The sequence below is a fragment of the Moschus berezovskii genome, chromosome 9, assembly GCF_049115385.1.
Source record: "Moschus berezovskii isolate FMDL1 chromosome 9, NW_MosBer_1.0, whole genome shotgun sequence".
Lineage (NCBI taxonomy): Eukaryota > Metazoa > Chordata > Mammalia > Artiodactyla > Moschidae > Moschus > Moschus berezovskii.
In genome coordinates, this window is record NC_142468.1 from 38,248,359 (window position 1) to 38,392,537 (window position 144,179).

General features: G+C 40.1%; 1 protein-coding gene and 1 non-coding gene across 7 annotated transcripts; one reads left to right on the forward strand and one right to left on the reverse strand.

Annotated features, from left to right (window-relative positions):
• Positions 1-28,759: 28,759 nt before the first annotated feature.
• On the forward strand, positions 28,760-108,857 carry FERMT2 (FERM domain containing kindlin 2). 6 transcript variants are annotated; one of them, XM_055436949.2, is made up of 18 exons: positions 28,760-28,893; positions 29,282-29,447; positions 61,478-61,711; positions 80,588-80,722; positions 87,032-87,064; positions 87,393-87,618; positions 87,986-88,088; positions 90,620-90,727; positions 94,606-94,740; positions 95,440-95,489; positions 96,672-96,796; positions 103,237-103,343; positions 103,609-103,830; positions 105,794-105,817; positions 106,350-106,370; positions 106,951-107,075; positions 107,402-107,543; positions 108,512-108,857. In XM_055436949.2, exons 2-18 carry the CDS (start codon positions 29,291-29,293, stop codon positions 108,683-108,685), a joined length of 2,121 nt encoding a protein of 706 aa, XP_055292924.2. In that variant the 5' UTR covers positions 28,760-28,893; positions 29,282-29,290; the 3' UTR covers positions 108,686-108,857. The 6 variants fall into 6 exon arrangements, with proteins under 6 accessions (XP_055292924.2, XP_055292925.1, XP_055292926.2 ...); XM_055436950.2 differs by lacking the exon at positions 105,794-105,817; XM_055436951.2 differs by lacking the exon at positions 87,032-87,064.
• TRNAC-GCA (transfer RNA cysteine (anticodon GCA)) lies at positions 42,033-42,104 on the reverse strand. Its single transcript has one exon. It is a non-coding gene; the product is annotated as a tRNA-Cys (tRNA).
• Positions 108,858-144,179: the final 35,322 nt, after the last annotated feature.

The following is a 144,179-nucleotide window of genomic DNA, read 5'->3' on the forward strand; positions in this document are numbered from 1 at the left end:
CCATCCTTTTCTTAACCTGCAAACACACAATTAAGAAAAAAACAACAAAGCATTCCTATTGCTTCTATAAACTGGGATATAGTTTTCACAGAGTTATGTAAGAATACCTTTTAGCCAACAATTGCTTAATCAAAAGTAAACATCTATCAACCTGTTCACTTGTTTATTAAAAAAAAAAAAAACTGCGATAGAAGCAGAGAATAGAATGGTGGTTACTAGGGACAGGGAGGAGGGGAAATTGGGAGATGTTGGTTGAAGGGTACATAGTTTCAGTTATTCAAGATGAGCAATTTCTAGAGAATCTACTCTATTGTATAGTGCATATAGGTAATAATACTGTTCTGCATATTCCAGAACTTGTTAAGAAGGTAGATCTTGTATCAAATGTTTTTATCACAAAAATAGAGGGAAGGAGGAAGTGTTTAGAGTTGATGGTCATGTTTCCAGCAGTGTTGATTGTGGTAATGGTTCCACAGCTGTATCCTTACTTTCAGACTCATCAAGGAGTATACAGCAAATATGTGCAGCTTTCTTTTGTATGTCAAGCATTCTTCAATTTAAAAATATTTTTAAAAGGGACTTCCTTGGTGGTCGAGTGGCTAAGACCTTGTTCTCTCAATGCAGAGAGCCCAAGTTCAATCCCTGATCAGGGAACTAGATCCCACCTGCTGCAATGCAGGCAGATAAATTATTTTTTTTTAATGTTAAAGGACTGTGATATTACTAATAACAGTTTGGCACACAGTAGTGAGAATGTAGCAAAGGTGGTGCTTTGTTACATTGTTACTGCCTGAAATTTGTTTACAAATCAAATTTGTCTCCCTCCACTTACTTAATTTCCTTGTGGTAGTTTAGGATTGTCAGGGTATGCTTACACCTTCTACAGTGTGGTTAGATGAAAGGGCACGCTGAATGATGGTTACCACTAGATTCTCTTTAAATAAAGAAAAGACAGGGACTTGCTGAGTCCAGCAGTTAAGACTCTGAACTTCCATCACAGGCATAGCCCCCACAAAAAAGATGGTGACCACAGAACACAGGCCATTTTTTTGGTGTGTGTTTGTTTGTTTTCCAAATAGTAAGGTGAGATAGGCTTACGTGTGAATGTTAACGTAAGGATAATGATTTTTGTATCTGTCAGTAAGTCAGTGTTTCAGGAGATCCAAGACAAAAATGCACTCATTGATACTTCTTTCTGTAATTCAAGTGTAGTGCCTGCATGTGCCTTGGAATGTGTCAGAGGCTAAGGATAAAAGCAATAAAGCAGGCAATCTGCTCTTAAGATGGGGACAGACTTGTAACTGAGTTTGCATGACTCACAATGATGGGCTTAGTGAGCCCACAAGGAGGGGGTGAACTGCCATCCCTGGGACCTTTGTGGAGCTTCAAGGGGAGATTTAAGAGAGTAAAAGTCACAGAGATGATTAATTTTGTTAATGGCTCCATGATGGGCGATATTTTTGTACAATAACTATAATCCCAGGCCATCTAAACAGAATTGTTTTCTCCTCTTACTTTAGGAATGTCTGTGGTTCTTGGCAGTGTATATTCCTGATGCACTCTTAGCAAATTTCAAACACTTCACTGGGCTCAATCACATATGTCGTGGGAGAATGATGACCATCCAACAAGACGTATAAATTGGAAGCAGAGAGAGATTCCTCTGTAAGGAAGTAAAACTTAGGAGCTATACATTTTGCCATTAAAATCTGACATTGTTGGCTAATTGAGAAATGTACTGCACTACACTTTACAGTTCCCACTATTAACAGCTACACAGAAACTTTATAGAACCATTTGAATAGTGTTGTTCTAGCAAGAGTTTAGTCTTGGTTTTAAAATTTAAAAATTTTAAAGAATTTCTTAAATTAAAAATACTGCGACTTCCCTGATGGTCCAGGGGTTAAGACTCCAAACTATCAATGCAGGGGGCACAGGTTTGATCCCTGGTTGAGGATCCCACAGGCCATGCAGCACAGCCAAAAGATTTTTTAAAATTAGTATATTGTAGTACAAACTTAGTACAAACTAATTTTGCAAAAGGACATCATTTCCATTTCATGGCTGAGAAGCTAGCCATTTTTCTTCTTGGGCATATGGTTGTACCACATGGCCCAGCTCCCCACTTACAAACAGGAGGAGCCCTATGACTGTGTCCCAGCCAGTGGGAGGGGCTAAAGGGCTGTGTGCCACTATCAGGCCTGGTCCATGAAACCCCATGCTCTTTGCCCCTTGCAGCTGGCTGGAATGCAGATGACCCCCCAGTAACATCGTGGAAGCCACCAGTTAAAGCCTGGCTGCCCCAATGATACACAAGGAGGAGCCCTGCTGACTCAGGCCGCTTACCCAGTCTGATTCTGCGAACAAGAAATCACTCCGTGGTATTTCAGTCATAATATATTTTAGGGTCAGTTTGTTGCAGTAGGTAGCCTTTTCTAAGTCATATACTTGCCTAGCAAAATTCTTCCCTTTTGCTTTTTTGGGGGAAGGAGGAGACGCACAAGAAAGGACAAACAGGGAAATTTAATTATACTGCTTGTGCTAAGCCTCTGTCATTTGCCCCTTTAAACTCATGCTCCATCTTTCCATACCCTGCTTTCAGTCCCTGAAGACTGACCCACATCTCCGGGCCTCTGCGAGCCTGGGAGATGAGTGGGAGGGAGGGAAGGGAGGTCTTGCCCTGGTTTGCTCCCTGTGAGGTCCTGACCGAAGTTCTCTGCTGCTCCCAATCTGACTGTTTCCCATGACTATCTCACACTTCCGGATTCAAGCAGCGGCTCCTTGCTTTGTCCACGTGGGCTTTGCGTTAGTCAGCTCAGCTTAGTCAGCTTCGGCTGCCATAAGGAAATACCATGGACTGGGTGGCTTCAAAAGCAGACATTTGTTTCTCACAGTCTGGAAATTGGGAAGTCTGAGATCAGGGTGCCAGCATGGTCAACTTCTGGTGGAAGCCCACTTCCTGGCTTGCAGACAGCTGCCTTCTTGCTCTGTCCTCACACGGCAGTGGGGGAGAGAGAGGAAGAGGGAGAGAGTGAGCTCTGGTCCCTTCTCATAAGGGTAGTGATCCCAACATGAGGACCCTACATGCATAACTTCATCTAAACCTAATTACCTCCAAAGGCCCCACCTCTTGATGCCATCACATTGGGGGTTAGCGGCTGCCTAGGGGAGTGAGGGGTGGGGGGATCACAAGCGTTTAGTCTATAACAGGCCTAAGCATGTGTTGTTGGCCAGGCTGCTATGAGACCCAGGTCACTGTAGCATCCCTTGCACACACCTACCCTGCGCCCACACCTGTATGTTGCCCATCTATAAACAAACCCTCCTAGACTCATCCTCCTTTGATTGTGCCATCTGTTTCCTGTTAGCACTCCAACTGAAACAATATTATTTTGTTTTAACTCTCAAAGATGACAGTAGCAAATACTGTACATATCACCAGAACTTAGTAAGGCAATGGTACGTTTTAGGACAATAACAATCACAAGCAGTAATTCACAGGCAAAGTATTCCATCTCCCTCTTCAGTATAGCAGAACTCTCTCCACAACCCAACCCAAACCTAGTATGTCAGTTCCCTTAGCCTTTCTGCCAGAATTGAAACCCTTAGCCCAGCCTTCAAGGCCCTTCATTATCTGATCTCTTCTCTCCAGTGTTATCAATGCCATTTCCTGGCCCCTCCCCCCATTCCCTCATGCCCCGAGTCCTCTCTCTGAATCCCCTCCTGTCTTCCTCTTCACTTTGTGCCAGGTAGTCCTTTAAAACTCAGCTCACCTCTCTCCTGCTGAGGGAATCCTGATACCTAAACCCCCACCCCTTCCCATCTTCACACATACATCCCTTCCTAGGCTGGAAGACACTCACGTCCCCCTACCCCACACTGCTTTATTTTCCTGTCCCCTGACTCCTGGATCATGATTCTTTTAAGGACTGGAGTTGACTGTTATTAATGTCTGTAAGCTCATAGTAGGTACTTTAAAAGTTTGTTGAATGCATGTCTTCAGTATCTTTACGCTTTTGTTAAAAGCCTGCATGGGAACTGGACTTCCCGTAGGAGACCTGGATAAAGCTGGGACCAAGATAGTTACATGTTCCTCTTCTCTCCCCACTTACCTTCTGCAAGAGCTGGAGACTTGGGAGAGGAGTCTGTTTCTCTTACAGCATTTCAGCACTTCCCTCCTCCTTGTGGAATGAAAACATAGCTCACCATCCTTGTCTTTAACATGTCTGACTATGCAACCCCATGGGCTGTAGCCCACCAGGCTTCTCTGTCCATGGAATTTTCCAGGCAAGAATGCTAGAGCGGGTTGCCATTTCCTCCTCCAGAGGATCTTCCCAACCCAGGGATCAACCCACCTCTCCTGCATCTCCTGCATTGGCAGGCATATTCTTTACCACTGCATCACCTAGGGAGCCCTTTAACTTGTTCAACTCACTGCAAATTCCCAATGAATAGGACCTACCTGAGTTACTCAAGGTTTTGCTCTTACACACTTCTAAGTATTTTTTTTTTATTTAGACTTCTGAATAGGCAATGCATTCTTTTAACGTATACAAAGTTATATATATAGTGAAATTTCTCCCCTCACCCACCCCATGTTTCCGTGAACCCAGTTCATACCCTCCGTATGTAACCACTCTTCTTAATTTCTTACATATACTTAGTTCCAGAGTTGTTTAGTACACATACAAACAAATTTCAAATATACATTCTTATATTTCTCTCTTCTTTACCAAAGCATGACATACTTTTTTGAACTGTGGGTTTTTTTTAAACTTAATATGTTTTAGAAAACTTTCCTTACCTGTTCATAACTAGCTTCCTTGTTCTTTTGTACAGTTGCACAGTATTCCAATGTGTGAATTTACTTAACTAAACCCTTATTGATAAACATTTGAGTTGTTTCTAATCTTTCATTGTAAGTAATGCCTATAGTGATGAACATTTTAAATTTTTTAATTTATTTTTAAATTGAAATACAGTTAATTTACAATATTGTATTAGTTTCAGGTATACAGCAAAGGGATTCATTTATATCTGTGTATATATTCATATCCTTTCAAAATTTTTTCCATTATAGTTTATTCCAATATATTGAATACAGTTCCCTGTGCTATATAGTAAATCTTTGTTTATGTATTTTATATATAGTAGTGTGCATCTGTTAATCCCATACTCCCATTTTATCCCCCCCCACTTCCCCTTTGGTAGCCATAAGTTTGTTTTCTATGATAATGATGCATATCCAATCTTGATATGATGCTATATGATTCGATGTATAATTCTTTTTAACATTTTGACTTTAGTCTTTATTTCAGAAACTTTTAATCTGTTAACCAATCAATACGTGACATTTGCTAAAGGATAAATTAAGGCTACACCACAAATCAATGACCTGAAAAAGTTGTTTAACTTTATGAGTTCATTTCTGGGCATTTATCCATAGAATGTTGGACGATATAGCAGAGTATGAGTTCATTTCAATGGAGCAGGCGGGTGGATGTGTAAACTTTACAATTTCTGCCAAGGTCATTTGGACAAAGAAGCATTCTGGATTTCCCTGGGGAAAAAACCTCAATTGTTTTAGTACTTTTGATGATCAGTAATATTTTTTATATTTGTTGTTCAGTCACTCAGCCATGTCCGACTCTTTGAGAACTGATGGATGCAGCAGCCAGGATTCCCTGTCCTTCACCATCTCCTGGAGCTTGCTCAAACTCATGTCCTTTGAGTTAGTGAAGCCATCCAATCATCTTGTCCTCTGTCTTCCCTTTCTCCTCCTGCCTTCAATCTTTTCCAGCACCAGGGTCTTCTCTAATAAGTCGGCTCCTCACATCAGGTGGCCAAAGTATTGGAGCTTCAGCATCAGTCCTTCCAATGAAAATTCAGGGTTGATTTCCTTTAGCATGGACTGGTTTGATCTTGCAGTCCAAGGGACTCTCAAGAGTATTCTCCAGCACCACAGTTCAAAAGCATCAATTCTTTGGTGTTCAGCCTTCCTTATGGTCCAATTCTCACAACTATAGCTGACAACTGGAAAAACTATAGCTTTGACTATATGGACCTTTGTCGGCAAAGTATTGTCTCTGCTTTTTGATACGCTGTCCAGTTTTGTCATAGCTTTTCTTTCAAGGTGCAAGCATCTTTTAATTTCATGGCTGCAGTCACCATCTGTAGTGATTTTGGAGCCTAAGAAAATAAAGTCTGTCACTCTTTGCATTGTTTTGCCATCTCTTTGCCATGAAGTGATGGGACTTGGAATATTAATGTGCTGTATTCAGCAGAAGTTACAAGAAAGGGAAGGACTGAGCTTGTCCATCCACATACAGGGTACCATGAGCCCTTAAAGGAAGGCATGCTGCTTCAAGAGTGCACTCCGCCCTCTGCTTCAAGACCAAGCTCATTCCAAAGGCTGAGAGGTCAGTTGTGGGTTCCTCGTCTGCTCCCCAAGACAAGATAGATGTGTGTGGGATTCTGTATGTTTATCCTGCTGCTGTACAGACTGGTGTCCAACTTGGCCACAAGGAATTCTGTCCAGCTACCCCCTGGCAGGGTTGATTAATGAGGCAAGCCTTTGGGCATGGTACATGCTACATCTGCTGGAGGGCAGTGATGGGCTGGAAGGGGCCAACAGACTATTACTAGAACTTACTAATGGCTTGTAGGAGCTCCTTTCCTCAAACAGGAGGACTGTGGATCTTATGACGCTTTTCAGTCTAAACAGTGTCTGGCCTTAGATCTAACCTCAAAATGAGACACATTTCTCTTCAGAAAGGTTGGGCCTCTAGGCCCTCTGACTAGAACCAACTGAGAACACTCAGTGGGACCAGGCCACCCACTGCTAAATCTTGCTTTGCTGCTGCTGCCAAGTCACTTCAGTCATGTCCAACTCTGTGTGACCCCATAGACGGAAGCCCACCAGGCTCCCCCGTCCCTGGGATTCTCCAGGCAAGAACACCAGAGTGGGTTGCCATTTCCTTCTCCAATGTGTGAAAGTGAAAAGTGAAAGTGAAGTCGCTCAGTCATGTCCGACCCTTAGCGACCCCACGGACTGCAGCCTACCAGGCTCCTCCATCCATGGGATTTTCTAGGCAAGAGTACTGGAGTGGCTTGCCATTGCCTTCTCCGAAATCTTGCTTTGGGGCCAAGATATCTAAACTCCTCTAAAACAGTGAGATGCTCTGTCTCCTGTATCTCTTTTATTAATTTATTTATTTGTTTATTTTTGGCTGCCCTGAGTCTTCATTGCATGGTTTGGGTTCTGGGGCAAACAGGCTCAGAATTTGCAGCACACAGGCTAGGATGCCCCGTAGCACATGTGATCTTAGTTCCCCGACCAAATATTGAACTTGCATCCCCTGCATTAGAAAACAGATTCTCAACCACTGGGCCACCAGGGAAGTCTCTTCCTGTATCTCTTTACATGTATATTTTATACTTTCCAAAGTGAAAGCTTTTTTTTCTGATTTAAGAAAATAAGACAAAAGAAAAATTTTACCTTCACCTTTTTCTTTCTGACAAAAGAAAAAGATGAAGATAAAATCAGAGGTCTAAATCAGAGAGAACTGCTGCTAAAAAACACAGGCTTGATGCTGGGAAGGATTGGGGGCGGGAGAAGAAGGGGACGACAGAGAATGAGATGGCTGGATGGCATCACTGACTCGATGGACATGAGTTTGAGTGAACTCCGGGAGTTGGTGATGGACAGGGAGGCCTGGCGTGCTGTGATTCATGGGGTCGCAAAGAGTCGGACACGACTGAGCAACTGAACTGAACTGAAAAGTCTTTTTATGAATAGTCTTCACAAACCTTGCTTTTATTTTGACCATTAGCCTCCCTGATCCTTTGAAGTCTCTGGTAATGGTATTTTATCTCTTTTATAGGTTTCTGGAACTCTCTCCAATTAACCCATTCCACCTCTTCCAATCTTATCAGGTTGGAAACCTTAAATTGGATGAACTACTCTATTTCACTTCTGATATTTATTAGGTAAAATTTTTAAATTATATTATGGTTTTCATGTGTGTTTATTTCCTGCCAAAAGTCTTCAGTGAGCACTTATGAGTTCCTGTTCCAGTCATCTGGGGATGCATCAGCGAGCAAAACCAGTGAAATCATGCCTGTACCAATTTCTCCACTGAAGGGTGGGGTGGTAGAAAAATGCTTTTTTTATGACCAACAGTTGAACACAGATCAGTTAAGTAAACTGATTTCCAATTCTCAAGTTCAGATATGATCCTGAGAAAAAAGTGAGCCCTTCTGTTAACTATTTTCCTGTTTTTCTCTCTCCTCCTTCAATTTTCCCAGACATCTCTTTGACTTTCCCCCAATACACACACACACACACACACACACACCTATTTTTTAAAATCTCCTGCCTGAAAACTCATGCAATTAAGTGATTAATTAAGGTTTTGTATTGTGACAATATTTATACATTTCCGTTATCTATTGCTGTGTAATAAACAGCCCCATGATATAGTGGCTTAAAATAACAGCCATTTTATTTACTCAGGATTCTGTGGATCAGGAATTTGGGCTGGGCTCAGCTGGTAGTCCTGCTTCATATAACATTGTCTGGCTTGCTCATGAGGTTACGTTCAGCTGGTAGTTTGGTCGGGGCTAGAGTGGTCAAGGTGTCTTCAGGCTTCTCTCCACTGGTCTCTCTCCAGAAGAGCAGAGGGTTTCTTACATGGCAGCTGGCTTCCAAGAAGCAAGACCAGCCTTGAAAATTACATATCACTTCTGTCACATTTTATTGGTCCAAATACATCTCAGGGCCAGCACAGATTCAAAGAGAGAGGAAACATATGCCACTAACTTCTTGTTGGGGGAATAGCAAATTCACGATGCAAAAGAGCATGTGGGAGGGAAGATGTCATTACAGCCATCTTTGGAACATGAACTACTGTACAGACCTATTTTATGTTAGCTGGTAATCCACCAGAAACAACAGTTATAGTTAATAGTAATGAATCAAGTATTAGTTTGTTTTCTCTGTGTGTCTGTCTGCTTTTTACTAACAGTATCTGAGCTATAAAGAATGACTTGAACAATAATCCTGAGTTTCATGAGTATCCATCAGTATTTTTATTAATAGCTCCTTTAGTTCCAAGGAAGCATTCTGGCTAGCTTTGTTAGTCACTAAGTTGTGTCCAGCTCTTTTGCAACCCCACGGACTATGGCCCACAAGGCTCCTCTGTCCATGGAATTCTCCAGCCAACAATATTGGAATGAGTTGCCATTTACTTCTCCAGGGGATCTTCCCGACCCAGGGATCAAACCTACGCCTCCTCCATTGGCAGGCAGATTCTTTACTGCTGAGCCACCGGATGGGAGTTTTCATTGGTTTACCAGTTAGTTTACAGACAGTAGGAAGGTTGGAGAACTAGACACAGAACATGGTTAGAACCGAAGAACGGCTGGGTGGAAGACCCCACCATGACACTCCATGTGGGACACTACTGCTGGCGCTGCACATACCACACAGTGGACGCTGCTGCCATGGGGTCTCACTGCAACCACACCTGTGACAAAGGCTGTCTTATGGCTCCAAGTCCTGAGTAAGAACAATCAATTGTCCAGTCTACCTGCTCCCTCATTGACCAGGAGGTGAGGAGAGGGTCCTTTCCCCTTCAAAGGTTGGGGTTTAAAGTCAATAAAGCACCCTGATCTGGCCTCTGCTAATTCTCTGACCTCAATTCCTATTCACTCTGCTGCAGCCTAAATGCAGAAGTATGCTCCTGCCTCAGGACCTTTGTACATGCCGTTTTCACATCTAAAGTGCTCTTACCTAAGTATCTGCATGACTCTCTCTCACCTTAATCAAATCTTTACACAAACATCACCTTTTCATAAGGCCTTCCAACAGCCATTCTATCTAAAATTGTAAGACTTTTCCCATACTTCCTATCCTCTATCACCACTTTTTTTTTTTTTACCTCTTAACATTATCTAACAAAGCATATGTATATATTTTCCTCCCCCTAGGATGTAAGCTCCACGGAGGCAAGAATTTTAGTCTGTTTTATTCAATATTATGTCCTCAGCATCTAGAATAGAGCCTGGAAAACATTAAGTGTTCAATAAACATGTCTTGCTTAAAATGAATGTAGAACCAGTATCTACATAATCCCTTTGAAATTCCTTTAGAACACATTTGTTGTAAGGTTGACAATGATTCTTCTTAGAGTTTAATCCTTCTACCAGTATATCTGCCTAGAATATGTTTTTCTCATTTTGTTAAAATGAAGATTTTTCTTAGGTTAAAAAATTGTTTAATTTATTGTTTCTTTTCCTTCAGCCAGGCTTATCCCTCTGCCTAAAAGGAAATTAGATGAGTTGGACAAGGATCATTTATAATAAAACCATACCTTATGCTTTGTTCACTTCTCAGCGCTTCCAAAGTGATATTTGGCCGATTTATTGCACTACTTTTCAGGATATTGCCTCAGGCTTAATACTTTTCAAAGTCATCTCCTTCATCCCTCATTGAGAAAGACATGAAGTTGGCCTTTTTCCCATTTTCAGAAATGTATTAGTCCTCAGGAGCTGCCGCAAGCAAAGCAGCACCACTGTGACCTTAACTAATTCATGATGCGTCCCAAGAGACAAAAGACCCCGCCCAGGGACTAGAATCCATTGATAGCGTCCAAGTAGTCATCAGTGAGTCAAAAACATGTACTGACTGCAAAGCAGTGCTAGCTCTTCCCTTTTCTGTGCTTGAATGTCCAGCCTTCTTATCAGCGGAGAAGTTCATCAAGCTCTGCCTCGGGCACACTTGTGCAAACTGGAAGCAGAAGGGAGAGGATTCAGCTGGCTTTAACAAATGCTTTGTGACATCTCACATTTGTGTCCCTGGCACAGGGCCCAATTTCAGTAGCCCTGTATCAGATGATAGCATGTTTCCCTCTTTGTATAATAATTGATGAAGATGAACTCTCATTCATTCATTCACTCACAGAATATGTTCAAATAAATGAAATGTTTCAATAAGTAGTATACTCTCTATATCCACAAGGAAAAATAAATTTAAATAAATGAGTTTTAGGTGTTAGAAATGTTAATTTTTAAAACTACAGAAAATGACAACCACTACAATGAAACCCATATTCAGTCCTATCAGCCAGAATTAGTGACCATTACTATTTTGTCTTTCTTTTTTTTTGTTTCCAGCCTTTAAAAAAAGGTCATGCAGTGCATGATAGTTAGAATATGACAGGGCTTAAAGTAAGTCAGTTCCCTACCCCTAGACCCCTAATCTTCTGTTTCAAAGCAACCTCTACTGCAAATTTTTTGTATTTCCTTACAAAGATATTCTATGCACATAGAAGCTTATATGTAAATGTATTCTCCATTTTTCTTTTTTTCACAAATGGAAGCTCATGATATACAATATTCTGCATCTTAATTTTTTGAAGCAATACATCTTGGAGATCTTTGAAACAAGAGAGTTGTAAGTCTAACATGAGAAAGTACTTTTTAACTTCCATGATGATAAAATTTTGAAATAAGTCACTAAAATTGATAATATTAGTTTCAGCTCTCTCAAACCACTTCTGGCACCTCTCTGGTTGAGGATCCCGAGAAGCCAACTCTGAAACAGATTAATGTGCAGGAATTTCACTGGGAAGTGCTCTTGGAATCAATACCTATGGAAGAGAACAGAAGAGGGAACAAAGCAGAAATGAGAAGAGAGGAAGTTTGGGTTGCAATGCAGTTTCAGCTACTGCCTCATGACCGCTTGGGAAGCTGAAGCTGGAATGATCCTTTCGCGTTGTCCTCAGTCAGGAAGGAGTCCAGGCCTTTAAACCTCTACATCAATCAGTCATGGGATGCAGATGGCCCCTGAAATGTCGTGACCTTGGGCTACATGGTCTTCCCAGCCAAGACAACTTCCAGAGAAGGCCAACAGCTAAGGGCTACCTGCCAGAGGCACTCCCAAAATAGGGGGGAATAAGTTCTTCATCCCTGAAGGGGAATCCAGGGAAAGCATCATAGTATCTACTCTGCTTTTCAAAAGTTCTCTTTTTAAATATTCATTTATTTATTTTTGGCTGTGCTGGGTCTTCACTGCAGCACACGGGCTTTCTCTAGTTGTGGTAAACAGGGACTATTTTAGTTGTGGTGTGCCGGCTTTTCATTACTGTGGCTTCTCTTGTGAAGAGCACATGCTCTAGGGCACATGTGCTCAGTAGGCTATGCACAGCCTGCTGTGGGATCTTCCCAGACTAGGGATTGAGCCTGTGTCCCTTGCACTGGCAGGTGGATTCTTAACCACTGGACCACCAAGGAAGTCCAAACCTTCCTATTTTTAAGACTACATGTCACAGTATTTAGGAGTGAAATTTCATAATAAATACTTTCAAATGGCTCCAGAAAATATACCTGTGGGAATTGGAGAAAGAGATAAAGCAAATTTACAAAATGTTAACAGTTAGTGAATCTAAGCAGAAGATATGTGGGTATTCATAGTATTAATTCTTGCAATTTTCCTGTGGCATTGGTGACACAGTAGAAGAGGTTGTACCTGGAACCCAAATGCTAGAACCAGGTGACGTAACTTGTTACAAGGTGGACAACTATCTAAGGTCATTATGCTAGAGTCTCATGGTCACCCTCTCAGGTCTTCTCCCAACTTTCAGACCTCATTTTGGACAGGAAGGATTTTCCACCAACACAAACATGCCTTTAGTAAGGATAGTGGGGAGATTTGAGAACACATGCTCTCTGCACATCACTGTAAAGAAAAGTACCCCAAACTTAACAAATAAAACAGAAAGTACTGTGTGCCCTTTCAATACCCTCCTAGAGCATTATCTCTAACAAGACTGCCTAACAAGCCTGATGGTCTAGGAAATGTAATTTTGTTTGGTTGGCCATTTACTGTTGATTCGAGCCTAGACTCTGTGAAGTTAAATATTACCATAGAAAATTGATAATGATTTTTGCTCAGTCAATATAATAATCTCAAAGATTATGGTTTTACTCTTAGGACATACATACAAAACCAGTTTTGTATCTAATTTTGCCATCTTATTCCAGTATTCTTTTTTTCACCGATCCTATATATCAGTTTCCTAGATCCTCTTTGGATCAATTTCACCATCCTCCTGTTTCTTCATTAATAATTAAATATTTGACATATTGTGTATTTCTATAAAAGTCATGCTTTTGAAAATTATATTGCGACCTCCTCCAGACTGCTCTTAGTTTCCTTTGAAAAAAAAAATGTATTTCTTTTGTTTATCACCATAAATTCTCTTAATAGAATTTATAGATTAGAATGCTCTTTTACACCAAGGCTTCAACTCTGTCCTGCATGGGACGACTCCAGTGGAGTTTTCTTTCCCATCATTCTCCTTGAGACATGTAACTTATTTCTCTCCCTCGAGTATTTTAAAGGATTAAAATTCCATTAGTCCTGCAAAAAAAAAAAAATCTACAAAACCAATAAAATCAACTGCACAATTATATTACATGAAAATAAAATACCTAAAAATATAATACAAACAGCAAGAAACAAAGTGTTACTGTGGAGCTGTAGGATCAGGCTAGACTGTGCTGTTCTTTACATCCATCATCCACTCTGCCTGGGCTGAGCTTTGGTCTTATTGCCCAGTGTCACTGCCATGCCAGTGGTTAGTGTTAGTCACTCAATTGTGTCCAACCCTTTGCAACTCCATGGACCCTCTGTCCCTGGATCCCGCCAGGATCCAGGATCCCTGGAATGCCAGTTGTTAACTATTTTGACTATCACTCTCGAATTAATACAACTGTAATAAGGTTATTTTTTATTTTTGTCATCATTTAAAATCATGGTATGTTAGAGTTTAGAGGTGTTAGTTCCTTTAAGAAATAAAAATGAACTTACATGAAGTGACTGTAATAGTCAAATTCACAGAGGCAGAAACTAAAACAGCTAGGGGATATTGAGGGGATGGCAAGTTAGTGCTTCATAGGTACAGAGTTTCAGTTTAGGAAGATGAAAAAGGTCTGGAGACAGATGGTGGTGCTGGTTGCAGGACAATGTGTATGTAGTTAATGGTACTAAACTGTACACTGAAAAATGACTAAAATGGTAAATTTTATCTTATACTATTTTACTACCAAAAAATTACTGCTAAAAATAGTTAATTTTAAAAAAAGAATCAGGGACTTCCTTGGTGGTTCAGTGATTAAGACTCTGCATTCCCAATGCAGGGGGCCCAGGTTTGATCCCGGGTCAGGGAACTAGATCCCATGGGCTGCAGCTAAGACCCAGTGCAGCTAAATAAATAAATATTTTAAAAACAAACAGAAAGTCTTCTGATTATCTGTATCATTTTTTAAAAATTTAAATAAATAATGAGATTACAAGTAGAAAATAAATTCATATAGATGTGAAAAGGATAAAAACAAATGATAGGTGTTCAGAAAAAACAATAAAAAACAAATGGTTAAGGGTATTAATTTCATTAAAGAGACTAAAGAAAAATATTGCCCACAGAAACATTGTTGGTACACTTATACCATATATAAAAATTGTATCTTCTCCCAGAGAGGAAATAACCTCCAAGAGAACAAGATGAAAGTTAGAAATTTGGGTTGATTACTGGAAACACTCCCTGTCTAGGAGATAAATATTGAATTATGAAATGGTCTCCTCGGGGAAATTGTGAAAGTCATCATCCAAAATATTAAAAATTAAATCAGATAAAACAGCAGACAGGCCTAATGTAGGAAATGATCCTGTCCTGGTTTTGGGGAGACAGACTGGAAGACTTGTTTGGGCTTTTATATTATTTATCTGAAAGATTCTGCCAAGCAGCAAAATCCATATGTTCAATTTAGGCATAAGCTCTGAAACTGCCATTTAAAGTTCCTGAAAGAAAAAAACAAAACAGTAGGTTAAAAGAGACTGGCAACAGGTTCATTGGCAAAGTCATGTCTGACTCTGCAACCCCATGGACTGCAGCACATCAGACCCCTCTGTCCTCCACTATTTTCTGGAGTTTGCTCAGATTCACGTCCATTGAGTCTGTGATGCTATCTATCCATCTCATCTTCTGCTGCCCACTTCTTCTTTTGCCCTTCAATCTTCCCCAGCATCAGGGTCTTTTCCAATGAGTTGGCTTTTTGCATCAGATGGCCAAAATACTGGAGCTTCAGCATCAATTGGAGTCCTATTTTGAATGTATTAAACTAGAGACCCAGGCATGCCTAGATCCTGCACTGCCAAGCATCCTTGATGCTTAGTTGGTTCAACCACACAAAAACAAAGAGCCAAATTCAAAGCGAAGTTCCCTTTTGTTAACATCTAAGCCAGCACTTCATACTCCCACAGAGAGGGAGGGAGTCTCTGGCTGGATTAGAGAATGTGGCTTCTGCTTAAGGTTTCATTTCTTTCTCCCAAATAGGAGAAGCCTGCACCTCTGGAGGGCATATAGAATGGAAGAGAGGAGGCACTGAGTCTGCCCCAAGTGGAGAAAGGCTACCACACAAAAGATGCTGGAGATAAGTTCCAACTTGGACAAACACTAAACATGCCTGTTAACAAACCTCCCCTGCTAATAATGTGGGCTCTAATCTACATATTAACAACCCTTCCCTTGTGGGCAAAGACCTAGGAGTTGTGGGGAGAAGGGAGATGTGTCCTTTCCCCATTTTCTCACACTCAAAAATAAATTATGTATGAGGACCAATTCTCAGGAATGCAAAATTATTTAATATTGAAAGGACTGTATGCTGAAGCTGAGGCTCCAATACTTTGACCATCTGATGCAAAGAGTCAACTCATTAGAAAAGACCCTGATGCTGGGAAAGACTGAAGGCAAAAGGAGAAGAGGACAACAGAGGATGAGATGGTTGGATGGCATCACCGACTCAATGGACACGAGTTTGAGCAAACTCCAAGAGACAGTGAAGGACAGGCAAGCCTGGCGTGCTGTAGTCCATGGGGTTGCAAAGAGTCGGACACTAGTGCCTGAAAAACAGCAAATTCACATGTTCACCTCCTATAGAATTGTGAATGCCAACAGTGTCTTAGTTGCTCAATTGTGTCCGACTCTTTGCAATCCCACAGACTAGTCTGCCAGGCTCCGCCATCCCTGGGATTCTCCAGGCAAGAACCCTGGAGTGGGTTGCCATTTCCTTCTCCAACGCATGCAAGTGAAAAGCGAAAGTGAAGTCGCTCAGTCGTGTCTGACTCTTCATCACCCCATGGACTGCAGCCTACCAGGCTCCTCCATCCATGGGATTTTCCAGGCAAGAGTACTGGAATGCCAATAGAAGCCTGCAATCAAAAGCCTTTATATTCTGATTCATGTTGAGGTTTGACAGAAAACAACAAAATTCTGTAAAGAAATTATTCTTCGATAAAAAAAATAAAAAAGCTTTTATAGGCTTTGAGGATGGATGTCCAGAAATATTGTGACTTGAAATTTAAAGTCCTATCACAGAAAGAGTTGTTTCTATAGTTAGGAGGACAAATATTTTGGTTGGAAAGGAGATAAGATAAACTTGGATCAAATTAAGGGAGAGTCCTGGTATCATGTGGAGAATGTTATTGTCCTAAACATAAAATGAAAACACTGAATTTTATTAAAGGAAAGAGAAGGAGACTAGAAGGAATGTAAAAGAAAAATATGTTGAAATGTAATGACAGAAAACCTGAGAATTTCTCAGCTAGACCTCCAGCAAGTTATGGGTGAAAACATACTATCCATTGGCTGTCATTCATTCAACAAATATTTATTGGGTATCTATTTTTGTGCCAGGTACTGGCAGGTGTTGAGGATAAAACAGGGTGGGATAGACACTGTTCCTTCAAGGTAGGGATGGCATACATTAACAAAAAAATCATATAAATATCTAATTGTAAACTGTGAGCAGTGCTGTGATATGAAAGAAGAGAGCTTAAAAACAGCCTGTAGCAGAGTAAACCAGTTTAGTCTGGGAGTGAGGGAAAGCTTCCCTTACATGGGGTATTTGCACTGTGTATCTTAGTCTGCATTTTCCCAAACGCAGACCCTAAGACAAGGGTTTGGGCACAAATGACTTATTTAAGAGTGAATGAAAATGTCATGGACCGGAGCCTGGCAGGCCACAGTCATGGGGGTCACAGAGTCGGACATGACTTAGCGACCAAGCACGCACGCACAACTTATTAAGAGTGAATGAGTAGGTTAAGGAAGGAAAACTTTTCCATTAAAAAGGAAGGAAGGGCCAGGAAAATATGGTGTGACAGCAGGCAAAGGAGATGTTGCAAGGAGAAAGTGATCGCCAATGTTAAGAACTGCCAACAAAGCAAGATGAAGGTTAAAAATGCCTTTTGAGTTTAGTAACACGGAGGCAATTCTGACAAAATGAGCCACTTCAGTGAAGTAAGGAGGCAGACACAAGAATGAGATGGGTTCGGTAGTAAGAGAGTAAAAAGGAAAGGAAGACAAAATATTCTCTGACTGGAGACAGTGAGCAGAGGACAGCCATTGAAGCCATTGTAAGGAGTTCAATTTTATTCTGAGCACAATGGAAAGCTGTTGATGTTTCTAAGAGAAGAGTAAATCCTGTGATTTACATATTTAGAGGATCACTCTAGGTACACTGTAGGAAATGGACTGGAGAGGGGAAGAGTGGAGAGACCACTTAGGAGGCTCTTGAATAAATAACCCAACTGAGAAGCTGGTGGCCAGCCCCAGGATGGTGATGGTGAAGTTGTAGAGAAGTGGATGAATTCAGGATCTATTTTCCAGACGGACTTAGCATGTACTTAGTCACTGGAGGAGTGGTGGTGAAGGAATGTGGGAAACCCAGCTTTTAGGCTCAGCAAATGGATGAATGATGGTGTCATTTATTGAGATGGGAAACACTGGAGCGGGAATAGATATTGAAGGAAAGTCAGTGTCACATTGCACACATTAGTGTGAAATTTTTTTATACGTGAATCTCCAAGTCTGGTGCTCCAAGGACAGATCTGGGCTAGAGACATGGAATCATCAGCATAGAGACAACATTTTAAGTCTCAAAGTAGAAGAAGGTAGCTAGAGAGAGAATACATATAGAAAAGATGTCCCAGGTTGAATTTAGGGCTTGGCTAGAGGCTAAGGCCGGAGAAGGCAATGGCAACCCACTCCAGTGCTCTTGCCTGGAAAATCCCATGGATGGAGGAGCCTGGTGGGCTGCCGTCTATGGGCTTGCACAGATTCGGACACGACTGAAGTGACTTAGCAGCAGCAGCAGCAGAGGCTAAGGAGCCAGCAAGGGAGACTGAAAAAAAGAGGACAGAAAGGTAGAACAAAAATAAGGAGATGGTGATTTCCAGAGTCCAAGAGGAGCAAGAAATTAGAGAGCAGACAGCATCTAATGCTGCTGAAAGTTTGAGTGAGAAGAGGATAGAAAAGGCACTGCATGTCTTGCAACAGAGAAGTCATGAGCGTCAGTGGAGAGGTGATTCAGTTCAGTTCAGTTCAGTTCAGTCGCTCAGTCGTGTCCGACTCTCCGCGACCCCATGAATCACAGCACGCCAGGCCTCCCTGTCCATCACCAACTCCCGGAGTTCACTCAAACTCATGTCTACAGAGTCGGTGATGCCATCCAGCCATCTCATTCTCCGTCGTCCCCTTCTCCTCCCGCCCCCAACCTTTCCCAGCATCAGAGTCTTTTCCAGTGAGTCAACTCGTCTCATGAGGTGGCCAAAGTATTGAAGTTTCAGCTTTAGCATCAGTCCCTCCAATGAACATCCAGGATTGATCTCCTTTAGAATGGACTGGTTGGATCTCCTTGCAGTATAAGGGACTCTCAAGAGTCTTCTCCAACACCACAGTTCAAAAGCATCGATTCTTCGGCGATCAGCTTTCTTCACAGTCCAACTCTCACATCCATACATGACCACGGGAAAAACCATTGCCTTGACTAGACGGACCTTGGTCGGCAAAGTAATGTCTCTGCTTTTTAATATACTATCAAGGTTGGTCATAACTTTCCTTCCAAGGAGCAAGCGTCTTTTAATTTCATGGCTGCAATCAGCATCTGCAGTGATTTTGGAGCCCAAAAAAACAAAGTCTGACACTGTTTCCACTGTTTTTCCATCTATTTCCCATGAAGTGATGGGACCAGATGCCATGATCTTTGTTTTCTGAATGTTGAGCTTCAAGCCAAACTTTTCACTCTCCTCTTTCACTTTCAGATTACAGAGACTAATTTGAGGGTGAATTAAAAATTTAGACTCGAGGAAATAGATATGTTGCACATAAGTATCTCATATAAGTGGTTTTGTGTTCAAGGGGACCATAGCAGGATGGGTAGTGGAGGGATATATGTCATCAAGAAAGACCCTCATCTTTCTTTAAATGGGAAATGGTAGAGGCATCCCAGGTGGCACAAGTGGTAAAGAACCCACCTACCAGTGCAGAAGATGCAAGAGACAAGGGTTCAATCCCTGGGTTAGGAGGATCCCCTGGAGTAGGAAATGGCAGCCCACTCCAGTATTCTTGCCTGGAGAATCCTTCGGATAGAGGAGCCTGGCATGCTACATTCCATAACGTCGAAAAGAGTCCGACAAGACTGAGCAACTAAGCACAAAGCACAGCACAGGATCTGTCTATATGGTGATGGCAATGATTTGAAGCAAGCAGAGAATTAGATGAAGCAGGAAAAATTGCTGATGCGGGAATAGTGTGTATATCTCCAAGAGCACAGTCCTAAAAAAATAATGGGATCCCAAAACGAAGAGTTTATATTTTCATAGATGCATTTTTTTCCCATTTGCTAATTTCATGATGAAATTTATGTTGAATTTAATTCAACGGGGAGAAAAGAATTGCAGTGACACCTCCAAGACACCAGGTGGTGATGTTCAGCTGTGGTCAATTCTCTGTCACCTGAGCACCTGTTTAGGAGCAAGTGGATAAAAACACTTTTGTCCTTCCGAGTTGAACTGAGTTGGCCTCAGGGCAACTGGAATTGTGGGTGACTTTCTGGTTTGGCTCTTTTAGTGGAATTGCAACTCCTGTTTGGGAAGAATAGAGGGTTTATGCATTTGAAGAGGGCATTTCGATATAAAGTACAAAGGGGAGGGATCCTTTCTCCAAATGGGGGTTGGGAGTCAGCAATTTACCTGCCACTAAAAACAGGGAGGAACTGGCTAGAGGGTATATAACACTGAAAATCAGGGAGGAGCCTAGTGTGTTCATTAACAGGGAAACACTTATCAAGTGGGAGTTTTTGCTGTGTGGCAGGAATTGACTGCAGAAGGCAGCTGTGGGGGTTGACCTCTTGACCTGTAGCCTTCCAGTGACTTACACGTGACGGCTATACCGTCCCCAGGCCAGCTGACCCCCTGCAGCATCTCTGGGGCAGGAAAGTTGGCATCTGTGCTGCTACCACCGGTTTTCGCTTACAGGCCTCTGAATTTCTATCCTTGTCATACTGAAATAATCTCTTAATCACATCCTTCCTTTCTTACATCCTGGCCCCAATCTGACCTCCTGGGAGGGCGTCCATCTGAGCAGCACAATAACTCAGCCAGCCCCACCCTCTTCTTGACTAATATAGACATTATTTATTTAAATAAGTTTATGCACCAATTTGCTGTATCCTGCTATGCGTTTCCACTCCTATAAGATGGTTAGAACCTTCCAATAACCCATTTCTATCCTTGCACGTTTGTGAGTCTGTATTGTGTCTTGGCAAGGGCTGCTCCTATTCCCCCTGAAGCTTTGGTACAATCCCAGATAATCCCAGAGGTAATTTGATTTCAGTGTTAAGCAACCATTTCCCTCTTATGTCTTCCATGGTCTTTATGAATGCTCAGGTCCTGTTTGTTTTGAAAAAGCATCTCTGCTCCTGTGACACCTCCAAATTACCATCCTATTTCTTGCTTTCCTTTTATTGAAAAACTTCCCTTTCTTTAGCTATCTGAACCCTGTCTTCAGTGGGTTAGCTGGAAAGTGATCTCTCCAAGGTGAGCAATGATTCTCACCAGCCTTCTCTTCTTTTGGCACTCTATTCTCCTGGACTTCTCGGCATCACTTGATACTGCTGACCACCTTTCCTTCTTGGAATGGCTTCTTTCTTTCTTTGTTTTGGTTGGCATGACACTGGACTAACTTGATTCTTTTCCCTACTCTGATCGTTTCTTCTCTGTTAACTTAGATGTCTCTTCTTGCTTCCACCCTTGGAGAGCAGTTCCCCAAGGGTCAGTCTCATTTGGGAAGTTGAGACACCCATGAAGGCTTGCCTCACTGTTAATGATTTTTCTCTGTGTGATCTGATCCTCTCACAAGATTACTAGGCTTGTTTATCCAACTGTCCTCCAAGTGTTTCCACTGGGATGTACAGCTCTCACCTCAGGTTCAATATTTCTTTTTTTTTAAAAAAAAAAAGCTTCACATTTCCCTTGGTCCCTGAAATCACTCCTCCCAATTTTTCTTTTCCAGTTCAGTAACTCCACTTTTTTTCTGGTTACCCAATGGTAAAAACTTTGAAGCATGTATGATCTTCTGTTTTCAAACCTGTTTTAAACCCACTTCTTCCAAGTACCAACCATGTGATTTAGAACAAATTAGACAACCAAATAATCAGTTTGGCTATCAGTTAACTCACATTAAATAAGGATAATAATAAAAACTCAAGGTTATTGTGAGGTACATGTAAAGTGTCCTGCACAGCACTTAGAACATCAAAAATGAACAAAAACTTTTGACACATTGAATTCCCTCCATCATCTCACCCATTACTTACCCTACCAGCCAAAGACTTTCTCTTGCATCTAAGTAATAAGCAAGCAAACTTCTGGACTTTAGTCTCTTGTTCTTCCACCATGCATATTTTTCTTGGATTAACCTCATTTGAACATTGCTTTCATGATGTTACTATTGTGAACCCGTTTTTTAATGGCTCCCCATTCTCTTTCTCAAGCTCTAAACTCACTAGTCAGCCTCACTCCATGCTCACTCTTCCCCGGTGCAACTCTGGCATTTCTTCCTTTCTTCTCTCTGGCTGGTGATCGTGCCAGGCTCACTTCTGCTTCATGATTTCACATACCACACCTCTGGATAGGCCTAACTCCATCTACTATTTCAGATCTGCTTAGATTTATCTTCAGAACACGTTCCATGACTCTCTTGATGACTTTCTTTCGGAAGCTAGGTTATCACAATCTTCAAAGTGGGTCAGTACTTCACAATTTAGTCATTCAGTTCAGTTCAGTCGCTCAGTCGTGTCTGACTCTTTGCGAGCCCATGAATCACAGCACGCCAGGCCTCCCTGTCCATCACCAACTCCCAGAGTTCACTCAAACTCATGTCCACCGAGTTGGTGATGCCATCCAGCCATCTCATTCTCTGTCTTCCCCTTCTCCTCCCGCCCCCAAAGCTTCCCAGCATCGGAGTCTTTTCCAGTGAGTCCACTCTTCACATGAGGTGGCCAAAGTATTGGAGTTTCAGCTTTAGCATCAGTCTTTCCAATGAACACCCAGGATACAGTAATAGAATTTTTATCACTTCTGATTTTTTAGTGTCATTTTAAAATAATTTATTTTTGGCTGTGCTGGGCCTTCGCTGCTGCATGGAATTTTCTCTAGTTATGGCAAGCACGGGTTACTCTCTAGCTGTGGTGCAGGGGCTTCTCATTGGGGTGGCTCTCAGGGATGCAGGCTTCAGTAGTTGTGGAGCATGGGCTCAGTAGTTGCCGTTCCTGGGCCCTAGAGCACAAGCTCAAAAGTTGCAGCTTACTTAGTTGCTCTAAGGCATGAGGGATCTTCCCTGATCAGGGATTGAACCTCTGTCTCCTGCATTGGTGGGCGGATTCTTTACCACTGAGCCACCAGAGAAGCCCCTCCCCTTTAATTTTCTAATGAATCACTAAGAAATACTTCTATATGAATACTAATAATAGTCAAAAGGTGGAAATAACCCAAATTTCTTTATCACTTGAAAGACATTTGGTTGTTTCTATCTTTTGGCTATTATTAATGTAGCTGGACAGTAAAGAAGGCAAAGCATCGAAGAATTGATGCCTTAGAGAAGACTCCTGAGAGTCCCTCGGACAGCAAGATCAAACCAATCTTAAGGGAAATCAACCCTGGATACTTGTTGAAAGAACTGATACTGAAGCTGAAACTCCAGTATTATGTTCATCTGATGCAAACAGCTGACTCATTGGAAAAGTCCCTGATGCTGGGAAAGATTGACGGCAGAAGGAGAAGAGGTCATCAGAGGATGGGATGGCTAGATGGCATCACCGATGCAATGGACATGAGCTTGGGCAAACTTCAGAAAATGGTGGCGAACAGAGAGAACTGGCGTGCTGCACAGTCCATGGGGTCGCAAAGAGTCAGACACGACTGGGTGACTGAACAAAAATAGCAACAATCTTTGTATACAAGTATTTGTGTGGACATATGTTTCCAATTCTCCTGGGTATATATCTAGGAGCAGAATTGCTAGGTTATATGGGAATTCCATATTTAACATTCTAAGGAACTGCCAAATCATTTTTCAAAACAGCTGACCATTTTGCACTCCCACCAGCAATGCGTGAGGGTTGTACTTTCTCCACATCTTAGCCAATACTTGTTACTGTCATCTTTTTTATTATATCATTTTAGTGGATGGAAAGTATTAATCACATTCCAGTTTTGATTAGCATTTCCCTGACGCCTGATGACGTTGAGCATCTCATTACGTGCTTTTCGCCTATTCGTACATCTTCTTTGAAGAACTGTCTACTCAGATCATTTGCCCATTCTAAACTTAATTACTTGGCTGTGTCAGGTCTTAGTTGCCACCCTCAGGATCTTTGTGGTGTCACATGGGATCTCTCGTTGCATCTTTTGCTGTGGCACACAGGCTCTAGCTGTGGCTCGTGGGCTCAGTAGTAGGAGCATATGGGTTAAGTTGCTCTGCAGCACATGAGACCTTAGTTTCCTGACCAGGGATGAACTCGGGCACCCCCTGCAGTGAAAGCACAGTGTCCTAACCACTGGACCACCAGAGAATTCCCTCTTTTCACATTTTAAAAATGAGACTAAAAAAAAAAAAACTTTTTTTATTTTATATTGGAGTATACCTGATTTACAATGCTGTGATAGTTTCAGGTGGGCAGAAAAGGGACCAATCATAGATACACATATATCCATTCTCCCCGAAACTCCCCTCCCACCTAGACTGCCACAAAACATTGAGCAGAGTTCCCTGTGTTACACAGTAGGTCCTTGCTGGTTTTCCATTTTAAATAAAGCCGTGTGTGCATGTTGATGACAAACTCCTTACCTAACCCTTCCCTGCCTCTTTTCACATTTTTGTCCTTTGAAATACTGGCATTTTTTTATTTTGATAAAACCCTACTTAGTTTTTCTTTCATTGTTTTTGCTTTGATGTTCTGTTTAAGAAGGCATTATTTAATCTATGGTGACAAAGGTTTACTCCTATGTTTTCTTCTAAGAATTTTACAGTTTAAATATTATATTTAGGTCTATGATCCATTTTCAGTTAATTTTTGTAAATGGTATAAGGTCTAATTTAACTCTTTATGCATATGGATAGCCTTTCTGGTGTTTTAAATATTCTGATATTAGAAACATGTTCCTTAAGAGCTTGTGACATGTGTTATACATCTACAGATAAGTCCCAGTGCCCTGCACTGTGCTAAGCACAGTTAGCCACCTTGTTTGTATGTGTGTGTGTGAACAGTTCATATTTCTGTCAGAGGCAGAACATTTCATAAGATGACGTGAGTTTCAAAAACTGTTTTCTAAGGATCAACCAGCATGATTTTCTACCAAACAGCTTTCTGTAATCTAGAGCAGTAAATACAAGAGTATATTTCTTTTCCCTTGAAGTGGAGATTTCACTGTTATCTCAGAGGCTTTCTTTAGGTCTCTGTCAAAACAGCCCCACCCTGAAGCAAGTTTTCCTTGTTGCTCATTTTGCCAGACTTTTCCTTGCTGTCCACCTTGAATACCACTTCTCTCAAAAAAGTGGCCCCTGCAACCTTCCTTCCCTTTCTTAGTTCACACTCCATGCCCCTTGATTTCTACCTCCTTAGTAGCTTTCACAGGGAGCTCCATTTTTGGTAATCCCTGAGACAAACAGAGAATTCTGCTCACCTGGTATTTGACAGGAATAATTCATTACATTTCATCTTGCTGGCCTCAAATGGCATTTTTAAGAGCATTTTAAAATACTTCTATACATTCATACTCACACAAACCTTCCCTTATGTTCTTCTATCCCACAACCTCTCTATATTTCAAACTCAGTGGTTATATTTGCTACGAAACTTCTAAGACTGTAAAGCACAGTTTAAGTGGACTCAGAGAAAAAGCTGAAGTCAACCTGAGGACTACCAAACCGGAGGGCTGCATTTGACGGCAGATCTGTGAGGTATCATTTGGTCTAAACCTAAGCCCAGTGCTTGGTACCTTATTTGGATATTGCTGCTTTCAATGCTTGAGCTGTTCTTCCAAACACTGGAGTTCTCGGCTACTTTTCAGTATGATGTAAGTACCACAAGTATTGTATTGTCTTAGAGGTTCTAGTGGGGGATTTCAGATAAGATTCCACATCTGAACACACTGGGAAACGTTAGGTGGAAGTAAACATTTAAGAAATGCATTTGAAGGTCTCACTCAATAATCGAGGAAAAAAGTCTCCAGTTTCAGAGATTCAAGTCTGACTCCTCTTTAATCTTCAAAGCAAGCAACAGCTTGAAACACTCAAAAAGAGGGCCTACAGGGACCAGCTGCACCCAACTCAGCCTAACTATTCCTCTAATAGTTCTTTTAGGGGTTCACTGCCTACCCTGTGCTTCCAGTTGGCTCAAACACCAACTGCTGGTTATCTGAAGCTAGTAAAGTCGCTTGTAAAGCTATAATTAAGCTGTTTCAATGCTAAGAAACGGAACTGATATTTGCAATATTAACACCCCGCTCCCAGCTCCCCATCCTAATGTAGGAAACATTCACAGAAGTCAGCAGCAGTCAGAGTAGTAGGTATTGTGGTGGGAGGTTGTTCAGAAAGTAACTCACTGGAGTTAGAAAAAGAACTAGAATGTGGAAACTGAGCATTGAAAGAGTTTCTGAGACACAACAGTTGGCTTAGACAAATTTGTCTGAAGGAAAAGGGAATATTCAGAAAGGACGTGGATATTTTTGGTTCTACAAAGGCATATTTAAGATGTCATAGTCATTCAGAGCTTGCTGTAGCACTTGCAAAAGTTGTTGGAGGTGCAATTCTCAGACTCATTCCTGGCTCTATTTTAAGTCTCTAATCCTCCACTTCCCACCTTTTTTCCTTGTTTTGTGCCCTTTATAATGTATGCTATCTCATAGTTTGCGCATCATTATATATTGCCATAAATCTTTGGAGGATAAGGTACAGAAATAAGCACATACATTTCAAAGCCAGAATTTCCCCCCAAAATTGAAATATCTCCATGGGGCAGACATAGTGTTTCCTAGCCTTTTGAGTTGAGTTGATCCTAGCATATCTTTCTGGAGAAGGAAATGGCAACCCACTCCAGTGTTCTTGCCTGGAGAATCCCAGGGACGGGGGAGCCTGGTGGGCTTCCGTCCATGGGGTCACAGAATCGGACACGACTGAAGTGACTTAGCAGCAGCAGCATATCTTTCATTTTCTTTGTGCCACGGTATTTGTAAATTTGTGGGCAAGACAAAGAACTTGAAGTCCCTGCTCTCAAAGAACTCATGTCTTATTTGGGGATATTTAAAAACACAAAAGGAAACCCCTGAAGGTCCTGTCCAGGTGTCCAGCAGCTGCTCTATCAGTTGTGTCTATCACTGTGAAGGTAATGGGATGCCCAGAGAAACTGAGATGCTGGATGTAATTAAAGGTGGTGACAGACAAGTCCTGAATGCAAAGCTTTGGAATTTTTAGAAAATAAAAAATAGAGAAGCAAAAAAACCTCCCTTGATTTTAACACCGAAAGCTTGTTAACATTTTGGTGTATTTCCTTTCACTCTTTTTTTTCTTAATAATTAGAACTAGATACGCTTGTGATTTTTTACAGTTGCATGTACAGTTCTAGTTCTGTACAGTTTTTTTTTACCCTAAGAAGTTACTATTTTATTAAAAACATTTTCCTGTTATATTTGCAACACCATAATTTACATAAACATCACCTCCTCTCCGGACGTTCTTACTGCTTCCAAGTGAACTATTTAGAACCTCCATGAGAAGAAATGATTGGAGAGTGGAGAGCCTACAGACTCTTAGGCATCAATTTCTCCATGATGACTAGCTGAAAATACTGTAGCGGTTTTCCCTATTTTTGGTGCCAAACCTCTGGCATCTGCCTAAACTTCGCTGCTTTTCTTCTACTCCTTTATGGGTCCCACCCCTTTCTTGAGGCCTCTAACCTCGTTTCCCAATCTTGTTGCTGAACACAGGATTATTTGCCTAGGGTGGGGGGTGCGGGTGTCCTCTGAAGAGTCTGACACAGTTCAAGAAGACTTGGAGGCTTTTAAAAATGGGGGGCTTTTATGGGATCTGGGATATCTTATCTGCGTCTTCCTCACCTAAGTTAGTCGAGCCCCGTATTTGCTAGCGAGGCAGTTTTCCAGTAGCCGTTTTTGACTGGAGCCCTCTCGGTTGAGTACGATAGTAAAAGGGGGAAGTGGAAGTGAAGTGGGAAGCTGGAGGACCGTTCTCCATCACTGGTCAGTCTCCACAGGTAGCATTCTTTAGTTCTTCCCGTACCTGCTGGCACCGGTTCAGAGCTATTAAAATTCCTTCAAGGTGTGGCTGAGGGTGGGGTAGAGGATGTCCAGCCATCTAAATAACTTAGTAGACTGGGATTGCTAAAATGCAAATAAAAAGACACAAATACGTGCAGAGTCGAAGAGGCTGGAAAAAAGGAGTTTCCACTGCCCTGATTCCCCACCCCCACCCCCCCAACTACAGCATCGTGAACCTAAATGACTCACTTCTGGTTGGAGCTTCCGAATGGGTTAAGAGCGCAAGTAAACTCTTGGGAGTCCGGTAGGAGCTGCTGATTGTGCCGGACATTGCTTGCAAAGCAATTCTGCGGTTCACCTCTCTCCGCTTTTTCTCATTCTTTTGTTGGATGTTTGCGGAGCTGGCTTGGGCATTTACTTTTTAAGAAGTTTTTACGTCCCCAGTCCCCTGTCTCCAGCTCCCGGAGTGCGGCACTTCTCGCCGCCCTGAGACTTTTGGGCTCGCTCCAGCCGTGGGGAGGGGGCGGGGGGACTTTGTTCCCCGAAAACGACCTTGTCCTGGGAATTTCCTGTGGCCATTTCTCACGGACGAGCCCCCTCCTCCGGCTGGAAGCACCGACACCCACCGCTGCACGCCCTCCCGGAGCCAGAGACGCGAGCGCGGAGGGGAGCGCCCGGCGCCGTCCCGCACCCGGGTGGGAGGCAGCCGCGCTCCCCGGGCTCCCCCTCCTCAGGTCCCGCCGCCGAGAGCCCGGATGTTGGATGCAATCCCTGCGCCGGGTCCTTCATTTCCATAAAAGGGCAGCCACTCGGCGGGGCCGAGATTGCTGCTGCCGCGGGCGCCCCCGCCTCCCCCGCACAGCTCGCCTCCCAGCCGCGCGCCACCCCTCCCCAGCCCGGGAGTTCGCGCGGCCTCGGCCCCGAGAGCGGCGGCGGGGGCTCGGCGGGGGAGGCGCGAGGCGGCCGGACCCGCGGAGGGCGGCTCGGCAGGGCGGGGAGGCGGGCGCTGGTCTCGGCCTGCGGGGGCGGGGAGAGAGGGGTGGAGCGCGGAGGGAGAGGCGAGGGGCCGCGACGGCCGGACTCCATTAGGCGCTCGGGCCGGGGCGCCGCGTTTCGCCGGCAGAGGAGGGGACGCGACACCACCGCCGCTGCTGGGCGAGCCCCCGCTCCGCGCCTGTTGCTGCTCCAGCCCGGGCCGGGAGCGCACGAAGCGCGCGGTGAGGGGCCGGGCCCGGAGGGGCTGAGGGGGAGCGCGGGCGGGAAGGAGGACCGTGGAGCCCGCGGACGGCCTCTCCCGGGCCTGGGTGCGGCCGGCAGGCGGGCAGGTGAAGCCGGCCGCGGTCCGCTAGGCTGGGGCCGCGCGGGGCGGGCGGCGCCGCGTCCGCCGAGGGCCGCCGCGGGGCGGGAGCCGGGGTGGCCGCGGGAAGGGGCGCGGGGCGCAGAGCCCCGCCGGCAGCTGGCCTCGCCGCCGGCTCTCCAGCGCTCGTGCGCAAACCCTCGCGTTCTCCGCCTCCTCTCACCCGCGGCTGACTCTGCGAGTTCGGTGGGACTTGCTTTCCTTCGGGGGAGTGACGCTGACGAGAGCCATTTCCTCCGTGCTCGCAGGAAGGAGCCATGGCTCTGGACGGGATAAGGATGCCAGATGGCTGCTATGCGGATGGGACGTGGGAACTGAGCGTTCATGTGACGGACCTGAACCGCGATGTCACCCTGAGAGTGACTGGGGAGGTGCACATTGGAGGGGTGATGCTCAAGTTGGTGGAAAAACTCGGTGAGTAGCGCCCCGGCCGCGTCAAAGTAACGACTTTCCAGACCGGGCGCGCGGGTGGGGAGGGGGCACTTTAAGGCGGGAGGAGGGGTGGATTGGCATCCCGCAAATGCTTTTTTTTTTTAATGTAAGATCCCTTAATATATAACGAAATAGGCTTTTCCCCTTTGCCTCTTTTTTGTACTGTTACTCCTTGACACTTTAATAATTTGCTGATTTCAGTCTCCTAACTAATACTCTTAATTGCGTAGGAAATAGAGAAAACTTAATTCTTAAAGGAAGTGAGAAGAGTGCGCAAGTGAAGGTTCAGAGGGTTGTATTACAGGGTTTGTGGTTATCAGTTCCTTACCTTCAGTGTACCTGAATGTTGGTGACATTTGATATTGAGGATGGTGCAAAATCTATATAAAACTAAATTCTGTTGAAAAATGTTCTACTTCTGGCGTTAATATGAAAATTTTGTAGCTGTGCTAATACGTGATGGAGTATATTAAAATGTTCCAGTCATCCACTCTTAGAAGGGGTGGGGCAGTGTTTGGCTGTCTATAATAGTCTGTGCTTTTAAGTTATTTCGAGTGTTGGATTTTATGTGAATAACAAGCTAGTGAAAAAATTTTGTTTTAAAAATCAGATATTATTGACTGGAGATTGGCAGTATTTGCTTCGGTACAAATATATTGAATTAATACTGTTAAGTTGATTGATTTTAACACTGATTCAGTCATACTAGCATATCCAACAATGTGAAGTGTAGGAAAATTTTTCAGTACACATTTGTGATGGATGAAACCATTTTCAGCTGGGAGAATCAACTAAAACTATTCAATAGATGTTTTTATTACAAGAGAAATGCTTGGAGGACTGTTCCTGAGTTTTAATGTGTCATTTGTTTGTAGTACAAGTTCTGATAAGTGTGTGGTATTATCTTTTTAGGCTTTGTATGTGTGTCTTTTTAAAACACAGCATTCCTTCTTCAGGCCACTGTGGAAAAGTAGAAAAATGGTTATTTATCAGGAAATGTATTTCTTACCAAGGATTAGTGTATACCTACCATATAAACTTACCGAAATTGTGCCCCAATGTAATTGTAGTATAAGACGGCATTCATTTAGATGGACCTTTTTTGGATCAGTGCAGGGAGTTTAATTATTGAAGGACCATAAAGAAGCTCCTTAGAGGGTAGCCTCCTTAGGAATGTGCATTGTTTGACTCTCTGAGACATAGCCCTGGAGGAAGCCCCCCTGCTTTGTAGCCCTTTCAAAATGAGATTCTGTTGTGTGTTTACCTGCATAACTGTTAGTTATCATTGTTTTTATCTGATTTGACTAAGTCAGTCACTGTGCAAAATATTTGAGTCTTTTTTATCCAGCACTAGTAAGGGATTGTTTAAGGAAGAAAATATCAAATATAATTGTTTTCAAAGGGAGTAAGCATTTGCTTCAGAGATTGCTTTGTATATGACAAATGGGTCTTATTAATACACTAGTTTCAATACGAGATATTATTGTGAAAAAGGAGCTGTTGAAGGTGACTGAGACAATTTGTAGTTCTTGAAAGCCAGGCTTTATCTAATGAATAAATAATGACTATGTTGGATTGATTGGAACTGTTTATTATAGAATCACAGACATAAATAGAAATACAGAGAATAAACTATTTGCAGACAGAACTGATGTTAATTTGCAGTGACTATAATGTTAATCTTTTAATGTTGATATATTAAAAAAATTTTTATGCTGTGAAAAGAAACCCAGTAAGGTAGGAAATGTGTACATGAAAACCTTACATCTTTCTTGAACTGAACAATATTGATCCTCTTAGATTTTGATTTTCAAGTAGAAAATATTCTTTAGCGTAATTCTGACTTTCCCCTTTGGTAAAAGTAGGGCTTAATGAATTTTTGCTCCTGGTTTTAGGATTAGATACTTTGAATGGCAAGCTATTTCGTTACCTATTGGCAAGTAAATAGAGGAGAAATTCTGGACAGCATTTTGACTTACAAATCAGGCTCCTCAGATTAGAAAATAACTTTTTAGTTCTTCAGAGTTGCCTAAAACTGAAATGGCCTACCTTCTGAAGCCCAAAGTTGTGTTAAGGTACTGGGCAGACTGGATGGTTACTTGTCAACAGCTGAAGTGGATCAAAGAAGCTTGCAGAGTTTAGATGAAAAGAGGCGGAGGTCATGGCACAAATCAGATGGTACAGGGTCTCATGTCTGAGGGGGTTGTAGAGCAGGGATGGACAATTAGCAGAACCAGGCTGCTCTGCACTCAGAACAGTTGTGGTACTGAAGAGCAGCCTTCACCTATGTTTTCAAACTCCGCATGCCTGTTTGATACCCTTCTTATTTTCATCATAGTGTGTATGAATGAATACCAGGGCATTATGTTTTAAGGCTGACTTCCACATAATCGGTGATAGCAGTTATTTCTCTGGGATTGGCGACTCCTTCCTTCAACATTGTGTTAAAATTTTGTGTGTAAGTGCACACATGAAATTTTCTGTGAAGAGTTTTTAGCTTTCATTAGGTTTTCGAAGAGGTCTGTGATCAAACAAAGATTTGGCCCTTGAAGGTCAGCCTTATTTTGAAGGTACAGTGTTCATCCCAGACTCAGGCACTTTAATGAAGCAAGCTAAAAAAGTAAATAATGCTTCGAGCAACATCTTTATATTTAGAATTTTATAAAGAACTTGTGTGCTTCAGGTAAGATCATTCAACCGTGATGCTTAGATTTATAATTTTAATTCAAAGATCTACACGGTCCCTTTTAAATTTTAGTACACAGGACATTTGTTATTCTGCGCAAATCTTTTAAAAGAAAATAGAGTGTACACCATGAAAAAGTGGGCTTTAGGGAATTATATCCTGATGTCACAGAAACTTCTTGCATCTGTGACTTTAGGTTGATACTAGACAAGTAATCTCCATATCAATCTTCCCAATGTTTAAACCCCATTCTGAAAATGAAAAGTTATTGCACTTGATTTTTTTAATCCAGATTGAAAGCTTTAAATAGAATTTTTAAAACTTACTGTACTTTTGTTGAAAACAATTTTCAAAGCTAATAGTTTTTTTTTTAAGAGTTAAAATATAAAATGTTAAGGATTATAAAAATAAAACACCAGAGAATAAAATTATAAAAGTAGTTGTGTTTAAAAATAAATGTTGCAGGTAAGGAGGAGGCTCTGTTTTATGGGATTCCCTGATGTTACTTTGGAGATCACCAAGAAGTATTAAAACTGTTCTACTGTATAGGATTCAGAGCTAGTAAGTATTGAGGATTCAAAATGCCAAAAGATGCTTTGTTTCACTGCATAGCAAAAGCTATTTTGTTTCTGGATGTAGCCTTTGGAAGGAAGTCATCCTCACTTTATCATGTATCATGTTCTTGCTATAATAATGAAATAGAATACATTTATGTTGGAGTTGTGTGTTAGGATTAAGTTAAACTGTGAATTTAGCACACATTATGCCCCACCCCCTCAAAGATTTTGGTTCAGATTACCTTAAAAATCACTTAAAATGATAAGTCATCGTGAAGTATGGTTTCCGTTCATTCATTCCATTTCATAGAAGTATAAAATAGCTAGTTTTTCCTTCAGAAATTCCAAAAGTAAATTTCTTTAGTTGGACCACAGATGAAGAAATCGGGTTGCATTCGGGGCTTTGTTACACAAAAATACTTTAAATACTAGGATCAGAGCTTTGCAAGATGGACATAAGGAAAAATGCTTATGTTACTGGACAGCTCCCTTATACTCCTGCTTAGTGCTCCTTGGGGAGGGTGTGCTTATTTAGTGAAATGGTGTCTATGTTGTTGAAATCCTCAGTTTTTTTCCTCTAAGGGCTTATGATTGAATTCATGGAAGTGAAATGTCCGCATAATGCAGCGACAGTGCATTCATAGTGGACTATATCAAGATAAAAATTTCTGAAAATCTTTTGAAGTGGGGTGAGAGAAGCACTTAATGGTGAAATCATACATATTAGAATAAGTTGAATTTTAGTTAAATATATACTATCTTAGAGCAAGTTTACTCAGTATTTAGAGTACTCTTAATGATCCGTAGGAACTGGACATTGAATTTTATCTGTTTCTCAGCACATCTGAAGCTCCTTAAAAATAAAGGACAGTATGTGAATTTTACTAAAATTCTCTTAGCATGTAATAAAGTTCAAGCTATTCTTTGGATACATTATGGGTTGTTTGCTGCTGTGTTTTATACCCAGTTTTTAAAATGTCAACAAATACTGTTTGATTCCAAGTAGAGTTAACTTATATTTATAGAGGCACTAAAAAGAATGTATCTTTTTTATTCAATTTGTTAGAAAAGATGGTGTTGAAAATCTCTATTAGCTATTAAAAACAGAAAATTTGAAGTTTTGTCTTTTATCTTCAACTCTTTATTTTTTGTAATTTCAAACTTATAAGTTCAAGAATGATAACCAAATACTATAATCTTCATTTCAGTCATCTGTTAGCATTTTTCATTTGATTTCTCTGCACATACACACACACTTTTGGGAACCATTTGAGGAAGTTACACACATCATAACCCTTCATCTCTTAAGTACTTAAAATACGTATCAGCTAAGAACAAGGACTTTCTCTTTCGTATTACATTACAGTTATCAAGTTCAGGAAATTAAACATTGATTCGATACTGTTGTCTAACATGCATCCAGATTCATATTTGGCAGTTGTTCCAGTATTGGCCTTTGTTTTTTCCATCCAAGATCTCATTCTACATTTAGCTGTCAGTAAATTGCCTTCTTTACTTAGTCTCCTTTAATATACACAGTGGCTACCAAGTTTAGAACCATAAGAGATTATGTAATATGTGGTTTATTAATATTACATTGAGATATATGTAAAGTAATAGTACCTGTTTCCAGACTTCACAGCCATCCTATGGAATAGTCCCTTAACATTTGTCTTTTCAAGACATTGTTTTACCTTTTTTTCGACAATAAAATTACTTATCATTGTAAATTTCACTTCAGAACGATTGTACGTTCTTCATACACCTTTATCTTTCAAATTTAGTTTTCTCCTTAGCTTTCTATTGGATAAGGTATAGACAATATTTTTACACATCATTGGGTATAGTTTCCATCGTGTTGGTTGTCTTTAGACTGTAGTAGACGCTAATAGATACACAGAATAATAAATAATATTCTGGCTCTGCCACGTATTGGCTTGTGTGATCTTGGACAACTAATATAATCTTCTGAGTGAGTTTTCACATCTGTAAAATTCCAATTTAAAAAAACTTTCTCGTAGGTCTCAATGAGAAAAGAGATAATACATGTGAAAGTGCATTATATGGACTATTTGTGCTGTACAGATAAGAGTGGCTGTTTTCTCAGTGGAATTGAGAGTCCCTGAATATCCTGAAGTGGAGGCAGGGGTCGGGGAGGAACTCCTTTATTTTTTTTTTTTTTTAGGAACTCCTTTTAAAAGGAGTTCAGATGTAATCTAGACTGTTTAAAAGGTTCCAGCTTTAATCATGGAGAACTACACCCCTCAGAAGGAGCCTAGTTTGGGACTGCTTTGTGCTCTCAACCCCCAACTGCAAGGAAAATAGCTATCATTCCACCCTTTCGCTCACTTCCAAGCATACGTGCCTCTGTAATGTAGCAAAGAGCTATTTAACTACTGTTTTCATGAGATTTCTGAAATGGAGTGGACCAGTAAGTGGACAATGGTATTCCAGAGATTTGAAAAATTTATAACCATGAAGGCCTCAGTAGTATGTTTTTTATTCAGTTGTAACAAAGGAATGATATACCATTGTGTCTTGGCATGTGAAAACATTGAGCCCATTTAGAAACTAATGGAAATGGTTTAATAAAAAAGCTAATATGTGCAGTATTTTTATTTAGATAATTATATTACTGAAATAATTTAAAAATTATGCTGATGCCATAGTACATTACAAAATGGTATATATACCCAGTGTGAGGTAAAAAGATACTCTAAAAGAATATTGTAAGATAACTTTTTAATTGAGATATAATATTCTGCACTCATGTTTGTGGTTACGAAGTTATATCTTTTTTGCATAATTACTGCATTTTTTGCTTGTTAATTTTTCTTAAAATCAGGCTTACTGAGGTCTAATTTACATACAATAAAATTCATACTTTTTAGTATAGTGTGCTGAGTTTTAGCAAATGCATGCAGTCATAAGACAACCACAGTCAAGACATAGAACTTTTCCAACACCCCAAAAACTTGTCTTTGTGTTTCTTTATAATGAGCCCACCCCTTCAACTCCAGCTCCTGAAAAACCACTGGATATCTTTTCCAGAATGTCATATAAATGGAGCTTTGAGGGTGGTTTCTTTCACTCTGGTAGCTCAGCTGTAAAGAATCCCCCTACAATGCAGGAGACATGGGTTTGATCCCTGGACTGGGAAGATCTGGAGAAGAAAATGGCAACTCACTCCAGTATTCTTGCTTGGGAAATTAATGGATTGAGGAGCCTGGCGGGCTACATACAGTCCATGAAGTCGAAAAAGAATTGGACAAGCTTAGTGACTAGTACATTTTAGTAGTGAAAGTGAAGTCGCTCAGTCATGTCCGACTCTTTGCAACCCCATGGACTGTAGCCTGTCAGGCTCCTCAGTCCATGGAATTTTTCAGGCAAGAGTACTGGAGTGGGTTGCCATTTCCTTCTCCACAAGATCTTCCCAACCCAGGGATCGAACCCGGGTCTCCCACATTGCGGGCAGACACTTTACTGTTTGAGCCACCAGGGAGGCCCTCTACATTTTAGTAGTACATTTTATTTAAAAATAATTGTTAGTGTAGTACATTTTAGATTCTTGTGTTATGAGTAGTTGTTTTTATTGTTCAGTTGCAGTTCATTTTATGAATGTGTACCACAGTTTATCTGTCTACCAGTTGTTTCCAGTGTTTTCAGAGTACCACTGTTGTTTCTAGTTTGCGGAGATTTTATGAGAGTTAACAATTGTTCCGAGTCCTCCAGTAGTATTTGGTATTGTCAGGTGTTTTTGGTTTTATTTTTGTTTAATTTTATTCCATCTAATAAAGTATATAGTGATATCTTACTGTGATTTTAAGTCACATTTCCCTAATGGCTATGATGGGAAGCTTTTTACAGGCTTATATGCCATCTGTATATCTTAGTAAACTGTCTTCATATCGTTTGCTTATTTTTTTAATTGTTTTGTTTTCTTGTTGAGTTTTAAGATTACTTAATATATTCCAGATACAAGTACTTTATCAGATCGGTGTTTTGTAGTATTTTCTCCCAGTCTGTGGCTTGTCTTTTTATTTCCTTAACAGTATCTTTCAAAGAGCAAAATTTTTAAATTTTGAGGAAGTCCAATTTTATCAAGTTTTTTCTGGATTGAACTTTTAAAAAATTGTCTTCCACAAGGGAATTGACTTAGTCAAAGTTTGAAAGATTTTGCCTATAAGTTGTTTAGCTTCTGTTTATTTTTGTATGTTGAAAGGAGAAATATATGAAGTATAATTGATGCTTTTGAACTGTGGTACTGGAGAAGACTCTTGAGAGTCCCTTGGACTGCAAGGAGATCCAACCAGTCCATTCTGAAGGAGATCGATCCTGGGTGTTAATTGGAAGGACTGATGCTAAAGCTGAAACTCCAATACTTTGGCCACCTCATGCAACGAGTTGACTCACTGGAAAAGACTCTGATGCTAGGAAGGATTGGGGGCGGGAGGAGAAGGGGACGACAGAGAATGAGATGGCTGGATGGCATCACCGACTCGATGGACATGAGTTTGAGTGAACTCCAGGAGTTGGTGATGGACAGGGAGGCCTGGCGTGCTGTGATTCATGGGGTCGCAGAGAGTCGGTCACGACTGAGCGACTGAACTGAACTGAATAGTGATAATGTATCAGAAAGGAAATAATCGCATCATATCAATTTGAAATAATGTAATTACAACTTTTATTTGGTAAAATCTGAGCTATAATAAGCCAGTGAAAACTGATTTATCATCAATCCATTAGAAAACCTAGATATTTTAGAACTTTAGCCATAAAAATAGATCTGTAATAAAGCATCATTGAATAATTAAAATTTTAGGGTTTAATGTTATAAAAAGAATTAAGTCTGGATTATAATCCTGACCGTGCTACTTAACAGCTTTGTGATTTTTAAAAAAATTTTTAAGTCAGAGTTTTCATGTTACGGGTCTCAGTTTCCTTATCTGTACAATATAGGTAAAGACAGAATAAGCCTTCATTTATGTTTGTTCCCTTTTCTTTGTAGTGTTATTGGAAGTCTTTGAAAATTGTTTTTCAAATATAATATCCTCTAAACAGTATTGTTGTGTATAAAGGGTCATTATTTGAATCCTTCATTCTTTGCTTTTTGTCTGCCTTCTTTCATTGAGAATATTACACTATTTATTCATAGTGACTCAGAGTTATGTGTAAAATGTTGAAATTTTTATTTTCTGATATTTTTTCTCAGTTTCAATAATTTTGCTTCTAAGTGAATTAGAGTTCTTAAGAGAAGATGGTAAGCAATAAATGGTTGAAATGGGAAGTTTACATTTAGATTTCCCTTCCTTTCATGATTCAGTCTGCAGACTCGATTATTTACTATTTAGTTATAAAGACCATCCAGTTTCAGTGGGTAGCCCTTAATACAGTGTTCAAGGTAACAGAGCCGATAATCTTCACCCCAGAGGAGGTGATGTTTGCTTTGGAATCTGTAGTGAATCTTTTCTCAGATCTTTACCTATCTTATTTTTATATTGCTGCTGCTGCTGCTGCTAAATCACTTCAGTCGTGTCCGACTCTGTGTGACCCCATAGACGGAAGCCCACCAGGCTCCCCCGTCCCTGGGATTCTCCAGGCAAGAACATCGAAGTGGGTTGACATTTCCTTCTCCCATGTGTGAAAGTGAAAAGTGAAAGTGAAGCCGCTCAGTCCTGTCCGACCCTTAGCGACCCCAAGGACTGCAGCCTACCAGGCTCCTCCATCCATGGGATTTTCTAGGCAAGAGTACTGGGAGGCTGTAACTAAAAGCTACATGAGGTATCTTAAAGATCAATTTTAAAGCATCAGTGTAATGATGGTTTTGATAGCTTTTCTTAATGGAGCATTCAAGGTTATGAATAAAACACCGGTGACGTGCTAGCATTATTGATTGCAGATGAAGATGTCTGTTGGATGAGTGCCTCCCAGTTTATTGTTCCTTAATGTAGTTCCTGAATTTCATAACCTTTGAAATTAAAAATAACTTGAAAAATGTGGACAGTTGCTGTATCAGTTTAAGCTTTTATGCACGGTGTTGATGCAATCTGTGGCTGTGATAGAATGCCCTTGTTGTGGAGCATAGACTGTGGGAGGCCTCCTGACTGTCACAGTCCTGATTTTGCAGCCCTGTGCTGTGGATGGAGGAGCCTGGTGGGCTGCAGTCCGTGGGGTCGCTAAGAGCCGGACACGACTGAGCGACTTCACTTTCACTTTTCACTTTTATGCATTGGAGAAGGAAATGGCAACCCACTCCGGTGTTCTTGCCTGGAGAATCCCAGGGACAGGGGAGCCTGGTTGGCTGCCGTCTATGGGGTCACACAGAGTCGGACACGACTAAAGTGACGCAGCAGCAGCAGCAGCTGTGTGACCTAACCTGTCTGTGCCTCTGGTTGTTCCTCTGTAAAATGGAAATAATAACAATGTCTTTATCCTTGGATTATTGTAAGGACTCAGTTAATATATGTGAAGTATTTTAGAATAGCCTCTGTAAATGGAGCTATGTTGATGAAGTGTAGCTATGTAAAATGTTCCCTTTTACTGAGCTAGAGAAATAATATTTTATAAAAGATTGGGACTGTGTCATTTATAAAGGTAAGCCAAATAGTACTGGTTTATTCTCTACCATATTATGAATGTATTTTAACTTTATTGTGCTTACCTTTATCACTATGGGGTTTCCCTGTGGCTCAGATGGTAATGCAGGAGATCTGTGTTCCATCCCTGGGTCAGGAGGATCCCCTGGAGAAGGGTGTACTGACTACCCACCTCAGTATTCTTGCCTGGATATGACAAAGATGGTTTAGAAGCAGTAGATTTTATACTCCAATATATACAAAATTATAGATAAACCATGCTTGCTGCTGCTGCTGAGTCACTTCAGTCGTGTCCGACTCTGTGTGACCCCACAGACGGAAGCCCACCAGGCTCCCCCGTCCCTGGGATTCTCCAGGCAAGAACACTGGAGTGGGTTGCCATTTCCTTCTCCAATGTGTGAAAGTGAAAAGTGAAAGTGAAGTCGCTCAGTCGTGTCCGACCCTTAGCGACCCCAAGGACTGCAGCCTACCAGGCTCCTCCATCCATGGGATTTTCTAGGCAATAGTACTGGAGTGGCTTGCCATTGCCTTCTCCAAAACCATGCTTAAATGGAGGCTATTCCAATATATTTAATATTCTGGTTTAAGCAAATGCCTTTTTTAAAAGGTGAACTTTGTCAGTGTTTAAGGACATAAGTCCAGGACATGGCCACTTAGAGTTATATATGACCTTGGCATATTGTTTTAACCTCTCCTGATTATTAATCTCACTTAACCTTTGTTTATTTCCCTGCTTCTTAGAGTTAATGTAAGAACAAAGTATGATGTAAAAAGTATTGGGGTGACCAAAAAGTTTGTTCAGGTCTTTTTCAGAAGATGGTATGGAAAAACCTGAATGAACCTTTTGGCCACCCCAATATTAACAGAATCTCTGGTAATAAGTAGAATGCCTGTATTAAGAGCTCAAAAAAAAAAAAATGTTACCCTCAGTTATCCTTCAAATACTATGTAAACCTAAAACAACAATTTGAGCTGTGGGTTGAAGTAGCCTGGTTTATTTTCATTGTATTTATGTAGTACTTAACCAAAACCCCTTCTTATTTTCTTGCTTTTGTAAGTTTTGTTTAATGGCTCTGAACTCTGGAATACGTTGCCTGAGCCAAACTGCCTGGGTGAGAATACTGGCTTCACTCCCTAGAAGCTTTGTGACCCTGGGTCAAGTTATTTAGCTTTGTGGTGGCTTAGTCTCCTATAAGTAAAATGGGGGTAATAGTATACTTACCTCATATGAGTTGTTGTGAGGATTAAATGAATACGTACGTGTAAAGTACACAGTGGTGTATAGTGAGTACTGTTAGGGGGTTGTTCAGTTGCTCAGTCTTGTCCAACTCTTTGTGACCCCATGGACTGCTTCTCTGTCCTTCAGAGTGACTGTGGTTATTTTATTGAGGATCCTAATGGACAGCTAGGATATCTCACTACTAAATATTTTCCCTGATGAATTTGGGGAATAAATGCCTTAAAAGAACATAGACTAGGAAAGAGGGACTTTAGAGCAAGAGGAGACATTCGCATGTAAATATTCCTACCCAAAGAGAAGTCTGTACATTCATTTTTTGTTTCAGTGGGTTAGAGAGGCTTATAACATGTGGCATTTGTGAGGATCAAAGAGGTGGTGAACTTGACCCATCAGTAGTATCAGCAAGCAAACATCTATGGAGGGCCAAACGATGGGCTGGAAGAAGCACAAGTTGGAATCAAGATTGCTGGGAGAAATATCAATAACCTCAGATATGCAGATGACACTACCCTTATGGCAGAAAAGCCTCTTGATGAAAGTGAAAGAGGAGAGTGAAAAGGTTGGCTTGAAGCTCAACATTCAGAAAGATCATGGCATCTGGTCCCATCACTTCATGGGAAATAGATGGAAAAACAGTGGAAACAGTGTCAGACTTTATTTTTGGGGGCTCCAAAATCACTGCAGATGCTGATTGCAGCCAGGAAATTAAAAGATGCTTACTCCTTGGAAGGAAAGTTATGACCAACCTTGATAGTATATTAAAAAGCAGAGACATTACTTTGCCAACAAAGGTCCGTCTGGTCAAGGCTATGGTTTTTCCAGTGGTCATGTATGGATGTGAGAGTTGGACTATGAAGAAAGCTGATCGCCTAAGAATTGATGCTTTAGAACTGTGGTGTTGGAGAAGACTCTTGAGAGTCCCTTGGACTGCAAGGAGATCCAACCAGTCCATTCTAGAGGATATCAACCCTGGGTGTTCATTGGAAGGACTGATGCTAAAGCTGAAACTCCAATACTTTGGCCACCTCATGAGACGAGTTGACTCACTGGAAAAGACTCTGATGCTCGGTAAAGGTTGGGGGCGGGAGGAGGAAGGGACAACAGAGAATAAGATGGCTGGATGGCATCACCGACTCTGTGGACATGAGTTTGAGTGAACTCCGGGAGTTGGTGATGGACAGGGAGGCCTGGCGTGCTGTGATTCATGGGGTCGCAAAGAGTCGGACACGACTGTGCGATTGAACTGAACTGAACTGATTGTGTGATGAGTGTTATGATAATTAAAGTAGTTATCAGAGAGTATATATACAGGGGAACCCAACCTAGTGTATGCGGAAGGGTTTCTAGAAGAAATTACATTTAAATTGAGGGCTGATGGTATCAGACTCTTTGCAACCCCGTGGACTGTAGCCCACCAGGCTCCTCCGTCCATGGGATTCTCCAGGCAAGAATACTGAAGTGGGTTGCCATTTCCTTCTCCAGGGGCTCTTCCCTACCCGGGGATCGAACCCAGGTCTCCTGCATTGCAGGCAGACGCTTTAACCTCTGAGCCACCAGGGAAGCCCGATGGTGGAGTAGGACAGAGCCAGAGGAGTGCGTGGCAGAGGATCTTAGGAAGGGGGTGTAGGGTAAAAGAGCAGCAGGTTGGAAGACCATCTGAAGCCCAGCATGAGAGCATGGGAAGGAGGGAGGGCTACCATTTGAGGAACTGAGAGTCTGTGTTGATGGAGGAATGGTCCTGGAGAACCAGGGACTTGACAGGCTTAAGAAATAAGCAAATACTTAAAATGCATTGTAAACCAAATGTAAAAGATTTAATGTTGTGGTAAGAGCTGTGAGATACCAATAACAGATTTTAAACTGGAAAGAGACATCAGATCTTTACGAATTTGAAGTACATCATGTTCATATATGTCAGTAACATGATATAAGCAGTAGTAAGCCTTTTGGATTCCAAGAAATATTTTTTTCCTTGGCTTGTGCTCCAGTTCTGTGTTAGAATTTGTTTCCATACTTCTTTTTTGAAGTATAGAATAGCTAGTGCCTTTGACTAACTTCAAAAAACAAATCCAGTTTTAATACTCCATGAGTCAAACACTAACTGATAAATTCAGCCGTGATGTTCCTCTTAGAATTTGTCAGATGTTGACATTGCATGGACTCTGAGTCCAGTCTTCTAGGAACTAAGCCAAATTGAACCAAATTTGTAGTGAGCCTTTACGATTGGATAGAAAGTTACCCACCCTCTGGAAATGAATAATTGACATGCCTTCTATTTGTGTGCACTCTGTAATTGCATGCATGATTTATGTCATCTGGTAAAACTTCTTAACTACTTGAATTAGTGTATTTTGTAATAGCAAATACTATTGCTATTTGAGGAAATGGCAACCCACTCCAGTACTCTTGTCTGAAAAATCCCATGGACAGAGGAGCCTGGTAGGCTACCGTCCATGGGGTCGCAACGAGTCGGACACGACTGAGCGACTTAACTTACTTACTTATTGCTATTTGAAATAGTATTCAATTGATACTGAAATTGATAAACATTATTTTGTGTTTGTGAGTAACTTCAGAAGGTGATTTGTAAACTTAGTTGATTGTGTTTTGTGAATTCCTGAATTTTCAATCAAGTTAGCTATGTCAAAGAAATGTCAATTAGTCACTTTGTATCAGAAGTTTAATTTCTAAATGTTTTTAATCACTGGTTGATGCATCTGTTTTAGTAACTCATTGAAATCTTGATGTAAAACAATAATTTTCTTATGCTAAAATTGAATGGAGTACTTCAATTGAAATATTTTGGCAGTTTGAATGATATGTAAACTTTGAAATGGTTTACTGCTTCTACTAACAGATGACAAACATTTTATTAAGAATAGGACATATAGGAATTTTGGAAACCATCAATATTTTGCACAGTTTCAACATACACGTTTTAATTATCATGGTTTAGTTAACACCAGTTATCTAACAACATGGTTCATGTTTTAGTTACCACCATACTTTTGTTTAATTCCATAAAACACCAACTTTGCTTCTAACTCTTCAGTCCGCAATTCACTATGTCAGTAACAGACGAGTACATATAAGAGTTTTCATGTTACTTGCATATTACAGATATTTGTTGGTTTAATTCCATGTACAAGGCCCTGGGCTTTGCCTTTGAGGCACAAGATAAGTAAGACCAAAGACCCTTAATTGAGTGGAGGAAAGGAGTTACATAAAGTCAATTATAACTGATTGGGATACATTATTCAGAATGCTAAGATGTACCTAACTGCTTTGGCAAGAGGGTTAGTGAAGAAGTAGAGATGGTAATATTTGGTTTTTATGTAGGATTTTGTCAGCCTGATGAGAAGGAAAGAGAAAGGGATATAACCAAGGAGGCAGAAAACATCAGGTTGTTTCACAAACTAGGCCAGAACATGAGTTGTAGAACCTGGGGACAACTAACATCGAGGTGCACAGAAGGTTAGGATTTATATAACCTACTGAGAGGTTATGAAACACTTCAGCAGCAGAGGGACTTGGAAAGTTAAGTAGAGAAATAAAATTATCAAATTTGCATTTTAAAAAGTAACTGAGATAGTTTTGTAAAAAATGATATTATAGTTCAGACAAGAGATATTGAGGACTTGAACTAAAGCAGTGTAATACAAGGAAAGAAAGAGACAGATTTAACAGCCATTTGAGAGGTAAATTCCGTAGTATTTGGATAGAAAGAAAAACAGGGAGAAGTTTAAGTTCAGCCGTAGAGAAATATGTTCAACTTTGCTTTTTTGAGGGGAGGCTCCAAAATCACTGCAGATGGTGACTGCAGCCATGAAATTAAAAGACTTGCTCCTTGGAAGAAAAGTTATGACCAACCTAGACAGCATATTAAAAAGCAGAGACATTACTTTGCCAACAAAGGTCTGTATAGTCAAAGATGTGGTTTTTCCAGTAGTCATGTATGGATATGACAGTTGAACTGTAAAGAAAGCTAAGTGCTGAAGAATTGATGCTTTTGAACTGGGGTGTTGGAGAAGACTCTTGCGGGTCCCTTAGACTGCAAGGAGATCAAATCAGTCCTGAATATTCGTTGGAAAGACAGATGCTGAAGCTGAAACTCCAATACTTTGACCACCTGAGGCGAACACCTGACTCCTTAGAAAAGACCCTGATGCTGGGAAAGATTGAAGGCAGGAGGAGAAGGGGACAAGAGAGGATGAGATGGTTGGATGGTGTCACTGACTCAATGGATGTGAGTTTGAGTAAACTCTGGAGTTGGTGATGGACAGGGAGGCCTGGCATGCTACAGTCCATGGGGTCACAGAGTGGGACATGACTAAGCAACTGAACTGAACTTAAAGATTTTAAAGGTTCAGTTCAGTTCAGTCGCTCAGTCGTGTCCGACTCTCCGCGACCCCATGAATCACAGCACGCCAGGCCTCCCTGTCCATCACCAACTTCCGGAGTTCACTCAAACTCATGTTCATCGAGTCGGTGATGCCATCCAGCCATCTCATCCTCTGTCATCCCCTTCTCCTCCCGCCCCCAATCCCTCCCAGCATCAGAGTCTTTTCCAATGAGTCAAGTCTTCGCATGAGGTGGCCAAAGTATTGAAGTTTCAGCTTTAGCATCAGTCCTTCCAATGAACACCCAGGGTCGATCTCCTTTAGAATGGACTGGTTGGATCTCCTTGCAGTCCAAGGGACTCTCAAGAGTCTTCTCCAGCACCACAGTTCAGAAGCATCAATTCTTTGGTGATCAGCTTTCTTCACAGTCCAACTATCACATCCATACATGACCACGGGAAAAACCATAGCCTTGACTAGACGGACCTTTGTTGGCAAAGTAATGTCTCTGCTTTTTAATATGCTATCTAGGTTGGTCATAACTTTCCTTCAGGTTAATATAATTACTATTTGTATCATCTTGGAGGGGCTTCCCAGGTGGCAGTAGTAGTAAAAAACCCACTTGCCAGTGCAGGAAACATAAGAGACACGGGTTTGATCCCTGGGTCAGGAAGATCCCCTGGAGAAGGGAATGGCAACCCACTCCAGTATTCTTGTCTGGAGAAGCCCATGGACAGAGGAGCCTGTTGGGCTACAGTCCATGGGGTTGCAAAGAGTTCGACATGACTGAGTGGCTTAGCAAACACACATGATCTTGGTATGAAGGGAAAGTGTTAGTCGCTTAGTCGTGTCCAACTCTTTGCGAACCCATGGACTGTAGCCAGCCAGGCTCCTCTGTCCGTGAGATTTCCTAGGTATGAACACTGGAGCGGCTTGCCATTTCCTCCTCCGTGATCTTGGTAGTCTTCGCTTAATTTGTTGAATGGATGGGGTGAGTGGGCAACAGTTACTGAGTTTTGGAATATTTGCATGCGTCATTGCCAGTGTTTGCTGTTTTCATTTTACTGATTACTAAAAGGGTTTGTCAGCTAAGTTAGCTCTGGGACTTTGTTAAGAGCAGTTTCTTTCTGCTTTTCATAGCTGTGGAAAATTAGAAATATACTTATTTCTAGTATACTAATACTCCTATTATAGTTAATTGAATTAAGTCAGAGATAGTATTGCAGTGATGTAGTATAGAAGGCACTGCTGAGAATCTCTTGGATTATTCTTCTAGAGTAAAGGATGATTCTGCAAGGAGGGTTGCTCTTCTAGAATAAGATTAAAAATAATTGAGGAATTTACTTCTGGTCTCTGTAGAGCAGTCTTAAGGAAGAGAAGAATGATTTAGAAATTGTTTCAGTTATTTTTATGTGATACAGAATATTCATTTTATAATATAATTTTATTTAATCTCTAATATAAAATAAGAAGTGGTTAGTTACATTATTTTTCTGAATTGTTGATAATCTATTTCTGTTCTTCACTTGTTTTAAACTCAGTTTAATTTTGTTTAGTAGTATATGTATTCTTCAAGTAATTAGCTACCAGCCATAACCTTTTTGAATTTTATTGTCTAGCGCTGTCATTATTAAATCAGTTGAACATATGTATAATATAAATATTCCTTCACATTTGGTGTTTTGAGAGTGAACTGATGAGTGACTGCAGTGTTGGCTGTTTCTAGGCATGACCTCCTAAAACCAGTCTTACTTGAATCACAGTTTCCATGGTCCAGTTCTTATTATCTGGTGAAATGCCATACATATATATATTTATATATATATATATATCTCTCTTTGGATATATCTTGAATTGATTAGCTTCTTGGTGCCTGTGAGGACTGGGGTCCATTATATACAAATTGACATTTCCAGTGTATGGATAGTATTGGAACAGAGAAATGGAGTGGTTTGAGTGACTATTTCCCCATAGTTCTCTGAGACCCTAATGAAAGAGCAGTCTCTGATGACAGAGTTTCTCTGCCTGGAGTTTGTTTCCCTTGGGCAGAGCTGAGTAAACATAAATTTAGACTGTGAACCCATTTCTTCATGCCGACTCCTCAGCTGAGATTTCAGTTAGGTACCTATTAGAACTGGAATCTGATCTCTCTGCCCCTGAGGATCTCTAGAGCCTCAAGCAAGAACCTAACCCCACTGAACCTAGTTTCCTTATCTATAGGAAGAATTTCTATAGATTGGGTTGATTTCTAAGTACCTTTTCAGTTCCCAGTTTATGTGGGTCTTTGTAAGCCCCCCTGTGATACTGGCAGGGAAAGGCACACACTAATAAGCAAGTTGTAGAAAGATCCATGATGTCAGACTTATGGAAAGTTTGTTGAAACGCCCACCAGAATTTTACTTGGCTCTTTGTCTTCAAGATGGCTTGAAGTCTACCCCACAATAGTTCTGCTACCAGTGCAGGCCACTTAGCTCTGAGTTAGGAATGGTAGGTACCATGTTAAGAAGGGCCATAATAAAATACACCCTCCATATTTTACATCTCAACACTCTCCAGTCCCTCTGACAAGCCCTGGGGTATTTCCACTTCATTTAATAATCCCTTTCCCTGGTGGCTTAGCGGTTAAAGCGTCTGTCTGCAATGTGGGAGACCTGGCTTCAATCCCTGGGTCGGGAAGATCCCCTGGAGAAGGAAATGGCGACCCACTCCAGTATTCTTGCCTGGAGAATCCCATAGACAGAGGAGCCTGGTGGGCTACAGTCATACAGGGTCGCGAAGAGTCGGACATGACTCAGCGACTTCACTTCACTTTTACCTCCCTATCAGTTCAGTTCAGTTCAGTTGCTCAGTCGTGTCCGACTCTCCGCGACCCCATGGATCACAGCACGCCAGGCCTCCCTGTCCATCACCAACTCCCGGACTTCACTCAAACTCATGTCCACAGAGTCGATGATGCCATCCAGCCATCTCATTCTCTGCCGTCCCCTTCTCCTCCCACCCCCAACCTTTCCTAGCATCAGAGTCTTTTCCAGTGAGTCAACTCGTCGCATGAGGTGGCCAAAGTATTGGAGTTTCAGCTTTAGCATCAGTCCTTCCAATGAACACCCAGGATTGATCTCCATTATAGTGCTTTCCTGGTGGCTCAGACAGGAAGGAATCTGCTCGCAATGCGGGAGACCTGGGTTCAATCCTTGGGTCGGGAAGATCCTCTGGAGAAGGGATCAGATTTACAATTCGTCTGTCCTTTGATTGTCTCGTCTCTTGAAACAGGAATTTGTGATAGCATTTACCACTTAGCATTTTTGTGAGGATTAAATGAGAGTATGTTAAGTGGTACTGGTACATGCTAAAGGCTCAGAAACAAGTCTTGGTGCTGTTGGTATCATCCATCTGATTTTCAAGCCAGGAACTTTCTAGTGCTCCTCTTCACCTTCCAGCTGGAAGACAGCTGTAGAGAGGTCTCATGAGACCTTGCAGATGAGCGAGGTCTCATCTGTAATCAGTATCGGTGAGACCTGTGATTCTAATTTAGACATATCCCTCACATTTGGCTCCTTTTTAGCTTCTGCCTTAGATAAGGTCCTACCCCCAGAATATTGCAGTAAATTTCTTGTGCCAGGTTCTTTCTTTTTCTGATTCACTCTGTAATCCCATCATAATCACCTTCATAAGACCATCTGATTTAGAGTCACTATTGTCTGTAGAACAGTTACTCTTGTTTCATGTTGAAACTCCCACATTAAGACCCAGGTAAAACATCCCCTTTTCTTCAGAACCTAATCAGTCTTCCATATTTAAAGTTGTTTGCTCCTGTTCCTTTTTGCTCTTTTATCTTTTTAGCTTGTTATATTTGTCTGTGTCCCTCACTTGAACAGCAAGAACCCCTAGGATGGGAATTCTGAGATAAGTGTAACTTAAGTATATATTCCCATGGCCTAGCTTAGTGTCTGGCATATAGTAGGTCCTTGGAAAATGTCTGTCGATTCATTTATTGGTTGTGTATCCAAAGAGCAACACTTTGTCCAGTTTGCCTATTTCCTTTTTTGGAAGTCTGAGTGATTAAAAAGATAAGAACTTGAGAGTAGTTTTATGTTTCAGGAATTGGTGAGGAAAGCAGAAGGTAAAGCTGTTCTATTGTGAGGAACTTTTTTTTTTAGCAGAGGAAAGAAACCTTGGCCTAAGGTGACAGATCATAGCTGGGAAAGAGGAAGGAGGCCAGTTAATTCCTACAGTATCTGAAGGATGAGGAGGGAGTAGCCAAGTGTCCTACTTTTAGCAGGAAGAGCTTCTCTCCCTCACCACTTAACACCTCCATTGTTTTTAAGCTTCTCTTCACTTCAGTCCACACTGCAGGTGCCACTTAGCAGTTTTCCTTACATCTCTAGTTGGACATCGACCATATATTCTGCAAAAAGCCTTATGATATCAGTTTAGTGGAATATTTCTCTTAGTTTACTTTGGACTATTTTAGATTTGGGTAAAAGAATTGATACTTTTGAACTGTGGTGCTGGAGAAGACTCTTGAGAGTCCCTTGGACTGCAAGGAGATCGAACCAGTCCATTCTCGAGGAGGTCAATCCTGGGTATTCATTGGAAGGACTGATGCTAAAACTGAAACTCCAATACTTTGGCCACCTCATGCGACGAGTTGACTCACTGGAAAAGACTCTGATGCTGGAAGCGATTGGGGGCAGGAGGAGAAGGGGACTACAGAGAATGAGGTGGCTGGATGGCATCACCGACTCGATGGACATGAGTTTGAGTTAACTCCGGGAGTTGGTGATGGACAGGGAGGCCTGGCGTACTGTGATTGATGGGGTCGCAAAGAGTTGGACACTACTGAGCGACTAAACTGAACTGAATAATCTGGTTTGGAATCTATTTATAATGTTTCCTTGTGGCAAATCTAAATTTTAAGACTCAAAAGAATTTTTTGAACATAATCATTTCATTGGATCGTAAGGATTGTCTTGAGCAAAAGATGATGTGAGAAAGAAGAGGAAGTCGGTATGGTTTGATTCCCCATGTCTAGGGGAATCTGTGCCACACTTAGTGTAGACATGTTTTAATTCTGAATTTGAAGAAGAAAAAATGAATTTTTAAACATAAAACTAAATAAATCTTACATATTATTCTTCATGTTGGTTTAAGAGTAACTTCCTTGTTGTTTTCTTTTTTGTTTGTATGTTTCCCAAACTTTAAACTTTTTATTTTGTATTAGGGTGTAGTCAATGAACAATGTTGTGGTAGTTTCAATGAACAACGAAGGGACTCAGGCATACATATACATGTATCCATTCTCTCCCAAACCTGCCTCGCATCTGCTGCTGCTGCTAAGTCGTTTCAGTCGTGTCCGACTCTGTGCAACCCCATAGATGGCAGTCCACCAGGCTCCTCTGTCCCTGGGATTTTCCAGGCAAGAACACTGGAGTGGGTTGCCATTTCCTTCTCCAGTGCATGAAAGTGAAAAGTGAAAGTGAAGTGGCTCAGTCGTGTCTGACTCTTTGCAACCCCATGGACTGCAGCCTACCAGGCTCCTCCGTCCATGGGATTTTCCAGGCAAGAATACTGGAGTGGGCTGGCACATAACATTGAGCATGTGTACAATAGGTCCTTGTTGGTTATACCTTTTAAATATAGCAGTGTGTACATGACTATCCCACAAGTCCCTAATTATCCCTTCCCCCTGCAACCATAAGTTCGTTTTCTAAGTCTGTGAGTCTCTGTTTTGTAAGTAAGTTCATGTGATCATTTCTTTTTGGTTTCCACATGTAAAGGATGTTATATGATATTTCCCCTTCTCTTTCTGACTGACTTCACTCTCTGGGTCTCTCCATGTTGTGGCAAATGGCATTATTTCATTCTTTTTAATGGCTGAGTAATATTCCATTGTGTATATGTACTGCATCTTCTTTATCCATTCATCTGTCGATGGACATTTAGGTTGCTTCCATGTCTTGGCTATTATAAATAGTGCTGCAGTGAACATTGGGGTTTTTCTCTGGCTATATGCCCAGGAGTGGGATTGCAGGGTCATATGTAGCTCTATTTTTAGTTTTTTTTTTTTTTTTAAGGAACTTCCATACTGTTCTCCATAGTGGTTGTACCAGTTTATGTTCCCACCAACAGTGTAGAAGGGTTCCCTTCTCTCCAGAACCTCTCCAGCATTTGTTGTTTGTGTATTTTTTGATGATAGCTATTCTGACCAGTGTGAGGTGATATCTCACTGTAGTTTTGATTTGCATTTCTCTAATAACGAGTGATATTGAACATCTTTTCATGTGCCTGTTGGCCATCTGTGTGTCTTCTTTGGAGGAATGTCTATTCAGGTCTTCTGCCCATTTTTTGAGTGGGTTGTTTGTTTTGATGCTATTAAGTGTCATGAGCTGTTTCTCAATTTTGGAGACTAATCCCTTATTGGTCACATCATTTGCAAATATCTTCTCCCAATCTGTAGGTTGTGTTTTCATTTTGTTTATTGTTTCCTTTGCTGTACAAAAGCTTTTGAGTTTAGGTCTCATTTGTTTATTTTTGCTTTTATTTTCATTATTTTGGGAGATGAATAAAAAAAGATGTTGCTGTGATTTATGTTAAAGAGTGTTCTGCCTATGTTTTTCTCTGAGAGTTTTATAGCATCCAGTCTCACGTTTAGGTCTTTAATCCATTTTGAGCTTATTTTTGTGTCTGGAGTTAAGGAATGATCTAATGTCATTTTTTTGCATGTGCTGTCCAGTTTTCCTAGCACCATTTGATGAAGAGCCTGTCTTTCCAACATTGTGTAGTTTTGCCTTTGTCATAGATTAATTGACCATAGGTGAATGGGCTTATTCCTGGGTTCTCTGTACTATTCCATTGATCTGTATTTCTATTGTTGGCCAGTACCATACTGTTTTGACAACTGTAGCTTTGTGCTATAATCTGAAGTCAGGGAGCCAGATTCCTCCAGCTCTGTTTTTCTTTTTCAAGATTGCTTTGGCTGTTTGGGGTCTTTTGTGTCTCCATACAAATTTTGAGATTTTTTTTTTTTCCTAGTTTTGTGGAAAGTGCCATTGGTACTTTGATAGAGATTGCATTGACTCTGTAGATGGCCTTGGTAGTATAGTCATTTTGACTATTGATTCTTCCAGTCCATGAACATGGAATATCTTTCCATCTGTTTATGTTTTCTTCAATTTCTTCCATCGGCATCTTATAGTTTTCAGAGTACAAGTCTTGTGTCTTCTTAGGTAGGTTTATTTTGGGATTAATGTTTTCTTGATGTAATGAAGGATCTTTAAAATTTTCAGTATGAGGATTCATTTATCAAACGTGTGTCAGTCACCTGTGCAATGTGCTAGAAATATAATGGTGATCAAAATAGGCATTGTCCTTGTCTTCTCAGTGTTTAGTAGGAAATTAAGATACCCCCCCATCCCAGGAACAACAAACAAAATGAATGCAGATTTTGATAAGTGATATTACAGTGTACTGAAATAGAGAATAAAGGAGGGACATAGGACACTGGAAGTCTTAGAGTGGTCAAGAAAAGCTTCTCTGAGACTATGGGATTTAAAATTTGGAAGACAAGAGACAACTAGACATTCAGAGAATGTAGTGATGCTTGCAAAGCCACCGAGGCAAAAAAAGCTTACTTACTAGACAGTTCTTGGAATAAAAAGAAGGTCAGTATGGCCTAGGCAGAGGAAGAGTAGCACAAGATAAATATGGAAGAGTGGATGGGCTGTACTGTGTGAAAGTATGTAGACTAAAAGTCATTTGGATTTCATTCTCAGTGCAGTTGCAAGCTGTTAAAAGATTTTCAGCGGGGGGATTGACATGAAATTGTTAAATAGATCACTTTGGCTGTTGCGTAGAAAGTGCTGGATGGAATCAAGGAGACTAGACAGGAGGCTCTTGGCAGTATCTGGTGTAAGAGATAATAATGATGACCTGAAATAGGATGGTGCCAGTGGAGACCCAAGTGGAGATTTTGGGAAGTGGAACTGAGGGGCTTGATGAATGTGCAGACTGGGGAAAGAGAATTCACTACTTTTAGCTTTCTAGCATGAGCATCTTGGGTTGATTCTTAGGGCTATTTAATGACAGTAGAACTAGGAGAAAATTGGATTAAGTTTTGCATATATTGGACCTTCCTGAGTAGTTCAGATGGTAAAGGATCTGCCTACAATGTGGGAGACCTGGATTCGATCCCTGGGTTGTGACATGGCAACCCACTCCAGTATTCTTGCCTGGAGAATTCCATGGACAGAGGAGCCTGGTGGGCTACAGTCCATGGAGTCGTAAAGAGTTGGACATGACTGAGTGGCCAACACACTTTGCGTATATTAAGTTTGGCATTCTTCTGAGACATCCTGGTGGAGATGTGGGATAGTCAGTAGGATGTATAAACTGGTGCTCTAAGCAGAAGGGTAGGCTGAAGATAAAAACTAGGAAGGTAAGTGCATAGAGGCCATGTAAAGTCACAAGAATGGATGAGATACCTAGAAGCCAGAGTGAGAAGCGCATGGCTTCTAGAAGGTGGGAATGGCAACAGAGCATAGGTAGCTGGATTGGTTTCAGATAATTAGGAGGAGAGACATTTTCATCATAACTCAAAGGCAGGAGACTCATACCGGTACAGATGGAAGAAGCTTTGTACATTTGGTTGGCTCTTAGGTGAAATAGTTTTCAATCTAATGGCTTCTCTGTTTTCTGAAGTAGAATCCATGGTTGTGTACTGAGGAGAAGGAGGGTACACAGGCATTTGAGGAGGGTTGGCAAGTTTGAGATACAGTGGTGAATGGAAGAAACGTGGTAGGATTGCCAGCACTATCTTGGATCCTGTTGGCCTTAAATTTATAATGTTTCAATCTGCCTGGGTTGAAATGAAGGCGCTGTTACATAAAGATACACAGCTTTTCATACACACACACACACAATTCGTTTAATTAAGTATTTTTGAGGTGCGGTTAACTCTACATTTGCCTTGGTGAATGATTCTCAATTTGTTTATCATCATCTTTCTCAGGATTTTCATCAGAGTGTAAAGTTGTTTTTGCTACTTCTGAATAGAATAAATATATTCTTGTGATATCTGTAGTGGAGCCAGCTGTGGGACATGACGTGTAGATATTAACTTCAAAATAAGATGCACAGTGTAATATAGAGCCAAAACTAAAGAAAGACTTTCTAGTAAGTAGGAAAATGTTGTCTTGCATATTTAAGAGAGCTCAGTCAAGCCTCTAACAAGTTTCGAAATGACACAATGACTCTCTCTGGAGGGGCAGTCAAATTAAAGAATAATGGGAAATGTGTTTTAAGTTTTACAGGATTATCACTGTTTAAGTAATGTTGAAATACCTTTTGTTCTTAAAAACAAGACTGAAAGTACTTCTTGGACTTGCCATCCCCTTTCTACCAACCATGATTCTACTCCCCAGTATAACAAAATGATCGGGAAAAGTTGTCTCTATTGCTTATTTCTACTTCCTCATTGCCCAGCCATTGTAATTCAGACTTTCATCCTGTCCACTCCCATGCTAACTTCTTGCATGGCCTCTGGATTTCACTCATGCTCACCCCTACCCCTGCATTCTTCAAAATTGTTTGATGACTTCAAAATAAAAAATCACTCCCCTGCTTAAAATCAACTTTTAGACCCACACCCAAAGTGGTCTGGGCTGAGTCCAGGCATTACTGTATTTGAAAAGTTGCTCAGATAATTCTAATGCCAAACAGGCTGAAAAACACTGTTCTAGTGGCTTCTCTCACACTCAGAAAGAATAAAAGCCGAACAACCTTATGGTATACAGGGCTTCTGCCAAGCTCTCTGGTGTTTCACATCTGCAATTCGAGTCATATTCAGTTCAGTTCAGTTCAGTTGCTCAGTCGTGTCCGACTTTTAGCGACCCCATGAACCACAACACGAAAGGCCTCCCTGTCCATCACCAGCTCCCGGAGTTCACTCAAACTCATGTCCATCGAGTCGGTGATGCCATCCAGCCACCTCATTCTCTGTCGTCCCCATCTCCTCCTACCCCCAATCGCTCCCAGCATCAGAGTCTTTTCCAGTGAGTCAACTCGTCGCATGAGATGGCCAAAGTATTGGGAGTTTCAGCTTTAGCATAAGTCCTTCCAATGAACACCCAGGATTGACCTCCTTGAGAATGGACTGGTTGGATCTCCTTGCAGTCCAAGGGACTCTCAAGAGCCTTCTCCAGCACCACAGTTCAAAAGCATCAATTCTTTGGTGATAGCTTTCTTCACAGTCCAACTCTCACATCCATACGTGACCACGGGAAAAACCATAACCTTGACTAGACGGACCTTTGTTGGCAAAGTAATGTCTCTGCTTTTTAATATGCTATCTAGGCTGGTCATAACTTTCCTTCCAAGGAGTAAGCGTCTTTTAATTTCATGGCTGCAATCAGCATCTGCAGTGATTTTGGAGCCCCAAAAAATAAAATCTGACACGGTTTCCACTGTTTCCCCGCCTATTTCCCATGAAGTGATGGGACCAGATGCCATGATCTTCGTTTTCTGAATGTTGAGCTTCAAGCCAACCTTTTCACTCTCCTCTTTTACTTTCATCAAGAGGCCTTTGAGTTCCTCTTCACTTTCTGCCATAAGGGTGGTGTCATCTGCGTATCTGAGGTTATTGATATTTCTCCTGGCAGTCTTGATTCCAGCTTGTGCTTCTTCCAGCCCAGCGTTCCTCATGATGTACTCTGCATATAAGTTAAATAAGCAGGGTGACAATATACAACCTTGATGTACTCCTTTTCCTATTTGGAACCAGTCTGTTGTTCCATGTCCAGTTCTAACTGTTGCTTCCTGACCTGCATACAGGTTTCTCAAGAGGCAGGTCAGGTCGTCTGGTATTCCCATCTCTTTCAGAATGTTCAACAGTTTATTGTGATCCACACAGTCAAAGTCCTTGGCATAGTCAATGAAGCAGAAATAGATGGTTTTCTGGAACTCTCTTGCTTTCTCCATAATCCAGCGGATGTTGGCAGTTTGATCTCTGGTGCCTGTGCCTTTTCTAAAACCTGCTTGAACATCTGGAAGTTCACGATTCACATATTGCTGAAGCCTAGCTTGGAGAATTTTGAGCATGACTTTACTAGCGTGTGAGATGAGTGCAATTGTGTGGTAGTTTGAGCATTCTTTGGCATTCCCTTTCTTTGGGATTGGAATGAAGACTGACCTTTTCCAGTCCTGTGGCCACTGCTGAGTTTTCCAAATTTGCTGGCATATTGAGTGCAGCACTTTCACAGCATCATCTTTCAGGATTTGAAATAGCTCAATTGGAATTCCATCACCGCCACTAGCTTTGTTCGTCGTGATGCTAAGGCCCACTTGACTTCACATTCCAAGATGTCTGGTTCCAGGTGAGTGATCACGCCATCGTGATTATCTTCGTCATGAAGATCTTTTTTGTACAGTTCTTCTGTGTATTCTTGCCACCTCTTCTTAATATCTTCTGCTTCTGTTAGGTCCGTACCATTTCTGTCCTTTATTGAGCCCATCTTTGCATGAAATGTTCCCTTGGAATCTCTAATTTTCTTGAAAAGATCTCTTGTTTTTCCTATTCTGTTGTTTTCCTCTATTTCTTTGCATTGATCGCTGAGGAAGGCTTTCTTATCTCTCCTTGCTATTTGGAACTCTGCATTCAGATGCTTATATCTTTCCTTTCCTCCGTTACTTTTCGCTTCTCTTCTTTTCACAGCTATTTGTAAGGCCTCCTCAGACAGCCATTTTGCTGTTTTGCATTTCTTTTCCATGGGGATGATCTTGGTCCCTGTCTCCTGTAGAATGTCACGAACCTCCCTCCAGAGTTCATCAGGCACTCTATCTATCAGATCTAGACCCTTAAATCTATTTCTTACTTCCACTGTATAATCATAAGGGATTTGATTTAGGTCTTATCTGAATGGTCTAGTGGTTTTCCCTACTTTCTTCAATTTAAGTCTGAATTTGGCAATAAGGAGTTCATGATCTAAGCCACAGTCAGCTCCTAAAGAGCTTCTCCATCTTTGGCTGCAAAGGATATAATCAATCTGATTTCGGTGTTGACCGTCTGGTGATGTCCATGTGCAGAGTCTCTCGAGTCATGTTGGCTTTCTTCAAATTGTGGGAACTTTGTTCTTCTCATTACTATTTCTAGCAGTAGAATAGTGCTTTCTGGTAAATGTTCAGTAGATATTTGTGTAATTAATGAATAGTTTACAGATGCTGTTTGTTTCTTCTGTAGTAGTGATTATCTTGTGATTAGTGCTGATTAGGTTGCTGGCATTTTGAGTCTTCAAGAATGCTACCAAAATTATACTTTTGGAACAAACATCACAGGCTAATCATTCCATCTTATTTATTTATGGCTGCTTTGGGTCTTGGTTGCAGCATGCAGGGTCTTCATTGCATCACACAGATTTCTCTGTAGTAGCAGCCTGCGTCCCTTGCACTGATAGCAGATTCTTAACCACAGGACTATAGTCCCTTCACCTATTCCATCTTCTGAAACTGATTCCTTTTTTTACTGTCAGAATGCCCACTTATTTGTTTTTGTTTGCTTCTGTGTGCAGTGTTGATACTTCAGATCTTTCCTGGTGTCCTGTTTCTGTTTTTATTTGGGGTAATTTTTCTTTCCTGTATTGATACTTACCCACTGTTTTCTGTGGATAAAAAAGACTGATCTTACCAGTGTTTCCAGTCAGTAAGAGAGTCTCTGTGGGTAAACAAAACTGTTCATAGTGTTTCCAGTACATAATCTTTAGATTACATGTCCTTCTCCCCTGTTTGTTCTTAATAGATGCAAGGGGACTGTTCAGTTCGGTTCAGTTCAGTCGCTCAGTCGTGTCCGACTCTCCGCGACCCCATGAATCACAGCACGCCAGGACTCCCTGTCCATCACCAACTCCCGGAGTTCACTCAAACTCATGTCCACAGAGTTGGTGATGCCATCCAGCCATCTCATTCTCCGTCGTCCCCTTCTCCTCCCGCCCCCAACCTTTCCCAGCATCAGACTCTTTTCCAGTGAGTCAACTCGTCACATGAGGTGGCCAAAGTATTGCAGTTTCAGCTTTAGCATCAGTCCCTCCAATGAACATCCAGGATTGATCTCCCTTAGAATGGACTGGTTGGATCTCCTTGCAGTATAAGGGACTCTCAAGAGTCTTCTCCAGCACCACAGTTCAAAAGCATCAATTCTTCGGCGATCAGCCTTCTTCACAGTCCAACTCTCACATCCATACATGACCACGGGAAAAACCATTGCCTTGACTAGACAGACCTTTGTTGGCAAAGGAATGTCTCTGCTCTTCAATATACTATCAAGGTTGGTCATAACTTTCCTTCCAAGGAGCAAGCGTCTTTTAATTTCTTGGCTGCAATCAGCATCTGCAGTGATTTTGGAGCCCAAAAAAATAAAGTCTGACACTCTTTCCACTGTTTTTCCATCCATTTCCCATGAAGTGATGGGACCAGATGCCATGATCTTTGTTTTCTGAATGTTGAGCTTCAAGTCAAACTTTTCACTCTCCTCTTTCACTTTCATCAAGAGGCTTTTGAGTTCCTCTTCACTTTCTGCCATAAGGGTAGTGTCATCTGCATATCTGAGGTTATTGATATTTCTCCCAGCAATCTTGATTCCAGCTTGTGCTTCTTCCAGCCCAGCGTTCCTCATGATGTACTCTGCATATAAGTTAAATAAGCAAGGTGATAATATACAACCTTGACGTACACCTTTTCCTATTTGGAACCAGTCTGTTGTTCCATGTCCAGTTCTAACTGTTGCTTCCTGATCTGCATGGTGTAAAAAACCAAGGTGGAATTGATGTGGAGGGTTAGATTCTAAAGAGGAAGATCATAGGAAGTACTTGTTTCTAAGGTCAGCGTTTGAAGCCTAATTGATGCAAGGTTGAGATTTTATTGAATCTGGGCCTATAAAGTCTTTCTGTAAAAATCCATGTAGTAAATATTTAGGGTTTGGTGAGTTAAGTGCTTGAGTGCAGGGTGGTCAGCCCCATGCATGGCAGCTGGGGAAATGCTGGGAATTTAATGGCCCTAAGAGCAACCCTCAACCAACTGTATAGATCCCCCAGCTTTCTCTTTCCTTAGGAGGAAAATTCTAAGTCATGTTTTATGTGATTCCTCAGAGGGGCTCTTGCAGGACTGAACTCCAGTTATCCACAGAAGTTAATGAGTTCTTAATATACTTTTCTCCCATGTCTCACTTTTCCTAATCCCCTCAGGTATGCTTCCTGGGATCTCCCCCTCCCCCATCCCACCTCAATAAGCTACTTGCACCAGAGTTCTTATTTCAGGGTTGTCTTTTGATTTAAGACAAAGGAAAAACAAATTACTTAAGTCAGTATTAACAAAACTATTATTATTAGCAGCGTATAGCTTTTTCCTCTCCTCCCTGCACTGGAAATAGATCTTGTGGCTTCCTTAATGATTGACATTGGTAGCAGAAGTGAATGGGCTGAAGAAGAAAGTGTTAGATACCAATCTGCCATTTCTTCAATTCAGCTCAGCCTTACTCTGCAATGGTTACTGTCATTCTTTACAAATGATCCTCTTCTGTCTTCCTCTCTTTGTTCCTAAAGAAAACAGTAAACCATCTGTAACATGTGAGACATTTACTTCATAGTATACAGGAAGGTCCCAGTCGTGGTTATCTGCTTGTGAGCCAGATTGGATTTACTGTTTCTAAAAGTTGATAAATTCTGTGCTGGAAAGTAATTTAAGAGACCGGGTACTATATGCTGAATACATTGTGTCACAAGTAAGTAGTTGTAAAATATGTATTTCTGCAGCCAAACTTCAAATAACATAATTGACAGGGCTTTCCCAAAACAAATACTGAATTTTCAAAATGCAGTAAAATCCCAAGTAACAGTTTTCTCATTAAAGTACTTACTCATTAAAATTTTTTTTTTTTACTATCTGGGGAAATTGAAGGTCTTTTTCCCTCTTGTGATCTGTTTCTTCCATAATGAGGAGAATTATATCAGTTACCTTTCACCATTATAAAAGGTGTTTCTAGGCTCATAGTGTGGTAATTTGATATTTTACTATCTGAGGCTTTCAGGGAGACAAGTTGTGCTAAAAAACGTTTTAGGTTTAGTATATACTTTTAAACTTATCTTCTTAAAATAGACCAGTTCTTTTTAAAATTGTATTAAAATGAGCTTTATATCAAAATCATGATGATAGTTTTCGGGGTTTTTTTTCCCCCTCTGGAAAGTTTGATTTGCCATGTTGTTGTTGTTTTAATATCCTGTTCCCCCTTTTTGGTTCTTAGTTCATCATGTAATTGATCCCCACATTCTTTACTTTTATTGCTACTTTAATAACCAGCTGAAATTGAATTTTATTTGTAAATTTATTGCTATCATCTGCTGTATCTGGAGGTAGCCAAATTGTAATTGTATAAATTACACTTTTCTTAATTTCAGTTCAATCCAGTCTCTCAGTTGTGTCCAACTCTTGGCGACCCCATGAATCACAGCACAACAGGCTTCCCTGTCCATCACCAACTCCTTGAGTTTGCTCAAACTCATGTCCATTGAGTCAGTAGCGCCATCCAACCATCTCATCCTCTGTTGTCCCCTTCTCCTCCTCCCTTCAATCTTTCCCAGCATCAGTCTTTTCAGATGAGTCAGCTCTTCACCTCAGGTGGCCAAAGTATTGGAGTTTCAGCTTCAACATCAGTCCTTCCAATGAATATTCAGGACTGATTTCCTTTAGGATGGACTTGTTGAATCTCCTTGCAATCCAAGGGACTCTCAAGAGTCTTCTCCAGCGCCCCAGTTCAAAAGCATCAATTCTTCAGCACTCAGCTCTCTTTATAGCCCAATTCTTTCTTTATTTAGTTTCTTTTAATTTAATTGTATAGGAGTGTTAAATAGTTTAACAGGTATTAATGTTTTTTCTTGTGCCAAAATATCTTGGGGGGAAAAGTTACTATTCTTGGAATATATTTGGGTGTGTCGTTGGGATGTATTTTGTTTTTGTTTTCTCTCAAGTTAAGTGTTACTCATGGATGTTTTCTTTTCCAGGCTCTTCTTTACCTCGGATAATGGTTTTTGTTCATTTTCATTCCAGCTTACTTCTCACCACCCCTTAGCCTCAGCATGCTTCTGCAGCCTCATATACCTCAGCTTTCTCACCAACTTTATCATCAGAATATTGTCCATTGCTCAAAGCGGGACTAAGAATCCACCAACTCCGTCTTATTATTTATTCATCCTTTGATTCCAATCCCCAGGGTCCTCTTTGTTCTCTGAATGCTTGCAGAGACTGCTTACTCTGTCGTGTGTGTCATACTTACTCTGTTGTATGTGTGTCACACTTAATTTGTTGTGTGTGTGTCTACTTTAAGCATTATTAGTTACCCTGTGTATTCTGCCTCTGCTGCCTTCTATATTAGCTTTCAAGGGCAGAGTGTTTTCTCAGCTGTTTGGTATTTCTTTAGTATTACTTATCACGTAACGGGCACTAAGTATTTAACTAATTGTTCATATTAAATACCTAGTTACTTAGTTTTCTGCTTGTAATTTCTCTTAAGGCAGTCCTGCAGATTTTTAAGCGTTTTGTTTGTTTTTTTAATAGATGTAAAAAAAGATTGGTCTGACCATGCTCTGTGGTGGGAAAAGAAGAGAACTTGGCTTCTCAAGACGCATTGGACCTTGGATAAGTATGGCATTCAGGCAGATGCTAAGCTTCAGTTCACCCCCCAGCACAAGCTGCTCCGCCTGCAACTTCCCAACATGAAGTATGTGAAGGTGAAAGTGAATTTCTCTGATAGAGTCTTCAAAGCTGTTTCTGACATCTGTAAGACATTTAGTAAGTACTATTTCAGTTCCTCATGAAATTCTGAGTTGTGTGATATGTATATGGCTGACATTGAGTTTATCTCAAGGAGTAGGAATTGGGGTGAGCAATCTGTGCTTGTGTGTATGTGAAATTATTGCTTTATTCTTTTAAAATTTTTATATTTAAGATAAATACTGAGTCAAACTAGAACAGGAGTCTGGTAGAGCTCGTCTTTCTAGAAGTATGTCGTATATTTATTATTATTGAATACCTCCTTCTGATGACTTTATTTTTATTGGAAAGGAGAAGGGAGCAGGCATTATTTTCTGAGGAATGAAGCTTTTGTAGTGTTTCCTTCAGTGCAAATCAGTATTTGTATTGATTCAGGCAGATTGTGTCACTTCCTTCACTGAAGGACTGACACAGTTCCTAAGGAAATGACCACGCGTGTTGGCATCCTTAACCAGTCTACAGTTTGACCACTCTTGTAGCAGTTCTGTTTATGCTTTCTGAAATGAGATGTGGATTACGTTTGGTTGACCCAGTTCTGTCATATGACAGGGAAGTATTTAACCATCAGAGAAAATCTGGATCATTGTCATCATTAGTACATAATTCTGTTATACCATAGATTTGGGGAAAATACAGGACATTACTGTCCTGATCTAATAACTCAAATTACAAGGTTTTTTTTTATGTTTAATGGAATTTCTAAGAAGAAAAATAAAAATACAGAAAAATACTAAGACTATGTAACATTCACCTAAATATCATCTAGAATTAATAGTTGATATTTTGTCATTTTGCTGAACTTTTTAAGTCAAATAATATAGGTAAAGTTCTTGATTCATATTCTTGTCTAATTTCCCTTTATAAAGCAGCTACTGTCATAAGGTTAGTGTGTATCTTTCCAGTACTTTTGAAAATAAATAAATACACATACATGCACATATACATATTCATATCTGTGAGTGTATATACTCAAAAATATTTTACTATTGTTGTTGTATAGTATCTTACATTATTTTGTACATGTGTGGTGGAATTTCTCTTTTGTGTTTGTGTAGAAGTAGAAGGTAGAATTGTTTTAAGTGTATAATAATTCATTTCGGATACTGTCAAGTTGCTCTCCCAAGTGGTTATACCAGTTTACATTCCAACTCTGCAGTGTGTGAAAACCCATTGCCTGAAGCCATCACTAACACTTGAATGCTGTCAGTTTTTAGTGTTTGTTTCTCTGAGTGAAAAAAATTTCAGTTTATAAAGATAACTGTGTTTTTATGTCTTAATTGGCTGTTTCAGTTTCTTTTTTGAATTGCTTGTTTATATCACTTATCAATTTTTTTAATTAATAAACATTTTTTAGAATAGTTTTAGGTTCACAGCAAGATGGAGTGGAAAGTACGGAGTATACCTGTTTACTCTCATTCCCACACATACACCCTCCCCACTGTCCACACTCCACACCAGCGTGGGACATTGTTATAATGATAAACCTTCATTAACACAGCATTATGACCCAGACTACATGGTTTACATTAGGGTTTACTCTTGATATTGTATAGTCCACAAGTTTGGACAAATGTATGAGCATTATTAGAATACCGTACAGAATAGTTTTACTGTCCTGTGAATCAGTGCTCTGCCTTTTCCTCCCTCCACTGCCAGCCCATGGCAACATTTCATCTCTTTACTGTCTCCGTAATTCTGCTTTTTACAGAATGTCATACAATTGGAATCATACAATATATAGCGTTTTCAGATTATCTTTTACTTAGTAATACAGATTTAAGTTTCCTTCATGTCCTTTGATGGCTTGATAACTCATTTTTTTAAAGTGCTGAATAATAATCCCATTGTCTGGATGTGCCAGTTTATCTGACACAGATAAACTGTCTACTGACAGATATGTTACTTGTTTTCCAAGTTTTGCAACTATAATAAAGGTGCTATAAATATTTATGTGCATGTTTTTTTGTGAACATGTGTCTTTTACTCCTTTGGGTAGATTCTAAGGAGAATGATTGTTGGATCATATGGTAGGAAAATGCTTAGTTTTGTGGGAAACTGCTAAACTGTCTTCCAAAGTAGCTATGTCATGTTGTGTTCACATTCAGTAGTGAATCAGAGTTTTCATTGCTCTAGATCCTCACCAGCATTTGATGTTGTCAGTGTTCTCAATTGTGGACACTCTGATAGATGTGTAGTGGCTTAGCACTGTTATAATTTTGCATTTTAATGATAACATAAAAAGTCGGACATATTTTTATATGTTCATTTGCCACCTATCTTTGGTGAGGTGTCTGTTTAAAAGTCTGTGACCTATTATTTAGTCAAGCTTTTTGATTTTTTTACTGTTATATTTTAATAGTTCTTCGTAGACTTTGAGTAACAATCCTCTGTCAGATATGACTTGAAAATATTTTATCCTGGTCAGTGTCTTGTCTTGTCTTTTTCTTTGGCAATTTCTTTCACAGAGAAGAAATTTTTAATTTTTATAAAGTCTAGCTTATCAGTTATTTCTTTCATGGTATGGTGTGTAATTATTTTTTATAAATACATTTTTGAACTTGATTTGCTAATAATTTATTAAATATTTTTGCATTTATGTTCATTAGAGATATTGTTCTATAGTTTTCTTGCAGTGTCTTTGTTTGATTTTAGTATTAGAAGTAATGGTAGCCTCATAGAATGAATTAGGAAGTATTTCCTCTGCTTCTGTCTTTTGAAAGAGGTTGTAGAGTATTAGTATAATTTCTTCCTCAAAGGTCAAGGAGGAAAGCTCCTTGACATGAGTTTTGGCAGTGATTTTTTGGATATAGCATCTAAAGCACAGGCAAAAATAAACAGGTGGGATTACACCAAACAACAGAATTTCTATGCAGCAAAAGAAATAATCAGCAAAATGTAATATAATCTATGGAATGGGAAAAAATATCTTCAATCCATATATCTTTTAAGGAGTTAATATCCAAAATATATAAAGAACTCAATATCAGAATCCCCCAAGTAACCCAATTTAAAGAATGGACAAAAGACCGGAATAGACATTTTCCAAAGGAGTTTTACAAATGGTCAACAAGGTACGTGAAAATGTGCACATCACCGCTGATCATTAGGGAAATACAAATTAAAACCACAGGAGATATAGCTTACATTTGTTGGAATTCAGTTCAGTTCAGTCACTCAGTCATGTCCGACTCTTTGCGACCCCATGGACTACAGCATGCCAGGCTTCCCTGTCCATCACCAATCCCTGGAGCTTTCTCAAACTCATGTCCATCGAGATAGTGATATTAGTCTTGTTAGAATGGCTGTCATCAAAAAGACAAGTGATAAAATGCTGGCATGGATGTAGAGAAAAGAGAACCTTTGTGCACCCTTGGTGGGACTGTAAATTGGTGTAGCCACTATGGAAAACAGTGTTGAGGTTCCTCAAAAAACTAAAAGTAGACTACTATATGACCCAACAATCCCACTTCTGGGAATATATCCAAAGGAAATTAAAACACTGTGTCAGAGAGGTAACTGCACCCCCGTGTTCATAGCAGCATTATTTACAATAGCCAAGACATGTAAACAACTTAAGGGGAGGAATTGGATCAAGGTGGTCAAAAGGTGCAAGATAAGGTAAGTACTTCAGTTCTGTCCAGTTCGGTCGCTCAGTCGTGTCTGACTCTCCGCGACCCCATGAATCACAGCATGCCAGGGCTCCCTGTCCATCACCAACTCCCGGAGTTCACTCAAACTCATGTCCACAGAGTCGGTGATGCCATCCAGCCATCTTATTCTCTGTCGTCCCCATCTCCACCCGCCCCCAACCTTCCCCAGCATCAGAGTCTTTTCCAGTGAGTCAACTCATCACATGAGGTGGCCAAAGTATTGGAGCTTCAGCTTTAGCATCAGTCCTTCCAATGAACACCCAGGATTGATCTCCTTTAGAATGGACTGGTTGGATATCCTTGCAGTCCAAGGGACTCTCAAGAGTCTTCTCCAGCACCACAGTTCAAAAGCATCGATTCTTCGGCGATCAGCTTTCTTCACAATCCAACTTTCACATCCGTACATGACCACGGGAAAAACCATAGCCTTGACTAGATGGACCTTTGTTGGCAAAGTAATGTCTCTGCTTTTTAATATACTATCAAGGTTGGTCGTAACTTTCCTTCCAAGGAGTAAGCGTCTTTTAATTTCATGCCTGCAATCAGCATCTGCAGTGATTTTGGAGCCCAAAAAAAGTCTAACACTGTTTCCACTGTTTTTCCATCTATTTCCCATGAAGTGATGGAACCAGATGCCATGATCTTTGTTTTCTGAATGTTGAGCTTCAAGCCAACCTTTTCACTCTCCTCTTTCACTTTCATCAAGAGGCTTTTGAGTTCCTCTTCACTTTCTGCCATAAGGGTAGTGTCATCTGCATATCTGAGGTTATTGATATTTCTCCCGGCAATCTTGATTCCAGCTTGTGCTTCTTCCAGCCCAGCGTTCCTCATGATGTACTCTGCAGATAAGTTAAATAAGCAAGGTGACAATATACAGCCTTGACATACTCCTTTTCCTATTTGGAACCAGTCTGTTGTTCCATGTCCAGTTCTAACTGTTGCTTCCTGACCTGCATACAGGTTTCTCAAGAGACAGGTCAGGTGGTCTGGGATTCCCATCTCTTTCAGAATGTTCAACAGTTTACTGTGATCCACACAGTCAAAGGCTTTGGCATAGTCAATAAAGCAGAAATAGATGGTTTTCTGGAACTCTCTTGCTTTCTCCATAATCCAGCGAATGTAGGCAATTTGATCTCTGGTGCCTATGCCTTTTCTAAAACCTGCTTGAACATCTGGAAGTTCATGGTTCACATATTGTTGAAGCCTGGCTTGGAGAATTTTGAGCATGACTTTACTAGCATGTGAGATGTGTGCAATTGTGCGGTAGTTTGAGTATTCTTTGGCATTGCCTTTCTTTGGGATTGGAATGAAGACTGACCTTTTCCAGTCCTGTGGCCACTGCTGAGTTTTCCAAATTTGCTGGCATATTGAGTGCAGCACTTTCACAGCATCATCTTTCAGGATTTGAAATAGCTCAACTGGAATTCCATCACCTCCACTAGCTTTGTTCGTAGTGATGCTTTCTAAGGCCCACTTGACTTCACATTCCAAGATGTCTGGCTCTAGGTCAGTGATCACGTTATCGTGACTATCTTGGTGGTCGTGAAGATCTTTTTTGTACAGTTCTTCTGTGTATTCTTGCCACCTCTTCTTAATATCTTCTGCTTCTGTTAGGTCTATACCATTTCTGTCCTTTATCGAGCCCATTTTTGCATGAAATGTTCTGTTGGAATCTCTAATTTTCTTGAAGAGATTTCTTGTTTTTCCTATTCTGTTGTTTTCCTCTATTTCTTTGCATTGATCACTGAGGAAGGCTTTCTTATCTCTCCTTGCTATTCTTTGGAACTCTGCATTCAGATGCTTATATCTTTCCTTTTCTCTTTTGCTTTTCGCTTCTCTTCTTTTCACAGCTATTTGTAAGGCCTCCTCAGACAGCATTTTGCTTTTTTGCATTTCTTTTCCATGGGGATGGTCTTGATCCCTGTCTCCTGTACAGTGTCACGAACCTCCCTCCAGAGTTCATCAGGCACTCTATCTATCAGATCTAGTCCCTTAAATCTATTTCTTACTTCCACTGTATAATCATAAGGGATTTGATTTAGGTCATATCTGAATGGTCTAGTGGTTTTCCCTACTTTCTTCAATTTAAGTCTGAATTTGGCAATAAGGAGTTCGTGATCTGAGCCACAGTCAGCTCCTGGTCTTGTTTTTGCTAACTGTATACAGCTTCTCCATCTTTGGTTGCAAAGGATATAATCAATCTGATTTCGGTGTTGACCATCTGGTGATGTCCATGTGTAGAGTCTTCTCTTGTGTTGTTGGAAGAGGCTGTTTGCTATGACCAGTGCATTCTCTTGGCAAAACTCTATTAGCCTTTCCCCTGCTTCATTCCGTACTCCAAGGCCAAATTTGCCTGTTACTCCAGGTGTTTCTTGACTTCCTACTTTTGCATTCCAGTCCCCTATAATGAAAGGGACATCTTTTTTGGGTTTTAGTTCTAAAAGGTCTTGTACTTGGGGATGTGGTATATGCGTGTTGACTATAATTAACACTACTGTATGGTTTATTTGGAAGTTGTTAAGAGAGTAGATCATAAGAGTTCTTAACACAAGGAAAATACTGTGGTGATCAGTATATGTAAGTTCACAGTATGTGTAAGTCAAGTCATTATGCTGTATGTACACCTTAACCTTACACAATGTTGTATGACATACCTGAGGTATGTCAGGCATACCTCAGTGAAACTAGAAAAAATGTTTGGTAGAATTGAAGTGAACCTGTCTGGCCCTAGTGCTTTCTGTTTTGGAAGGTTATTATTGATTCAGTTTCTTTAATAGGTGTAGGTTTACTCAGATTGTTTCTTTTCTTGTGTGACTTTTGGCAGACTGCTTTCTTAGTTTTTTATTTGGTAAAAATTATGTTGGCTTTCTTTTGTTATATAAGAAAATGTTCCTGTGTAGTGATTAAATAAGGTTCTTTGTTATATTTTCCTTTCCTTTTTTAAAGAAACACTTCTGGCAAAAGCATGCCAAGTTCTTTTATATAAGGTGAGTTCTGACATGCAGGCTTTACAAGTGAAGAACCTTATTATGAGTAAATGGAAAGTTCATTTGTGTCATTTTTTTAGATTCCACATATAAGTGATACATGAATATTTCTCCGTGTCTGACTTTACTTCATATTCTGATGATCCTGGCATAGTTTTAAGTTTATTCTGTTTTTATTGTAATTCTTAGATTTATGGATTTGCAGTTATCAAATTTGTGTAATTTTCAACCATTAGTTCTTCAAATAATTTTTGGTGTCCCTTCCCACACTTGCTATCATTTGCTGGACTTGTTTCATATATGCTAGAGCAATTGTTATTCTTCCGTAAGTTGCTGATGTTCTCTCCTTTTTTTGGTCTTTATTCTCAGTTTCATCTGGGATAATGTTCATTGCTATCTTCAAATTCATTGATCATCTGTTAATCCCATCCAGTGTTTATTTAAGATGTATTTTTCATCACTAGAAGTTTGGTTTGGCCCTTTTAAAAATACATAAATTTTAATTTTTTTCTTCATTATTTTTATGCCTTTCCTTTCTTAAACATGTGGAGTGTACTTATAATAGCCATTTTCATATCTTTGATTACTGATTTATAATTGTTTATATAATCAGTTTTATAATTGATTATATAATCTGTTACACACACACATCCCCAAGTTTACTCCTGATAATGGGTTTTATTTTCCTGCCTCTTTTTTGTCTGGTAGCTTTTGTTTGAATGTTGCTGCTGCTGCTGCTGCTGCATCACTTCAGTCGTGTCCGACTCTGTGTGACCCCATAGACGGAAGCCCACCAGGCTCCCCCATCCCTGGGATTCTCCAGGCAAGAACACTGGAGTGGGTTGCCATTTCCTTCTCCAATGTGTGAAAGTGAAGTCGCTCAGTTGTGTCCGACCCTTAGCGACCCCACGGACTGCAGCCTACCAGGCTCCTCCATCCAGGGGATTTTCTAGGCAATAGTACTGGAGTGGCTTGCCATTGCCTTCTCCGTGTTTGAATGTTAGAGTCTGTTAATTTTACACTGTTGGCTGGATTTCTTTGTGTATTCCTTTAAGTAATGTTGGGGTTTTGTTTTGTTTTGTTTTTTTCCTGCCAGATTTTTCAGTCAGATTACTTGGAATCAGTTGGATCCTTTTGATACTTGATTTTAAGCGTTAAGGGCAGGTCCATTAGTCTGGAGCTAATTTTCTTCTGGGGATTCTTCTCAATATCCAGTGTATTAGGAAGACTTTCCCTCACAGGTGCACAGATCTGTATTCACCCAGATCCCAGAGGATAACTGCAGATCCCCAGAGTTCTCTTCTCTGGTACTCTGACCCACAAATTCTAGTCATCTTGGCCTCCCTGGGTTCCATCTCAGATGTCTCAGCTCAGCAAGACCTGACTCTGTTTGTCCCCTCCCCACCCTGAAGAACTTGTAGACAGTAAGCTGGTATACTCAAAGAGCTTATTGTTTTTTTCTCTCCTCTACTATGCTCCTTGTTGTCTAATATCTGAAAAACTTTCTTTCCTATTCCTTTATTGTTTAATAAAGCAGGAGGAGAAATCACATTTTTGTTACTCTGTCTTGTTAGTTGCTAAGTCGTGTCCAACTCTTTGCAACCCCATGGACTGCAGCACCCCAGGCTTCCCTGTCCTCCACTGTCCCCTGGAGTTTGCTCAAATTCATGTCCATTGAGTTGATGCCATCTAAGCATCTCATCCTCTCTGTTGCCCCCTTCTCCTCCTGCCTTCAATCTTACCCCGCATCAGGGTTTTTTCTAATGAGTCAGCTCTTTGCATCAGGTGGCCAAAGTAGTGGAGCTTCAACTTCAGCATCAGTCCTTCCAGTGAATATTCAGGGTTGATTTCCTTTAGGATTGACTGATTTGATCTCCTTGTTAGCTTCTAGAGGCCTCCTGAATTCCTTGACTTGTGACCCTCCTCCTTTTACAAAGTCAGCAACAGCAAGTCCAGCTCTTCTTACTTCTCAAGTCTATATGACCTCTCCTGTCTTATCTCTCCTCTGCTTCCTTCTGCCTTTCTTTTCTGTTAAGCAGGTTTCTTGTGATTGCTTTGGACCCACTGAGAGAATTCAGGATAATCTCCCTAAAATCAGTTGATCAGTTACCTTAATTCCATTTGCAAAGTCTCTTCACAGCAGTTGCTAGATTAGTGTATGATTGTATAACCAGGAGCAAGAATTTTAAGGAGCTATCTCTAGAATTCTGCCTGCCACAGATTCCTTTCTATAATGTCTGTCAGTCACTGATTGTCCATTCATACAGATACCTGATAGGAAACTAGTTGAATGGGGTTTAGCTTGTTTAGCTTGTCCCTCTAAAGGGTATTTAGACATTGAGCAAGCCTTTTCAAATGTCAGTATCTAAAGGATCTTTTCTCTAGGGCTTTTCAGATTTTCCTCTAAGGAATCCTAAAGGGTGTGTATCTAAGGGGTAGGTGTAATTTAGTATGGGACAGGATTCGTTTTTCTTGTCTCTTTTTTGAACACATGATCATGCTTGATGTTTATCATAGTGAGTCCATGTGTTTCCCATTGGTGTCTCCTGCAGACACCTTGATTTTTTCTGTTTACTAAGTATTTGCTTGTCTCCCATCTGGCTTTTGTCTCAACATTTTTCTGATGTTGCTGATCCAATGTTTTTCTCCTGTTTTGTCCTTTTAGGTTCATGTTTTGTTTCTTTACGTTTTGGTATGATTTTTGGAAAAGAGTGAAAGTAAATGCAAAAACTCAACTTACAAGTTTAACTGGAAACTCTTAAAAAATTCTGTTTTTAAATAAAATCTATTTTATTATTTTACCTGAGTACCCTTCTCCACTCCTTCATTTCCCATTTCCTCAGACCCATAATTTTTGAGATATATATGTACTATGTATATTATATAATTATGTAGGTAATTTATGTTACCTCTCTTCCACTAGACTTGTACGCTACTTGATAACATTGATTTTGAACATTGGATTTTATTGCTGTATAGTTTATCATTTTGTTATAAATAGATCCTGGATCACTGCTTTGTGTAGTGACTCATAAATGCTACTATCTCTTTATTATTGAACTATAATTTAGCATAAAGGAAAGACAGCATTTATTTTGGTATGCCCATTTTTAAAGTTTTTACATCTCATAGTCCTGTGAGTGTATTTTATTTTAATCTAAACCTTATTTAATTATTTGTGTTCTTCACCAAGCCCACTCTTACACGTGTGATTCAGATTCCTAAATTCACTAGTTTAATTTCTTCCTGATGTAAGACACAGAGTAAATACATAAGTTCTCAGTTTCTGTGTCAGCAAAATAGTATCGCATATGGATTTACTTTTTTTGGTTATTGCTGTAATGAAATGAAAACCACTTACTCACAAAATTCATGTGTAGCCAACCTTGCTGCATATAGAACTGCCTATCATTAGAGAAATAAGATGTCGTTCTCCTCTTCCTACCCTTTCCCTTAGCTGCAGGTTCTCAGGAAAAAGTTGGAATCAAAATTACCTGTAGATTTAAAATTGAGATATAATTGACACATAAACGTAAACATCAGGTGTACAACATAATGATTCTGTATTTATATGTATTGTGACATGATCACCACAATAAGTTTAGTTAACATCCATCACTAGAACTTTTATAAAACAAGCTGTTGGAGCCCCTGAGTCACTAAGAGTATTATCTAGGGGTGTGACCTAAACATATGTTTTTAATATAATTTTTTTGACATCACAAGCAGTTCTCATGGACACATATAGTTAGGAGCTGCTTCATCTGCCTATGGAGAGAAAAGCTAGTTAACAGTTAACAGTATTCATTTTTCTAAAAATGTTCATAGCTGGTTTGTGAGCTGACAGGAAATGGCCCATGAACAGAAATCTCAAAGGATGAATCATGTAGTGCAGTGATTCTCAAGAAGAAAGGACATACCAGAAATTTAGGAGGCGTTTTGCTTGCTTTCCTCTCTCCCACCAAACTTGGTAATGGTAAACTGTGGTAGAAGCAGGTCATATCTCTCAAGCATGATTAGTTTAATGGCCTATGTACTTTTTAGATTTTCCACCCTGTACCAGTTTGTGATTTGCTTTGGAGAAATGAATGGGTGGAGAGACAGATTACCACCACCACCCTGCCCCCACTTAATACTGAAGTAGAGGAAACAAGTGATTATTCAGAAGCTTGGAATTTTCTAATGTCTTTATTTACTCCCAGCATGGCAGTGGTGGCATTTATAGCTGAGGGTACACTGAGAATTGAAAGTACAATCCATAAATCATTAGATCTCTTAGCATGCCAAGTCTTGTTTCTTTTAAAAGTATTCTAGGAAATAATGATTCGGTTCTGTTAATTAGATAAATATGGCTCAAAAGACATACTTGAAATATCTTCTCAATTTCTGAATCTTCATAGCACAACTTAGCACTACTGATTCAAATCCCCAAAATTACTTTCAAGGATAAATGGGTTACCTTTGTTATGGAATTGTGTCCTTGGGCTCTTTAATCAATAGAAATTGAAAAGAGGCAAGGAATTCAGGCACGGCTTTGTTGGGACTCCTGCTATCCCAGGGCAAAAACAGGTAACAGGTCCCCTTGCTCATTTGCTGAGGAAGGGTGGGCTGGTTCCTTAAGTGGGGATCTGGTGGGAGTAGATCTGTGGGTTAGGCTGGAGGGCTGGTTAGATGATCTGCCCATCCCATGGTGCTGTGCTCAGTACCCTACTTCAGCTCCCAGCACCTGCAAAATGAAAGTGTTTTGAGGCCTTTTTTGTATCTTATTGTTCATAATTGCCCTGATTGCACATGCATGCAGTTGTTTTTAGTTCCTTATAAGTTCTTTGTTGCTTGAGGAGACACTTGTCCAGATGCAAGCACTCTGGTAAAGGGTCCCAGGTCCCAGCCCTATCTCAACTTGAATATATAAGACTGAAGAAAATCTTTGATTTTTTATTTTATGACTTTAGCTAGTCACTGTACTACTTTTAACTTTAAAAAAACCTGCCTGGAAGCCTAAGTGACAGAATTTAAGGAACAAACATTTATTTTTAATATCATCTCTGCCGTTTAGTACGTAAGATGTTCACCTCCTCTTTGGTCAAGTATTTGTTCAGGACAATTTTACTGCAGATTCCATGATCATGTTTCAGACAAGTATTCACCCCGAAATAGCACGTAAGTAAAAAACAAAAACCTAATGTATACCAGAGTGTTCCTAATAGTAAACTTCAAATAACCAACAGAGAAACAAACAAAAAATCCATTTAGTTATTGAAAGATTTGGATTTCTTTTTTAAAAATGGTTCAAAGTATAAATAAATAAAAAAGAAAGTTCAGTGTGGTTTGCAGTGGTATCTACCATGTTAACTTTCATATGCAAATTAACTTTGATCTGAAGAAAGTGAAAATCATTCAGTTGTGTCTGACTTTTTGCAACCCCATGGGCTCTACAGTCTATGGAATTCTCTAGGCCAGAATACTGGAGTGGGTGGCTGTTCCCTTCTCCAGGGGATCTTCCCAACCCAGGGATAGAACCCAGGTCTACCTCATTGCAGGCGGATTCTTGTACCAGCTGAGCTACCAGGGAAGCCCTGATTTGAAGAAATCTAGTAGAAAAATGAGCAAAGGAAGGAATAATATAAATAGCTAAAAACCCATGAGGAAGTGTAGGTCATCACTAATAATCAAAGAAATGTAAATTAAAAGAAGGAGATAAACATACTGTTTTAAAAATAAAACTTTAAAAAAAAAATTCATGTGCCCATGTTGCTACATTTTGGCCTTAAAATTCATTTAACCTTTGATCCAGTAATTCTATTCCAATGAATTTCTAAAGAAAACGTGGAAAAGTAGATTATTTAGATGTTTGTGGAAACAGTGTCAGACTTTATCTTTGGGGGCTCCAAAATCACTGCAGATGGTGATTGCAGCTATGAAATTAAAAGACGCTTACTCCTTGGAAGGAAAGTTATGACCAACCTAGATAGCATATTAAAAAGCAGAGACATTACTTTGCCAACAAAGGTCTGTCTAGTCAAGGCTATGGTTTTTCCAGTGGCCATGTTGTGAGATGTGAGAGTTGGACTGTGAAGACAGCTGAGCACAGAAGAATTGATGCTTTTGAACTGTGGTGTTGGAGAAGACTCTTGAGAGTCCCTTGGACTGCAAGGAGATCCAACCAGTCCATTCTAAAGGAGATCAGTCCTGGGTGTTCATTGGAAGGACTGATGCTAAAGCTGAAACTCCAATACTTTGGCCACCTCATGCGACGAGTTGACTCACTGGAAAGACTCATGCTGGGAGGGATTGGGGGCGGGAGGAGAAGGGGACGACAGAGAATGAGATGGCTGGATGGCATCACTGACTCGATGGGCATGAGTTTGAGTGAACTCCGGGAGTTGGTGATGGACAGGGAGGCCTGGCGTGCTGCGATTGATGGGGTCGCAGAGAGTGGGACACGACTGAGCGACTGAACTGAACTGAGAACCATTATTTATAATGGGCACAGTATTGGAAGAATGGGCACAGTTTTATACATCTGTTAAAATGATCACTGATTCACATAGTCATATTTCATTTTTCACAAACAGGTTTTAAATATCTTAATACTTTCTTGTAATTTCCAAATATATACCATGATTGTGTATTTTTTTAAATTAGAAAAAAACATTAATACCTAATACTTACGAAGTAGTTATTGTGTGTCAGGCCCTATGCAATCACTTAATTTTCATAAACACCTCCTGTGGTGGTAGTTGCATTTTACATATGAGGAAACTTGGATGCTAGTAGGCTAATTAGTAGCTTTCCCAAGTCATACAGCTGATAGTGTACCTGAGATGTGAATCCAGGTAGTTTGGCTGTGTGCTTCTGCCTCAAATTGTGCATCATCAGCTCTGCTGCAGTGTGGCCGATCCTAGTTCTAATTTTCCTCCAGATAAAAGCTTCCTGAGTTCCTAATACTGGGTGGAGTTCCTAGTACACAGTGGAGACTGTGGGTTTCTGTAAGTACAGATTACCCGCTGTCAAACTCTGATCCAGTGACTTAGCAGTCTGTAGCATTACAAGTTAGGCAGGGACTTGGATTTCATTGTCTGTTCTCCTCATGCTGACAGATGGTGTAGATGCCACCAAACACTCCAAGAACACAGCTAGCACTTCTCCTTTCTGCTTTTTTTTCTTGGCTTTCCTTCTCTTTACATTTTATTTTTTATTGACTTTATTTTTGTATAACTGATGTACAATAAACTGTACTCATTTGAAGTGTACAGTTGAATGAGTTTGACAAATGTTTCCATCTCTGAAACTATTATTAATACCACAGTCAGGATATAGGGCATTTCCATTAACTATCAAACTCTAGCCTAACAGTCGCTGATCTGCTCTGTCACTGTAGATCTGCTGTCATTTTCTGAAATGTTGTGAGTGAAATCATGCAGTATATACCCTTTTCTAATTGGCTTCTTCTACTTAGATAATAATTTTGAGATGCATTCATGTTATTGAATATATCCATAGTTGCGTGGGTGTTTTTTTTGTTTTGGTTTTTTTTTTACTGATGACTTGTATTACATTCTAAGAGTAGTGTTCCACTGATAGGAAAATATAACATGTTCTTCCACCTGTGTTATTTCTAGTTTTGAGTTTTGTGAGTAAAACTATTATGAATATGCTTTTCATTTTCTTAAATAAGAGTGGAGTGTCTGACTTTATAAAGTACATGTTTAACTTTATAAAGAACTGCCAAGGTGTTTTCAAAATTTTTCATTTCACGTTCCCAGCAACTGAGTATGAGAGTTCCACTTTCTCTCCATCCTGACCAACACTAGGTGTTATCAGTCTTACTCATGTTGGCCACTCTGATGGGTGTATTTGTGTCTTGTGGTTTTAATTTGTACTTTGTGACCATTAATGTTGAGCATCTTTGCATATGCTTCTTGGCTATTCTTATGTATTCTGTGGTGAAATGCTTATCCAAATCTTTAGCCCACTGGTCTGCTTATTATTAAGCTGTATGGGTTCTTTATATATTTTGGATACAAGTCTTTTGACTGATATACATAATATATTATGTGTTTGTCCCAGTATACAGCTTGCCTTTTTTTTTTCAAAACAGTTTTTTTTTCCATGTAGTAAAGCGCAGTTTTTTTTGTTTTTTGTTTTTTTATGAGGGGTGTGGGTATCCTATCTAAGAAATATTTGTCTACTTAAATTTTCTTTAGGTCTATGATGTGCTCAGTTGTGTCCTGCTCTCTGCAACCTTGTGGACTGTAGCTGACCAGGCTCCTCTGTCCATGGGATTTTTTAGGCAAGAATGCTGGCATGGGTTTTCACTTACTCCTCCAGGGGATCTTCCGAATCCAGGAATCAGACCCTTGTCTCCTACATTGGCAGGCAGATTCTTTACCACTGTGCCACCTGGGAAGCCCAGGCCTATGGTACATGAAATTAATTTTTGCATATTGCATTAGATGAGGGCTCATGTTTTTTTTTGAAAAATACATGAATCTCTCATTTAGCACTGTTTATTGAAGAGATTAAAAAAAGCAAGAGAGTTCCAGAAAAACATCTACTTCTGCTTTGTTGACTACACCAAAGCCTTTGACTGTGGATCACAACAAACTGTGGAAAATTCTTAAAGCGATGGGATTGCCAGACCACCTTACCTGCCTTCTGAGAAATCTGTATGCTGGTCAGGAAGTAGCAGTTAGAACTGGACATGGAACAACAGACTGGTTCCAAATCGGGAAAGGAGTACGTCAAGGCTGTATATTGTCACCCTGCTTATTTAACTTCTGTGCAGAGTGTATTATGAGAAATGCCAGCCTGTATGAAGCACAGCTGGAATCAAGATTGCCAGGAGAAATATCAATTGCCTCAGATACGCAGATGACACCACCCTTACGGCAGAAAGTGAAGAACTGAAGAAACTGATGAAAATGAAAGAGAAGAGTGAAAAAATTAGCTTAAAACTCAGCATTCAGAAAACTAGGATCATGGCATCTGCTCCCATCACTTCATGGCAAACAGATGTGGAAACAGTGACAGACTTTATTTTGGGGGGCTCCAAAATCACTGCAGATGGTTACTGCAACCATGACATTAAAAGATGCTTTCTCCTTGGAAGAAAAGCTGTGACCAACCTAGACAGCATATTAAAAAGCAGAGAGATTACTTTGCCAACAGAGGTCCATCTAGTCAAAGCTGTGGTTTTTCCAGTAGTCATGTATGGATGTGAGAGTTGGACTATAAAGAGAGCTGAGCGCCGAAGAATTGATGTTTTTGAACTGTGGCGTTGGAGAAGAGTCTTTTTGAGAGTCCCTTGGACTGCAAAGAGATCAAACCAATCCATCCTAAAGGAAATCAGTGCTGAATAATCATTGGAAGGACTGATGCTGGAGACACTAAGTCATGTCCAACTGTTTTGCGACCCCATGGACTGTAGTCTGCGAGGCTCTACAGTGGCCACCTGATGCAAAGAACTGACTCATTGGAAAAGATCCTGATGTTGGGAAATATTGAAGGTAGGAGGAGAACAGGGACAGCAGAGGATGAAATGGTTGGATGACATCACCGACTCAATGGACATGAGTTTTAGCAAGCTCCGGGAGTTGGTGATGGACAGAGAAGCCTGGCGTGCTGCAGTCCATGGGTCGCAAAGAATTGGGCATGACTGAGCAACTGAACTGAACTGAATTAAGAGATTTCCCTTTTCCTTTGAATTGCCATAGCACCTTTGTCCAAAATAATTGGCTGTGTCTGGATTTGTTTCTGGGTCCTCTCTTCTAATCCATTCATTTACATGTTTTATCATTTAGCCAGTAATTGCACAGTTTTAATTGCTATGGATTTATGATGTCTTAAAATTAGGTAAAATCGTGAACTTCCAGATGTTCAAGCAAGCTGGTTTTAGAAAAGGCAGAGGAACCAGAGATCAAATTGCCAACATCCACTGGATCATCAAAAAAGCAAGAGAGTTCCAGAAAAACATCTATTTCTGCTTTATTGACTATGCCAAAGCCTTTGACTGGATCACAAACTATGGAAAATTCTAGAAGAGATGGGAATACCAGACCACCTGACCTGCCTCTTGAGAAACCTGTATGCAGGTCAGGAAGCAACAGTTAGAACTGGACGTGGAACAACAGACTTGTTCCAAATGGGAAAAGAGTACGTCAAGGCTGTATATTGTCACCCTGCTTATTTAACTTATATGCAGAGTACATCATGAGAAACGCTGGGCTGGAAGAAGCACAAGCTGGAATCAAGATTGCCGGGAGAAATATCAATAACTTCAGATATGCAGATGACACCACCCTTATGGCAGAAAATGAAGAGGAACTAAAAAGCCTCTTGATGAAAGTGAAAGAGGAGAGTGGAGAAGTTGGCTTAAAGCTCAACATTCAGAAAACTAAGATCATGACATCCGGTCCCATCACTTCATGGGAAATAGATGGGGAAACAGTGGAAACAGCGTCAGACTTTATTTTGGGGGGCTCCAAAATCACTGCAGATGGTGATTGCAGCTATGAAATTAAAAGACGCTTACTCCTTGGAAGGAAAGTTATGACCAACCTAGATAGTATATTAAAAAGCAGAGACATTACTTTGCCAACAAAAGTCTGTCTAGTCAAGGCTATGGTTTTTCCAGTGGCCATGTTGTGAGATGTGAGAGTTGGACTGTGAAGAAAGCTGAGCACAGAAGAATTGATGCTGTTGAACTGTGGTGCTGGAGAAGACTCTTGAGAGTCCCTTGGACTGCAAGGAGATCCAACCAGTCCATTCTAAAGGAGATCAGTCCTGGGTGTTCATTGGAAGGACTGATGCTAAAGCTGAAACTCCAATACGTTGGCTACCTCATGCGAAGAGTTGACTCATTGGAAAAGACTCTGATGCTGGGAGGGATTGCGGGCAGGAGGAGAAGGGGATGACAGAGGATGAGATGGTTGAATGGCATCAGCGACTCGATGGACGTGAGTTTGAATGAACTCCGGGAGTTGGTGATGGACAGGGAGGCCTGGCGTGATGCAATTCATAGGGTCGCAAAGAGTCGGACACGACTGAGCAACTGAACTGAACTGAAAATCAGGTAGTTTAAGTCTTCCAATTTTATTCTTTTTCAAAATTGCTTTCACTATTATAAAATTTATAAGGAAATGAGAACAATTCTACAGTCAAATTGTTCAGAAGAGTAAGCTGGAATTTGGATTAGAATTTCATCGAATCTTTAACTCCATTTGGGAGGAACTGACTTCTTATCGGGCTTCCCTGGTGGCTCAGTGGTAAAGAATCTGCCTCCCAATGCAGGAGAGGCAGGTTTGATCCCTGGGTCCGGAAGATCCCTTGGGGCAGAAATTGGCAGCCTACTCCAGTATTCTTGCCTGGGAAATCCCATGGACAGAGGAACCTCACAGACTACAGTCCATGGGGTCGCAAAAGAGTTGGACATGACTTGGTGTCTAAACAACATCACTGACTTCTTAGTCATTCCTGCTGTTTATGGACATGGTATATAGTATGTAATGTAATATATAAACTTATTGGGGTCATTTTTAATTCTTTTTGTGTAGCCATTTTGCTTCTTATATATTTTTTGGTTTTTTAAAACCCACTTGGTGATTTTCTTTTTTTTTTTTTTGATGGGCGACAACTTTATACTCCTAACTATCACTAACTGTGCAATTAGAGACACGGAATTGTAGAAGAGCAGACAGCAGACATAGGAAAACATCAGTCTTCATTATTTTGCCCATTTTTTCATTATGTGTACACATCAGGTTCTTCATGTGAAAATGAATAGAATAAACTCAGAAACTTACAGATATTTGGTATCAAGGTAGGAAAGTTTGAGTTGATTAAAATTTTGAGATTTGGTAATGGTGTGAAAATATTTTCTTTACATTTAGTTCATATATCTAGTATAACATATATAGAATGAAGCAACCTATAATAAAACCTTAATTACATAGTTTTGGTTTAAAATATGTATAAATAAGAGGTCTATTATTTTCTTTCTGTACCATAGTATTATCTTTCTACTGGGTAACTACATTTATTGAATAGTTACTAATTAAGTGTGCTTTGGTATATTGTTTTTAAAAGTGCCCTATTCTAGTGTTTTGCATGGCATTAGTGTCTGGCAAAATACAAGCATGCACAGAAGGAAATTACAAGTTCTTGTTTTGAAATGGATTCATAGATTTACCAAGTGTAATGTGTTTAAACTTTCCATTATCCCAGTAAAATAATGTTTTTTTTCTTAATTGTAACAGACATCAGACATCCTGAAGAGCTTTCTCTATTGAAAAAACCCAGAGATCCAACAAAGAAAAAAAAGAAAAAGCTAGATGACCAATCTGAAGATGAGGCACTTGAACTGGAGGGGCCTCTTATCACTCCTGGATCAGGTGCGTCTTTGACTAAGCATGGTTCAGTGTGAGAACCATGAGAGCTGTATGCCTCTGTGTGTGTGTGAGTGTGTGTATTTGAAATACAGTTGATTTACAGTATCGTGTTAGTTTCATGTATTGCAGCGCGATGATTCATTTATACACACATGTGTAGAATATATATATACATATTCGTTTTCGGGTTCTTTTCCCTTATAGGTTATTAAAAAATATTGAGTACAGTTCCCTGTGCTGTACAGTAGGTCTTCCTGTGTGTTTTTTATATCAGTATAAATGGACTGAATAGTCTGGAGAGTGGTCAGGTTAAAGAACACTCTCCTTCTGCATCTTTTCCCTCAATCTTTAAATCATCACTAGAGTCTGTCACATGCGGATCATCGTGTCAGGTGTTCGTAGTTGAACCAATAATAAGAAAATCTGGTTCTGTGCTCAGGAAAAGTCAAAAGGAGTACCTTAACTTGCCTCAGTTCTTGGCATTGTGGAAACTGGAGGGTTTTTTTAGCATTTAGTTCCATTTTGGATGTATTTTGTGGAAACCACCACTCTTTGGTTAAGACATTATTACTTTTATCAGGTTACCTAAAACTTCTATGCTTTGCATACGCTAGTCTCTTAGTGCCTCTCTCTTTTCTTGAAGAAGCTTTCTCAGATTTCCTTCCATTACCTCCCCAACCTGAATTAGGTATCCTACTGACATAAGTCACCAGACTTTTCTGTGTTTGGTATTGTATTATGTGTTCTCCCCTAATAATTGTGAGGTCCTGCATGAAGAGCCTGTTTCTTACCTTTCTGTTACTAGGACCTAACTCAGCATATGGCATACAGTAGGAACATGGGCAGTGTCTGTTGAGAAGTTAGATGACTAATCAATTAGATTACATGGCTCTTTGGTTCCTGAAAATTAGTTTTCCATGTTTCCATTGGCTGCACATTTATAAATCCATTTTTTAGGATCTCAGAAGCATATAAATAAACTAATTTTACTAATTCAGTTTATTGCTGTTTTTTAAAATTCTGGGGTGATGATGATGGTAGTGAAAGTAAACAGTGAACAGAGACTTATGTATGCCCAGAACTATTTCACACACTTTACCCATGGAAACTCATTTAATTCTCCCTACAACCCATCAAAGTGGATTATGTTATTATTCACATGTAAGGATGAAAATATTATGGCACAGTAAGATTCAGTTTAGTCGCTCAATCATGTCTGACTCTTTGCTAACAGTAAGTTTAGGAGCCATACAAAAGGCTAAGCACCAAAAAATTGATGCTTTCCAATTGTGGTGCTGAAGAAAACTCTTGAGAGTCTCTTGGATTACAAGGAGAGCAAACCAGTCGATCCTAAAGGAAATCAATCCTGAATGTTCATTAGAAGGACTAATGCTGAACCTCCAGTACTCTGGCCACGTGATGCGAAGAGCCAACTCACTGGAAAAGACCCTGATACTGGGAAAGACTGAGGGCAGGAGAAGAGGGAGGCCGAGGATGAGATGGATAGATAGCATCATCAACTCAGTGGACATGAATTTGAGCAAACTCTGGGAGATGGTGAGGGAAAAGGAAACCTGCTGTGCTACCGTCCATGGGGTCGCAAAGAGTCAGACATAGCAACTGAACAGCAAAGATTAGGAACATCTAAGGTCACATACCTTGTAACCTTTATGTCACTACTCATGTACTGAGTACATCTGAGAACTACCAAGAAATAAGATAGTCTTTACTCTTAAGTAATTTATAGACCAGTGGGAAACCGTAGTTACTGTATTTAAGGAAGTAATACATAAATGTTAAATGAATATTATAGAAATAATGTTGTAAGAATTCAGAAGACAAAACAATTCCAAGTAGGGTGTATTCAGTTTTCAGGTTGGGGAAGTAAGTTTGTGAATTGGCTAGGATTCCAGTGGCTAGGATTTTGATAGGAAGAATAGGTGATGCAAGTAGAAAGAATGATATTAACAGAGAACATCCTGGCAAAACAAAAGTACAGGTTGTGTAAATAAACCATTTGAGCCAGTTCATGGGGGAGAGACCTCCAAGGAACTTTTGGATCGCACTGGAGGGTATTTAATGTCAGGCTGAGGAATATAGGCTAGTGCATTGTAGAGTCACTGCTTTCTGAATATAGTAAAAATAAACAAATCATTACTTAGAAAGAATATCAAATTTAATTCCAATAAAATGTGTGAAGGAGGGAATGAGGGGAAAGAGTAGTGGTAGAGCCTACAGATTAAGGAAGTCAAAGAGAGTAAAAGAATGTGTCTGTCATTAGAATACAATTAAAATCTGATTTAGACTTGATGGTTTATATAGATGAAGCCATGTGACAGAATCTCTGCTTTCAGGTTTTTTTTTTTTTTTTTTTTAGTTTAAATGAAAACTCACTCAATTCTTAAGATGAAGAACTACATAGAAAGGTATATTTATGGGATGATTTTAGAGTGGTTGAAATCAGGCAGGATTGGTCTTAGAACTGCAAGGAAGAGCTTTTATATAGTGCTTTAAGAAAAGACAATTAGAAGACAAAAGATAATGAATTAAGACAAGGGAAAGCTACAAATATTTTAGAGTAAGTAACTGGGTTTCTTTTCTTTCTTGTTTTAAATTGAGGTGTTACATATAGTAAAATGAACAGATTTTAAATTATAGATGAATATTTGCCGATGCATACAACTTGTCACCACCCAGAACTAGGTACAGCATGTAACATGATAGCAAGACTCCAGAAGGTCTCGTGCATGCCTTTTCCTGTGCCTCTCTCACCACAGAATAGTGTTGGGCTGGTTCTTGAACCTCGTGTGAATGGAATCATACACTGTGTGTGCTCTCTTGTGTCTGTGAAGTGACTGTTTTCAGTTGAAGGAGTTTTTTTTTTTTTAATAAGCTTTAGTTGTCTACAGCCAAGCAGTTTAAAAACATTTGAGGAGTTGATGTGAAATGCTGAGAAAGTACGCAAAGATAGCGATATGTAGAGGGGCTGATTATCTGTGGAGAAGCCCCATACACACATGAAAAGTAATGAGATTAATTTTTAAAAGAAATACTAAATATCAAGTTTGCCTGCTTTTATGATTTCTCAGTCATATTGGTCAATGTTTGGACCAAATGCCGACAGATTTGATCAGTTGCATATTATGTTCATATAAATAGCAACAGGTCTGTACATCTCAGCTTATGACGTCTTCTCGGGGTCAGACACTGCTCAGTGCTACACAGAGGTTCCTGTACCGCAGGGTGTGGTAAGGAATAGGTGTAATTTTCATTCTACTGAGGCAGAAACAGGCTCAGTTTCCTTTAGTGCCTGTGTACTTCCTGAGTTATGAGCATCTATGTGAGCATGGTTTACAATTATGTATTTATGTGTTTGTGTATTTTCATTTCATCCTTACAGAACATCTGTGATTTTGGTGGCATTATCCCCGCTTTACTTACAAGGAAAGAACATTACAAGGGTTAAGTAATTTTCCCAAGGTCACAAAGCTAATCAGGGACACAGCTAGGACTCAAATCCAGACTGGTCTGGGTCTAGCACTCATGTGTTGAACCATTATGTAACATCGTTTCTCCAGTTTTTAATATTTAAAGGCGAATACTTTGTGAATTCTAATAGGAATATTTGATAAAATATTGGTGTGTAAATTATACTACAAGAAAGTTTTTTTTATTTAATGTTTCAAAAGGTAAAATATCATGAGTGAATTAGCAATTCTCAGACTTTAGTCAGATTCTTAAACAGAAATATGATAAAGTTCTGAGTGTTTACATACCTTGTTTACAGGCTGTGCCCAGGTGACACACTCTCTAGTGCTTTGCCACTTGCTCGCTGTAGCTAGGTAAATATCTAATCTCCAGGTACCTGTGAGGAGGGAACCCTTTGAAGTAGCCTGATCCCATGTCTGGGGGAAACAATTTTTCCATGTAAGAATTAACTTTACTGTTTAATGCTGATTTACAGATTACTAATCAGGATTTACTATGGAAGTAGAAAATTACTTCATTAGGAACTTTTCTAGGAGCAGCTCGACAAAGGAAAAGTCTGGGTCATAAGGTAATCGAGAAAGTCAGGAAAATCACCATGCAGGATGCCGTTGTTCCTAACTAGAATTTGCCATTTTAAACATCAAAGCATTTTTTAAAAACTATTCTTTAATTATAAAAGTAATGAGTTTTTAATATTTATAGTAGATGGCCCATACTATAGTGCTTGTTAAAGTCTTTATTTCTCACCCATATAGTTTTTAAGTTATCATTCTGTGGTGTTCAGCAAACTCATATATTTTGTTGCTGAGTACATACGCTAATGGTTTAAATTGGGCAATCAGGAATACAGGCTGGTTGAGATTGTCACTGAACTGGGACTTAAAAGGAATTTAAAATGCACATACCCTCTGACCTAGCAGTGCTGCTGGAATTGGGAAATAAGTACAAAAATATTTATTGGAATGCACTGTCTGCGGTAGCAGTGGCAACGTCAGTAATAAAACTCTAAAATGAATAAATGCACACCGATTGGGAATGGCTTAAATAAGTTATGGTACCTGGGAGGCAGTGTGTTTAGCTGCAGTCGAGTTGGACTGCTGATTTATACTTGGCTCTGCAACTTAATAGTTCTTGACATTGGACAAATAATATGAACTTCTCTGTGCCTCAGTGTGCTCCTCTCAAGTGACGACAATAAGACTGTTGAGAACACCTACATGAGCTATTACTGTAGGCTGCCTCACAACAAATGGGAAAATGAAGTGAAAGTACGGAATGTAGATTATACAAAGTATAGGTAAATAAGAAGGAAAGGAATCGACTTAATGGCTGATTCTATTAGGTGTTGCGTAATGTAGGGGAATATATTTTGTTTTAGAAACTTCGTAAAGACGTTTCATTTCCACACCTTATTTACATATATAGTCTCTGTAGCAGAATTATCCTTTGCCCAATTGAGCTGGAGTATTGTTCTCAGCCCTTTTATAAGTAACTCTTTCACACAATGCCCTTGTATTTTAAGGTTCTTTACTTTACAGCTAAATATTCCAGTGTTCTTCCTCAAAGGCTAAAAGGGAACATTACAGCCTTCTTTGTTTCTTCACATTCTACGTGTTCACATTCTACAAATTGTTTTAGCATTCATTGGGAGAACACATTTAGAGGTATCACATCAGATAACCCTGGGGTTCAGTTCAGTTCAGTCGCTCAGTCGTGTCCGACTCTCTGCGACCCCATGAATCACAGCATGCCAGGCCTCCCTGTCCATCACCAACTCCCGGAGTTCACTCAAACTCATGCCCACAGAGTCGGTGATGCCATCCAGCCATTTGTTTTGTTGTTTTTTTATTTTTTTTATGTTCTCTTCCTAGACTCTGTCTTGACAACTTTAAACATCTCTAGCCTCACCATCACTTTTTCATGGGTAGTTGTTTCTGTCATTCTGTATTTATGGGTGGTGTATAGTTAGAGATGACAGGAAAGAAATTCCTAAGCATATTCCTAAATTAGGTAAGGAAAACAGCTATTTCATTAACAGCATCCATTTAACAATGTGACACCCATTTACACATTTTCTTTTTAAAAATTATTACTACAGAATAAAATATATTAACAGAGTTGGAACTTTGAAGGGGATGCTTTTGCTTAATGTCATTCTGAATTTTTTTTAAGTCTTAATCAAATCTCAGTTTTTATAGTTTAAATGACAGAGAATAGACCATCAGTGGACTAATTCAACAATTGTTTTTTTTTTTAATGTAGCCTCTTTTTTTAAAAGAAGTATTTTTAAAAAGTATGCCTAGCCCTTTAACACTGAGGAAGCTGAAGATTAAAAAGATAATATCTCTGTAACTTCAGGGGATTAAATATAAAATGCACTTTTGTTAGCCTCTTTCTAGGGCAAAATTTATATATCCTTTTGCTTTAATATTTTATTTGTAACTGTTATAGCCAGTTCAACTATTCATTGAAAAAACAACATAAAATTATTATCTTAATTTATGTGAATTTATTCAGTTACATTGAGCTGTCTTAAAACAGGGTATGGTGATTTCAGAGGGTGATAAATATACATGTTTGTCACTAAACACATGTCAAGAGCACAACCTCATTGTTTTGAGTTGAAAAAAGCTCATTTTAGGTTATAGCTTCTAAGGTTCTTTACTCTTAAATTCACTTAAAATATTTATTTCAGTTTATGATTCGCAGTTAGGAAAAATCTGTTTTCCTTTTCCCATTTTCTTTTCATTTTCATTCTTTGTTTCTGTCTTCTATTGTTGCCTTTCCTTTACCTTCTGAACTCCTTTCTTTCCTTTCCTATAGGCACTGATGTTCTTTACATTGGCCCTCTGAAAGGTGAGCCTTGGCACAATTAAAAAGCAAAAGTGTTGGTCTGTCTGCTTCAGCAATATCCTTAACTTATTCTAACTCTCTTGAACTGTTTTCCCTAGAATTTCTACCAGCTTAATTATATTTTTGACCTTATTGTTACATGTTCTTAATGCTATTCAAGTAAAGTTAACTTCATGTGTTTCTAAGGCAGGTAAAATAATGTACTAAAGCTTTTCCTTCCAGAACGAAGTTTGTGTTTCACAGTATATTTGACATCATTATAGCATGTATTACTGAAAACTAAGATAACTATACTTCATACTTACAACCTATTTTTCACATTATTTATTAGGAAGTATATATTCAAGCCCAGGACTTTATAGTAAAACAATGACCCCTACTTACGATGCTCATGATGGAAGCCCCTTGTCACCAACTTCTGCATGGTTTGGTGACAGTGCTTTGTCAGAAGGCAACCCTGGTATACTTGCTGTCAGTCAGCCGATAACATCACCAGAAATCTTGGCGAAAATGTTCAAACCTCAAGCCCTTCTTGACAAAGCAAAAATCAACCAAGGGTAAGTTTTTGTTTTATTTTTGTTGTTGTTTTGCTGTTGCAAATTACAAGGTTTTTTTTAGTTGAAGCATAGTTGATTTACAATATCATGTTTCAGTTGTGCAGCACAGCAGTTCCGTTTCATATATATGCACGTGTGTGTGTCCGTCTGTATGTGTGACTGAATACAGTTGTATAATAGGTCCTTGTTGGTTGTCTTGTTTTATAAATAGTAGTGTATATATGTTAATCCTAGCCTCCTAATTTATCCCTCCCAACCAAGGGTAAGTTTTAAGATAGAGATACAATTTAAGAATTTCTTTATCTACATAGAGGTAGAAAATTAATTCTGTCTTGCTCTGTTCCACTGTGTTTGTTAATTTGTCCAGGTGGCTTGATTCCTCAAGATCTCTCATGGAACAGGATGTGAAGGAAAATGAGGCCTTGCTGCTCCGATTCAAGTATTACAGCTTTTTTGATTTGAATCCAAAGGTACCGAGGGTTTAGAGGGATCTCTTTTTGTTTCTCTTTGTTTCTTGGAAGTTGGTGGGGTAAGGAATTGCTTGGATATGGATAGCAAGCCTTGAATATAATATTAGAAACTCAAAACTTTGGACACAATTGCTGGTATTTTAAAGAAGTCTATTGTTTTAGTAGGTTGGAAGCATAACTAAACCCTTTTCTGTTAAGATAATTGAATTGTTGGTTGATTTGTATTTTTCAACTTTCTTTTATATTGAAATATAGTTGGTTAACAATGTTGTGGTAGTTTCAGGTGTATAATGAAGTAATTCAGTTATACATGTATCTATTCTTTTTCAAATTCTTTTCCCATTTAGATTGTTAGGTAATATTGAGCAGAGTTCTTTGTGCTGTACAGTAGGTCCTTCTTGGTTATAACTTCTAAATACAGTAGTGTGTACATGTCAATCCCGAACTCCCTAACTATTCTTTCTGCCACTCTTCCCCACTGGTAACCATAAGTTTGTTCTGTAAGGCTGTCTGTTTCTGTTTGGTAAGTTCTTTGTATCATTTCTTTTTAGAATCTGCTTATAAGCGATATCATACCATACTTTTCTTTCTCTGTCTGACTGACTTCACTCAGGATGACAATCTCGGTTTCCTCCATGTTGCTGCAGATAGCATTATTTCACTTTTTTTTAAAGATTTATTCATTTTGTTTTAGTTTCGGCTGCGCTGGGTCTTTGCTGCTGTGCGTGGGCTTCCTCTAGTCTGGCACGCAGAGGCTGGTCTCTCGTTGTGGCGCACGGGCTTCTCGTTGCAGAGCACAGGCTCCAGAGCGCACAAACCCAGTAGTTGTGGTGCACAGGCTCAGCTGCTCCGCAGTGCGTGGGATCTTCTGGACCAGGGATTGAACTAGTGTGCCCAGCATTTAAGGCGTATTCCTAACCACTGGATCACCAGGGAAGCCTTGTTTTATTCTTTTTAATGACTTCGTAATATTCCGTTGTATAAATGGGCCACATCCTCTTTAGCCATTCCTCTGTTGATGGATATTAGGTTGCTTCCCTGTCTTGGCTATTGTAAGCAGTGCTGCAATGAACATAGGCTTGCGTGAATCCTTTTTGACCATGTTTTTCTCTGGATATATGCCCAGGAGTGGGATTGCGGGATCATATGGTAGCTACATCTTTAGTTTTTTAAGGAACCTCCATACTGTATTCCATGGTTTGTATTTACTACAGAGTTGGTAAAGTTAGTTTATGTTTTTTAACCTCTCTTCACCTCTACTTCAGGTAGAAGAAAAGTTTTCTGAAAGATTACCTATTCCATTACTTCCAAATTTCTAATTATATATCCCAGATGTTGCTTCAAAAAAATTCTTTTTAAGTCTACATTTCTCTCAGTTTCACAGCCAAACATTCTAATATGTTTTTACTGTCGAGTGGTTGTCATCATCTCTGCTACTGAAATATTGTGCTTTTCTGATAAGGTGTAAATTTGCTATAAAATCTGGAGTGTTTCCTCCAGAAAACATATGACACAGAGGTTTGGATCTTCTGCTTTCATATCATCCTACGGGGGGGGACTTCTCTTGTCTGCCTCTCATACTTTTTATGTCAAGATTGTAGCCTAGATTTTAATCTATGTATTTATCATCTTAAATTATGTGTTTAAATAATATTTTGTACAATACTAAAATGTATATAGAATTATAAAAAATCATTTTAATTCTTTTTTAGGCTATATCATACCTAATTTTGGTAAAGCCAAAGTTTTCTAGGAACATAGTTACATTTGTATGGGGTAGGAGGGAGCTATGCATTTTGTTACTATTCTAAGATATATTACTACAGGTTTTTATTGATATAACTGGATAATTCAGTAACACTTAAGTAAGTCTTTTCCACAAATGTGTGTGCGCCCTTTATTTTGAAGTTTTAAAATAATTACTGTTTCCAAGGACTTGTTACTTTGTCTGGGTATGCATTTCCACAGTAAGCAAGATGTTCCGTGAGATAATTAATTTACTCTGTGATTATGACATGTTAGTGTAAGTTGCAAAACAGTACTGAAAAGCAGTCAGTTCTGCCTTACTTTAATGTCTTCAAGTTAAATTCCTTTTGTTAAGGGCTAGTATACCTAATGGTTATTACCCTGGAAAATAACATACAGAATCTACTTCTAATACTGAATATGTAAAAATCTATTGGCATATTTTAATGCCATTTTTTAATGAAAAATTAGAGATGGTGTATATAGATATGTATAACCCTAAGGGTAGCTTTTTTCCTTATTGCTAATGTTAAAGGATGCTGGGAAAGGTTGGGGGCGGGAGGAGAAGGGGACGACGGAGAATGAGATGGCTGGATGGCATCACCGACTCTGTGGACATGAGTTTGAGTGTACTCCGGGAGTTGGTGATGGACAGGGAGGCCTGGCGTGCTGTAATTCATGGGGTCGCGGAGAGTCGGACACGACTGAGCGACTGAACTGAACTGAACTGAACTGAATGTTAAAGGTAACATATTACAAGAGAATTGTGTCTCTTTTTGCTGCAGTATGATGCAATCAGAATCAATCAGCTTTATGAGCAGGCCAAATGGGCTATTCTCTTGGAAGAAATTGAATGCACCGAAGAAGAAATGATGATGTTTGCAGCCTTGCAGGTAGTGAAGAGTATTGGTAAATTAGACTTTAAAGGGGAATGGGTAGGGGATTATTTACATGGTAAAGTGGCATAGTAATTCCAGTAGTATTTTGATATAATGTTTTATTTTTTGCTATGTAGAAAGTGAATAGACACTTAGAAGGCAAAATATGTGAATTTATTTTTTTTGTCTTATGTAAGAGTTTAGTGGTATACTTAAATAGTTACTTTTCTATATCCTCTGACCCCCAGATCTATATTAGCTTAAAACTATCCAGTTTTTCCCTGGAAATAAAATCCATATTAAAAATCAGATTTCTGAAATGAAGCCTTGCATAACTTCATAAATAACTGGGAATGGTAATATTTGTAAAATGGGCTGTGGCAGAAATGAATACCTTTTAAGATGATAAAATTTTAATAGACTAGTAAAACTAAACATAAATAAGTCTTTAGAATGACAGTTCCTTAAGAAGCAAGTAACCAACGTTAAACTAGTATTTTTCCAAATGTGGATCTTGCATACCACCTATTTCAGAAATATAGTAGGGCTTACTAAGAAATTAATGTCCACTGATCTCCCCTCTGGTAAAGTAATATTAGGATAGCACCCACAGTTCCGCATTCTTAGAGACACTGAGGTCTGACTGACCACTAGATTAATCTTTGCAGATGAATCATTTCAGATATCTAAGTGTTCTCGGATTATGGTGGAATTCCATTTTCACATGAAGTTCTGATTAAGTTGATGTTCTTTGAGTACTATAAGCAAAAAGAACGTTTAGTTTTGAATGTCTTTTACTTTAACAGTGATTTAATTTCTTCATTAGAACACAAATAAAAATGCTCTCCATCTTCCAAATGCTTTTACATACCCAGAAAAGTTTCTCAGTTAAGACTCACAATATTGTTTTTTCGAGAGGAAGAACAGCTCATTTCTTCTTTGTTTACGTTCTAAAAGAGGGAAATCAAAATGAACCCCAGACAGAAAATGAATGACAGATGAATTGGTTTAATTATTTATTTTCTAAAGACTTGCTTAATCAGTTACAACTTTATGTTTCTGGATCATTAAGGCCACCTGAGGAATTTCTTGAATTAAATTCTGTAACAGTTTTTGGAAAATATCTCACTTGGTTACAGCATTGTCTCTACATTTTTCCCATTTAGAGTAAGGGCTTTTAATTCTCTAGGGAAAATTTTGCTGATGACAAAGTACTAAGAAAACTTGTAAAATGTATATGGAGAAAACCACAGCTTTTCTTATATATTATTTCATTTTTTAAAAAAAGCCAACAGTGCCCAGCACATAGTAGGTGTTCAAAAAATAGTTATTGAATGAGTGTACACATAGTCATATTGTCACAGAAATAGGACTATTCTGCAGCTTTCCCCAGCTCCCACCCCATCCAGTAAACATTAGATATTCCATTTCGATTCAGTAGAAAAACACCTCAGAATGCTGGATTTTAATTCATGGAGTCTGAGTGCCCCAAAGCATAGCTTTCTCTGGACCGTTTTAGAATCTAGATTCAGTGAGAGAAATTTGGGCTACAAATCCCCTGAGTTGTTAGAAGCCTTCCCAGAGACTGACCCAAAGCCTCTTGGAAGCCATCCAGCACAAGAAGAGGGAAACTCGGAAAATATGGCATGGAGATGCCTAGTATTTTTTATTTTAGACATAGGCTGCACCCTGAACTATTCTTATTAGAGCTTCTGGTTCCTTGTGTAAAATAAATCTACAGTAATAAAAAGAAACAAAGTACTTCAAAGTAAGAAGCTGTGGATTTTGAAAAGTTAGAAAAGTTAGTAACACTGTTTTTTAAGCATTTAGGTCCAGTGATGTATTGTAACATTTAACAGATGCCCCATGCACATTTGAAAGCAAAGCTGAATTTTATGACCAGTCCCATTCACAGCTAGGATTTCTCCAGCATAACTCATAAGGACCTTCTGCATCAGATCATCTAAGGCACTTAGCAGCCTGGAACCCAGGCTGGACTCCAGATTTGCTGAGTCAAAATTTCTGAGGCTGAACCTGAGCATCTCTATGTTTAACCAGCTCTCCATATGCTTCTTATTATACTCTGATGTTTGAGACCACTGCCTGAGAGCCTCAACCTACCTCCTTTTCCATGGTTTGTGAATATGAAAGTTTCTACCATTATAAGGATCTCATTTCAGCACAACTGAAGATAGAGCCAGAGAGTAGTTGTTAGTCGCTAAGTTTGTGATCCCGTAGACTGTAGCCCAACTGTAATCCATAGACTAGCCCAGCAGTAGTCTTCTGTCCATGGGATTTCTCAGGCAAGAATACAGGAGTGGGTTGCCGTTTCCTTCTCCAGGGGATCTTCCCGACCCAGGGGTCGAACCTGTGTCTCCTGCATTGGCAGGCGGGTTCTTTACTACTGAGCCACAAGGGAAGCCATAGTTAGAGACTAATCATTATTAATTCACTAAATCTTAAAATAGAGGAACCTATAGGTCCGTCTAGTCAAGGCTATGGTTTTTCCCATGGTCATGTATGGATGTGAGAGTTGGACTGTGAAGAAAGCTGAGCGCTGCAGAATTGATGCTTTTGAACTGTGGTGCTGGAGAAGACTCTTGAGAGTCCCTTGGACTTCAAGGAAATCCAACCAGTCCATTCTAAAGGAGATCAATCCTGGGTGTTCATTGGAAGGACTTGTGCTAAAGCTGAAACTGCAATACTTTGGCCACCTCATGCGACGAGTTGACTCACTGGAAAAGAGTCTGATGCTGGGAGGGATTGGGGGTAGGAGGAGACGGGGACAGCAGAGGATGAGATGGCTGGATGGCATCACTGACTCGATAGACATGAGTTTGAGTGAACTCTGGGAGTTGGTGATGGACAGGGAGGCCTGGCGTGCTGTGGTTCATGGGGTCGCAAAGAGTCGGACACGACTAAGTGATTGAACTGAACTGAACTGATTGGCCTCTATTAGTTAATTAGATACTTGGCTTCAGCATTAGTTTACTAATTGTTCCCATGAACAGATTGTATTTGGTGAATGAATCCTTAAGAAATATAGATTGCTACTTATTTAGTGCTCTGAAAGATAATTAAGTGATTTAAAAGTTCAGCTTAACTTTGTATAAAACCTCTTAAGTTTAGCATCAGTATCTAATCATTAATATTTGTTCTAAACCATTTATCCAAGTGTGTTTAAAATCATGACTAGTTCTACACCCAAAGATTTTTTTATATGCATATAGGAGGACTTATCACTACTCATTATGTATATACATATATGTATATGTGAGTATTCATGTGTGTCAAGGGTGGTGTATGTATTCACATATAAACATGTTTATTCTTATGTATAAATGACAATGTAAATTAGGTTTTCAGCATTGAATTGAAGATGGGGGTGGGGGGCAGTGGAACTTTAGTTTTCAACATAATGGCGATAACTGACTTCCCGCTGCAGGGTAATAGTACCCAGCAGTAGTAAGTAGTAATAGTAGTAAGATAAGGTAACCAGTGTTAATGCATTTATTCAGAAGACCTTATGCATATTCTGTTCATTCATCCAGTACCTGTTGCTTCTAGCTTGCGTGCTAGACATGGAATACTGCAGCGGGGTGGGACAGTTAAAAGGCACTGCTCGTGTAGAGTTCAGTGGAAGAGTCGTTAACTCTAAATCCTAGGGATTCCTAAACTGAATTCATTTGTGCTTGTCAAAAAAATCCTCCTTTTTTGAGTAAAGATTTATTAGCAGGTTTAGGACACTGATTTCAGGTGCCATGACCATCATTTTTCTATCCTTCTAATTCTTGGGAGACTTTCAGATTAGGTGACAAAAGGCATTCAATAATCTCACTTTAAAATTCATAGTTAGAAAAATCATTTAAATAAAATGTCACTTCTGGTTTTAGTATCATATCAATAAGCTGTCAATCATGACGTCAGAGAATCATCTGAACAACAGCGACAAAGAAGTTGATGAAGTTGATGCTGCCCTTTCAGACCTGGAGATTACTTTGGAAGGGGGAAAAACATCAACAATTTTGGTAGGGTGAATCTTTTACCTATTAGTTTAGTCTGATGCTTATACCTTTTTATGGAATTCGGTTTTCATGAAGTGTTTGGGACATATAGAGAAATACTTAATGCTTTAGAGAATACAGACACAGATTTTCCAGAAATTTTCAGGGAAGTTTTTTACATTAGTCCTGTTTAGTCTACAGTGCTTCCAGCACAATAGAGAGAGACCTTCTGCTGGTACAGCCTGCACGTTCTCTTACAAGCAGTCGGAGAACGCTTCTGCAGAGGAAAAGCTAACTTCATGCCGTGGTAAAATCCGTTTATTGATCTCCAAATTTGAAATATTAAAGAAGAGGAAATAGATCTCAGTAAAATTTTTAAATGCTTAGATATTAGTTATTACAGAAGAAACACTATTCTCAGGACTGTTATGATTCAGAAAATTTCTGTATGCAGCTAGAAACAGTTTTAGCCATATTAGAATCAGCACTGCATTCTTGTGGGTTGTCTAAATCGCTGTATTGATCAAGTTTTTAATAGCTTTTTATGCCATTTGAAAATGCCTTTGTACTATATGACCATGTATATGATACCTTTAAAATCTTTATAATCTGTAATTTATGTAATTTTCCTTGTTTATTGAACAAGCTGGTTCTTAATATCAGATGCTAAACAGTTTCAAATTTTTTTAAAGTGAGAAAAAAATGTTTTCATTCTTCTCCTAGGGTGACATCACTTCCATTCCTGAACTTGCTGACTATATTAAAGTTTTCAAGTAAGTACAAAAGAGAAGGAATTCCAAATATTAATAAATAAATGTCAGTTTTATAGTCATGTTCGCATTCTTGAAATGTATGTGACTGGCAAATGCATCTGTAAAAGCATTTGCCGGTTATATGAGCACTAAATTATAATGCGAAAAAATTTTACCTTTACAAAATTGAAATTCCTGTACTTATTAAGTTGTTTTATCTGATAAATATTTTACTTAAGTCAGGGAGGAGATTGTGTAACTTTGATGGATTGCATCATGCACATTCTGAAACATACGGTTCATATAAAGCGTCCTGTCTGGGTGAAAGCAGTACATAATGAACTGCTATTTTCAGTGGTTATTTCCTTGTTCAGAGCCCCAGAATTTACTGGATTCTATTCATTTGTTCATGGGATATTTTACAACAAGATTTTAGAGTATCTTACCTAGATTTTTAAATGGTTGGTCTAGTCATACTCCGCAGAATCAAGAGAGCTAGGCATTAAGGCAGAAAGAGGAAAGGAGGTGATGTGGAATATAAGCTCTGGAATAAACCATTTATTGTAGCTGAACATAAAACAGCTCCACATAGTAACATTTCTAAGCCACTGACCTGATTTCAGATGCTGCTCCCTACCTCCACTTTGTTTTCCTTTTCCCCAGCTTTTTCATCTGCCTACACTTTTCCTTATCCTCTCTTCCCCATGCTTCATGTTTGGCATTGGAGTGGCAAGTGAAAGTCACCACGATAAGCACTTCGCGCACTTTAGACTTGCCAGGCAAACTTGCCTGTTTAGAGAGGTTCTAGAGGCAGCCCTGCGGACACCACGAACCTGCAGGTACTTACAGGACCTAGGAACCTTCCAATTATTGACATTTCCTTCACTTTTACTTTCCTGTCCTTTCCATGTGACCTGCTAGTGATCGGGACAGCTACAACTGACAGAAATACTGGAATGTTATCCTTCGGGTCTTTTTCTGCCCACTCACTGTAATATCTCCTGAGCAGATTGAGAAGAAGGGGAAAATCCAATAACAGCAACACTGAGTATAACACACAAGACGAAAGGGAACTGAACTCAGCATATATAAAACTTGGCCTCAGACTTTTGACATTGTGAGATTTTGCTGCTAAAACATAGCATTGATAAAGTTTTTTCAAAAGTGTTTTTTTTCCCCCTTCTAATTCTGTTCGACACATAGGCCAAAAAAGCTGACTCTAAAAGGTTATAAGCAGTATTGGTGTACCTTTAAAGATACATCTATTTCTTGTTATAAGAGCAAAGAAGAATCCAGTGGCACACCAGCTCATCAGATGAACCTAAGAGGTAAGGAAAGCCTTGGAATGACCGTATTGATGGTAGAATATCTATTAGCTAATATTCACTAAACTTCATTTTCCTGGGGGATAAAGCTTTTAGCAGTTCCTTTTGCTCCTTTAGGTACTTTTTTTTAAGTTCATTATTCAGTTTCCCATGAATATCTTGTTCTAATCTCTGTGCAGGCCTTGCATGAAGGGTGTGCTTCTACTTTATCCCAAGTAAATCTGTGGCGTCCCTTTTCTGTTCTTTAGCATGAGGACATGTAGGTTTTCTCATTCTGCAGGAGCTGCCCACATATCTGTTTCAGATTCTGCCTCATTCTCATCTCTGCTATAGTCCTTTCCCAGTTTCCACTGCTGTCTCCCTTCATCATCAGCATCCTGCTCCTCTTCCTCACCTTAACAGGTAACCAGCTGGTTCAGCTCAAGTCCCCAGTCTCTTGGCTTTCTGACTCACCAGTGGGTTAGCCACCGCAGGGTTTTAACTGAGTTATTCCCCTTTCCCAACACCTCTCTCCTGCACAATTTTGTTGTCTTCGACACTTCTCTCATCCTGGCTCCCAGGGCAGCCCCAGGAGCCCTCTGAGGCTCCCTCCTAGCTGACAGCCTAAATCTCGCTGGTTTCCTCTTACCTCTATAGATCCACAGCTGTCTTAGAACAGGGGCTAGTATTTGAGCACATGGCCGAGGGCTCAGAGCTGCTGGTTTTGGTCTTTTTTCCCCCATTCAGGTCTTTGGAGTTACAGCTTCATTTGGGGTTTAGTGACTTCTGTTTGTTCTTCATGCTGCTGCTTCACCTCTTTCGAAAATCTGTTGGATGCGTTGGTTCAGGGGGAGGAGCATTTCCTCTCCTGGCTGGCCTGGTTCTTCTGCAGTTGGAGGATGTCCTGCTGCCCCTTGCTCTGGTTCTCTCTACACAGCCTTCAGCTGTGCTTGCAGATTGCCTATGAGCCTCTCACTTGCAGTGATGTTACTTAAAGCTGCCAGCTCACTTCTAGTTTAGACACCACTTCCTCTAGGAAGCCGTACCCCTGAGAACTGCTCTCCTACAGGCTCACACAGCACTCACCACACCCTTGGTCCCCAACTGTGTGCTGAAGGATGCAGTACACATTGGCTTCTTACTGTTCACACTCCTTTTACTGGCCTTCTCTTATAGCAGAGGCTGGAAGACTAAAGTACATTTTCCAGACTCATTTCCAGTGAGACTGAGATTCCAATCAGATGCATTCTTGCATTCCAGTCAGATGAATTCCCAATTGACTTAAGGGGTTGGAGAGGCAATTAGGAAAGGATTTAAGTGTTTCCGGGCTCTGGAGTTACATCTGTAGATCTGTATTCTTTATTTTTTTAGTACATTGTGTATTAGAATATTTTTAGTATATTTCAACAAAATGTCCAAATCTCTACCCTATCTCTCTTCTGCCTAGTAGTCATCTGTGAACTATTGCTTTATAGTTACATGCATGTGTGCAAAGTTGTGTCCAATTCTTTCCAACCCTATGGAGTGTAGCCCACCAGGCTCCTCTGTCCATGGGCTTCTCCAGGCACAAATACTGGAGTGGGTTGCCCTGCCCTCCTCCAGGGGATCTTCCCTACCCAGGGATTAAACCCACGTCTCTTGTATCTCCTATATTGACACACAGGTTCTTTACCACTAGCGCTACCTGTGAAGCCCATTTATAGTTACATACATTTTAATAAGGGGCTTCCCTCATAGCTCAGTTGGTAAATCATCTACCTACAATGCAGGAGACCCGGGTTCGATTCCTGGGTTGGGAAGATCCCCTGGAAAAGGAAATGGCAACCCACTCTAGTATTCTTGCCTAGAGAATCCCATGGACAGAGGAGCCTGCCAGGCTACAGTCCACGAGATCTCAAGAGTCGGGCACAACTTAGCAACTAAACCACCACCACATTTAATAAATAGAAACACCTCCGCTCTGGGGTAGAAGATGCTATTCCCATGTGTTGAAATTCTGTTATTTTCCTAAAACTTCCAGTTAGACTCACTGCCTTTCTCCCTAGGTCAGGAGTTTTAACTTTTGGATCTTACCATTATTTGTTACTCTCAGAATACATTGCAGCTGTCCTCTTGTTTCCCTTGCAAGCTGCCCAGGATCCACTCCGATTATCCACTCTCAATTTGGAGTTTTCATCTGTCTTCTGGACCCTATCTTCTCTGTCCCTGTTACGTCCTTATTCTTCTCTCTGTATGACCGAGAAGTTAAGTCCTGGATGGAGAACAGTTTACAGGGTGTCCTAATCCTTCTTCTCCCACGTCTTTCCAAAGGCGTACTTTTCTAGCACGTCACACTGACAAGGGTAGCACTAGCCTAAGAATCAAATGGCCTAGGTTCTGCTCTGCCACAAAACAAGCCCTGTGATTTTGGAAAAATAACTGTCAGGACCTTAGTATCTTCCTCTGAGTAATGAGAGTGTTGGACTAGATGCTCTCTAAGGCCCCTGCTGCTAAGTCACTTCAGTCGTGTCCGACTCTGTGTGACCCCATAGACGGCAGCCCACCAGGCTCCAGGCAAGAACACTGGAGTGGGTTGCCATTTCCTTCTAAGGCCCCTAAGATATCTAAAATGCACATTTCTAAAAAATGCAGGTCAGCAGATGCTGACTGGTCACCCATGTCACCCACTGTGCCAGGTACTAGAGTCACGAGCGAGAAGATTATAGTCACATCCCTAAGATGTCAGAGAATGTCAGGAAATAAACAACTACAATTTGGGCAATAGTAGTACTTTAAAAAGTAAGCAGTAGGTCAAAGGAACAAAGAGGTAAGGATGCTGTATCACTCTTCAGTGATTTTGAAGAGAATTAGGGGAAGCTTAATAGGGGAAATAACATTGGAGTTAAGATCCAAAAAAAAATTGCAATCCATGAAAGGAAGGAGGAAAGTTGGTAAAAGAGACTGATGTGCAAAATTGCATGGGGAAAAATCATCGCAGTCACGTGGGGGGTGGGTGAGGGGCATGCTTCTGGAGTATGGAGTTGAAGCGGAGAGGATGAATCCTTCCCTAATAGCTGCTGAATCCATTCCTTCTAACAAGAAAGGTGACGGCAGGAGTTAGAGGATAAAGTTGTTAAGGAGACTGTTTTCTAAACTGGCAGCAATGAAGTGACACTGAAGGATTATGAATACGATAAGCTTTATCATCCTTACATTGGCTGCAGTGTAGCAGAGTAATTTTAGAGTAGTGATACTGATCCAGGTTACACTTATCATATCAGCATGGATGGGAAAAGGGCACAACTTTGTTAGATTCTCAGGATGTTCAGTCAGTAGACTGGATGATTGACCTAGGAGAGGCTGGAGAAGTGTCTTGATCCTGGCTTGTGCAGTTGGGTGGATAGGGTAATACTGAGATTGAGAATATATAAGAGCAGAGTTTGGGGCGGAAGATGAGCTAAATTTAATTGGGTTATTTTAAATTTGAGGTGCTGGTGGTGTATCTGTTTGGAGCATGGGTAAGATCCATGCTGCAGATACCAATGTGGTAGCAGTGAGTTAATAGTAGACGCAGCCTTTGTAGTAGTTGTCTGTAATATGAAAAGGCTGAGAGCAGGACCCTGCAGGATACCAATGGTTAAGGGACAGGGCAGATTAGAGGAGGTGGAACTTGCGAGGGAAATAAATAACAAAAAAAAATATCTAGAAAGACCATGGAAATGAGGTATGATAAAAGTTAAAGGACAGAGTAGTCGATAGTATCAAATGCTACAGAAAAGTAAGATTAAGCTTCCATAAGATTTAGCCACATGGAGGTGGTTCGTGTCTTCTATTAAGAACAGATTTAGCAGATTTCAATGGCTTTTATGCATGGGAGCATAGAGATGGGAAACAAAGGTAGCTTTTTGATGAACCTCATCTGTAACAGGCAAGGAGGACTGAGGGCAGTAATAGAAGAGAGAGGCCTAAAATGGAGAGGTGTTTTATGGTTTAAGATGGGAGACTCAAGAGAAGTTAAATGCTGATGGAACTGTCATGTAGAAAGGCAGGGAGGTGGGAGGACAGGATCTCTGCGATGGAACAAGGTACCTGACAGATGATAGGAAACTCTGCCTGCTCAGATAGGAGAGATACCCTTTCTCTGTGTGGAAGTGAGGGTGGCCAGGTTTATCTGCTTTGGTGGCAGGAAGTTGGGGGACCTCATTTCTGATGGCTTTCATGTTCTTGGAAAAATAACAGGTGAGATTGTTCTCTGAGAGTAGCATAGGAGGCCTGAGAAGATGTGAAAGAAACATTGTTGAGGATGTCAACACAGAAGGGTTGCAAGTGTTAAGGGGCAGATTGACATTGGGAATCTACATGTTTCTAGTGAAACTTACCTGCTCAGTTTTGTGATTTTTTTCCCCCCCATCTTAGAGTGCTCAGCAGCCAGAGCATAGGCAAGTAAGAGGTAAGTGGTTGGGTTGAGCCAGGATTAAAGTTTTGCGAAGTGTGTATAATGTAAAGACGGTGAGTCTGGAGAGTTGGAGATGACAGCTAGTGAAGCAGGGTCCAGGCTGGACTGCAGAGAAAAAGTGGAAACATGGAGCCAATGGGGAGAGAGTTGTGGGGTCACAGGATTGGGTCTCCCAAAGATTTGAGGGGATTTAGGATTGAAGATTGTGCTCAGAGTGGGCTGTTTGCATTTAACATTTCAGAGGATTAGTAATTGGGTTGCAGTGAGGTCCAGCATGTTACCATGGAAGCAAGTAGCCAAGGAGGCGTGAAGCCACTGAAATGTGGCTTCTGAGTGCCTCTGCCTGCTCTAGTGCCTGAGTTACCACTCTCTCTGTCTCTATCCCTGTAGTTTTCTTGATATTTTACTTTAAAAAGAGGTCTAATTATTATGGAGTTGCATACTTGAAATATATTTGAATGATTAATGAAATTTGTGGAAAAGATTGTATATCTTCAAACATCTCTTTGTTTTAACTTTGCAGGTTAAACACATTGCCACACAACTTCCTGAGTGTCTGTAATGATTGTGTAGGAGTTTACATGTGGTAGCTATTTATGTGAAGTAAATATTCTAAAAAGAAAGAGGGAGGGAAAGTTCATCAAATTTGTGATTGAAATTAATTCTGGAGAGGAGAGGATCTCTCCTTTATCTAAAATGTTTGTTTCTTTCATTTGCTGCTTAAAACATTTATTTGATGAGGGAAAAAATGACAGTTTAAACATTTGTTCAGATACATAGAAGCTTATTATCTTGTTGCTTGTACTTTCTTTGTCAGGAGAAGTTGCTCCAGTTCAGGGACAGAGGCAACAGCAGGCCCTGCTAACAAGTCTGCATTCTTCCCCACAGAGTCTGCACAATGGTCTTAACACGCATTGAGGGTGACATGAACTAAGTACTAACAATTGGAATACCCTTTAGGAAGCTTTGACATAATCGTTATCTTACTGATCCTTACAGCATCACTGTGAGATAGAGCTTAAGGTCAGGGAATTTGGGCATAAGTAAATATGATATGCTTATTAAGTGGTCAAGAAATGTCTGGAACCCCAATCTGTCTGCTTACAGAGCACGTCTTCACTATTTTATACTGGTTACTAATTTAGGCTGACCATTGCCCCATTATCTATCTGGGTATACATTCAGTAAATCTGTTTTCTTTCCTATAAAGCCATAAACTAATGGTTAACAGAGTTGATTACAGGGATTTTTTTTTTACAGTTCATGAATGTACGTATTCCTGAAAACTTGCCAGTAAAGTGAAATTCTGCATGCCCTTATTTTCATACTGACTTCCCATGTGCATAAGTTTATATTACCTTCTGTGTCAGATGGACTCCTAACATTTTGTGCAAATCTGGAGAGCCTGTGCTCCCCGCAGCCTGTGCCATTGGTCTTCCTTGCACACGGCAATAGGAGGGCAGAGCAGCCGAGTGAGGGAGCAGTGGGCCCTGAGGAGGCCCTCATATAGGGCTCTAGCTCACACTGGCTGGCTCCCCACACACGTGCCTTTCTTAAAAGGCATCATAAAGTCATTTATTCTGACCAGAACACACTTTAGAATTTTATTACGGAAAGATATTTTTAAATCCCTGTACATTTAGAAACTTATCAAAAAAAAAAAAAAAACCTGATAACTTAGGATTCAAAGAACTAAATGATATTAAAATAATGTGTGAAACTTGTGGGAACGGAGTGCAAGTTTTCTTTGTATAATATTGTTTTAATAGAACTCTTTCCTTCTCAATCAAGTTTTGTGAATTGTGAGGGCCACAAACTCTGTGCAGTTACATCTCTTGTATATTAGGTGTGAGTTAGTCTTCACTCCACCCCCAACGAAATTACCAAACATAAAGAATTCCCTGATTTGTAAATTCCATGACAGCAAAATCAGCATGTTAACATACCATAAAATGGGAACTGCCTGTATTGGCTTGGGATTTCTTAAGTGTAAATTTAACCATTTTAATAATTTTTTTTTTAACTACAGGGTGTGAAGTTACCCCAGATGTGAATATTTCAGGCCAAAAATTTAACATTAAACTCCTCATTCCGGTTGCAGAGGGCATGAATGAAATCTGGCTTCGTTGTGACAATGTAAGTTTTCTGATTGAAAATAAACCTCAATTTGGGGGGATGTCCCTGGTGGGTCCAGTGGTTAAGACTCTGTGCTCCCAATGCAGGGGTCATGGGTTCAATCCCCTGGTCAGGGAACTAAGATTCCACGTGCACAGTGCAGCCAAAAAAAAAGTAAACCTTGGTTTTATTTGCTTCCTTACTGAGTTGACCGTTCATTCTTATATTTTATACTCAAAGGATCTATCATGTGATTGATTCCAAACCTCAATATTTCTTTTCACAGGAAAAACAGTATGCACACTGGATGGCAGCCTGCAGATTGGCCTCCAAAGGCAAGACTATGGCAGACAGTTCTTACAACTTAGAAGTTCAAAATATTCTTTCCTTTCTGAAGATGCAGCATTTAAATCCAGATCCTCAGTTAATACCAGAGCAGATCACAACTGATATAAATCCTGAATGTCTGGTGTCCCCTCGCTATCTAAAAAAGTACAAAAACAAGCAGGTAAACGTTTTTCTACATATACTTTAGTTTCCCCTCTTAAACACAACTGTTTAGTTTTAATTGGTAGTCTTAATTTTGTATCAGGGGGTTAAAATACAAGGAAAAAAATAACTTTCAGTCAGTTTAAATTCGTCATTTAAGAAAAGTCTTATTATTTTAATAGGATGGATAATGAGGTAGAATAGTTGAGAGCATATTTATTCTAAACCACCTGAGGAAATCACTCTGCTAACAGGATATTCTTTTCAGGGAATTGAATATGGTCTTACTGCTTTGTGTTCCATAGTTCATGCCATTTTATTCCTTAAATAAAGTAAGTCTGATACAGAGCACAGCCAGCATTTCCCAGCCAAATCTCTGATGACTCTTCTTGCTGTCGAAATGGACCTTTCCAGCTTTGGAAATAAACTTTTCGTGGTTTATAATCCACGTTTAACATTGTGTTTTCTTAACATTAACAGTCAAAACCTAAGCCAGATTTGCATAATGTGACAACGTTTGGTAAATTTTCATTGAAATTCACTGCTTTTGTTCCCTCTGTTTAGAATTCCTTTTCTGGAAATGACTACCGTAAAAGGATTGCTATTTAGAAAAATGGTTCTTCAGTCCAACACAAAAGGTTCTTTGCCAGGGGAGTTTCACTTGGGATAGCCCCCAGTATTCTCGATACCCAGCATCATGCCATAAAAGGGAAAAGGCTCCAATTTAGGAAGGGGGTGAAGAAGAACTTTGAAATAAATACTTCATTTTTATCTAGTTTCATTTTTATCTTTGTTAAGGAGTAATTTTAAAACGTTACAGAAAGGCCCAATGATATACCCAGAACACTTGTTAATTCTTAACTTTAAATACAGTGTTTATCATATGGGTCTGAAATCCCTTAGCTGGAAATGTTCAAAAGTTTAATCACCAAGTATTTGTCTTTTAAGTTGCAGAAGTTGTGTAAGCTACATGGAAATTGTTTATCCCATAGTCATACGATGTGGGAGTAGTGAGGAATGGAGGAAATGCCCTTGGAGCTGTGTGGAATGTAGATTGTAAGTTAACAAGGGAAAGTGAATCGAGTACTAATTTCATTTTTTAATTCTTAGGTTAAGTCATCTTTAAGTTATTTATAAAGAGACTTTCTAAAAGTGGATTCATTTGCCTTCAAAGTCAATGAATAGTTTCAAATCTTAGCAGTTTTACCATTTCACTATCAGGTATTAGGAATAAAAGATATTAAACTGTAATTGTGAAGATTGCCAAATGGTAGTTTAGCTGTCAGACAGGTACTGAACTGTTTTCCTAGAAGCCTTTAAAATGATAGGTTTAGCTGTAAAAAGATAAATTTTCTATTGGTAAGTTCTTGACTACAAGTCAACTGAAGATTCTCTTGAGGACAGAGAATGTGTGGCTGTCCTTAACTGGCAGGCTGGTAGTATGTGTGTGGTCTGAGGTTAAGGAGCTTTCTAGCCTTGTCTTCCACATTGTCATCTTATCAAATGCACATTCATTTTGAATTCTCCTTTCCCTAACCAGGAGGTTGAGTCAAGTATTGCCCTGACACCTAGTAAGTGCTGATAAGCAGGAGTTTAGTTGCTATTGTATGTCATGTGTTGTACTGTTTGTTGCCCTTAGTGGCTCAGTAATTGGATTTGTTAAAACTATATAATCCAGTGGCACTTAGGAGTCAGGTAGGTCTAAACTGTGCAGGCCATGGGGTCATTCAGCCCTACCAGGGCACAAAGTCTTCAGGTCCATATAGCCTTTGTTACAATCTATTTTAATTCCCCAAGACGATCTATTAAACTTGCTATGGATATTTTTTTACATAACTATGACTCCCAAACTGGATTTTTACATTTTAGAGGAAAGAATTATTCTTCGTTTTATCCATGTTAATCCAAATTGAAATGAACTGATATATTTGTAGCCACCACTCCTAGTGTAGTGTATGGCATATTTTTATTTTCCCTTCCAGGAAAAAGGATGCAAAAAAAAGATGGTAATTGAGGGGTTTGCTTTTCTTCTGTAAATAAAGAAACAGTATGGTCACTGCACTTATTTAATGCCTTCAACTTTTTTCTGAAAAGCTGTGCATGGATCATATTATTTGACTCAATATAAGACAAGATTAAAGGCTTTTGAATATTAATTTTTTTTATCTTGCTACTAAAATAATTAGCTTTACCCTAATCAGTAAGAACTGGTACATGAAGGGGAAAAGGTTATTTGCATTTAAAATTTTCTCCCTACAAATTTCTACCCTTAATTTTAGTAACACTTAACAATCTAAAATAATGTGGAGTGTTTCTCAGTATTCTAAATGGAAAGTAATCGCTGCTTTCTCATTTTCATTTTCATGCTTGCATTTACTTTGCTTGGTTTCCACCTAAAGTAATTTTTTTGCATGGTTTTTGGCTGGAATTTTGGTTTGCAGGTTACCGCAACTTTTTCTTTGCTTCATTGCCATTTTTTCTGATTGCCTTTTTTTTCTTTCTGCTTCCTTTTTCTTTTCCTCGCATTGCCATCTACAGCCAGGCTATATAAGAGATTTGGTAAGTTCTCCATATTTAAAAAAAAAAGAAAGAATTAAAAATATTTACAGCCCTAGCTACAATCTCCCCTCATGAATTAATTTCCCTCTACTCTTGGAGCAAATAGGCATCCCAAAGTGAGTAAATTTAAAAACTAACCTTTCTAATTACTCCTTTAGAAAAATTTTTAAATCATTGCAGTGATTTCTAGCTCTAGAAACCTGTATGGCAGGCACTCATTCTGATCAGATAACTTGGTACTGAACTTAAAACCCATCATGTATGTGAGGATTAGAACTTGTGCTATCATATGTGTGTGTACTTGAATAAGTCTCAACAATTATATGAACCTACGAGTACTTATTGTTTCTTGACATATGTAACTAAAATTAAGAAAAACTATATATTGAAGTTTAGTTTGGAAAGTCATTATTTTACTAAAATTCCCAAATGTAGCTTCAGATATTTTCTACTTTCATCTCTCGCAATACATAATTTGGGGGCATGGGGCACATAATTCAATGTTTTAATATTTTTTTATCTTGATTCTACCATGAAAGAATAATATCTAATAGTAAATATGATGTTTACTCGTGTTTAGATAACAGCAAGAATCTTGGAGGCCCATCAGAATGTAGCTCAGATGAGTTTAATTGAAGCCAAGATGAGGTTTATTCAAGCTTGGCAATCATTACCAGAATTCGGCATCACACACTTTATTGCAAGGTCAGTGGTTCTACTAAGCACCGATGTGTAAACCTCAGTCTGTGCCTTCTTACTTAATCGACTTCATGTAATTAGAAATTAAACATTTAAAGCTACCTACTGAGACCCATTAACCTATTACACAGTAAAATTTAAAGAATGTTGGAATGTATTTTCTGTGCTTACAATTTTTTCATCAAAAATTTAAAGTGATTTCATTTCTCTTTTTACTCAGGCAAGAATAGCACTTTAACAGTTAAAAAGTGCATATCTTCAAGAAAAACAGACCAACATGTCCCCCTACCACCCCTGTTTTAAAACATGTATTTATGTTTTTAATTCTGTAGGTTCCAAGGGGGCAAAAAAGAAGAACTTATTGGAATTGCATACAATAGACTGATTAGGATGGATGCCAGCACAGGAGATGCAATTAAAACCTGGCGTTTCAGTAACATGAAACAGTGGAATGTAAACTGGGAAATAAAAATGGTAAGCTATAACCATGCTGCTTGAACACACACACACATAGTCGATCAGCTAAAAGTGAATTAATTAAGAAGAAAAGGCCCTATAAATGTTTAAGATTCTTTGTGCCATTTCCTCTTAAAGTATAAAACATGCTTGGTTGTTCATTTCCTACTTAAACTTGCCTATTTTATAAGTAGCCCAGATACTTCTCAGAGCATAATATGTTACAATATTGCCTAATCTTTAAGGTTGTCTTTCTATAATGAATAAACCCTTTCCACTCACCAGTAGCAGCTACCCTTTAGTGAATGCCTACTTTGTGCCAAGCATGATACTAAATGTTTTACATTTGTACCCTATTTCTAAACGTTACCAGCCCTGCAAGGTAGATGGATTATCCCCACTATACAAATGAAGGCCATCGTTGTCCATGACCAAACACTGAGAATTAGGATTCAGACTGGGATACTTGGGGCTCTAAAGCCTGGCACACCATGCTACCCCTCGCCTTGGAGTACATGACTCTCACTTAAACAGAATATTTCCCTACTAAGTCCTTCGTTTTAGGGTCATTGGATTTGTTGTACTGATTTCAGTTATTTCATAGAATCTTGTATTTCTGAAATACTCAAACATGAAACCTAAAGGTTAAATAGCTAAACACAGGAAATAGGTTTTCTCCCAGGACTTGAAGGGAGACATTCATTAATTGAATCACCAGAGACCATTTGGGAACTTAATGACCTAAGCCCCTTGCATTCAGCCTTCCTTTTCAGAACAAGAAAACTAAAAAGGAGTGGGGAGGGGCTAGTAAACTTCTACTTATGCTTTTGGACTCAAAGGCATTATTAGTTTAGGGTTTAAAAAAAAAAAAATTTGAGGACCAGCGAGTATTCTTTGATTAGGACAGACTTTAAGTCTAGTGGCCTCGCTTGGACCCAGCCATCTGGACTTCTGCAGGGACTGATGGTTCTCTGTCTTTGTTCTAGGTCACTGTAGAGTTTGCAGATGAAGTACGGTTGTCCTTCATTTGCACTGAAGTAGATTGCAAAGTGGTTCATGAGTTCATTGGTGGCTACATATTTCTCTCAACACGTGCAAAAGACCAAAATGAGAGTTTAGATGAAGAGATGTTCTACAAACTTACCAGTGGTTGGGTGTGAACAGAAATGCTGTGTAATGAAACTCCATGGCCATAAGAGTTATTTAACTTTAAAAGCTGTTGTTTGTTATATGCTGCTTAATAAAGTAAGCTTGAAATTCATTATTTTATCATGAAAACTTTTTTGCCTTACCAGACCAGTTAATATGTGCACTAACAAGCACGACTATTAATCTGCTATCATGATACAGTGTATGGACTTGAATATGGCACATGTCTTTAGAGCCAGAAATTGAAACTGAAGTAGTGGGTAAGTTAGGAACAAAACATCACTGATTCAAGCTAGCCAAACTGTAAGAAACTCAAGCCATCTACTTTAAAGCTATCCAGGGCTTAAACTATATGAAGTCTATTTATCATGTTTAATGCATGTGTTTTAATGTATGTTTAATTTGACCTCATAATTTTTCAAATATCCTACTTTTGGCAGCCATCTGTCATCCGTTCCCCCGCCTCCCAACTCCAAAATAAATTAGGCCTACAAAAGGTGCCTGGTATTTAATAATGTTATTGTTTGATCTTGAAGGAAAATGCTATTAGTCGTTATGCCTGGTTTGTTTTTGTCCTTGAATAAGCATGTATGTATATTGTCTTGTGTTTTTATTTTTACACCATATTGTATTACAACACTTTTAGTATTCACCAGCATATTCACTGTCTGCCTAAAATATGCAACTTTTGCATTACAATATGAAGTAAAGGTCTATGAAGTATGCATTTTGTGTAACTAATGTACAAACACAAATTTTATAAAATTGTACAGTTTTTTAAAAATCTACTCACAACTAGCAAATGGCTTAGATGTAGCATCTTTGCATTAATTAAATGCTCTTTAAAATATAATTAATATGCAGTTTTAATATCTGCTAAATTAAGAATGACTTCATTATAGTCATGATTTGCCACAATGTCCTTAACTCTAATGCCTGGACTGGCCATGTTCTAGTCTGTTGCGCTGTTACAACCTGCATTGGTGCTAGTCAGAAAATTCCTAGCTCATATAGCCCAAAAGGGTGCCAGGGAGGGGTAGATTACCAGTATTGTTCAATAATCCATGGTTTAAAGACTGTATAAATGCATTTTATTTTAAATAAAAGCAAAATCTTTTATTTAATGCTTCTTTTGTACTTCTTGTTTTTACTGTTCACATGACATTAACTGTGTAGACATGAACTTTCGCTTTTGTAAATGCTGTACCTGCAGCCTGTGAGAACAGTGTGCTTAGTATTCTGCAGTGTCACCAGACAGGCGTACTTAATCTCTAAGACGGAGTCTTCCACTTCAGTTGAAACCCCTCATTTTTCCTACTACTTAAGGATGAACTGTAAAATATTTATGTTAGAAATGAAGCTATAAATATAAATATGACAGATGAACTGACACTGCTGGCTTGAGCAGAACTGATTTTAAACAGCAAAATGACTCAGTTTAAGAAAACACATTTTTTAAATGAATTTACTCTATTGTTACTGATACCACATCATCACTCAGACTTAAAACTTCAGTTCTGGACTTTCTCCTTTACCCCTTGCAATTAATAAGGCCAAACCCTGGTGCTGTTTCACTCATGCAATCCAGTGTCTTTCTTCTGTCACTGCTCTCACTGTCCCCTGAATTCAGATCTTTGGCCTATGTCACATTCTCCATGGCTTTTCTTTGTACTCTAAGGCCAGGTCATAACAGGCCTTGCTCAAAAATTTAAGAGCTCCTTCCCATTAAAAAAAAAAATGTAATAATATGTTCCTGTTCCTCATCTTAAGTACAGGTCATCAACTTATACAGTCACTTGCTAAAAGCCCCAAAATATATTTAGTCTATGGCACACACCTGCGTACTTGCTGGTCCCACGGCCTCCCCACAAGGGAGAAGAGCCTCTGTGCTGATTGTTCGGCCTCTGGTGGCCCTTCTGCCCTCCCAGGGATTTTGAAATCAGTTTAGCTCCAACACAGCACCGGGCTATATTTCAGCTCTAGTAACTCCTGGTTGCTCACAGCATAAAAGCTAATGGCCCCCAGTCAAATGCTCAAGAGGTTTTCTGTGGCCTGTTCCCCAGCTCAAACTGGGTGACTGCAGACACACTGCACTCACACATCTCCATTCATTCCCCAAACCATCTAGTCGCCACCTGTTCACATCTGAGCTTTCTAGCATTTTAGAAATTTTAGAAAGAGGTCGAATGTTCTTTCATCCACGAATACTTCCAACTTTCCTTGTAGCCAAACATTTTCTCTTATTCCTCTGAACTGCCACTGAATTTGGTCCTTTTTGGAACTTAAGAGCAGTCATCCTTATTAAGATTGAGTATATCCTATTGCCCCTAATAAATTATTACTTCTTTGAGGACTGGATCTGAGCGTCATGGTTTCTACCTAGGATCCATTAACATATATTTGTTTATTGAATATAGTGGTGGTTGTTACAACTTGGAACTTTTCAGCCTCAGTTTAATACGGAGGAAACACTTTTTGGGTACTGTCTGCACTAAGAGGCATGCTAAGTGCTTTCACATACATTATCTCTTCTAAAAGTGTTAGTCACTCAGTCATGTCTGACTCTTTACAACCCCATGGACTGTAGCCTTCCAGGCTCATCTTTCCATGGAATTCTCCAGGCAAGAATACTGGAGTGGGTTGCCATGACCTTCACCAGGGGATCTTCCTGACCCAGGGATAGAACCTTGGTCTCTTGGATTGCAAGCAGATTCTTCACCATCTGAGCCACCAGGAAAGCCCTTTTTAAAAGATTCATGCAACTCCACCTCCTCATTTTATAGATGAAGCTCAGTGAGGCCAAGTAACCTGTTTGAAGTCACATGGATGTAACTGACAAATGCCAAGGCAGAGCTCGAAGTGTAACCTTGATTTCCATCTCCCTATGGAGAAGGAAATGGCAACCCACTCCAATATTCTTGCCTGGAGAATCCCATGGATGGAGGAGCCTGGTGGGCTACAGTCCATAGGGTCGCAAAGAGTCGGACACGACTGAGCGACTTCACTTCACTTCACTTCATCCAGTGGTACTTAATGAATCCTGGGGAGCCCTATTGATGGTGGTCTCTACAGAGATTACACCAGTCAACAAAAACACTGCAGGGCCTCCAGAAACAGCTTCTGGTTTCTGCTCAGTAACTCATTTTCAGGTAGACACGAAAGCACAGGGGACAAGAGACTAAGCTGTCTTGCAACTCGTTCTCTTACAACAGCAGTTTAAAGACCAGCTGGAAGCCTCTGATGCAGTCGGTCACTAATCTTCACTTGGTACAAATTATTTTTTATGCAGCCTTGAACTTCGAAAGTCAAGGACTTAGAGACATGGACTTATTTTTCCCCAGGCATTACTGAGGGATAATTGACAAAACTATAAGATATTTACAGTGTACACTGGTGATTTGATCTGCATCTAGAAGGATGTAGATCATACACTGTACACACCACCACCTCAGAGACATGAACTTTGTGGAAGGAAAGCCACTTGGCAGTTCTGGGCCAGCATAGAGATAGTGCTTATTTCATTTTGTATTCCATAGTTTTGTTCTTTTTTATGTTAAAAGTCTTATTGAGGTGCTTTTAATCATTTATCAGTTAGTGATATAGTGGGATCAGACCAATCTGGGTTCCTGGCCTTTAATTTATCTGGGAGATAACTGCACAGAGTTAAAGAAAATGTTTGAAGTACACAACAATTTACCTATATTAAATGTGGTAGTTTCCCAGTAAAGTATTAGGTGTTTTTTTTAAACTCAAAACTTCTTTGATACTCTGGAATGCATCCTTATCTTATACTTTTGTTTCTACCCCTTATAATTGTTTGACAAGGGCTGCTGCTGTGTTTGACCCTCAATCAAAACATGGTAACACACTCACTGCTCTGATAATTCAGAAAATAAGAACATCATCCCTTTGTGACATAGTATCATCACTGATACTTCTTGAATGCCTGTCCTGCACCCATGACCTTGCACAGCTGCCGCCTATCATCTGTGCTCTGCTTTATTCTAAAAATGCAGATGCTGGTTCCAAATAATCCCACCACCCCCTCTCCCAAAATGTTTTTGTGGCTACTGTAGCTGTTCCCTCTTTTAGTGGCTATAAAGTTGCAAAGGAAAGGCAGGGATGAACTGACTTGCTATGTGGGGAGTGTAGGCATAATAGACATGTACAATAATCAGTTCAGTTCAGTTCAGTCGCTCAATAATAAGTGGATTCAGTTCTTACTCTGCTGATAAAGTTCCTGTCATCACACACAACTGCGCAGGAAGAAGCTGTTTACTGAAAGCTCTGTGCTCTTCAGCAAATTAACTGTGTCTTTATCTGTTTGAACTTCTTTGGCCTGGCAGGTCAGGAATGGGGGAGGGAGGTGGCAGAGAGAGTGACAGGAAATGGGAAATTGTCAATCTGGGTAAGAGGAATGAATCTCTCCCAGTGGATGGCAGAGCCACCCAGAACAGGAAACAGGGTAGCAAAAAAGCCTTATCTGGTGACCTGATTTCCCATTGTGCTGATTCCTCTCTTGCTTTCTCTGCTTTATTTAATAAACAATACTAAGTTTCCCAGGCTGAGTGTGTACATTAAAATTCTCTATTTATTCTCTTAATAAACAGTTATCAGCACACTCACCTAGTTGAGTTTCTCTTTTGATGTCTGTGCCTGGGCCTGCACATTACTAAAAATTACAAGCACTTAAAATAATTTGGGCTTCCCTGGTGGCTCAGAGGTTAAAGCGTCTGCCTCCAATGCGGGAGACCCGGGTTCGATCCCTGGGTCGGGAAGATCCACTGGAGAAGGAAACGGTAACCCACTCCAGTATTCTTGCCTGGAGAATCCCATGGACGGAGAAGCCTGGTAGGCTACAGTCCATGGGGTCGCATAGAGTCGGACACGACTGCGCGACGGAACGGAACGGAACGGAAAATAATTTGAGACCATTATTTCATGAGATCTAATTATAATCTCATGTGGCTTCACTGGCCAAGCATTATCTCTTACTACTCAGGGAAATGGTCCAAGTTCAATGTTAATTAAATTTGTGATAAAAACACCACAACCAACCAGACAGGTTTAGCATACCTGTATTAGTATGGTTTGCAGATATTGGACTTTTTTTAAAAAAAAAACACTTTTTTGAGCATAAATTCTCATCTCAAATCCAAATTTCATGAACTTAATTTTATGACCAAGTAAAATTCAAGTAAACACATTAACTATCAGGTTTACTGATTGGAACATCTAAACCTTGTTTCTATTTTCCTTGCCTAATTATAAATTCAATTAGCACTTAGAAGGAATATTTAGAAAACAGCCTGTTTTCTATTCCAGGAGCACAAAGGGCCAAGAAGAGCCAAGACACTCCTAGAGAATAACAGGTATGGCCTTTCAGACGGCAAGAAGTCCTATAACTAGTCCTATGTAACACTAGACAGAAAGTGTCACGTTGGCACAGAGATCCCAAATAGACCCCAGAAGCAAACATGCCCACATAGGGAGACAATTTCCAAGAGCCAGCCTTGCAGATCAGCATGAAACAGAAGGACTTCCCACCAAGCGTTGCTGGTGTTTATCTTTAGGGAAGGAATTTGGACCACTGACCTCATCTGTGAATGTAGTAGTCCAGGTCAATTCCAAATGGATTAAATATTTAAATAGGGAAGGGGAAAGCATATAACTGTTAAAAGATAACATAAGAGATCATTCAGTGAGGAAAGATTTTGTGTATTAAGACACAAAAGTACAAACCAGTTACATTAAGATGAAAACTAAGATATTATGAAGTGTAAAAAGGCACACTGGACCAGATATCTTCAATACATAGTCGACAGAGGGTTACCATCTGGACTATAAATACACATGCTCACTGATGAAGCCAAAAGAGAAATGGACAGATGATGGCTGTCCATTCTCTGGTGGCTCAGTGGTAGAGAATCCACCTGCCAATGCAAGAGACATGGATTCCATCCCAGATCCAGGAAGATCCCACAGGCCACGGAGCAACCAAGCCCGTGCACCACAACTATTGAGCCTGTGCTCAAGAGCCTGGGAGCTGCAACTCATGAAGCTCATGAGCCCTAAAGCCTGTGCTCTCCAGCAAGAGAAGCCATTGCAATGAGAAACCCATGCTCCACAGCTAGAGAGTAGCCCCCACTCACTGCAACTAGAGAAAAGCCCATGCAGCAACAAAGACTCAACATAGCCAAAATAAATTATTTTTTAAAACTGGACAGAACATTGGAATGGGTACTTCACAAAAGAAAGCTGAATGGTCAGTCAATCTACAAAAAAAAAAAAAAAAACATCTGTTTACTAGTATTCTAGAAAATGGAGGAAAAAGCAAAATTAAATTAGTTGTATTTAAATACAATTAAAATACGGCTTCCCTGGTGGCTCAGAGGTTAAAGCGTCTGCCTCCAATGAGGGAGACCCGGGTTCGATCCCTGGGTCGGGAAGATCCCCTGGAGAAGGAAACGGTAACCCACTCCAGTATTCTTGCCTGGAGAATCCCATGGACGGAGAAGCCTGGTAGGCTACAGTCCACGGGGTCGCAAAGAGTCGGACACGACTGAGCGACGGAACGGAACGAACGGAAAATACGGCTTCACACATACCACACTGGCAAAATTTTCAAAGTCTGACAATATCAAGTACTGGCCAGGATGTGAAATAACCGGAATACTTGGTGGTGGTAGTATAAACTGGAACAGAGCCCTGCACAAACACTTTGAGATCACCTGGTAAAATGGAAGATGTATCCTCTAAGCCAGCAATTCTACTCCTAAGTATGTACAGAACCTGTACACACATGCAACTACACATTGCAGAACTACTTAAAATAGCAAAACAAGAAACGTCCGTCACAGTAGAATGGGTAAAATATAATACAGTCATAAAATGGAATCAAAATAGTGAACAAATTCCAATACACAAAACAGCAGAGATTAATCTCAACCTAGTTTGTAGAACACATAGTATGATTCGAGTTTTAAAATGTGCAAGATGTTTTAACATGAAAAATAGAAGCAAGTGAATCTTGCTCTTGACAGCTGATACTCTCTTTCTGATAGATTCCCCTGGGTCTAAACTAGATCAGCACATGGTGGCCCCTCCTGCCAAGTGAACCACTAGTTGGTTGACTGTTGGGCCGCCCTGGTTTATGAATGGAGCTAATGAGCCCAAGGTCAGGGGTTCAGTCCCCATGTGGCCCAGTTGGCTTGGCTCTGTTTCATGCTCACAGGAGGCACCATTATTCTGTAAACATGCAGGCTGAGTCACATGAGTGAGACCAATGAACAGACCAAGAACAGATCAATCAGTTCAAGCAGAAAATCAACATTAAACTCAAGGCTCTGGTCAATATACTAGTATTGTTAATCTTAAGCATTTGTGAAGATGTCAACCCAAAACCCTATTAAACCAGCCAGGTCCTAGGAGAGGAATCAGGTAACTTACTTGACACTTTCCCTTGATGCCTACTTTAGTATTAAGTTGTGTCCTTGAGATCCAGCTTTCTACAGGTGCTGACTTTATAAGACTAATTCTGAACGAAATGTTGATTCTCAAGAAATTAGGCTTTTATGATTGGAAAGTGTTTTATAAATATCCAATCAGGAAGACAACAAGATAGGAATGAAGATAAAAGCCACTGCTTACATAAGCAGGGCAGTCTTGAAAATACCTGGGATCTATTTTGATTTGTTGTTTTTAAAATGTTCCTATTCATACAGAAAGTATCAGAGTAAGGAATGATGATAGGTAAATAAAACTGATGGAAGGCTTTTTTAAAACAATGGCTCAGTAAGACTAGTTCAGTGCTGCTTCACTGAGGATAGAAAAAGACACATAGAATCATGGACTAAACAAGATACGTATCAAGTGTTCTTTCAAGCGTGTATTTGGGAAAGCCATCATTTGTACCAGCGGGTGACGATACCAGTTGATCTGTACCAAAGACGGGGAAAAGGAAGCTTCCAAAGTAGGTTTGACAGGGAAGAAGCTTACTTAACATGAACAAAGAACAGACAGAAAATACTGGAGACTGTTATGAGGTCATCTTTGTCACTCAGGTTCAACTTTTATTTCTAAATGTTATACTCAAGAAATTATTCAAAGTTGGTATAATCAGCCTATATGTCTTTACAGAAGGTTTGGAAGCACCTCAGTTTCAAAAGTGGCCCGAATGTCTTGCCCTAAATAGGTTATGCTTCTTTCTGATTGGGTTTCAGTCTCATTTTAGTGCTCCAAGTACTTGCCATCTGGCAGAAGTTTAGAAACTTCCTTTTGCTTTCTCATAAATTTTGTTGAAAGCAACCACATAATGAAGAGTAAATGCCTTCTACTTATCCTTAGCAGGAAGCCGGAACTGAGTTCCTTGCAACGCCCTATCCAGGCCTGGCTGTACTGTGTAGATGGAGGCCTACACTGTGAGCCTGACTCCTTTCACATGCCCAGAATTCCTCCTAAGATCTTTAAAGAGGGGACTGGACAGATGTTTTCTTTCATCTTCACTGGTTAAGACAAATCTGTGGAATGCAGAAATTTTAGAGAGTTCTTTGTTTGTTTGTTTGTATTTTTAGGCAAACAAAATGAATTTTAAATGTTTCTTCTAGTCCCAAGAACTGCCTGAGATCAAATTACGTTGATTTTTAAGCAAAAATGACTTCTAACCTATGAGATGTGATTATAAACCTAGCCCTTGATTTACATTCCGAGAAACTGCACTAAGAAGTTTAATCCATAAAAGCCTCGGTCACAGTATTTTGCAACCTGTTAGGCAATTATATAAAAGGAGGTATGTGTGTGTAATAACTGATTGGTACATGATTAATTGAATTCTGTCTCTAAGTAAGAGGTCACAAATTACTGGAGGCCAGTCAGCTCATTTTGTTCCAAGAATCTATAAATTCAGATGAGTTCCTCAGTGAGGCAGGTAAAGCCAAAAAGTTGACTAGTCTTTTGAGAAAGGGAGAAATTTTCTTGGTCATCTGAAAACCAAAGTAGATTCCTAAAACTGAAGCTGGATAAGTAGAAGGCAAAGAGCTGTTAACTTTAAAAAAAAAAAAATCAGGAAGAAAATACTATATTAAGTGACATAGGGTCCAGAGATGAAGAGACTGTAATCGTGAAAGACAGCACAGGAGGTTTGGTACATGTCACATGGCTGTTAACGACTAACTGCCAAGCCAGCAATAGCAGTGATAAGCCAGAGAAGGCCACGGGCCAGAGAAGCCCAGTAGCAATGCCTGACCACGGGGACACTGGTGGGGCCTTGAAGGGCATGGAGACAGCCTAGGGGGTGCAGGAGTGGGGGAAGGGAGGTAGCCCTGGAAGCAAGAGGGTTGGAAGCAAAGTTCCAGGTTACTGAGAAAAATCCCAATCCTGACATGAGGAAATGGTAGGTGCTTCCTAAATACGTGTGAAACCCTAAAAGAGGGATTTTTTTAAAGAAAGAAAATGATTAAAATACTCAGAGAAATCGGTGGAGTAATGTGGTGTTTGAGTTATTCAAATGAAGCTAAATTTAGCCACCTGTTTCAGAAGTACAGATGGGGAAACCAGAAGGTGAGGGAGACAAGCCCTTCAAAATCATCCTGAAGAAACACAGAAAATAATACACACATGTAAAGCATCAACTACAACCTTAGTATAAATATCCATATTTGCAAAAAGCAGTGGAGGGACAAAGATGAGAAGGCAACAAGAGCAACAAAAGAGTTATAAAAACACAGCATTAAGAAGGATAGCACACAGAAGCTTCCAAAGCAAGATGTCCTGGAGAAGACCCCTGGGAAGGCCAACATCCATCTGAAAAGATGGTCCTCGCATTTCAGGCTGAGAAGGGAGACGGCGGAAACAGACCAGAGCATGTGAGTGTCCTCAGGGATCCAGGGCAGGAGGGAATCACAGGCCGGCGCCCAGAGTGGAGCGTGGGAACCTCCCTGCTTCACGTGAGTGTGTGGGAACTCCGACTGCAAGCAGATGAGCCGAAATCTGTTTTTCTACAACAAAATAAGCTGTGGTGCTAAGAGAAACTTCTGTGAAGGGATCTGAAAAGACTGTCACCACAAATAAATCTTCAAAGAGAGTTCTTTCTGGCAAATTCCATCTAGGTCCTTTAAAGAAAAATGACACCAAACCCCAACAGTATATAAAACAAGAAAAAGAGACCAAGAGAGCCTTGCTCTTCCAACGGGAGGGGCGCCTATGAGTCTCAGACACACTCCTGACAATCCTCTGTGTCCCCACAAGACCCTCCTTATTCACTGAGTCCCAGCCTTAGAAATGAGAGGCGCTCGGTCCAGTGCCTGATGGACTAGGAAAAACAAGGTGCTCGAAACATTTCCCCTGAATGAATGAGGTTCAGTTCAGTTCAGTTCAGTCTCTCAGTCGTGTCCGACTCTTTGCGACCCCATGAATCACAGCACGCCATTCCAAACAAAAGGGAAAGATTTCTTTTAACAATGTGAAGGCTGGGAAGTAGCAGTTGCTAACGAAAGATACTCAGAAGGAAGTGTACTCCAGGCCTGAGGGTGAATATGGTTATACACTTGTTTTTTTTTTTTTTTATTAGCCAGCTGGGGATTATTTATTTTACTATTTTTAGGTCCAAAAATCTTAGCCCTCTCTTCCCTACCACTAGCTGTTTTGAAGTTACAAAATAGAGCCAATTGGAATACTGGCCCCAGCAAAATATCCCAGAGACAGGTGCTCTCAAAAGAAAAAAAAATTAAAATTAAAAAGTAAACATTTCACATTATATGCATACATCAAAATATCAAGCTTAAATTATACACAATTTTTATCTATCAGTTATGTCTAAATAAGGACAGACAAAAAAGAAATGAAAATAAATAGTCTTATAAAAAAAGCAAACAAGAAAAAAAGATTTGGGGGTTGTTTATCATTTCAAGTTAGGAATTTGAAGCCAATCTGATGGAGATAAAATTAAGGTATTAACTTCCAAGTTCACTGCAAGGGCAGGAACCATTTTCTAATTTCTTTTCAGCCAAACCTTCCCCAGTGGGATCTCATCACGTCAATTCCCCAAATATCAGAGACAGTCACACTGGAATTAAACAGAAAAGAGTTCTTTCAAAGACAAATACAAACAAATTTTTTTAATGTGATCTCTGCCCCATTTTCTCTTCACTAATAATAACTAACATTTGTTGAGCAAGAACTTGGCCAAGCACTTTACACATACTTCATCTCATTTAAACCTCACAAAACCCTATGATGGATCAGAACTATGGGGAAATTAAGGAGTTTTTTCCAAAGCCACAGAGTTAATAAATGGTTCCAAAGCTTGTAATCTTCAACCACCGCTCTCCCCCACTAATATGGATAATTGGATGCTGCCTAGAAAAGTGCAACAACCAGAGCAGCCCATGATCCATCCATCAATTCACTTTTTAAATTTTATGCTCAGTCCTGTCTGACCCTTTGTGACCCTATGGACTGCAGCCCACCAGGCTCCTCTGTCCATGGGATTATCCCGGCAAGAATACTAGAGTGGGTTGCCATTTCCTCCTGCAGGGGACCTTCCTGACCCAGGGATTGAATTTGCATCTCCTGCATTTGCAGGTGGATTCTTTACCACTGAGCCACCTGGGAAGCCCTTTAAGTTTTATTCACAGTTTTAAAACTTTTTACTATGGAAAAATGCAAACATATATAAAGAAAACAGTATCATGAACTCCCATGATCCATCACACGAATTTAACAATTACCAATATCCTGTCATTCTTGCATCTCCTTTACCTCTTCCTATGTCTAACTCGATTCTTATGTGCTTGCCGGTTTTTGAGGTAAAAGGCATACATACACTGACATGCATGAATCTCAGCTGTACAGCCTGACAGATGGATGCACACCTGTAATCCACATTCCTCATACAATTCAGAACATTTTTGTCCCCATGGAAAGGGCCTCCATGTCTTCCCAGTCCTCAGAGGCAACCACTGTTTTGTTGTTGTTTTTCTAAACTTAGTTTTTCTTCTGCTGCTGCTGCTGCTAAGTCACTTCAGTCGTGTCCGACTCTGTGTGACCCCATAGACGGAAGCCCACCAGGCTCCCCCGTCCCTGGGATTCTCCAGGCAAGAAGACTGGAGTGGGTTGCCATTTCCTTCTCCAATGCGTGAAAGTGAAAAGTGAAAGTGAAGTCACTCAGTCGTGTCCGACCCTTAGCAACCCCACGGACTGCACCCTACCAGGCTCCTCCATCCATGGGATTTTCCAGGCAAGAGTACTGGAGTGACTTGCCATTACCTTCTCCATTTCTTCTTCTAAAATTTCTATAAAAGGAATCACACAGCATGTCCTCTCGTGTCTGGCTTTTTGAGATTTATCCAAAGTTGTTGGATATATCACAAGCTCATTGTTTGTATGAACACACCACAATTTGTCTATCTATTCTCCTACTGAGGCACATGTGGGTTGTTTCCATTCTCAAGCTATTATGAATAAAGCTACTATGAACATTCTTATACAAGCCCTTTTGTGAACATGTGTTTCATTTCTCTCTAGAAGTGGAATTTCCAAGTCAAAGGGTAGGTGTATGCTTGATTTTTATCTGAAACTACTAGGCCTTTTTCCAAAGTGGACATACTCCTTTATATTTCCACTAGCAATTGATGGGTGCTGCTTATAGACTCATCGACATTTGATGTTGTCAGTCTTTTAAATTTTAGCTATTCTAATGGGTGTGTCTATGCCCTTACCAGTAACGCTGAAGAAGCTGAAGTTGAACAGTTCTATGAAGACCTACAAGACCTTCTAGAACTAACACCTAAAAAAGATGTCCTTTTCATTATAGGGGACTGGAATGCAAAAGTGGGAAGTCAAGAAACACCTGGAGTAACAGGCAAATTTGGCCTTGGAGTACGGAATGAAGCAGGGAAAAGGCTAATGGAGTTCTGCCAAGAGAATGCATTGATCATAGCAAACACCCTCTTCCAACAACACAAGAGAACACTCTACACATGGACATCACCAGATGGTCAACACCGAAATCAGATTGATTATATTCTTTTCAGCCAACGATGGAGAAGCTCCATACAGCAAAAACAAGACCAGGAGCTGACTGTGGCTCAGATCATGAACTCCTTATTGCCAAATTCAGACTGAAATTGAAGAAAGTGGAGAAAACTACTAGACCATTCAGGTATGACTTAAATCAAATCCCTATGACTATACAGTGGAAGTGGCAAATAGATTTAAAGGACTAGATCTGATAGACAAGAATGCCTGATGAACTATGGACAAAGGTTCGTGACATTGTACAGGAGACAGGGATCAATACCATCCCCATGAAAAAGAAATGCAAAAAAGCAAACTGGCTGTCTGAGGAGGCCTTACAAATAGCTAAGAAAAGAAGAGAAGCAAAAAGCAAACGAGAAAAGGAAAGATATACCCATTTGAATGCAGAGTTCCAAAGAATAGCAAGGAGAGATAAGAAAGCCTTCCTCAGTGATCACTGGAAAGAAATAGAGGAAAACAATAGAATGGGAAAGACTAGTGATCTCTTCAAAAAACTTAGAGATACCAAGGGAACATTTCATGCAAAGATGGGCCCAGTAAAGGACAGAAATGGTATGGACCTAACAGAAGCAGAAGATATTAAGAAGAGGTGGCAAGAATACACAGAAGAACTGTACAAAAAAGATCTTCACGACCAAGATAGTCACGATAAAGTGATGACTCACCTCGTGCCAGACATCTTGGAATGTGAAGTCAAGTGGGCCCTAGGAAGCATCACTACAAAGAAAGCTAGTGGAAGTGATTGAATTCCAGTTGAGCTATTTCAAATCTTGAAAGATGATGCTGTGAAAGTGCTGCACTCAATATGCCAGCAAATTTGGGAAACTCAGCAATGGCCACAGGACTGGAAAAAGTCAGTTTTCATTCCAATCCCAAAGAAAGACAATGCCAAAGAATGCTCAAACTACCACACAATTGCACTCATCTCCCACGCTAGTAAAGTCATGCTCAAAATTCTCCAAGCCAGCCTTCAGCAATACGTGAACCGTGAACTTCCAGATGTTCAAGCAGGTTTTAGAAAAGGCAGAAGAACCAGAGATCAAATTGCCAACATCCACTGGATCATCAAAAAAGCAAGAGAGTTCCAGAAAAACATCTATTTCTGCTTTATTGACTATGCCAAAGCCTTTGACAGTGTGTGTCACAATTAACTGTGGAAAATTCTGAAAGAGATGGGAATATTAGACCACCTGACCTGCCTCTTGAGAAACCTGTATGCAGGTCAGGAAGCAACAGTTAGAACTGGACATGAAACAACAGACTGGTTCCAAATAGGAAAAGGAGTACGTCAAGGCTGTATATTGTCACCCTGCTTATTTAACTTATATGCAGAGTACATCATGAGGAATGCTGGGCTGGAAGAAGCACAAGCTGGAATCAAGATTGCTGGGAGAAATATCAATAACCTCAGATATGCAGATGACACCACCCTTATAGCAGAAAGTGAAGAAGAACTAAACAGCCTCTTGATGAAAGTGAAAGAGGAGAGTGAAAAAGCTGGCTTAAAGCTCAACATTCAGAAAACTAAGATCATGGCATCTGGTCCCATCACTTCATGGGAAATAGATGGGGAAACAGTGGAAACCGTAGCTGATTTTATTTTTCTGGGCTCCAAAATCACTGCAGATGGTGATTGCAGGCATGAAATTAAAAGACGCTAACTCCTTGGAAGGAAATTTATGACCAACCTAGATAGCATATTGAAAAGCAGAGACATTACTTTGTCCACAAAAGTCTGTCTAGTCAAGGCTATGGCTTTTCCAGTGGTCATGTATGGATGTGAGAGTTGGACTATAAAAAAAGCTGAGCGCCGAAGAATTGATGCTTATGAGCTGTGGTGTTGGAGAAGACTCTTGAGAGTCCCTTGGACTGCAAGGAGATCCAACCAGTCCATCCTAAAGGGGATCAGTCCTGGGTGTTCATTGGAAGGACTGATGCTAAAGCTGAAACTCCAATACTTTGGCCACCTGATGTGAAGAGCTGACTCATTTGCAAAGACCCTGATGCTGAGAAAGATTGAAGGCAGGAGGAGAAGGGAACGACAGAGGATGAGATCGTTGGATGGCATCACCGAATCAATGGACGTGGGTTTGGGTGGACTCCAGGAGCTGGTGATGGACAGAGAGGCCTGGTGTGCTGCAATTCATGAGATCGCAAACAGTCAGACTCAACTGAGTGACTGAACTGAACTGAATGGGTATATAGTCTCAGTTCATTGTGGTTTTAATTTGCATTTCTCTGATGACTAATGATGTTGAGCATCTTTCCATGTGTTTGCTGACCATTCATCTATCTTCCTTTGTGAAGTGTGGGTTTAGGATTTCTGTCCATCTTTTTAAAACTGGGTTGTCTTGGGGGCTTTCAAAAAGTGGCTCCATGGTAAAGAACCCACCTGTCAATGCAGGAGACACAGGTTCAATCCCTGGTCTGGGAAGATCCCACATGCCATAGAGCAACTAAGCGCATGTGCCACAGTTACTGAAGCCCATGTCCCCGAGAGTCCATGCTCAGCAACAAGAAAAGTCAGCACAATGAGAAGCCCCAGGAGCCCCCGCTCACTGCAACTAGAGAAAAAGTCCATGCAGTGGCAACAAAGACCCAGCAGAACCAAAAATAAGTGCAAAATAAATAAATAAAAAGTGGGTTGTCTTTTGCTTCATGATAGGAAGGACTGAATCGTCTCATAGATGCCACCCTGATGTGCACATGGCTGCTGGGCAGGGCGGAGATGGACACCCCTGCTCTTTGTCTGTGTGTGTGTGTGTGTCCCAGCAGGCTAACCATGCACTGGTCCTGCTGCTTCCTGCCTCTTCCCTGCCCCCAACTCCCTGCATTCCTCTGTGTCTCCCTTCTACCCTTTGGTGTTTGGGTGGTCCGGCTCCAGGCTTCCTTTTCAAGGGGAAGTCGAGAGAAGGATCAGAATGAGTGAGTCTGAGATATCAGCAGTGTCTGCAATAATTCACAATTCAATAAATGCTGATGAGGTTAAAAAGAAAACCTGGGTCATCTTTATTACTGAGTTGTGTTGTTCTTTACATCTTTGGGATACAAATCCTTCACTACATGCACATTTGCCACTGCCTACTTCCAGGCCATAGATGCTTATTTATTTTCTTTATTGTATTTCTAATAAACAGAAATATATTTCATTTTGAAGAAACCTAATTCATAATTTTTTTTCTTTTATGGTTATTGCTTTCTGAGTCCTATCAGAATAGTTGCCTCCCCCCACCTCATGAATGTTTACTGTTCTCCTTCTAAAGCTTTCCAGATTTAGCTTTTATATTTATGTCGAGGATCCATCTTAAATTAAGCTTGTAAATGCTGTGAGGTACTGGTTGAGATTCACTTTTCTTTACACAAGGTTACCCAGTTATTCTGCACCCCTGCACCCCATTGAATTATCTTAACTCTTTGAAAAAAGTCAACTGACCACATGAGTGAGGATCTATTTCTGGACTTTCTGTCTGTCCTTAATCTGTACTTTCCTTTTTATTTCCTGGCTTTATTCTTCTTAAACATTATTCCGGCAAGTCTAGGTCCTTTGCATTTCTGTGTAGATTTTATAATTATCTTGTCAATTTTTACATTAAAAAGACTGCTGAGATTATACTGAATCTCTACAATTACTTTGGAGAGAACTGACATTTTAGCAATATTGAGTCTTCCAATCAATAATATGGTATCTCTTCCATTTATTGGAATTTTTTTTTTTTCTGGCAAGACTCAGTTGCTATTTGCCTAACAGAAACAAAGCTATTTTCTTTAAAGCAGCTTGAATCTCCAATCCATTGGCCACCTGATGAGAATAACTAATTCACTCGAAAAGACCCTAATGGTGGGAAAAATTGCGGGGAAGAGGAGAAGGGGGTGATAGAGGATGAGATGGGCGGATGGGACCACTGGTTCAATGGACATGAGGTTGAGAAAACTCTGAGAGATAGTGAAGGACTGGGAAGCCTGGCGTGCTGCAGTCCATGGGGTTGCCACGAGCTGGATACTTAGCGACTGGACAACAACAATTGAGACATAACTGATGCATTAAAAAACCCTGCACATATTTAATGTTGCAATGTGATGAGTCTGGACATATGTATACACCCATGGTACCACACTGGAATCTTTAAAAGGAAAAAAAAATGTTATCAGAAAAATCTGATTCCATTCTACCCTACACAGAAACTTTCTAATTATTGTATTACTTTAGTCAGAGATTACCTCAAGTAATAGTAATAATTTCAAATAGGGAAAAAAAATGAGTTCCCCAAAATATAAATAAAGGAAATATATAAGGGCTAATCAAACAAAATGTGTACTACTGAAACAAGTATATCTTTGTTTGGTGTATATATATGTGTGTGTGTGTGTGTGTGTGTGTGTGTTTGCAGCTAATAAGGGGATGGTCACATAATCTAACTGAAAGTAGGGGAAATTAGTCACACAATTTGAGGACCTGAAGTGTTAGACAAGGCTTCTCTGGTGGTTCCATTGGTAAAGAATCTGCATGCAATGCAGGAAACCCGGGTTTGATCCCTGGGTTGGGAAGATCCCCTGGAGAAGGGGATGGCAATGCACTCCAGTTTTCTTGCCTGGCGAATTCCATGGACAGAGGAGTCTGACAGGCTACAGTCTTTGGAGTCACAAAGATTCGGATACAACTAAGTGATTAACACACACACACAAAGTGTTGGACAACATAAGTCGAAAAAAAAAAGATGTTGATAAAAAGATAATGGAAAGTGGAAGCCCTAGCTGATGGCACAAGATAGCCTCTTTTGTTAACTTCTTAACAGTCAAGTGTAATTTGTTAAAGAAAAAAAGTCTTGATGGGGCTGGAGAGCTTTGTGATATCCTGCACTCTAGTGGTACAAGTCAACTCTCTTGTAACAGAACAAAGACTGAGAAGTGAGAGATAAATAGTTCTTCAGTTGAGTTCAGTTCAGTTGCTCAGTTGTGTCTGACTCTCTTTGACTCCATGAACTGCAGCACGCCAGGCTTCCATGTCCATCACCAACTCCCAGAGCTTGCTCAAACTCATGTCCATCAAGTTGCTGATGCCATCCAACCATTTCATTCTCTGTCATCCCCTTCTCCTCCTGCCTTCAATCTTTCCCAGCATCAGAGTCTTTTCCAATGAGCCAGTTCTTCACCTCAGGTGGCCAAAGTACTGGAGTTTCAGCTTCAGCATCAGTCCTTCAATGAATATTCAGGACTGATTTCCTATAGGATTGACTGGCTTGATCTCCTTGTAGTTCAAGAGACTCTCTTAGTAGTTCTTAACTCCCTGCTAAGGGTGTGACATCGGCAGCACTTTCTGTGGGACTAAGATTCAGCAAAGGTCAAGTTTTATGTGGCCAAATTAATTAGACTAATAAGGCATTAATGTAGTTTTGAATGTGATCTAGATACATCTTCCCTTTGTGAATAAAAGGTGCTTTAAAGATAACCAAACCAAACTGTAAAACTACTTTTCTCTATTTTATAGTAAGGACGATGTTGGCTAGAAACAGGAGTTTGCAGAATAAAGTGTCAATCTTTAATAATTAAAAAATCATTCTAATTCTCAAAATGTATGAATGAAATTGTTAAAATTCCCAGTCCTCACCAGAGGTACACCAGCATCAACAATGTAGTCTACATTTTAAATATCTATTGTGTAAATATGTGCAATCATTTCAAATTACAATTATTACAAAATCAGGACAAATCCCCAAGAAAGTTGTGTGCTTGTGTGTATGAATTGGAGGTGGAGGTGAGGGTCACAGAAACACTAACTGTCCCAGAGCCCCCATTTCTCTATTAGATGTTCTTGAACACTGCACTCTTTTCATTTGTCCCTTAAAAGAAGGATTAGATAGACAACACCAAAAGAAATGTCTCCAGGCCTGCAGGAAAATGTGCTACTGCTTTAAAATAACCACAAATGGGCCGGGCCTTGGCTCTGCACATCCCAGGGTTACTCACACTTACTTCCACAGCCCCTCCCTGGCACAGCTGTGGAGTAGGCAAAATTTATCTTTAGATTCTCCTACTTCCCCGTCTGGGCCACGGCCCTCTCTCTGGGTCCATCCACGATTCTTGAGACCTCATGCTGCCCAGGGTGACTCCACACCCAGGCCTGCCCGCCTTGAAACGCAGCTTTGTCCTTAAAATAGTATTTCTCCCTCTCCTTCTACTTTGCCCCAACCCTCAAATCAAGTTAGAGCTAAAATTCTCATCTTCTCAGTAATCAAAGAAAGAAAGTAATCATTGGAAAGAAAGCAATGTTGTAAATGAATTCACACTGGCATGTGAGTAACGAATATTTTATATACCTCCCATGTGCAATGGCATTGTAAAAGTTTGTTAAGCTAAAAGAATGTGTTCCTTAGAAGGAAAGCTCAGTCTGTAGAACATCCAACAGAGAAAATTTGGCGTAATCAAATTTGGAGTTTCCCCAAGCCATCCAAGTACCATTAGACTGGCAGAGTTCTGTCAGACTTAATAGAGGTAGTTACTACCCCCACTGACTCTCAAGCAAAGGGCTAGTGAAAAACGGGCAGATGGATAGATTTTGAAAACCTTTGAAAAAGTGAAATGCAAATCTAAAAGAACTGACTGACTGGAAGAACTGACTCACTGGAAAAGACCCTGATGCTGAGAAAGATTGAAGGCAGGAGGAGAAGGGGATGACAAAGGATGAGATGGCTGGATGTTTTCACTGACTTGATGAACATGAGTTTGAGCAAGCTCCAGGAGCTGGTGATGGACAGGGAAGCCTGGCGTGCTGCAGCTCATGGGGTCTCAAAGAATCGGACATGACTGGGTGACTGAACTAAACTGACTGAAATCTAAAAGATGAGATGCAATTCTAACAGTTTCCCCTTCTCAGTGTAAAATAAAACCGAATAATCCACAAGGGTGCCAAGCCCATTCAATGGAAAAAGGGCAGTCTTTTCAACAAATGGTGCTTGGAAACGAATAACCACATGCAACACAATGAAACTGGACCCCTACCTTACACTGTACATAAAAATTAACTCAAGATGTGAGAACTAAACACTATAAAACTTTTGGAAGAGGGCATAGGAGACAAGAGCTTCATGACACTGGATTTTGGCAATGAGTTCTTAGGTATGGCCTCAAAGCACAGACCACAAATTGTCGGGGGAGTGTGTAATTTCCTTGGTTCTGTCTTACCACAACAAAAATTTGAAGTGACAGACAGAGTGGTGTTATAGCTCAGTTTTATTAGGAAAAGCAAAGGATAGTACATCCTTGATAGTACACCCTAAAGGAGTGAGGGCAGTCCGACCCAAAAGACAAGAGACAAAAAAAAAAAGGCCTCAATCCTTCTAGGCTTCCTCCTTTTATACATTTGTCTCCTCCCCGCTGAGCCTGCCCTATGTAAATTGGGCTAGCCAGGAGGGCTGTTTGTTTTCCCTGAGGCCTTCACTCTGGTCCTCAGACCTTCTTTTGTTCTGTTCTCACAGGCTTTTACCTTCTTTGTCTTTTAGCCACTGCCATTTTGGACTCCTTTTTCCTATTCTAACTATCTAACAAAATGAAAAGTAAATTGGACCTTGTCAAAATCCAAGACTTTTCTGTATCATAGAACACAATTAACAGAGTGAAAAGGCAATCTACAGAATGGGAAAAATATTTACAAATCACATCTTTGATAAGAGATTAGTATCCAGAATATATATATAAAGAAATCCTACAACTCAACAACAGAAAGACAAATGACTCAATTAGGATCTGAATAGACATTTCTCCAAAGAAGAAACACAAATGGCCACTGTCACGTGAAAAGATGTTTAACATCATTAATCAGAAGGGAAATCAAAATGCAAATCAAAACCGCAATGAGATACCACTTAATACCCATTCAGTTCAGTTCAGTTCAGTCATTCAGTCGTGTCCGACTCTTTGCAACCCCATGAATCACAGCACGCCAGGCCTCCCTGTCCATCACCAACTCCTGGAGGTCACTCAAACTCACCTCCATCGAGTCAGTGATGCCATCCAGCCATCTCATTCTCTGTCGTCCCCTTCTCCTCTTGCCCCCAATCCCTCCCAGCATCAGAGTCTTTTCCAGTGAGTCAACTCTTCGCATGAGGTGGCCAAAGTATTGGAGCTTCAGCTTTAGCATTAGTCCCTCCAATGAACATCCAGGATTGACCTCCTTTAGAATGGACTGGTTGGATCTCCTTAATGCTATATACAAGAAAACAGAAGACAAGTGTTTGTGAGGATATGGAGAATTTGGAATTCTTGTATTGCTGGTGGGAATATAAAAATGGCATAGCCACTGTGGAGAACAGTATGAGTTTCTCAAAAGTGAAAAGTAAAAGCACAGGACACTGGCCCTAGATAGCCAAGATCCACATCAAAGGAATGATTTCAGTGAGCATAAACTCTTGCATCTTCCCATACATAGAAAAGTGCTAAATTCATTAACTTGAGATATTTGGTTTTGTTACTGAGTCCAAGCTCACTCTGTTCATCGCACGATAGGCCAATGAATCCGAGAAACGAGGTATTGAGGCAAGGAAGCAACTTTAATCGGGGAGCAGGCAGACGGAGAAGATGGCAGGCTAGCACCTCAAAATAGCCATCTTATTGGGATCTGGATGCCAGGATCTTTCATAGATCAGAGAGAAAGAAGCAATGGGAAACTAAAGTCAAAAGGCAGAATAGAGAGGGAGATGCAGTGGGGAAGTAAAGTGAAAGGGTCCTCAGTCTTGTAAAAATCTCCAAGGGAATGTCCAGCCTTCAAAGTTCAGTTCAGTTCAGTCACTCAGTTATGTCCGACTCTTTGCGACCCCATGAACCAACCACAGCACGCCAGGCCTCCCTGTCCATCATCAACTGCCAGAGTCTACCCAAACCCATGTCCATCGAGTTGGTGATGCCATCCAACTATCTCATCCTCTGTCATCCCCTTCTCCTCCTGCCCTCAATCTTTCCCAGCATCAGGGTCTTTTCAAATGAGTCAGCTCTTCGCATCAGGTGGCCAAAGTATTGGAGTTTCAGCTTCAACATCAGTCCTTCCAATGAACACCCAGGACTGATCTCCTTTAGGATGGACTGGGTATATTAATTTCTTCTATTCACAGGTGGTCAGGGACAAACTATCTCTCCGTGAGCTGAACAAAGGCACCTTCGTTTACAGTCAAGAAGAGGGACAGGGTCCTCCAGGCAAGCCATTGAGTATGATTATAATAATAAAAGCATGTTAAAGAAACAGTTTCCAACACGGAGTCAGAATTGGCTTCCTCCCTGCACCAGGTCTCTTTATTTGACAGTAATCTTTTGAAGTCTGACTATCTGGTCTTTGTTGCAAAAACTCCTCTCTGTCCTCTGTATCTGTATCCTATATCTTACATCCTCAGGGCAGCCCTTCAGAGCTATCTGAGAGGCTGTGTCCCTGGCTTAAGTCCTCAGTTTTGATCACCAAATAAAACATAACTCTCAACTGTAAAAAAAAATAAAATAAAAAGTAGAATTACCAAACGATCTAGTATATACACAAGACTTGAAAGCAGGGACTCAAACAGAAAACTGTACACCCATGTTCATAGCAGTATTATTCACAATAGCCAAAAGGTAGAAGTAACCCAAGGGTCTGCTGACTGAAAAACCAATAAACAAAATATGACATATACATGCAATGGAATATTACTCAGTCTTAAAAAGGAAGGGAATTCTGATACATGCTACAACTTGGATGAAAAGAGACAATATGTTAAGTGAAGTAAGAAATAAGCTGGTCACAAAAGGACAAATTCTGCATGATTCCACTCACATGATATAGAAGGACTCACAGAGGACAGAAACACATAGACCCAGAAAGTAGAATGATGTTTACCCAGGACTAAGGGGGTCACGGAGAGTCGGACACGACTGAGCAACTGAACTGAACTGAACTGAAGGGGAGGCAGAGGATGGGGAATTAGTGTTTAATGGATACAGAGTTTCAGTTTGGGATAAAGGAAAACTGGGAAATGGATAGTGATGTGAAGAAAGCTGATCGCCGAAGAATTGATGCTTTTGAAATGTGGTGCTGGAGAAGACGCTTGAGAGTCCCTTGGACTGCAAGGAGATCCAACCAGTCCATTCTAGAAGAGATCAGTCCTGGGTGTTCATTGGAAGGACTGATGCTAAAGCTGAAACTCCAATACTTTGGCCACCTCATGCAACGAGTTGACTCACTGGAAAAGACTCTGATGCTGGGAGGGATTGGGGGCAGGAGGAGAAGGGGACGACAGAGAATGAGATGGCTGGATGGCATCACCGACTCGATGGACATGAGTTTGAGTGAACTCCAGGAGTTGGTGATGGACAGGGAGGCCTGGCATGCTGTGATTCATGGGGTTGCAAAGAGTCGGACCCGACTGAGCGACTGAAATGAACTGAACTGAACTGAATATGAATATACTTTAACGCTACTGAATTGTACACTCAGAAAGGGTTGAAATGATAAATTTATTCAGAGTATTCTACGTATATTTTACCTCAATTAAAAAAAAAAAACGGAATAAGCTTTTCTTGACAAGCTCAAGTTTATAATCTAAAATTGTGTTTCCAATATTTTAAATATATAAACTAATAAAAGTGATCTGATACGATTTCACCAGGATCGAGCAGACCATCAATTAAGTCCAACGTAAAAATATGTCCAGTGTAAAATACATGACCTGAATTAGAAAGAAAGAAGGAAGAAAAGGAGGGAGTGAAGGAAAAAAAGGGAGGGAAGAAGGAAAGGGCAGTTTCGATCATCGCTGGTGTCCACCAACACTCTAGTCTTTTCCCTACTTCCTGATCCCCTAGAAGTCAGGTACATGTCTTGCTTGTAAGATGTGACAGATGATCACTTCTGGTGGCCAACCTTAAGAGCTGAGGTGTGAGTCCCCATGCGGTTTTCCTCAGCTGAGGCCGGCCGCTCTGTTCCAGATGGCAAGTGTGCATCCCTGACAGCATAACAAACCCGGCTCATGCCAACCCACCAAGGACATTTTGTGTGAGTGAGAAATAAATCTTTACAGTTTTAAATGATAAAAAAAGCAGGGGTTGTGTGTTACTATAACATAACATAGCCTGTGGGCTTCCCTAGTGGCTCAGACGGTAAAGAATCTGCCTGCAACACAGGAGACCCAGGTTCCATCCCTGGATGTTGAAAATCCCCTGGAGAAGGCGATGGCACCCCACTCCAGTACTCTTGCCTGGAAAATCCCATGGACAGAGGAGCCTGGTGGGCTGCAGTCCATGGGGTCGCGAAGAGTCGGACATGATTGAGCGACTTCACTTTCACGTTTCACTTTCATGCATTGGAGAAAAAAATGGCAACCCACTCCAGTGTTCTTGCCTGGAGAATCCCAGGGACGGGGGAGCCTGGTGGGCTGACGTCTACGGGGTCACACAGAGTCGGACACGACTGAAGTGACTTAGCAGCAGAAGTAGCAGCAGCAGAGCAACTAACACAATGTAGCTTGACCTGAATGGCAGAAATAAACAGGATGTCTTTTGCACCAGGATGATAGCTGCTTTATCTTCTTTCTTAACTTTTTAGTATTTTCTAATTTTTCAATTAATTTTTAAAATCAATTTTGTTCTCTCCTATGAATGGGTATATTTTTTGTAATAAGGAAATAATCTAAAAAAATTTTTTTTAAAGTTGATCTGATTCTTCCATTTTGACTCTGGAACATAGAACTAAAAACTCCTAAGTCTCCCTGGATCCTGTTTAACAACAAATTGATTGGCTGGACTGGCTGAAGATGGTGCATAGTGGGCAGAGGCCAGGAAGCTGTCAGGCCCTGAGAACCATCAGCCCACCCTCTGATCCTGCTGGCCCAGAAGGGAAGTCCTGGGCTTTGCAGAACAATCCAGTGTCTATTACCTGCCAAGCACAAGTCTGAGAAGGGCCTCTTCCCTCTCAGATGAATGGTACCAGAGCCCCTATGCCCCTTGCTGCAGTGAAAAAAACAATTTACCTCACAAGACAAAGCTGCGCTCCACCAGCCTTGACCTCAACCCTCATCCTTGCTGGGATCAAGTTCCTCATCCCCCAACTTTGACATTTGTGTCCTTGACCTGCCTTCAGCAAGAATGCTGTCAAGTCGGTTTAGTAAGTTTCCCCACCTTTGAAGTCTTCTCTCAGTAATTTTCCATCCAGCTCCCTCTGCTCTTTGGCTGTAATCCCCAGTTGTCTATTGTATTTGGAGTTGAACTTCGGCTCACTTCCCTACTGCAATGCTCCAACTTACAACAGCCCTGGAAAAGCCTTCCTTACTGTTTAGACAAGTGTTAGAGTCATTCTTTCTTTAACACAACAGCAGGAATTTTGGAACTATAAAAATAAAAATATTTTTATTCTTTTTAATAAAAATAAAAATATTTTATCATTTTAAAGGCAATAATCCCATGGAGGGGGGGAGGGTTCAAAGCTACTGGCAAAATAACCAATAATTTACCCAATCATCTAACTGTGTTCTGGTAATTAAAACCCAACAGTGGCTGAGCCTGTAGGTTCATAACCTTCTAAAATCAGAACATTTAATGCTCACATCCGAGGTCTCCTGAGAGAATGGAAAAGAAATTACTCATGGTGATTTAAAAAGCAGTGCCCAGGGCTTAAAATACTGCTGCAGGTACTCGAGTCCGGAGACCCAGTCCACCTCTACCCAACTCCAGCACCTACCCTTGCTGCTCCTGTTGTGAACTGGAAATCAGTTACCCCCTTCCCCTCCCACTCTGTTGAATCCTCAGACCCAGCCCTTGGTTCCTCAGGGCCATGGCACCAGACAGAGTTGGCAGCCTCGTCTGGGAAACCGGAGATGGCTGCTGACGCTGGAGGCAACATGGGATGCTGGTGCAACACAAGCCTGCTGCTCATTAGAGAAAACGCCCAAGACGTTGGCGTGTGTCTGTCTGTGTGACTCACTGGAGGAGCTGTCTCTCTGGGAGGAAGTGGGGAGCCGCCTCTCAGAATTCCATTTAGGTACATTAAAGGGTGGAATACCACTTGAAGAAACTGGAGGCCAGAACTTATCCCAGGGCACACGACTGCTTGTGTGCTGAGCCAAATGGGTACAGACCCATTCAGAAGGAAACAATATATTCTCTTCACATGATGAGAAAGGTGTTCCAGGGAAGTGTGGGTGGCTCTCACAGAAAATAACTACCCTTTGCTTGCATCATACCTAACCTTTTGGGTAGTTGCTGCTAAGTCACTTCAGTCGTGTCCGACTCTGTGTGACCCCATAGACGGAAGCCCACCAGGCTCCCCCGTCCCTGGGATTCTCCAGGCAAGAACACTGGAGTGGGTTGCCATTTCCTTCTCCAATGTGTGGAAGTGGAAAGTGAAAAGTGAAAGTGAAGTCGCTCAGTCGTGTCCGACCCTTAGCGACCCCACGGACTGCAGCCTACCAGGCTCCTCCATCCATGGGATTTTCCAGGCAATAGTACTGGAGTGGCTTGCCATTGCCTTCTCCGTTTGGGTAGTACGTAAGTCAAAATGTCTTAGAGATGCGTCTGGAAACCTTTGATTCATCACAGATGCTTAACCCTTAGTATGGACAGATCTTTCTTAGCCCCAAAGCCATTCTGGTTTTCAGAGCAAGGGGTGTTGGCTAAATTCGATAACTGAGCCATTTGTCTTAATGAACTTGATTACTAACTTCCTGACCTTGGTTATAGGCCCCAAAATTAGTTGGTCTCTGAATGAGAATGGTATTCAGTTTTTCTAAATGGCCATCATTTTATTCATTAAGTTTTATAAACTAAACAAACAAAAAGTTTTCTTTTTCACTAAACTAATATCTACGGTGGGGGCAGATTTCTGGCTGATAATTAGCTGTTAATCACCTAAACGTGTACAACCCTCCCAGTCTGCATCATCACCCATCAAATTTTAATTGAATGTTTTTCCTGACTTTCATTGGTCACAAGAATATATTTTTAAATAAATTCTCTAAAAAAATCTAAAAATTCAGAAATTTACTTGTGCTTCCATTCTATTTGCCAATGACATTTTTCTAAAGTATGACAAGAACCATCTCTATACTCATGTGCAGCAAGAACCATGCCAAGACAGCGAGTCAGCCAAAGTGAGGAAATTACATGACTTCCATTTTTGGACAAGAAGGTACTATGACAGCGATTTTAACTACATGACATTGCATAAAAATGTATTTCAAAGCCAAGAGCTCTCTCTCAGCTATCTACATCATGTGATTCTTTGTTCCCAATTAACTGTTTAATGTTGTCTGTCTTTATATATCTAATGGGTTTTTCCCCATCAAATAATATTTTCAGATGAATAGTAATTTAATCAAATGTTCCCCTCTGTTTGAAAAAAAAAGAAAGAAAGAAGCCGGAGCTTGTTATGGGCTAAATCTAGCTTAATTGTATTAGTTTTTTTAAAATAAAATATATTAAATAAAGCTGAAGAGAACATATTTTGGAAAAGCCTATTCACAGTGACTTCAATGTCTTCTCATTAATTTTTTTTTAAACTCAGGCCCTTAGTTTTCTCTTATGAGTTAATTAACTGAAAACCAGATCTGGTTCTAATTCCCAAACCCAGCTCTAATTGAGAATAAGCTTTTAGTCAAAGGACTTCAGACACAAAGTCTGTCTTACCCACTGACTATGCCCAGGGCAGAGAAAACCTTGATTAGGAAAGTGTAATAGGGAGAGCAATGGGACATGAAGTGATTCAAGCAGGCATCCCTAGGGTGTGTGCTTCATATTCAGAATTCTGTGTGATCCTAATGTTGTTCTACGAGGAAAACTGCATCTTAAATTCATTTATCTCTGACCCTGAGTTTTGCTAAAACTAGCATTAGCTAAGCAATCAATTTCCATGGAAGTTTTGCATTAAAATGGATGGTTCCTATGTCATACATGACAAAGAAATGCTGTGGAAATGTTCCAGATTAGAGAGACATGATAACTTGATCTTACAGTAAAGAAAAAAAATGCTTTAAGCTTTTTCACAGGAAAGGAAACCATAAAGAAAAAGAAAAGACAATCCATAGAATGGGAGAAAATATTTGCAAATAATGGAACTGGCAAGGGATTAATCTCCAAAATATACAAACAGCTCATACAACTCAATATCAGAAAAACAAACAACCCAATCAAAAAATGGGCAGAAGACCTAAATAGACATTTCTCCAAAGAAGACATATAGAGAACCAAGAAACACATGAAAAAATGCTCAACTTCACTAACTGAGAGAAATGCAAATCAAAACTACAGTGAGATATCACCTCACACTGGTCAGAATGGCCATCATCAAAAGTCTACAACCAAAAATTGCTGCACATGTAGAGAAAAGGGAACCCTCCTACACTGTTGGTGGGAATGAAAATTGGTGCAGCCACTCCGGAAAAGAATATAGAGTTTCCTTAAAAAAGTAGTTACTATATGATCCAGTCAGCCCACTTCTGGGCATATATTTAGATAAAACTTTAATTCAAAAAGATATATGGACCCTAGTGTTCTTTGCAGTACTATTTACTACTGCCAAGACAACTAAGCAACGTAAGTGTCCAATCAGCAGATGAATGGATAAGGAAGATGTGATATGTATATATACAACGGAGTGTTACTCAGCTATAAAAATGGATTAAATAATGCCATTCACAGCAACATGGATGGACCTAGAGGTTATCATATTAAGTAAAAAAAGTCAGACAAATTATATGATAATTTGTGAGTCGAAATATAGTTTTATGCCTAGCATCATTGTAGTTGCCTCAGTGAAATATTTTGAGAAATGCTCTTCATTCATGGTATAGATTCATGAAGAAGCTAAATAGCATTAATCCTTCATGCTGACAACTGGGAGTTTAAAACTCCTGTGAATCATATGTGACAACTACATACACCAACATGATTTATTAGTATTATATCAATATTTTTAGTCCTATGTATTTCAACTAAGAATATCAATATATAATTGTACATGAAGTAAAGGCAGAAAATCAAAGCAAACACAAAATATTCCATCCTTTGAGAAAGAAAGTCAATGAAAAAATCCATGTGTTCTGCCTGATGCTATTTTATGTATTATGTCCTGAAGTATTTTATTCCCCACATCCGACTGAGTGATTAACAAATGTTTCAGAGAAGGAAGGATCATTTCTCTCTAACAACGAGCAGTTCAGCTCCTTTCAAAGCAAATACTGGACATTAATAACTATAAAAGGCAAAGTCTATTATTAATATTTATATTACTTATTTATTAGCTTGACACACTTACTAGATCTGTTACCACATTCATTTATAATCTCCACATAACTCTCCAGAAATTTGGAAGTAACAGTCTATTTGTGAGCTGGATGTGTCATACACAGCTTCTATGATAAAAGGGTATCTATCAGACTGTCTTCCACAAGGAATAGTAACTGTAATTCTTATGGTAGTAATCATTGAAAGTATTAGGTTATTTTCCTAAGTGAGAGTTACAGTGATACAACTAATTGCTAATATCACAACTGGCCATGTATTTATGTACTTAATAGGAGAGGCAATCCTAGCCAAATAAGTAGTCTTCATGAAATTAGTTATTGTCATTCTAGCCATTTTTCTTCAATTTGCAGTGTTCTTTGCTGTTTTATTTAAGATTACATATTCTTCCTGTTAATAAGGCTCTACTTACATAACACATAGTGACCCACTAAACTGATGTGTATCATGTAGCAAATCCCAGTCCCGATGTCTTATAGGAGCCTCTTAAGCCATTGTCATCAGTTAGTCTAATTATGATTATACAGTGGAAGTCAGAAATAGATTTAAGGGACTAGATCTGATTGATAGAGTGCCTGATGAACTCTGGACGGAAGTTCGTGACATTGTACAGGAGACAGGGACCAAGACCATCCCCATGGAAAAGAAATGCAAAAAAGCAAAATGCTGTCTGAGGAGGCCTTACAAATAGCTGTGAAAAGAAAAGAAGCAAAAAGCAAAGGAGAAAAGGAAAGATATAAGCATCTGAATGCAGAGTTCCAAAGAAGAGCAAGGAGAGATAAGAAAGCCTTCTTTAATGATCAATGCAAAGAAATAGAGGAAAACAACAGAATAGGAAAAACAAGAGATCTCTTCAAGAAAATTAGAGATACCAAGGGAACATTTCATGCAAAGATGGGCTCGATAAAGGACAGAAATGGTATAGAACTAACAGAAGCAGAAGATATTAAGAAGAGGTGGCAAGAATACACAGAAGAACTGTACAAAAAAGATCTTCACGACCAAGATAGTCACGATAACGTGATCACTGACCTAGAGCCAGACATCTTGGAATGTGAAGTCAATTGGGCCTTAGAGAGCATCACTACGAACAAAGCTAGTGGAGGTGATGGAATTCCAGTTGAGCTATTTCAAATCCTGAAAGATGATGCTGTGAAAGTGCTGCACTCAATATGCCAGCAAATTTGGGAAACTCAGCAGTGGCCACAGGACTGGAAAGGGTCAGTTTTCATTCCAATCCCAAAGAAAGGGAATGCCAAAGAATGCTCAAACTACCGCACAATTGCACTCATCTCCCACGCTAGTAAAGTCATGCTCAAAATTCTCCAAGCCAGGCTTCAGCAATATGTGAATCGTGAACTTCCAGATGTTCAAGCAGGTTTTAGAAAAGGCAGAAGAACCAGAGATCAAATTGCCAACATCCGCTGGATCATGGAGAAAGCAAGAGAGTTCCAGAAAAACATCTATTTCTGCTTTATTGACTATGCCAAAGCCTTTGATTGTGTGGATCACAATAAACTGTGGAAAATTCTGAAAGAGATGGGAATACCAGACCACCTGACCTGCCTCTTGAGAAACCTGTATGCAGGTCAGGAAGCAACAGTTAGAACTGGACATGGAACAACAGACTGGTTCCAAAGAGGAAAAGGAGTACGTCAAGGTTGTATATTGTCACCCTGCTTATTTAACTTATATGCAGAGTACATCATGAGGAACGCTGGGCTGGAAGAAGCACAAGCTGGAATCAAGATTGCCGGGAGAAATATCAATAACCTCAGATATGCAGATGACACCACCCTTATGGCAGAAAGTGAAGAGGAACTCAAAAGCCTCTTGATGAAAGTGAAAGAGGAGAGTGAAAAGGTTGGCTTGAAGCTCAACATTCAGAAAACGAAGATCATGGCATCTGGTCCCATCACTTCATGGGAAATAGATGGGGAAACAGTGGAAACAGTGTCAGACTTTATTTTTGGGGGCTCCAAAATCACTGCAGATACTGATTGTAGCCATGAAATTAAAAGACGCTTACTCCTTGGAAGGAAAGTTATGACCAATCTAGATAGCATATTAAAAAGCAGAGACATTATTTTGCCAACCAAGGTCCATCTAGTCAAGGCTATGGTTTTTCCCGTGGTCATGTATGGATGTGAGAGTTGGACTGTGAAGAAAGCTGATCGCCGAAGAATTGATGCTTTTGAACTGTGGTACTGGAGAAGACGCTTGAGAGTCCCTTCGACTGCAAGGAGATCCAACCAGTCCATTCTAAAGGAGATCAATCCTGGGTGTTCATTGGAAGGATTGATGCTAAAGCTGAAACTCCAATACTTTGGCCACCTCATGTGAAGAGTTGACTCACTGGAAAAGACTCTGATGCTGGGAGGGATTGGGGGTGGGAGGAGACGGGGACGACAGAGAATGAGATGGCTGGATGGCATCACCGACTCGATGGACATGAGTTTGAGTGAACTCCAGCAGATGGTGATGGACAGGGAGGCCTGGCGTGCTGTGATTCATGGGGTTGCAAAGAGTTGGACATGACTGAGCGACTGAACTGAACTGAACTGTATCAAGAAACAACAGTTAGAACTGGATATGGAACAACAGACTTGCTCCAAATCGGGAAAGGAGTACATCAAGGCTGTATATTGTCACCCTGCTTATTTAACTTACATGCAGAGTACATCATGCAAAATGCCAAGCTGGATGAAGCACAAGCTGGAATCAAGATTGCTGGGAGAAATATCAATAACTTTAGATAGGCCAACGACACCACCCTTACAGCAGAAAGTAAAGAGCTAAAGAGCCTCTTGATGAAAGTGAAAGAGGAGAGTGAAAAAGTTGGCTTAAAACTCAACATTCAGAAAATTAGGATCATGGCATCTGATCCCATCACTTCATGGCAAACAGATGGGGAAAAAATGGAAACAGTGAGCGACTTCATTTTGGGGGTCTCCAAAATCACTGCAGATGGTGACTGCAGCCATGAAATTAAAAGACCCTGGCTCCTTGGAAGAAAAGCTATGACCAACCTAGACAGCATATTAAAAAGCCAACAAAGGTCTGTCTAGCCAAAGCTATGGTTTTTCCAGTAGTCATGTACAGGTGTGAGAGTTGGACCATATAAAAAGCTGAGTGTCGAAAAATTTATGTTTTTGAACTGCAGTGTTGGAGAAGACTCTTGAGAGTCCCTTTTTCTTTTTGCTGCTTGAGGCAGTTGTAAAATAACTTAATGTAGCTTTTTACAACTGTGTATTCTATAGTATTTTTTTCATTTGGTGAAATTTTAACTGTTAATGTTTTTAGCATTGTGCTTTGTACCATTTATTAAATAAAAATTAAAAAAAAAAAGAGAGAGTCCCTTGGACTGCAAGGAGATCCAACCAGTATATCCTAAAGGAAATCAGTCCTGAATATTAATTGGAAGGACTGATGCTGAAGCTGAAACTCCAATACTTTGGTTACCTGATGCGAAGGACTGACTGGAAAAGACCCTGATAAAGGGAAAGATTGAAGGTGGGAGGAGACGGCAATGACAGAGAATGAGATTGTTGGATGGCATCACAAACTCGATGGACATGAGTTTGAGTAAACTCCAGGAGTTGGTGATGAACAGGGAGGCTTGGTGTCCTGCAGTCCTTGGGGTCACAAAGAGTCAGACACGACTGAGCGACTGAACTGAACTGTGATACCATGAAAACTCAATGATTTTATTATGCTTGTGTTTATGATAGGAGATCTGAGAAGGGACTTTTGAAGGCTATTTCATACCAGTTCTCATTTTTATCGACTTTTTAAAGGACCGGGGCTTCCCTGGCGGCTCAGAGGTTAAAGCGTCTGCCTCCAATGCGGGAGACCCGGGTTCGATCCCTGGGTCGGGAAGATCCCCTGGAGAAGGAAACGGTAACCCACTCCAGTATTCTTGCCTGGAGAATCCCATGGGCGGAGAAGCCTGGTAGGCTACAGTCCATGGGGTCGCAAAGAGTCGGACACGACTGAGCGACTGAACGGAACGGAACGGAACGGAAAGGTTTAACCACTCAGGTGTTGCTTCTGCACTTGTACTAGGCAGTTGCTGAGTATGAATATGCCCTTTCTCCCTAAGTGCAGTAGAGGTAATTACCGCTTCCCAACATCTGTCCTCTGTCCTTAGCAGTACGTATTGTTTGAGCTCACCACAGGATGATAGATGGCAACTATCAGCATATCCTTCAAACCCATTTTATTGCAGTCTCTTCAGGAGGTTACACTCCTGATAGCCTCAGGATATTACAAAGTGGCTTTTAGAATGTCAGATGGAGAACCAAGGTCAACACTCGTGATAGCCACGGGCTTCCATGGTCTGTACATGATCGCCAGCTTCACTTTCAAAGTCATCAGCTTATTATACCAACTAAAATTTCACTGTATTTCTTATTATCATTTTATCTTTGATGGTTTTTAGATGTATTATGGGTTTTCCTATACATCTCCACTTATTGATGAGGGTCTTATTTTAGTAGTAGTTATTAAAATTGACTTCTAGTCAGTTTTGTTAGAATAGAAAAAGAATGATCAACTTTATATTATTAGCATTATTTATTACTATATTATTAGTTTTATTGTTTGTATTCATCACATTCTAAGTTTCTGAATTAAGCATTCAGAAAGATCAGGTCCTTTTGAATATCCATTTAGAACCATGGCAATGTTATCACATAAAATTGTTTACAGTGTCCATTACATTTCTCCTGTTTGATGTAGAAATGGCCCTTCTTTTGCTTCTACTGCTAGCATTCCAAGGAAAAAAAATAACAATAGTAATCATAGCTCCAATTGTAATTTTACTGTTAGCAGTACATATAGCACACAAGTGAACACAGAAAAGGTTAGAGTGGACCAAATATGAAAATTAGTTTAAAGTAAAATATATAAGGTTGAATTATTACAGTAGGATTAAATTTATAGTTAAGTTCCTTTAGTATAGACAAATATTATTCTATCATTTCAGTTTCCTTTGTAGGGGTGTTACTGTACAGATCCCAGTTAATATCCTCTATACTATGGCTAGAGTTAATAATAACATCTTTATTCATTAGAGCAACTCTTAATTCTTAAGTCATATCACTCAAGGTATTTTAATACCCATTGTGTTAATATATTTGTAGTTTGTGAAATTGCATAAGTTGCATTCATTCCAGCAATAGTATCAAACAGTTATGGCATTAATGATGTACACAAACCTTTCTCTCTCCACACGCCCCCAGCCTCAGTGGGTGCAGGGCTTGGGACAAGGGGGACCTGGTATTTCCAGGTCCTTCCAGGTGCAAGTTGTTGAATGCAAGTGGATTCTGCCTGATAACATCATCGAACCACGCACGTAACATGGCATTTAGTCTCACATAGTAACTGCTTGCAAATAGAAACACCCATCAGTGTTTAAATTCCCAAGGGAATTTCAAAATAGCTAGCTCATTCCCAGTGAAAAATCATTCTTTTGTCTTTAACTACAAACTGGTTTTAATGGTTATAATGCAAAATTAAAGGTTAAGGACAGAATCACCCCAAGAAAAGCAGTTCCAGGGAGTTCCTTTGTGGTTTTTCCCATGCTTCCACTGCAGGGGCACCAGTTTGATCCCTGGTCCAATAAATAAGTAAATATAAATAAAGCTAGAAAAATAGCTTTCTAAAAAAGAAAAAGAAAAGAAAAGCAGTTCAGGACACAAATCATAGTTGGTAAATCAAACTGATGTGGAGTGTAAGTCTGAACCGCCTGTGCTCCCACAGTATTGCTCATGGGACCATGCAATACCTGGGGTCTGCAGTGAGCTCTACTGCCTACATGTTTTGTGGGCTCTTAGGGGAGCACGAGCCTGAATCCCCCTCAACAGAAGAGGCTCGAGCAACCTTGGGCCACCCCTGCAGCTGAACTCCAGCGAGTGACCAAGGGTTAGGGCTGCCAGGGTGATGTGTGAAGGGAGACTACACCCCACTCTGAAAGTCATCCCTACAGCCAAGGGAAACAGAAGCAATCTTTTCCAAGATACTTAGAGTGATTTTTGTAGGTATATTATATTCTGAGATATAATTGTGAATTATTGTTTAAAAGAGCCATCTCTGCCAACAACTTCTTAAATGTATTTATTAAATAGTCACCGGTCACCAAGACTTTAATCTGTAAAGGTGTGAATTAGGGGAAAAAATAAAGTAGGGGGCTCTTTTATGATTGAATATCTGTTACATAAATATATA

What these genes read in the sequence shown, in the direction of transcription:
- FERMT2 (XM_055436949.2), top strand. Translation starts at nt 29,291, where the DNA reads ATGGCTCTGGACGGGATAAGGATGCCAGATGGCTGCTATGCGGATGGG. An exon ending in AAAGCAAAAATCAACCAAGG is followed by an intron (nt 87,619 to 87,985) that starts GTAAGTTTTTGT and finishes TAATTTGTCCAG; the next exon opens with GTGGCTTGATTCCTCAAGAT. An exon ending in TCTGGCTTCGTTGTGACAAT is followed by an intron (nt 103,344 to 103,608) that starts GTAAGTTTTCTG and finishes TTCTTTTCACAG; the next exon opens with GAAAAACAGTATGCACACTG.